Source organism: Tiliqua scincoides, chromosome 3 (assembly GCF_035046505.1).
Source record: "Tiliqua scincoides isolate rTilSci1 chromosome 3, rTilSci1.hap2, whole genome shotgun sequence".
Lineage (NCBI taxonomy): Eukaryota > Metazoa > Chordata > Lepidosauria > Squamata > Scincidae > Tiliqua > Tiliqua scincoides.
In genome coordinates this window covers 63,369,590-63,480,793 of record NC_089823.1, presented here as the reverse complement: position 1 = coordinate 63,480,793, position 111,204 = coordinate 63,369,590, and the positions used below count along the sequence as shown (strand labels likewise).

General features: G+C 42.1%; 1 protein-coding gene across 3 annotated transcripts; it reads left to right on the top strand.

Annotated features, from left to right (window-relative positions):
* Window positions 1-5,809: 5,809 nt before the first annotated feature.
* BRWD1 (bromodomain and WD repeat domain containing 1) lies at window positions 5,810-78,657 on the top strand. Of its 3 annotated transcripts, none has more exons than XM_066622283.1 (42): window positions 5,810-6,082; window positions 6,282-6,340; window positions 6,479-6,508; window positions 7,170-7,229; window positions 11,271-11,421; window positions 17,991-18,089; window positions 19,197-19,357; window positions 22,925-23,146; window positions 24,637-24,737; window positions 25,503-25,573; window positions 27,428-27,528; window positions 29,724-29,764; window positions 32,901-32,999; window positions 34,178-34,328; window positions 34,534-34,668; window positions 35,117-35,245; window positions 39,988-40,213; window positions 40,780-40,965; window positions 41,783-41,966; window positions 43,212-43,305; window positions 43,688-43,828; window positions 44,138-44,223; window positions 45,500-45,695; window positions 47,382-47,504; window positions 48,084-48,191; window positions 48,932-49,056; window positions 49,145-49,227; window positions 50,605-50,716; window positions 52,757-52,818; window positions 56,836-56,991; window positions 57,189-57,309; window positions 58,635-58,760; window positions 59,538-59,610; window positions 59,819-59,860; window positions 60,291-60,437; window positions 63,476-63,628; window positions 65,144-65,316; window positions 66,824-67,059; window positions 69,390-69,557; window positions 70,424-71,344; window positions 72,496-73,113; window positions 75,891-78,657. In XM_066622283.1, exons 1-42 carry the CDS (start codon window positions 5,935-5,937, stop codon window positions 76,940-76,942), a joined length of 7,470 nt encoding a protein of 2,489 aa, XP_066478380.1. In that variant the 5' UTR covers window positions 5,810-5,934; the 3' UTR covers window positions 76,943-78,657. The 3 variants fall into 3 exon arrangements, with proteins under 3 accessions (XP_066478380.1, XP_066478379.1, XP_066478381.1); XM_066622282.1 differs by having other exon boundaries at window positions 56,833-56,991; XM_066622284.1 differs by lacking the exons at window positions 40,780-40,965; window positions 41,783-41,966; window positions 43,212-43,305; ... (20 more) ...; window positions 72,496-73,113; window positions 75,891-78,657 and having other exon boundaries at window positions 40,058-40,169.
* The last annotated feature ends 32,547 nt before the right edge of the window (window positions 78,658-111,204 follow it).

The window sequence follows — 111,204 nt, the reverse complement described above, 5'->3', positions numbered from 1 at the left end:
TGGCCTCTTTTCACAGGGTGTGACTGTGAAAAGAGAAGCCTTTCTGCTCCCAGGGTCAGCAGCATCCTCACTTTGTGACTTCTTGGGCTCTGAGGGGCGTGAGGGGCCTCCCCCTTTTCCATGTCCAAGAAGTCACAGAGCAAGGATGTTGCAGACCCAGGAAGCAGAAAGCCCTCTCCCCCCACACAGTGTTCATGAGCCCCGTTCTCTGCTGCCATGACATAAGGTGGGCTGTAGCAGGGGGCAGGAAGGGTAGCATATTAACAGCCACACTGGCAAGTGCCAGAGATTAAGCAAAAGGCATGAGGTACGTCTAGCCAGGTGGGCTGCTGCTGGTGGCACCCTGTGTCACATGCCAGCCCAATGGCTGGCCCATGCAGTGCTCCCTCTGATAGGTTCATGTGCTACAGCCTCCTAAGCAGGTGTGCCTGTTTGCTGTGATACAAGGCATGTTAAATGCCAGATGTGGTGCTCTTTGCCTGTCTCTGCTGTAGCTAAGCGATTAGAGAACAGCTTGGTGAAATAGCTGGTGCAAGTTCTGCACCTGTCTCACCTTCTTTTGTCCCTGCCATGGGAGTTTCTGGTGAATCATGCAAAAGGTGAGTGCCTTGCTGGTTAGGGCAAGTCCCTTGGCTGGGGTCATAAGAACATAAGAACAGACCCATGGATCAGGCCATAGGCCCATCTAGTCCAGCTTCCTGTATCTCACAGCGGACCACCAAATGCCCCAGGGAGCACACCAGATAACAAGAGACCTGCATCCTGGTACCCTCCTTTACATTGGCATTCTGACATAGCCCATTTCTAAAATCAGGAGGTTGCACATACACATCATGGCTTGTAACCCATAATGGATTTTTCCTCCAGAAACTTGTTCAATCCCCTTTTAAAGGCATCCAGGCCAGATGCCGTCACCACATCCTGTGGCAAGGAGTTCCACAGACCGACCACACACTGAGTAAAGAAATATTTTCTTTTGTCTCTCCTAACCCTCCCAACACTCAATTTTAGTGGATGTCCCCTGGTTCTGGTGTTATGTGAGAGTGTAAAGAGCATCTCTCTATCCACTTTATCCTTCCCATGCATAATTTTGTATGTCTCAATCATGTCCCTCCTCAGGCATCTTTTTTCTAGGCTGAAGAGGCCCAAACACCATAGCCTTTCCTCATAAGGAAGGTGCCCCAGCCCAGTAATCATCTGTCGCTCTCTTTTGCACCTTTTCCATTTCCACTATGTCTTTTTTGAGATGCGGTGACCAGAACTGGACACAATACTCCAGGTGTGGCCTTACCATCAATTTGTACAATGGCATTATAATATTAGTCATTTTGTTCTCAATACCTTTTCTAATGATCCCAAGCATAGAATTGGCCTTCTTTACTGCCGCCGCACATTGGATCGACACTTTCATCAACCTGTCCACCCCCAAGATCTCTCTCCTGATCTGTCACAGACAGCTCGGAACCCATTAGCCTATATGTGAAGTTTTGATTTTTTGCCCCAATGTGCATGACTTTACACTTACTTACATTGAAACGCATCTGCCATTTTGCTGCCCATTCTGCCAGTTTGGAGAGATCCTTCTGGAGCTCCTCACAATCATGTCTGGTCTTCACCACATAATCACATCTGGTCTTCACCACTCAGAAAAGTTTGGCATGGTCATTGCCTCCAGCAATGACCATGCATTGGTCCTGCACCTTCCCTACCTCATTTAGTTCGCTTTTGTGGCACTGCTTTGGCCACTGGCCCTAGAGCTGTATGGATGCAATAATTGGCTCCTTGGATGTCACACTGATGACTCACTGACAAAAAGGTGCCACTCTATGGATGACAGGCTGTGTCAGGATTTCCATGAACTCTGAGGGTGTTATTGGGAGGGCTGTGCTGGTGTGGCATTGCGCAGACAGACTTAGGATAGGGCAGTTGGGCACTGGTGTTACTGTGCCATCAGCACAGTATCGAAATAGGGTTGTGACCATAATATAGCTCTAGTGGTACTATCTACATTTAAGGCTAGAACCCTGTGCAGTTTACTAGAAATTCAGGATTTAGGACTTAACTTTGGGGTAAATTCACATGGTTCAGAGTACACATGTTCTGTTCCCCTCTTCCCCCAGAAGTATTTGTAGAAGTTGTCCCATAATATAGCATTATTAAGGGTATTAAAAAAGTATATGCTCTGAAAGGGAAAAAAAAGAAAAAGAAGCCAAGCTGCATTGTTTGGGCCACTGTTGCTGAAATGTACCCATAAAAGTGGGGTGCTTTATTTTAAAAGAAATTTCAGAACATCAATCTAATAAGATTATTTATTTATTTTATTTGTGAAATTTATATTCTGCCTTTCCTATGCTGAAGCAAATGCCCAAGGCGGCTTTACAACGCTCCATAATAAAGTACAAAGCATCGCAATGGATAAGAAGTATTAAAAACATTAATTTTAACATTAAACAGTGGAACATAAAAACAAAAACAAAGCAAGACCTAACACATATCATGGATCAATTGGGGAAACAAATAAGTCCAGAGTGGCAATTAACTCAGCAGTATTTCAGAGGCTCAGTGTGCCAATATCTACTCAGCAACCAAATGCCAGATGAATAGGTATGTTTTGAGCCCTGAGGGAGGGAGTAGTTCTCAATTCCCTTGGAAGGAAATTCCATAGTTGTAGCATCACTACAGAGAAGGCTTGCTCCCAAGCTGCCCACCCTCACTTGGGACAGAGGTGGCACTTGTAGAAGAGCTCCTTCAGATGACCTAAGAGTATGGGCTGGAATGCATGGAAGGATGTGGTCTTTCTGATAGCCTGGACCCAGATGGAGAGTCTTAAAGGTCAGAACTAGCATCTTGAATTGGGACTGAAAGTGAATGGGCAGCCAGTGTAGCTGCCGAAGCAATAGCCCAGCAGAGTCATTTAGGGCCTGTAACCACCTGAGCTGCCACATTCTGCACTAATTGCAGTTTCCAATGTAAAGGTGTTCCCTTCTCCGCACCCTTTTGTAAAACATAATACAGTATATGTCCCTTATTTGGCTTTAAACTGTCATTTTAATGTATTTTATACAAGTCTCGGGAGTGGACGACAACAACATACAAATATTTTAAACAATGTTGCAGTCCAATGCACAGTTACTTGAAGGTAAGCCCCACTACACTAACAGTACAAGCCTACCTAGACTTTCCTGGGAGTAAACACCACTGAACACAGTGGGGCTGTAATGAAATAGTTACCACTGTGGTTATCTAGGAAGATTTTCCCTCCAATTTCTGAGGTGCTTCAGGTTCAAAGGAGAGCCAGCCAATTAGAGAGCTGGGGCTAGAAGGTCTTCAGGTGTGAGATTTTTCTCTCTCTTCTGTGCGCTTTCCACAGGACAAGACAGAGAGAACCCACTCTCTGATGAGCAGAGTGGAAGGCTGCTGGAGAGGGCCCCCAGGAACAGAAAGGGACCAAGGGTCAGCCAGGACAGATTGGTTGTGTCTCTTGCAAGGGTTCTGTTCCCAGAACTCAAGCGATGGCAAAAAACGCACTAAAGCAAATCAATTTAAAAAACAAAGTCCCTTTGCTCTGGTGATTAAAAAACAGCCTTGCTGACCTTTGTAATGCACACAGAGGCCATCAGTCTCTCTCTAGGCACTTAGGCTTCACTCGGAGGCAGCAATCCCTTCCTTCACCAGGAGCCCCAGCAAAGGGGAAAGAATAGGTGATAATTACTGCCATTTAACCTTCTTTCACATGCTTAGTGGGAAAGGAGGAGTGAAGCCTGGAGAATGATTGATGGATTGTCAGTAAAAAGTAGTTTTTTAAACTGTTATTTTATAGGGATGCATTTTTCCTTTTCTCCAGGGATCAGCACATTCCTTCTCATTTGCAGTGGCCATTCGTGTTGAGACAAATCAGTGTATAAAAAATCCATGTATAACAAGGTTGGACTTGTATTGGTCTGTTCTTCTTCTCCAGACATTGGGAGCACTTGTTCCCTCAGCTCAGGCTAGGCTGAGTTGGGATTCAGGCTCTTGGCCTAGTCCAGCAGGGCCTGCTTGTGTGAGGCTTCCCTGCAGAGCCAGCACCATTTAGGGAACATGAACCTGTGAAAAACCAAACATTGTTTTTTCCCAATCCCTTAATAAAATCTTTAGGTTTAAAACTTCTGCCATGTCTGGGATCAGTGGATTTGTCAGCCTCCCCACTCTGTCAGAGAGCATTTTAACAACCCTGAATAGCATTCTTTGGGAGGGGTTTTGCCCAGGGAACACATCTGGGAACTGGATCTCTTGGGCTGGTGGCAGAGGACTAAGGGTCAAATTCTAGAGTTTTCCAGTGCCAGTGCAGCCGTGCCAATGGGCTGTGCGCTGTATTCGGTGCTGGGAAGGCAGTCACAGAAGCCTCCTAAAGGTCAGAAAATATTTGTTCCCTTACCTCAGGGCTGCATTGCAGCTGCACTGGTGCTGGAAAGTTGGATAGAATTGGGCCCTAGATCTACCAAGTCTTGTCCCACCAACCTGCATGTCCACATTGACTGGAAGGGTGGAGGTTGGGAAGGGAGGTGAGCTCTTGGCAGTAGGCATCACTGCCCTGGATCAGCTGGTGATTGCTAGAAGTTCCCCTCCCCTTTCATTTCTGAGTAAACCTGCATAGGCTTGCAACTGGATGAGTAAACCAAGGATCATGTAGGATCAGGCTTCTCACGGAGCAAATTTCAAACACTGCCCACAATTGCAAACTAGCTGTCCTAGTAGGGAGCTTGATCAGCATCTTCAACTACCACAGAATGAATGGTTTTCCTTGATACTCCTACACAGGATGGGATCTTGTCATGAAGGTTGTTTGCAGCACACAGTGATCATTCTGCTTTTTTCTGCAAGCAGCAACCTGCCTGCTTCCCCTGGGCGTAGTGAAGTGTGCAATTGTGCACACGCTCACCTGGAAGCAGCAAGCCCCACTAACTGAACACAATCACACTTCCTTCTGTGTAAAGTTGGTTTAAACTCACCATTAAAAAAGGGGGGGGGGAGAAACACTTGTCATGTGTAAACAAAAGAGGTGAACCCAAGTGAATCTGTGCTGCCTTTTGGAGCTGTCTGTGCGAGGTGCTCTGCTGTGAAACTCCTTGCCACAAGATGTGGTGACGGCATGTGGCCTGGATGCCTTTAAAATGGGAATGGATAGATTTTTGGAGTAAAAGTCCATCACAAGTGGTGATGGTTATGTGCAACCTCCTGGTTTTAGAGGTAGGCTACCTCAGAATGCTAGGTGCAAGGGAGGGCACCAGGATGCAGGTCTCTTGTCTTGTGTGCTCCCTGAGGCACCTGGTGGGCCACTGTGAAGTGCAGGAGGCTGGACCAGATGGACCTATGGCCTGATCCAGTGGGCTCTTCTTGTGACATACCAGGCACAAGGAGGGCACCAGGATGCAGGTGTCTTGTGTGCTTCCTGAGGCACCTGGTGGGCCACTGAGGTGCAGGAGGCCAGACTAGATTGGTTCTTCTGTTCCCCTGGGCACATCCCCGAGCCCTTCAGTCCCAGGAGGAAGGAACCTTTGAGCGTCGCCTCCCACAGACTCGTCTTCAGAAGAACTCCGTCCAAGACCGCGTCTCCTTCCGCCTCCAGCCCTGAGGGAGCCCTTTCTCCCTTCGCCTCATGTAGGGCGTGAACGGAGCGCCCCCCCTCCAGCGCGTGGGGCTCCATAAAGGCCTCTTCTGTCCCAGCGGCGCAGCGCCCTTCTCTGCGTCCGCGGAGGGACTACTTTTTCTCCTCCTCCAGCCCGGCCCCTCCCAGCAGGAGCGAAGACGTCACTGGCGCTGTCTCGCAATCATGGCGGCCGGGCCGAGGCGTTGAGTCTCCAGCGCAGGAGGCCGGGCGCGCGCCTGGAGAGCTTCTCGCGGGCGGGGGCGCGCGCGCGAAGGCGGGGGGGGAGGGGAAGCGCTGACTGGATTATGTCGAGCCAGGCCTGGGCCGCTGCCGCGCCAGACAGAGCCCTGAGCCCTCACTTCGCGCTGGCGACGGCAGCCGCTGCGGGCATGGCCGAGTTCTCGCCGGCCGCCGGCCCTGCCGCGGGCGCTCCTCTGCCGCTCGTGGAATCAGGTAATGCGAGGGCTGAGCGTCGCCGAGAGCAGGAGGACGCGGGAGCTGCCGCCCGGGAGTGAGGCGCGAGCCCCGCAGCCGCCATCTTACGCTGTGGATGATGAGCTGCGGGCGCCGAGGGGGATCCCCCACCCGCCCCCCGCTCTCCCCACCCCCAGCGCGGCCCGCTCTCACTCCTCTCTCTCTCTCTCCCTCGCAGAGCTCTACTTCCTCATCGCCCGCTTCCTGACCACGGGGCCTTGCAGGAGGGCGGCTGAGGTGAGTCCCCCCAGTCTCGCCCCCCCGGCCGCGCACGGCGAAGGGCTTCTTAGCGCCCTCTCGCCTCGGCCGGGAGAGCTTGTGCTCAGCCCCCCCTCCGCCCCCCCGTCTCAACAGCTGCCTCTCCTTCCTCTGCAGGTGCTGGTGCAGGAGCTGGAGCAGCACCAGGTCTGTGTGGCTGGCTGGCTTCCCTAGTCGCTTTCGTTTCCTCTCAGGGGCTGTGTGCCCCACCTGGGCGCCCTGGAACACGTGTCGTCAGAAGCAGAGCCCTGTTGTTTCTCCACACCAGGGGTTCCCAGCCCTCCCCCTCCCCCACTTGCATACCCCTTGGCAGCCCCTTTCCATCAGTTGCTCCCCTCATGTGAGCTCAGTGTTTCTATTTCAAGTTTATATGTTTGCAACTACTGAGCCATCTCTGAAAATACAGGAGTTAATGACCAGAAACTAGCAGAGCCACCCAGCTGCCTTTTGTGCCAGCCCCACAAGCCATTCTAATGCAGCCCGTTTCCATAAATTGTACCCTCCTGTTAGCCTCACAAGCCATTCTAATGCTGTCCTAATGGACCCCTTTTCCATAAATTGTACCCTCGTATTAGCCCCACAAGGCGTTCTAATACAGACCCGTATTAGATGCCTTTTCCTGTACCACTAATAATGCCTTTTTCTGCCCTTATTCAGTTAAGTACCCCTAAAGGTCCGGGCAAGTAGTACCCCTGGGGGTACACGTACCCCAGGTTGGGTCTTCATTGTGCAAGCATCTGTAATGCATTTCTCTTGTTTCCTTTTTCTCCCCCCCCTTACTATATTTTTTGTTTGTTTTCAACTTTAGTTACTTCCTAAAAGATTGGATTGGGAAGGAAAAGAGCATTGCAGAAGTTATGAAGACTTGGTGAGCAGGATCTCTCTCTCTCTCTCTCTGTCTTTTTATATAAAGAAAACAAAATTTCCAAACATGATAAGGCTTTTGTGGCTGGATGAATCTAAAACATAATTTAATATGTTGCTTGAGTCTTTAAGCCATGGATTAAGGTCACAATCCTGTCCATGCTTTCCTGGGAGTAAGTCCCATTGACTATAACAGAACTTCCCTCTGAGTTAACATGTATAGGTTTGGGTTCTTAAACACATTTAAGAATCTAGTCCCAGTGTTTCACTTTACTGTGGAAAGTATTTTCAGGGGTTTAAAAAACAAGATTTATTAATTTTTTTCTAACCATAAAAGCTCATTTGTGAACAAGTCACTTTTTCTGTTTCCTGTTAAAGGCTGTGTTTGCTGTAAGGGGGTTATTATTGTACTAGTCAACAGAAGCCATAAATGGGACTCTGCAAACAGAGGATGTTGTCATCACATACAAGAGACGGGGTGTGGGTGTATGTCACCAGTTCTTGTTTTGACTTACCATATAGAATAAGAGCCTGAGAAAGAGGGCTGCTTTCTTAGTGTAGTTGAAGCTTGACCCTTTTTTTTTGTGGTATCCTCTACATGTTTTTCTTAAGATGTATTGCTTCCAGTGGAGACGTAGGTTGTTTATGGGTCTCAATTTACATTGAATAACTTTGTAGTGCATCTTTACACAGAAGTAAGATCCATTAAATTCATTGAATTTATTGTCTAGTAAGTGGATTTAGGATTGCAGCCTTTGGTTCAGTACTTGAATAAGTATTCTGAAGATTCAGCATGTGTTTTGGTATGCTTTCTTTTAACAATTGTGCCAGACCCCTTTGTGTAAACTTTGAAGCTTATGAGAAGATAAAGGAACATCTGTTGTGTTGTACTGCAGAGTTTGAACCTTGTTTCTGCCTTGACTTTCAGCAGTTCCTATCTTTCTTGCCTTGGTTGTTAGTACTTGTATTTTGTATCTAGTTCAAAATGTGTTTTTCTAATGCATCACTTGTAATCACAGTTTTCTGTTCATGTAATTCAGATTGGGGATACCTATTAAATGCTGGTGTTCATACTGTAGACTTCTTCATTGTCTCTTTTTATAGTGACTGTTGTGAGAGTATGTGCTTTTTTAATTGATAAAGGTTGTATTGGAATGTAAAGCTGGTACAGACTTGCTTTGAGAGGGAAACTTCATTGGTCCTTCTTGGGACTAACTTCTGACTGTAAATGCATATGATCAGACCACACGATTGCAATCTCTTGCATGCTTATCATGGAATAAACACCACTGAACTTGATCAGACTTATTTCTGAATAAACATGCATAGGATTGCCTTGTATGCAATTGTATTAACTGAAATATTGTATCAGAATCTTGGTCCTGAACTTTGTTCTCCTCATACCTCTTTCTGTTATCTCTGAAGCTCTGGTGTTTTGTTTACATTATATAGATGCAGTAGTGTTCTCTTACCCAAGCAGTAAAGCTTGAGTGCTGGGCATTTGTCTGTTGTAATACTGTGTGTGTGTATCACAGCCTTCTTTACATTACATCAGAATAAATGTAATTTTGTTTGAAAATGCATGTTTTGAAAATGGATCAGTTTATTTGTTCTTTCATGTTGATATGAAAAGCAAATGTTGCAGGCTAAATTCTCCTTTTGGAACACTAATTCACTTAATAGAAATGTGTATGATGGAAATACATTTTCATTAGTTTTTAAGTGCTGAGAAAATTGCATCACAAAAGTCTTGTAAAATTTCAAATGGGTAAAGAAAAAACTGAAATGCATATTTTGGGGTTAGAAAGTTATTCATGTAGATTACCAGTCTTACAGTTCTAAAAATCTTCCAAGAAGCATGATCCAGCTTCCTTAGATGCTGGTGGATATTTTGTCATTTGAGCAGTGTGCTGTTTCATGTGTTCTTTAGGAATGTAATGTCTTTTCATGGTAATAAAGAAAAGGTTGGTTTTGTGTATTTGTAAACAAACCAGTTGCTTGCAAATGTTAGGGTGTACTATTGCATTAGCGTGATGTCATAAAACAAACCTTTTGATCACTACAAGAAGGTATCAGTACTTTGGATTGGAATGCCAGATTACTTGATAGCATTGGTGGTGGAATAACTTACCATTTGATCTGAGTGAACTATCTTGGCCATAACTTAATATTCAAGTTAGAGTTTTAATTACAGTATAATACTAAGGACTAGTTCATCTGCTGACATCATCTGACACATGGGGTGACTGATCATGTAGCCATGATATTGCAAAACAGTTCTTACTGAAGCATTTGCTGTAGCTTTCTGCCATTGCTGCTGTGTTGGAGTATTGCATAAGTACTACTCCTTTTAAAAACAAACAAACTGGGTGTTCCTGATTGCAGAGCACCAGTTACTAAGTAATTAGCCAGGTAAGAAACTATTTTATCTTATTAAAATAAAGCAAAATTTACCCTTTTAAGGATTTTGTGAAGTGATTCAGTAACAATGAGATACGGTCAAATTGTTGCTTGCAGGGCTATCTCTGAGTTGGACCAATGTGGTGGTGCTTTTTTAAAGAGATAAAATGCATTCGGTGGAGAATACCAGGTGCTTGATATCAGTGCTCATACAAGGGTCATTCCATATCAAATCAAAAAACAAGGGTTTCATCATTCATGGCTTTTTTGTTTTGAAATTTTGCAGAGTCATTATGCACGTACAGTCAAAATGTTAAAAATTCCTATCCAAGCGCCAGACCCCAAAAGTTTAAGTTCTCATTTCCTATGAAACATTTTTGTTCTTTTTGCAATAAATGAGATGTACTGTACCCACAACAGTATTCAAGGACTCACTTCAATGCTCAGGATCTTTTTCAAAAATGTGGAGCTGTGTGCTGAAATCAGCAGATATACAGCTGGTAATTGACAGCAAAATATGTAGGAAAATTCCATATCTTCATGAATTTCAACATCCATTATATGCAAGTAGACCCAGTAATGGCTTTTGTTATATCGGCTCACCTTCTAGTATCAGTTCACCCAACACACTTCATTACAATATTCTCATGCCTACATGTCATTTTGAGCTGTCAGCTTTCTGAAAAATTCATGTCCCTCACTCCACCATCCTCCCACCAATCAATATATCTGTAAAGTACTATAATATATAATATTCAAAGTACACATGTTTGATAATTTAGCTTATCAACTGTAGGGAAAATCATCTTGATAATACAGTCCATTGCATTTTAATGTATGCTGATAGATATATAGATAGGAAATATATATAGAAAATTTTATAGTATAGTATTAAAAACTATATAGTTTTTATATAGTTAGAACTGTGGGTATTCAGAGATAGTTATCCAGACACAAAAATTCCAAAATGTTCCTACAGAAGGTAGAACGTTCCAGATATCTTATGTTTCCAAAGTTGCTTCATCTCAGGAAGAATGTGTTCTTACTTTCCAGAAGAGAATCAATGTAATATTGTATGGAATAAAGCTGCTATTCTACAATGCTTGTGTATATGACAAAATGTAAATTGTACTAGTTGGTTACACACATTTTGGAGGAAAAAAATGGATATTCATGTGGTAGTTTGGAAACCTAGTTGATCAACCAGTTTTTATTAGATGAGTGAGAAATTCTGGTTCAACACTGAGGGCAAATCTTTCTCCCAATGGTGCCTATTGTGAAGAAGCTGCAGAATATTTCAGTGCCTTTTGAGAAATAAAGCCTACAATCACCATAGTCTGCTAGAATTTTGGTTAGACCTATTTGTTATTTCATTATCCATGCAAGTTAATATAAACATTCTGACTGGAGCATCTGCTATAGGAAACAACATCTGCTAATGGAAACTTCCTCTGTGAACAGAAGGAGCATGTTGCTCATGGAAAAAAGTACAAAAGTGAGGGACTTGAGATTTTTTAGAAATTAGGCAGCTCAAAAATCATGTCATAATATATTGTTTAATACTGAGGCTATATACATTAACGTTCAGTCATTTATGAAGTCAATTATGAAGTCAGTTATTAAGTTGATTTTATTTGTGTGCTAGGTCTTATCTAACAAACATGTGGCTCCAGATCATTTGCTACAAATTTGCAAGCGGATTGGCCCTATTTTGGATAAGGAGATTCCACCCAGCATTCCGAGAGTGAACTCCTTGCTAGGTGCCGGAAAGCAGTCCCTGCTGCGCACAGCAAAAGGTATATTCTTGGTTGGGTAGGTATGGGGGGAGGGGAGGGAGATGGCATTGTATATTAAATTCCAGTCAAGGGCATATGAACTTATTATATACTATATGTTAAAAGTATATACATTTTTCCAAACTAGAATATATGTGTTTCTTATCCCTTGTAATTCTTGTAGCATTTAGCTCCAAACCCATTCTCTCCTTCTTTAAAAAAAAAAGAAAAAGCTGATAAACCCTAAAAACAAATGCTTGGACATTGAGGCAAAATGAAAATAACAAAACCTAATGCAGTTGCCTAGACATCGAGTCTAGGCACCAGTGGCACAAGGACATTTTAAGTGGTACACAGCCATATGTTTTTGAAAAACATTTAAATAATAACAAAGAAAGCACCACAGCAGTTTACTGTTTGATTTCTTTGCTACTCCTTACACAGCATGCCCTCAAGTTTCTCATACTGCAGTGGGCACACTCAGGATGGCCACACCTATTCTGTTTGGAAATGGGAAGAAAGGCAGGAAAAGAATGATGGACAAGAGAGAAAGTCAGTAGGGCTGATGCTAGAGAGCTGCATTCTGCTAACTTTTGGGACACTCACTTACCCAGGAAGGGTTGGGACGGGCTGTGGAATGTAGCAGAAACTGAGCGGGGCACTGCAGAGATGGCTAGTAAGATCAGCAAAGCCCAGATGACCTAGCCGAGTAGAGATACCATCTTTGAGACAATCATCTGCAAAGAGGTCCTAGCTAAGAACATCTTTGAGGATGAGAAGGTGGGCAGGCAGAGGGGGGCTGGGCTGTTCAGAAGGACAAGGAACGCACCTTATATGAACTACAGAACAGGTCCTGCAGGGTCAGACTAAAGATCCATGCAGGCCAACTTTCTGGCCTCATCAGCAGTCAGCCAGATGTTTAAGGAGGAGTAGCACGTTCAAGATTCTCTACATATAAAGTGGCATATGGCCTACCTCTGATGTAGACTGTGCCTAATTCTCTTGTCTTGCATCAATCATTCTCTCACCCAAGTAACAAGAAATATCTAACAATCTATAACTCTTGTTCCATTGATACAACTATCTCTTTAGGGACATTTGAATGCTCAAAACTTTCTAGAAGCAAGGACTGATAGTTACTGGACCAAAGAGCTTATTTTCATAAGATATAAAGTAAATTAAAAGATATAAAGTCAATTATCTGACTTATGGAGAACAAGATATTCATAATTTGAGCCAAGCAAAATATAGAGCTCTCATTAAATAACATAAACATAGGAGTATACCAGATCACTTAGATAGGCAGGGTGCATGAGCCTCCTTGTTATATACTGGATCATCTGAAGATTAGCATTGACACTGTATCAATCTGAAGGATGGCATCTGCTGAGGTTGGGGGCAGGTTTTTGGTGCCTGTTAATACCTGCAGTTCCTGATTCCCAGTATCAAACATGACAATAGAGCATGACATATTGCTCCATGATTACAATGCTTGACCTCCAAAAATATTTTTTCCTTTATTTACATAGATGCTGCATTTCTATCTTATAAACAAATTAATAAAAACATTTTGTTCACAGCATAAGCAACAATGTATCTAACAGACAAAGCAAACCATGGTAACATTTAAAATATAAGATTAAAAAATGATTAATCAGGAGCACAAATGGTTCAAAGAATCAGTAATACTTGAGTACAACTGGACATTAAACATTTTTTGGAATATATGATGATGATCCAGTTGTCAGACTTGTCAAGCACCTTGATATTTTACAATTTGTTTGGTGCTTGGAGTATTGTTGATCTGACAAAGAGCAGTTGCTCCTGAACTCTAATTAGCCACTTTGCTTTTATTCAGACTTGTACTCAACCCCCAGTATTTTGCAACGAGTACTTTATCATATGTCAACATGCAGTAAAGGTTATTGAAAATTCTTTAGGAAATATGTTTAAAATCAAGAAAAAAATAGTGGGGTGAATCAATTTTTGAAGATTAATTTACCGTAGTGACTGCAGTTTTCTAGAGCATCTCAGCTTTCTTGCAGCTCCACTAAAATAAAAACAGCCTCCCTTATTTGTCTGCCAATGCCAGCTGCTGCCACTTCTTGATTTATATATAGTCTCCATGGAGTTGAAGTCCAGTTGAGTGCCATGTGGAAGCATGTTTTAGCTATAGGTTTGGGCTGTTGTAAACAGGAAGCTTTGATTAAATAAAAGATTCCGTAGATCAGTTGGGATATTCTTCCATTTATGTACAATAAATTCACAGGAAGAAATATATTTACTCTTACTGAATAAAGTCCCATAGAATATTTCCATATTATCTGGGTTGACAATTTTCTCAGACTTGGGACAAGTATGTATTTGTGGTTAATTTTTTAAAAAAATCTGAGCTGTGAGAGCAGGAGGAAGGGTGACCATGTCCTCAAATACTTGATTCCTTACTGAATTTTGAAACCTGCTCAAACCTAACCCCTGTTTTTCGCAGATCTTAAAACTTCCAAAATTGCAATCAAAATATTTATCAAATAACAGTCAGTAACTGAGGTTATATTAGATGTCTTCTGTATATGTGCCATATGGTTAAAATGCCGTTAACCATATAGTTGTTGCTCTGTATTTTTTATCTCATGGTTTTGGCTGTTCAGAATAGACATTTAAATGATATTTTTTTCCATAGAGCAGTAATAACTACTCTTAGGGCCCAATCCTATCCAACTTGCCAGCGCTGATGCAACCTTCCCAACAGGGCATGCACTGCAACCTGCAGTGTGAGGGAGGCAGTCCTGAGGCCTTCTCAATTTAAGGGAATGTTTGTTCCCTTACCTCAGGGCTGCATTGTGGCTTCATCAGTGATGGATAGGATTGGGCTGTAAGTTATGTCTTTCAACTGCTATGTTAACCAGTTGAATCTGTTAGCACTGCAATACCAACCAATATATTAAGTCCTCCCCTTTTTCAAATATCATGTTTAATTTTAATTCCAATGCTAACTTTCTTTTCAGATCAGATTAACTTGTTTAAAAATCCTTGCCTTGCTTGCTGTTCTGACTAAGCATTTGGATCTGAAATAAATAAAAAAAAAATCCAAAAAAGAATATTCATTTACTGGCTATATATTTTCTGAAAGAGAACACGTGAATGCCATAAGTTAAAATCTTACGGACTATTATGGAAGAAAGTTCTTTGTATGAGACTGCAATCCTAACCACACTTACCTGAGAGTAAGCCCCATTGAACAAAATAGGACTTAGTTCTGAGTAAACCTGGTTAGGATTGTGCCCTGAATTGCTGTTGTCTAATACCTAGCTCCTATTACCATAGATACTTGCCTATAAGGCAAAAATTTTCTTCCCAGAAATGCAGCCTGAATCATTGCCCTGCCTTATCTCCAGGGCATGCAAGCATGGTGGAGATGGAGGCAAGTGAGCCAGCCAGCCAATCACTATTGTGGGAGGGAAGAGGGAGGGAGTGAGCAAGCTTGGGAGAAAGAAAGTGATCTCTGCTGCAGCATTTGCAGCTGCCTGCCGGTGCGCTCCTTCAGGCTGTTGCCCAGCTGCAGGAGCTCAGTGGGCTGGGGTGGGCAGGACAGAGCAGGGGCATCTGCCATCACAGCCATCAGCAGCCCCTCCTCGCTCAGCAGCAGCGCCCACAGAGGCATCGTTGGAGTGGCACCCAAGACTGAGCAGGAGCGCAGGAGACAATGAGCTGTATGGGAGGGGGGGCGTCTGAGCGAGGGAGAAGCAGTCGTTTGAAACGGCTGAGTCCATCTCCTCTTTCCTTCTTGTTCCCCCTTCCCCCCTCTTCCTACTGTATATAAACTTCAAGCACTCCCTTGGAAAGCCCAACTTGCCAACCCCCTTCCCATCTCCCCACAGATGAAGCTGGACAGGGTGGGGGAAGGGGGGGAGTAATCTTTTTAAAAAACAGGACACACACACACACACACACACACACACACACACACACACACACACACACACACACACACACACACACGGGCAGCCTGTAGAAGGCTGTACCTTTGTTTCTCAAGCCATTGAAAGAGTTAAGTCCATCTCTTCTTGTTTTTGCCCCCTCCTGCTAACCCTCTCTCCATAATCATTCACCACTGATGAAGTTGTGCTGGGGGGGGGTGGAGGAAGTGTTAACTTTTATAATAGGAAAAAGTGTGTGTGTGTGTGTGTGTGTGTGTGTGAGTGAAAGAGAGAGAGTCAAGCACTTAGTTAAGGCTGCAGTCCTCACTTTCATGGGAGTAAGTTGCATTGACTATTAAGGGACTTGCTTCTGAGTAGGCATGCCTAGGATTGGGCTACCAGTCTATTCCCTCTTGTTTTCCTCTCCACCTCCCCCCCTTACTGCATACAGTCACACTTCAATCTCTCCCTTGCAGAGCTTTTTGCAAACCTCCTTGCTAACCTCATTTTCCCCTATCCTCACCAATGAAGTTGGACTGGAGGGGAAAAGTCCCTGCATTTGTGTATGTGAGGGGCAGGGGGAACATCTGTGAAAGAGAGAGAGAGAAAAAAAGCCATCTTTGTGTGTGTGTGTGTGTGTGTTCTTTTCACTGGAAGAGTCCTGGAGACCTTGCAAAGATGAAAAACACAGGAAAAGCAGAGAGTAGAATTATTCTACAGCAACAGGTATTTTAGCCAGAGATCTTAACTGTATGCTGGCAGGAGCTCTGAAGTACTTGCAACTGCTGCTTATGGGGAGAGCATGCTTGCTTCTGCAGTATCCCCAGGCAATCAGGCATTTATGCAGCAAAGTTTAGCTGCCTCTGAGATCCCATTGCAATGTTCTGTGCCCATGCAGGAGCCACTGAAACCCTCCTGGGGGAGAAGTAAGGGATTAATTGCCATCTCCCTGCTAATTGGGTAAGAGGCACTTTTTCAACTGGGTGCTCCTTTTTTTAGCAGGGGGAGAGTAACTGGCCCACCTCACCCCAGCACTGTCTGTTCTAGTGGCTGTCTGCTGATATTCATTTGCATCTTTTTAGATTGTAAGCCCTTTTGGGACAGGGAGCCATTTAGTTATTTGATTTTTCTCTGTAAACCGCTTTGTGAAATTTTAGTTGAAAAGTGGTATATAAATACTGTTAATAATTATATAATAATAATCTCTGAGGTCCCACCCCCCACTTGGGGTTGTGTGTGAATAATCTTATTGGCTTGCTTTATTGTACTTCACACTTTGGCTTTTTACTAGTTGTGTTCTTGCAGCCTTGCTAGTTGTCGTTTATTATAATACGGATATTTTAAATTAAATTTTTGTATATGTGTTCCTAGAGGCTTTTGATGCTACATTAACCACCGGAGGTGTGTGAATAATCTTATGCTTGAGAAATTATCTCTGAGTATTTTCTTGATCCTTACTAGTAATACATTAAATTTTGAAAGGGTCAGGAGAGAGAATAATTCCTTTAGGTGGAATAGGTGCTTTGATGGCTGCTAATTCTTGCCTCATTTCCAGTGGTCTTCCTTCACCTTACCCTCTTTCAATAGTCAAAAGTGGAGATAAATTATGAGGTCAGAGCATGCTGAATTTCATAGCAAGAGATTAACAGTGTATTAATGCTTCTTAATAATATATTTGAATTAACTGTAGAATTAATTTTATTAATTAATTAAAAATAATTATTTCATTGTATGGGACTTGCCAAAAATTTATGGGCCCTGGGTACCAAATGACCTTCGCATACCACTGAGTCAGACACCCCCCCCCCAAGTTTAACCCCCGACTTATCCAAAGGTCATAGAAAATTCCATGATTTATGGCTCAAAACCTGCCCTCTGCTTATCTGTGATATCGACTTATACTTGAGTATCTGCGGTATGTTTTGTTGCAGCCAGCTGTTAAAGATCTTAATTTTTCTTATAGCTCAGAACTTACCAATATATATTTGTTAGCTTACTTAATTCCTTTAGAAACTAATATATTTGCTTTGAGTTGTATATATTTGCTTGTATATAAAACTCATCTGCGTATAGTCTAATTCTGAGCTTTATACTCATATTCTGGTTCTGTTGATTCTATCATTCGAGACTTCAGTGAGTCTCCCAATAAGGATCAAAGTGGCAACTTTACCTGGTTCCCCTGAATGTCATAAATGGGTTAGAACTTTTGCAGTTCACTAAATCTGAAGCTTTGGTATTGGAATATATCATGTTTATCCAACTAAGAAAAATGGCTTCAAATTTAAAAGCTATGATTTTTAAGATAACTTCACTCATATTTTTGGTGCAGATGCATGTGTATCTTCAATTTCTTTGCATAATTGATATTAATGAAACAAGCGAGCAGGTTATAAGTTGGTTTGAAACCTGATTAATATCTATCACGTATATAGAACAGCCCTTAAGTATCTTTGATTCAGTTTGAAGACCTTATATTTGTTGGTGTAATATTCTTTTGTTTTAGTCTAGTGGTTAAAACCAACAAACAAAATCTTAAAATGTTTTAAAAGATTTTTTAAAAAATCATCTGAATTAACAACCCTGATGTGCCCCAAAGAGTGTTCTGTGCATGTTGACAATGGAACATTCTTATAAGGAATTATAAGTTGTGTTCAACTGAAACTTATTTTGCAGATTGCAGAAGTAAAGTTTGGAAGGGCTCCGTCATTGCTACCCTTCGTAGAGGAAGACCCCCTGAAATGCCTGCTAACTGTAGTAAACTACCAAATCTTGGTAAGTCTCTTAATCTTATTAACATACTTGTTTCATTTGTCTTGGTATATCTGACATGAATATAGTTATGATTACTAGAGAAAAAAACGTTAAAAATTGCAATGTGGTAAATATTCTGCTTGCTTAGATATTGTAACAATAGCTGTACAAGACATGGTTTGATTTTAAAGTTTTGATCTTCTGAATTTCTGCCTTATCCCACCAACCTTTGTTGTGGGTATGTAAGTGTGGTGTAGTACTTAATCTTGGCCACCACTTGCTGAAATGATAATGACAGAGAAGTTTGTCTTGGAGCATCAGCTGTTTCTTTTGTAGTAAAAACATAGTGTCTGTTGTGCTATAGCAAGGGCAAGAGAATAAACGGGGACTTGCTTATTCTAGTTGAGAGATGTAAACAGACTTGTACATAAGTCTATCTCATGGATAAACAGAGGGCAAGTTTTAAGGCCCCTCCCTGATGCTGAAAATCATGGATAGTGAAATGTGAAAAAATGTCCCTTTAAATTACAGTTCAAAGCAACTTTTCTTACCATTCCAAAGAGGCAGGCAGGCAATTTCAGGGGATTAGAATAGCTGTTCTTGGGTTGCACTGAGGCAAGCAACCTGCTGCCTTGGCTCTGGAGTGCAAAAGAGTGCAACACAGAAATGATTAAACACTTTCATGTTGCATTCTGGGGCAACCAAGGGTGAAGGAAGCGATTTTTTTGCTCGGTGCAATCCGGAAATAGCTGTTCCAAATACCTGAGGCTGCCTGCCTGCCACTCTGCAATAGTTAAAAAAGCAGTTTTAAACATTAATTTAAAGGAATGTTTTTAGGTATAGTGAGGCCCTCCAGCCGCAGATTCAAAACTTGCATTGAGTTAAATCTGCGTGTTGCAGACCCGAAGCTAAGGAGGGTGTATTTGGTGAGCCAGCTTTTAAGGGTGGACTCTGCTGAGTTAAAGTGCTATGCATCAGTTAGTTTGGATGGCTTTGTGCATAAGGAGAATGTTTAAAAACACAGGTAACCACTGAACAGTATTACACTGATGTGGTCCTAAATGTAAGAAATTCTTTGGATTAAAAAAATACTGTTTTTTATTAATGTCAATTTTATTTCTCTTCTAGTGCACGTGAATTATGCAAAACAATTGACTGGATGTACAAGACCCAGTTCTTCATTCCCAGGAAACATGTATCAACACATAAAGATGCATAGACGGATTCTTGGTCATCTCTCTGCAGTTTACTGTGTGGTATTTGACAAAACAGGACATAGAATATTTACTGTGAGTTTGTGCTCTTATTATTAAAAATTTGTATACAGCTTTTCAACCAAAAACATTCACAAAGTGGTTTACAGAGAAAATCAAATAACAAAGGGGCTCAAAATCTAAAAAGTTGCAGAACACCAGCAACAACCATTAGAAAAAGACACTGTACTGGAGTGAAGAGGGGTACTCTTCCCTTGCTAAATGTATGAGGAGTGTCACTTGAAAAAGGAGTGTCACTTTGCCAAGTTAGCAGGGTATTCAGATTGTGCATTCTGGAATTGTTTGTCAAACACAAGAAAAAACTGTAGCATTACAGCTGATGTTAAGGCTTAGTAAATTGGAATTGTCTCCATATTATACTTCAAATGGAATTTGGCAGTGAATCTGTGGTCCTGCCTGTGGTTGGACCATACTCAGTGGATCAGGGGCTTAAGAAAATCTGGCAGGTTTTGCTGGTCAGGAAGACTTCAGTGAAATAACTAGTTTCTTCGAACATTTACAGAACACTTGCCACTGACTGAAAACATCTAGAATCTAAAATCGATTCCAGGTTGGAAAGCAAAAAGTTAATAGAGAACCTGTTTGAAAAGTGAAATTCTTTCCATAGCAGAACTTCGCCCCCTCCTAATAATGTATATTTGGAGTAAGAGAGAGAAACTATTTCTGAAAATCGTTTAAGTGGTGTGTTTTTTGTGAGCAGCAAATGTTTGTTTTGATTGTAGTCATCTGATAAATTACAACCCAATCCTGAGCTGCCCGGGGCGCCCAGCCTCAGCGGCACAGAAAACGGCTGCTGTCAGATCCTGCATGCCCCGGGCTACCGCAGGAGGTGCCTTGGGAGAAGGGGACTTTTGTCCCCTTCACCCGGGTAAGGTGAGCAGCCCCTCAATGGGGCTATACACTTTATTGCAGACCAAAAGGTCAGGGGTAAAGTAAAGGTGCTTGTGTAGGGTACCAAGCACTCCTCAAGCACCTTGGATCCTGTGGAGTGGAGCTCCGCAGACCCGCCTCCTTCCCTCCCCCGGCACGCCTCCAGCCTGTCCCTTCCCTGCATCATGCCCTCCCCCACCCTATTTCCACCCCTGCTAGCCTCCCCCCTCCCCAGAACACCTCCTCCCCGCCACGGCTTACAGTGCTGCAGCTCAGCGGTCTGGGAGACCGCCGAGCTGCAGAGGCCGGGCACCCGCCCTGTGCTAGCCCAACACTGGCTGGTGCTGGGCTAGCACAGGCAGGAGCCTGGTGGTGAAGCTAGCAAACATGCCTTATGGCACGTTTGCGACAGTCTGCTGCGGCACAGAGCTCAGGAGTGGGCTCAGAGTCATGTGTGGTTTTTTGTGCCTATAAAATGGCTTAAATTTCTAATTGTGCAGAAAGAAAATTCTACATTTGTGGGGAAAATACTTCTGTTTCTCTAGGGCAGCGGTTTTTCAACTGCTGTGATGTTGCACACTGGTGTGCTGCAAGGCTGCCTCAGGTGTGCCGCAGGATCAGAGGAGGCAGGCAGCGGCTGCGTGCCTGTGTGCGGGAGAAGCGACTGCTTTGAGCCTCCCCTGGCAGGCAGTGCGAGCAAGGGAATAGCCAGGGAAGGGGCTGGTCGTGGCTGCTTTGTATCCCACGCAGCAGCTGAAGAGTTCACTTGGAGCTTGCTCCTGCTACTGAGCAGGACTCAGGCTGCAACCTGATCCTCACTTTCCTGGGAGTAAGCCCCGTTGGCTACTATGGGGCTTACTTCTGAGTAGACATGCATAGGGTTGGGCACAAAGGAGGTTGTTGCCTGCTTTCATGCTGATTGGCCAACAAGAGAAGCCTGGAGGAGCCAGGAGGTGGGAGCAGCAGAGTGAGTGAGAAGAGGGAGCCAGAAGCAGGCAAGAAGGTACATAGCGAGGGAGTCTGCTGAGGCCCCCAACCTAAGGTTTCAGGGTCCCTGAAGTCCCTTTTCCTTGCCAGTTTGCCTGCAACTCCCCAGAGCGACCCTCCCTGCACTTTGGGGCTTTTAGAGGAAGGGCGCTGGGCCACAATCCTATCTACACTTTCCTGGGCATAAGCCCTATTGACTATAATGGGCTTACTTCTGAGCAGGCATACATAGGATTGGGCTCTAGGGGTGCTGTCCCATCCACACCTTGCTGGGAGTAAGCCCCATTGACTATAATGTGGCTTACTTTTGAGCAGGCATGCATAGGATTGGGCTCTGGGGGTGCTATCCCATCCACACTTTCCTGGGAGTAAGCCCCATTATGGGGCTTTCTTCTAAGCAGGCATACATAAGATTGGGCTCTGGGGATGCTGCTACATCCACACTTACCTGGGAGTAAGCCCCATTGACTATAGTGGGGCTTACTTCTGAGCAGGCATGCATAGGATTGGGCTTTTGGTTGCACTCTTTTTTCTCAAATACGCAAGCAGGCAATTGGCACTTCTTTTCTCCCCCACCCCCTTCCCCAGGAATATTTCCCCCCCCAATCTCATAGTCACAGTTAGCAACTCTCTGACTGTCCCTCCCCTCACTTGTCAGCACCTTCCAAAGATACAGAATCACTGCCGCACATTCTCTCCCCCCCCCACCCCCAGTTTAATCCTGCACTTGTTTCAGTCATGTCTCCTCACTGCCCCTCACCAACATTCTCCATTATGTGATCAACCTGCCCTGTCTTTGCCAACACTTTCTGGCACTTTTGATAAGAGTTTGAACATAGAGTTTTTCCTCCTTTTCAGAAACCACATATACTTCCCTCTCCATGCTTCTTGTCAATTTTTTTTGTCATGTAATTATTTAATTGTATTAATTCTATTAATTTAAGATTAACTGTAATGTAGTAATTTAATGTAAGTAAAAAACTGGTAGTGTGCTTTGACAATTTTAGTGCCTTGTCAGTGTGCTGTGAGCTGAAAAAGGTTGAAAATGGCTGCTCTAGGGGGAAAAACTGCCTTTACTTTTGAGTTTCAGTCCTTGGAATTGAAAATAAGTCAGGCCTCGTGCAGAGTGGCTCTTAATCTTTGTACAGTAGTAAAGATCTTAATGGACTTTTCCCATATGTTTATTAGGAATATAATAATTTTTGTGGTTCTGTAAGATAGCAATATTCTTGTCTACTAACCAGTACTACCATGGTGATTGTCAAGAATTAAACTAATAGGAGAGCTGAACAACATCAAGCATTCATTGTGTGTTTGTTCTCTCTCTCTCATCTTTTTGAACCAGCTAGACAGATTTATATAATCACAGTTGGCTGTGCTGTTGCAAATTTATCTTCAATTACATTTTAGAATTTATGTTATACTTTTAAATGTGATTTCTAATGTTATAAGCCATGATGGGTTTGTGCAAAATAGGTTACCTCAGAAGGCCAGGTGCAACAGAGTGGCAACAAGATGCTGTTCTCTTGTTGTCTTGTGTGCTCCTGGAAGCGTGTGCTCCTGGAAGCACTGTGAGGTATAGGAAGCTGGACTAGATGGGCTTTTGGCCTGATCCAGCAGGGCTTGTCATTTTTTTTCTGCTTGAAAGCTGCTACAAGGATCTGATTTGAGCTGAATGTATGTTAAGTAAGAGAATGTATGTTAAAACAGCATTTATTTCCTCAGGGATCAGATGACTGTCTGGTAAAGATTTGGTCCACACACAATGGTCGGTTACTCGCTACCCTGAGAGGACATTCAGCAGAGATATCTGATATGGCTGTGAACTATGAAAACACAATGATTGCTGCTGGCAGTTGTGATAAAATTATCAGGGTTTGGTGCCTCAGGACATGTGCTCCAATTGCTGTTTTACAAGGACACACAGGTTCAATTACATCTCTACAGGTAAGCTCCCTAGCTGCATGACCATGCTTTAAATGTGTACATCTGGAGGCGTTCTGAGGCGCAGGGAGACTGCATGTGACCTCCCCTTGATTCAGAACATCTCTCGGATACAACCGGAAGGCAGTTCCAGGCATTTCTGAAGGTCTTCTGAGGCCCCCTGTGGATCTCAGTATCCACTGGTTTGGTATTTGCAGGGGATCCAGGAATGGGTCAACCTGTACTATCACAATCTCATTTTTATATAGTTTTGGTTTCTAATAGTGTGCTTAGTTTCCTTTAAAGATGCTAGGGTTCAATCCTGAACAGTGTGTGCCACTGTTGAACTGGCGCACTGTTGAACTATGAACTGATGTGCCATAAAGCACGTTTGCGAGCTCTCAGCAACGGCCTAGCGGTGGTGGAAAGTTGGTTTCTCCACCGTTGCCTGAACTGCTGGGCGGCGGAGAGGTAGGTGGGAGTGTTGGGGGAGGCGGGGAGGAGGTGTTCTGAGGTGGGGGAGAGGTGTGCCGGGGGAGAGAATGTGATTGGAGGAAAGCTCCACTGGATCCTGAGCTCTGTCAGGCCCCATGGCCCAGCATGGAGGCTCTGGATACTGCTCCAGTCCAAGTGCTGCTGCAGAATTGAGTAGCTCCATTGCGGGTCAACTTTTTTTACCCAGGGGAAGGGCTGGTGGCTGCCTGGTGCACTTAGGATACGGCAGCAGCATTTTTGGCACCATGGTAGCCCTGCACGCCAGGCAGTTTAGGATTGGGCTGTGTGTGTTGCTAAGGGTGTGTAATGTACAGTGTGTCAGGCTTTGAGTTAATATGTGTTTGTGTAAAGAGAAATTTCTCAATTTGATGTCCAATAAAAGATTTGAAGGTGATTAGATACAACAGTTCTGTGTTACTTTCAGTTTTTTATTATTGGTAGTGGTAACCTTGCAAAGTTGATTAACCCATTTCTGTCCAGCCCACAGGTGTACACATTTGATCCCTGTTGCATGTATGCAATGTTGGGCAAAAATGACTTTACAGCAGAAAATGTTGTGACTGTGAATGAAATTGGTAGATTTTTCATAACGGATATGTATCTAAAATAATGAACTGAAAGCTTTATTGAAGGGTTTATTGCAGCGTTTCCCAAACTTACCTGGGTCGTGACATCTCTGCAGCCTCTTCTTCCTGGTTCAACTTGGCGCCCCATCTTGTATCTCACAAGAGTGAAGGTGGCAGCTCCCAAATCTCTCAAGATCTCATGAAATCCAAGATGGCGGTGCCCAAAATCTGTCAAAATCTTGTGAAATCCAAGGTGGTGGGACTTGGGACAAACTAGTAGGAGGGACCATTGGAGACTTCCTGCAGTGCCCCCTGTGAATGCACCGTGACACCCTATAGTGCTGCTGCGTAATCTTTGGCAATCCTTAGTTTATTGTAATACATTAAGTAGAGTATTGGTTATTCGATTTTTGAAATACACTTTAGGTTGTGCTGTCTGGTTTTAACTTTTAGTTTAGCCCATTGGTCAAGAACTCCATGCGATACATGGCTTCCACTGGTGCAGATGGGACAGTTTGCTTCTGGCAATGGGATACCAATTCTATGAAATTCAGGTACATAACTGCTTTGTGCTATATTCCTTTCATTTGCATAAAACAGCATTTTATGTTGCACAGAAAACAGTTGCCTTCAAAGCCTTTGTTATAGTAGTGTATTGAGATCTATTATAAGGATAGACAGAATAACTACTGTACATACTCACGTATAAATCAAGAAATTTAGGTCTTAATATTGATCCTAAAATCTAGGTCAACTTGTACACAAGTTTATATGGTAAATCTGATCATGAACTTACTCTTAGAGCATCTTCAAGTTCAAAGAAAAAAGAGAGGCAAGAGGCAGACAGACATTATGCAAGCACCAGCCTGTGTTTTCTGAGGTTCACAGAGAGTATTTGCAGCACCACCAGCTTTGGTAGATTTAAGAGAGGGAATGAGCTAAATGGAATGAAAGTTCCATTCTGTTGAAGCTATACCAACCTGAATAGGTTGAAGGGAGGGAGTAAGCATGTATGGAATGGAACTTCCAGTGGCATAGCCCTGCTGGCAATAACCTCCCCCAAACTCATCCATGGGCCATAGGAAATGCCTGGATTTTTGTCTCCAAACGTGCCCTTGACTTAGCTGCAAGATTGACTTATGCACAAGAAAATGTGGCAGCCTGGTTATTGGAAAATTAAAGCAAAGGAATTATGAAATTCTACATAGAAGCTACATAGGTTTTAGAATTTATGGTGAAATGATTTTTTAATTAACACCTTCATAGACATCACTGTATTGCCCTACTGTAAGTTTTAACAACTTGTATTATCTCCAAAGTAACAAGCCACTGAAGTTCACAGAGAAGCCTAGACCTGGAGTTCAGATGCTTTGCTCTTCATTTAGTGTTGGTAAGTATATACAGTACTGCAGCAGGAAGTCTGCTCCACTTGCAGAATCCTTGGGATTCTATTGCAGTTCTGTTTTAAAACGTACTATTCCTTCACCCTATCAACACCATTATCTTTATTTTTAAAGCACACTTATGGTTTGTAATTTGATTTTGTCTAATGCTTTTAAGAGATTGTGCTATTTGTATCTGAGGCAACCAGTTTTGGGTGGCTCTTCCGCAAAGAATCTCTGCATATTTTTTTCTGTGTAAGAGTAAGTCATATTGTTTCTCATATCTTGTGAACCATGGGACCTTTCCAATCTTCATACATTGACTTTGATACACCTTTTTCACATACAGATTTTTCTCCCTCTCTTTCATGGTTTATTTATAACTTGCTGTTGCATCTGAATTTTGACCAAGATACGCACTCCTGTTTTCCGAACAGTAGTTGAGATTCACAAATTACAGCAAACTATAGTTATAAGCACATCATGGAAGAGGGGGGAAAATAGGTGTGTGGGAGGATGGCAAAGATAATATGAGCCAGTTCTCCAAACTATTGTTTTGAAGATTGGAAAACATGACATGTGAATGGAGCAAGCATTGTTGGGGGACAGGGTAGAAGGAAAGCCCTGTTGAATGAGTGAATGTCCTCTCAAACTATTCTGGATCCAAGCCTTTAATTTCTAAGATATGAATTGAGTCATTCTGAGGAATAAAAAATGTAACCAGAATTGCTCAGTGTTGCACTAATTCCAAATTTTGATCCCCCTTACAGTAGGTGATGTTAGGTTTTATTAGTTGCAGTAAATCAGAAATATATTGTGATAAGTCAATAGGTCAAGTTGGCAAGAAATACTATGATGAACCTAAGAAAGTAACTGTCTTAATTGACCGAGAAAAGACCAGACCAGTCTCACACTTTGGGGTTAAAGAAAGGTTTTATTTCCGTAATAGTTTATTTGTGTTTGAGATTTTTTTTTATAGTAGTGCAGACAAGCTTTGCTATTTGATGAGAGTGCCATTGTGGCTTAGTTGAGTGATTGGATTTGTGCCTGGAGGACAAAGATTTAAAAAGTACCTTGCATGCCATTAATTTTCAACCTTGCTTCTGTTTTTAGTCTTGTATCTAAGAGGTAGTTCACTTTCTCTATCAAGTATTGTACTGTTGAACTGTTGAAAAAAATGCATTTTTTACGATCAAAGAGATATATAATTAAGGTACATTACCAAAGAATAACCCCTGGGGGCTGGGGATAAGAATAGGCCCTCAGTTTGGCTGTACTTGTCGTAAGAGGCGACTAAACAGCCACCGGGTAGATGGGACTCGTCAGCCTGGGAAGGCAGCTCATCTGAGAGAAGGAAAGCTCTGATCCCAAACCTCCACTGCCTTGTGGCTACATCCAGTTATGGAAAAGGCTTCAGGAGTCAACCTCGAGGCAAAATCCGGAGCCGGAGTCCCTGAGGCAGTTCATGGCTGAACACAGTCATGTTCTGGCAACTCCTGCGACGCCGCTGGAACTAACCGTATTGGCCTCTGCCTTTCCATTGGACCATTTCAGCGACGTGGAGAGGGGGGATTTGCTGCATGGGTAACAGCCTATCCTCCATACCTACTTTACCCAGGCTTCGTGCACTGGAGAGGACACTCTGTTCCAGAACCAACATTCAGAGTGTGACACCATAGTCTTCCGAGACTGAAGGATGCTAACAACAACCAAAGAATATTTTGTTCCATATCTCTGTAGACAAACCAGAAGCATCACTCTGCTAATTAATAGAAAACTAAAAATAGGTTGGTCTTTCAAATTCTAGAAATTATATCTTGTATAAATATCTGTCAACATTCCAGCTATATTCACATTTTCAGGTGGGATGTTCATGGCAACTGGGAGTACAGATCATGTTATCAGAATGTATTATTTTGGTTCTGAAACACCTGAAAAAATTGCAGAGCTGGAGAGCCATGCTGTAAGTAATCTGTTTTTGAAATGGGATTATATGTTCATATTTTAAAATGAATCAAAGTTCTGCTGCTTTGAAATGCAACCAGTTAAGATTTGTATACTGACCTCACTGCTGCGATTGCAATAAATAGCATAATAAGTAATGAACTGAATTTTCCTGATAGCAGATTATCACGTATGGGTTTTGTAAACTCAACAACTTTTATCCTAACATGTTCTAGTCAGTGAACTGTTGTCAGTGGGACTTCAAATTATAGCATTACATGTAAAATTACTGCCTTTTTAGAAAATCTGATAAGATTTTTTTCAAATAAAACACAAATACTTTGACTCCATTCAGTATTTCTAGTAATCTTCATTAAAACAGTGATAATTCAGAAAATTAGAAATGTTTCTTATATCAGCTGTACATTACAGAATCATGGGAGCAGCTCTGTAGTTAAAATGGGGTAGATTTCTTAAGATTATATTTTTGAAGCATAACGATTCTGTTATGGTTTTGATGAATTTTTAAAAAATATTTATTTAGAAGATTTCTATACTGCCTTTCCCCAGGCTACAAGCTTTGGTGCTCAGTGCAGTTTAAAAAAGATTAAAACTTACATTAAAACAATAACTATAGTTATTAGTTATTAGTTAAAACAAAAAACTATAGTGGCATAAAAATAGCTGATTAAAATATGAAAGCATCAGGCAATTAGCAGAGGAAAAAAGTCCAGCAGGCCCCTCAATGTCCTCAACTGTTAAACTTTCCCTCTACTTTAACCGCCACCAAAAGATAATATAAAACCAAAATTTAAAAAACAACGTTTTCAAGCCCTGTTGGAAAGTGTCCTGGGAGGGAATTCCATATCTGGGGAGCCACCATCAAGAAGGCTCTTCCTCTCACTGCTGCCCCTCTTGCTTCAGTCAAGGGAGGTACACAAAGATGTACCTCTGAAGATCTTGGGGAACAAGCTGGTTTATGTTGGAAAAGGCTGTCCTTCAGATAAAGGCTTTAAGTGTTTAAAACGGCACCTTGATTTGGACCTGAAAACAAAGTTGCATCCAATGTAGCTGCCAGAAATGGATATTGAGCTAAACTCAAGAGTCTTTCTGAATCAGGCCAAGAGCCCATCTAGTCAATCTTCCTGCATCTCAGTGGCCTACTAGATGCTTCTGGAAGTACAGAAAACAAGAGATATTGATATTGAACATATTGATATTGAAATTTGATATGAAATTTCATACTGAGAATCTTCTTGATAAGGTATACAACCTTACTAGAAATAAAGGTCTGAATTAGAACTTCAGCATAAGAATTGGTGCTCTTCTATCCATGTTTTTGCCAGTAAAATTGTACCTTAAATTATCATTTTAGAAATTATTTGAAATTGAAATTTGTTGAAATTTTTCACATGCAAATATTTTGCTGGGATGGCTTTTTGTTGATTTGGTGAAAACTCATTGGGTAGTATTAGTCAGGATTAGATGGTTTTTTCTTTCCATGGAATAAAATGGGAAGTGTGACGTTGATCAGAGAATTTTGTAGGTAGAGAATAAAGGGGGTCAAGGGAGCCGCCAAAAGTATGTGATTCAGTTCATGGTTTGACTGGTCATGGCAGCATAGGAAGGTGATATCACTGCTCTCTCTGTGGCCAGGATAGTCTGTGTGTGAGTGAAAATGTTTCTAGATATATGGGGATGAGAATAATTAACCATGTAATATATATTATAACTTGAGTTGCATTCTGTGTTCACTCACTTAAGTGATCTGCTTGGTGTGTGTGTTGGAATTTCTGTCATGGATACACTAACTGTCCTCAGGCATATTGTTAAAATATGTCCACAATGAAAAGCTTTCTTTGTTTTTAATCAGTACACTGTCTTATTGATCTTGCAAAATCCTGCCCGGTCATAGAACCTGGAGAATAACAGTTCTTTACTATTTATAAATTTATAGCTCATATATATATATATATATATATATATATATATATATATATATATATATATATAGCTATAAATTTATAGCTATAGTATAAAATTATACTATTTATAATTTATAGCTAATTAGTTGAATGCAAAGAACTTTATGGCTTGTCCCACATGCCCAAGTGAGTTTTGAGCTTGTATTTCCTTTTGTGCATGAAAGAGGGATTGATCAATTTAAATTGGCAGTGTTTGCATTCTATTTTAACACATCTTCCTCTTTTGCAGGACAAAGTTGACAGCATTCAATTTTCTAATAGTGATGATAGGTATGTTTGTGAGGCTAAGTGTAAAACCAGTACATTGAAGAAGTTTAAGAAAATTTAGTACTGCTATAATGTACACAATGGTCTAATATGGAACAGACTCCACTTTTAGTTACAAGCTTCTGCTGTATACAGTGTACATATTTTATCCAAGGGTCTGGCATACGAGGATACCAGAGTCCCCTTTAAAAAATGTTTTAAAAAGAAAAAAAACAGTAAGAAAATAGCCTTAGCTACCTTTGAGCTGAAAAATTGTACCATTTTCAGGGCTGTACAGCAGTCTTCTGTGCTCCTGGAAGGCTTTTCTGGGTCAGTCAACCCCCTCCCTCAGCCCAGTTCACCCCAGAATGCCTTCTGGGAGTGCAAAAGGCTGCCCTGCAAATGGTGCAATTTTGTGATGTTAAAGTAGGCAAGGCTATTTTCTTTCTGATTTTTACTTCCATGAACATTTTTAAAAGAGGATTTCAGTATCTGCAGATATTGGTATGGGGGACAGAACTGAACCCTCATAGATACCAAGGTACCACTGTATGTAATTTGAATAAGGTTCAGATTTTTTTACTCCATATCTTCCTCTATATATGTATGTAAAAACAACAAATAGTGATCACCTGGATCTTGCTAAAGTTTTACCACACTGAAGGCACTTCTATTCCTTAACTACAAGAATTGGTATAATCCTCTAATATTATACAAGTTTTTTTTGCAACTTTGTGAGCATGCATTTTGCTTAATAACTGTTTGACTAGCAGCTTCAACCTCCTGATAAAAGTCCACTGGTGGATTTTTCTTTTTGTCTAATCTTTGCCTTGAAAGAGAACTACCTTAGATACTTGCCTATAGTAGGTAAAATTTTTGCCAAGTAATCAAGCTCCAATTATCACTTCACCTTATCTCCAGGTCAATCAGACGGCATAGCCTTTCAGCTCTGAAAAGTTTCTTGCTCAAGCAGGTCATTTGAAGCAAAGCAGAGATCACTTGTTTCTATAGTAACAATAATACTTTCCTGAGAAATTCCAGCCAAAGTTACCTTTTATTCTCCTCCTTTCCCTTTTGCAAATGCTGCTGCAGCCTGGTTCCTTTTTGCAAATGCATGCATTTGGCAGAAGTTTTTTTTTTTTTCCCAACACCACAATGGGATCCTCCTTTCCATTTGAAATAAAGTCCCAGGCTACAATTCAGTGCACCATTATTTAAGAATAACTCCCATGGAAAGCAGTGGGTCTGCTTCTGAGTAAAAAGGGTTGCAAATATATGCAGCTGCAAATCTGCTGTGAATTGGATTGCACACTCTCAGTTTTGTGTTATGGGTTGTATGTTGTATGTAAAGCTTCTGGCTTAACACACCAGACAGCTTAAAGGTGGATTTGATTCATGGTTCTCCTGCAGTGGTTCCCAACCTTTCTCACTTGCATATCCCTTGGCAGCCCATTTCCATAAATTGTACCCTTCATATTAGCAAAATGTTCGTAATAATACAAGCCCTCATCTCCTCTTTATGAAAACCCAGACTTCATGTATTTATCACATATTTTCTCTTTTCATCTGTTTGAAGAACAGAAGACTCTGTCTTTGCACTGTTTTGCACTAGAAGTGTGCTAAGAAATTCTGGGTGATTGATCACTTTCCATATTATGTTTCAGCTTTTTTACTGTGCTGGTTTTCAATCACTGGTTCATAGATGAATTGATGACCAAAATCTAGCTATTGGTGGGGCTTTCACAGTCAACTTAGCTACCTTCCTTCCTGCCTTGTTGGTCCTTGCAAGGCATTCTGGAGCACGACCTGGCTTTTTCTACCATTACATACTTTTTCTAATACCCCTAAAGGTCCTGTTGAGTGTCTCTGGGAGTACATGAATACCAGGTTGGGAACCACTGTTCTACTGGTATGTCGTTTACAGTGCACTTCCTCTGATAGTGTTTACAAAAAGGAGGTGAAGACCAGAATTTAAAAAGAATAAAAATGTATCTTATGATCTTTTACTATGTTTTTAATAAATTAGAGACTACAGTTCTTGGGTTACAGTTAGTGGTAGGTTATTTTTCAGGATCTGGCCTCAGGTAAAATCAGACAAAACTATAGTCAGACACCCCAAGTTTAACGCCCGACTTACCCGAGAGTCATATAAAATTCCATGATTTTTGGCTTAAAACCTGCCCTTGACTTATCTGTGGGATCGACTTATAGTCGGGTGTCTGTGGTGGTTGAGGCGGGAGGAAAATGTCCTCAGTGCCATTCACAAAAGATGCATTTTTCTGTATGGATTTCCTTTAGTGTAGGAAATTGCATGTATTGTGCATGAGAAATAAAACAGAGAAATTTTCAGAGATGCCCTGTCTGGCCACAATAATTGAATGGGCTGCTGCTACTGAATAAAGTTCAGGGGTTCAGGAAAAGAGGACCTTGATAGAAACTAGACATTTAAACAAATGTATTAGATCATGCTAATGCCACATAAGTACCTACTATATTTGGAACCTCACGACAAACTGCATATGTGTGCATGGGGAGGGGGGAGATGGGTGAGAGAGGTTCATATGTAGTGATTGCCATTGTTATCTATCCCATGCCTTCTCTTGCAAAAATATGTGAACTTTGTGCTTCTACATGATGATTTGTGCTTATACTTGAAAATTCTTATTCAAGTGGGAGAAGAAAATTGAACAAATACGGTTTTGTGACTGTTCCTTGAGTTGTACAGGGTGTGAAGTACTTGCTTGCTCCTTTATTACTCAAGAGCTGCTACTGCCATTCTATGAATCTGGACAGCCAAGAAAGTGGTGGAGGGAGAAACGTTTAAACCAAGGGGAATATCCACCATCGGTTGACTTGGTGGTGGTAAACTTGTGCATAACGTTTTCCAGTCAGTACACTGGCTGGAAACATCTAGACTGAGTATAGTTGAGGAATTCTGATGGATTGTGAATTTTTACATCACAAAATGTTTCTTCCTTTATGCCCAGGGAAATGTGTGAACACAGTTGAAGGCCAGTCTATGGAGAATTTTGTGGCTCAGATGTATTTCTTTTTTATGCAGTGTTGCATATTTAAGAACTCTTGAAAAGTGCTACTTAAAATGTGAATGCTATGCTTACAATTTGTATATCACATAGTATCTTTTTAAAATTACTTCAAGGTTCATAAGTGGCAGCAGAGATGGAACAGCCCGGATCTGGCGGTTTCAGCATGCTGAATGGAAGAACATTTTGTTAGACATGGCTGCCAAATTACCTGGGTAAGTACTATGTATTTGTGTGTGGTATTGGCAGTGATTAAAACTTTAGTAGTCTGGGGGAACCTTTTAAGTAATATGATCTAATTAAAGACCACTTCTAAAAAAAGAAATGTACACATACTTGTGTGGAAGCATTAACCTTATTTTCACCAGAAAATATGGGGTTGTGGCCAGATTCTGCCTTCTGCAATTGGAAAAAAAACTTGGGGGAGAGGGGAGGACTTGAGGAAGCTTGTCTTCCATAAGTAGGATATGTTGCAATAAAAATGCAAAATCTGTCAGAACTATTAACGCAAGGCTTCCAAGCATCTTGAGTGTTTCTGGTTCTAAGTACTCCAAAGGCGAAGATCTGTATTGTCTTTAGAGTTTCTTCTTCCAAGAACTAGAAAGCACTCTACCAAAGCACCTAGTGCTTCTGCATTATGAATAGTTAAGAACTAGAATCTCCAAAGATTTTCCTTAGCTTCATATTCTGACTGATCAGAATGAGAATCTCTGAAGACACTTAGGACTTTGATGAACATGTAGTGATGGATTTCAGGTTTTTACGATAGCAGTTACAACTGATGGTCCTTATGTGGTTGTCTGTGTGCAGCAAAATTTTGTAAATGTTTTCTCCTTATAGAAAAAGTATATTCCTATTGTGTTCTGAGATTTGGCTCCCAATAGGGTTAGCTTTAAATACTCAGTTGGATGGCTTTATTACACTTCCAGATTAATCTAGGTTTAGTTTTTTTTACTTAAATGGAGTCAAGTAAGAACATAGAACAGCCCTACTGGATAAGGCCATAGGCCCATCTAGTCCAACTTCCTGTATCTCACAGCGGCCCCACCAAATGCCCCAGGGAGCACACCTGATAACAGGAGACCTGCATCCTGGTACCCTCCCTTGCATCTGACATAGCCCATTTCTAAAATCAGGAGGCTGCACATATACATCATGGCTTGTAACCCATAATGGATTTTTCCTCCAGAAACTTGTCCAATCCCCTTTTAAAGGCATCTAGGCCAGATGCCATCACCACATCCTGTGGCAAGGAGTTCCACAGACCAACCACACGCTGAGTAAAGTTAAGAACTCAATTTTTGTTTTTAATTTCAATTTTTGTGTTTCTAAATTTTAAATATTGACAGTTTTGTTCTAAATATATTAAAATGGTTCACTTTATTTGGAATAGTGATTTGTGTTCAGAAGAGGACAAATTTATGAAGCCCAAAGTGACCATGATAGCTTGGAGTCAAAATGATAACTTGGTGGTAACTGCTGTGAACAATCACCTGCTTAAAGTGTGGAATTCTTATACTGGGCAGCTGCTTCATGATCTTACGGTACGGAATGTTTGCTGTGTTTTTCCAAAATGTTTTCTTCACCAAGTAACACTAGCACAAAAATTAAGACTAATACAAAATTGATCATATTCTTACATCTTATGCAAGATCACATCATTGTGCTGCGCTATCAGTCACTAAAAGTAGCATTCCATCTGTCTTCAAAATACATATAATGTATTTATGTATTTCTGTGTTCAAAAAGGGACATGCAGATGAAGTATTTGTGTTGGAGCCCCATCCATTTGATTCCAGGATTATGCTCTCTGCAGGCCATGATGGCAATATCTTTATCTGGGATATAACAAAAGGCATTCAAATGAAACATTATTTCAACATGGTTAGTATTCACTTTTATTTGTCTTCCAGCAATGGGTATTTTCTTTTTTATGTTTAAAATCATGTTTATCAACTTGTTTGAACTATGATCATTCAGGAGTCAGCTTGTTCTTTTAGAATGGTGGACTGATCAGATTTCCAAAGCTGTCATATATGCAACATTTCACTTAAATTTTTCGCCCTTCACTTTTCACCCTTCACTTAAAGGTACCTTAATCCTCTTGAATGTTGCGTTTGTCTCTAGCTCTCCCAATTCTTCCTCTACAACATTACATTTTCTACAGGTTTTTATACGATGTGCATATCAAATTATAGACTCAAATAAAATGATTACCAGTCCTGTGGACTGGGGTAATTATTTCTAATTACTAAAGGACATCAGTTCTCTAGGATGGAGTCTGTTTGTCAGTTCATTTCAGAATGCTTAAGTTCTTTTTGTTTTGATGTAGATTGAAGGGCAAGGACATGGTGCTGTTTTTGATTGCAAGTTTTCATCTGATGGACAACACTTTGCCTGCACAGATTCTCATGGACATCTCTTGATCTTTGGCTTTGGTTGTAACAAACCTTATGAAAAGGTATTCTTAAATTTGTTTAATAGTGCTTTTTATCAGTGGCATTGCCAATAACATTCCATCATTGGCATCCTTCAGTCTCAGGAGACTGGTATCGCACTAATAACATTAATGTATTTAATATTACACTTTCCTATAAACTTTAGTTCAGGGGTGAGGGGTGTCAAACTTGTTTCATACAGTGGGCCGAATAGCATTCATGATGCCTTCTGAGGGTCGGAAGTGATGTCATTAGGCACGAAGTGATGTCATTAAACTGGTCATAACCAAAAATATGCACCACTTTTTCTCACTTAGAAACTCATTAGTTGCAAATGACAGAAGAGAAAATACACAAATCTTGATAATCTTTCAAGCTATGGGAGAGCCCAATTTTCACGTGGGCTGCCCTTTCGGCAGTAACACCTCAGCACTGCTCAGCTGCTGAGAGCCTGAGGGCCGGATAAAAAGCTTTTGCGGGCTGCTTCCGGCCTCTGGGCCTTATGTTTGACACCGCTGCTTTAGTTGTTTGATGAATGAGGGCAAGTTTAAATATGGGGATTGAAACTGAAGGTTGTCCCTTTTAAAATGTTGTTTTGTCTTAAGTGTGTTGCTGCACACTTTCTGTATCCAAATGGTGTTACCTTCTCTAGCAAATGATTGGTATGTTGTTCAAATGCAAATGTTTCTTAAGTACCTTAAAGGTCCAACTAAATAGACACTATGCTGCAGTTGCATGGACACTGGCAAGATATTGGTTGTATCCCCAGCATATCCGGACACGGCCACACTGATGGCACACTGACCCTGGTACAACGCAGGCCAAATGCCAGGCCTGTCCTTGTAAAGTAATGCTGGCACAGCCTTTCCCCAGTAAACACCCCTGGCATTCATGGAAATACCCTCACAATCTATTATCTATTGAGTGGTGCCCTGATGTTCAAAGAACCAACTATAGGCTCCACCAAAAACATGGAGAAATTCCCTAAGGGCACCACCCACCCATACAAAAGGATGCTTCACCTCCTGTAGGAGTCACAGTGGCATCAGTAGCAAAAGGGCAAAAGCAAAAAAATACTAGGGGCACCTGTACCCAGTGTTCAAGTCCTCTTATCCATATAGACACACCCATTCAAGGAATATCTTCCTGAGCACAGCAGAGCAAGGGTAGAAAGAGAGCTCCTTTGGAAAACGGCAGCCATGTGAAACAAATGCACAAGCCTCTACGTAACAAGGTTTGAATTCCCATGGAGGCATTTTCCAGCTGGAAGGAACCCTTTTACTGGAGGAGGAACTGGGATAAAGTCGAAAGGGGAGCTTCAACAATACTTGGGAAAGCAGGGTGTTGGTGACTCACTGCACAAAGGCACAGACAAGCCGGACAAGATGGTTTGACTCCAGTCAAAGCCTGGCCGTCACCAAGAAGGCACTTGCCTTTTGCATGAATGACCAGAAACACCTACAGCAGGGACAAAAGAAGAGAGGGAAGCAAGTCTAGAACCCACATTGGCTTCCCCACAAAGCTGCTAGCTAACCACCCAGTCACAGCAGGAGATAAGCAACAAATACTTCATCTAGCATGTAACACCATGCGTCACAGCAAACTGGCACATCTGGACCTATCAGTGAAAGCACTACATGGAGCAATTCTTCGACAGGCATATGACACAGGATACCTATTGCAGTGGCCCTACTAGCTGTCTCACATGCACCCTATGCTTTCATTGCTGGCATGGCTTGCCACTGTGCTGGCCCCAGTCCTCTTGCCGCTGCCCACCATAAATCATTGCAGCAGAGAACAGGGATCATGATCACTGAGGAGTTCTCTCCCACTTGGAGATGAAGAAATAAGAATGAGGATGCTGCAGACCCTGGGAACAGAGAAGCCCCCCTTGCCTGCAGAGTTCCCACCCTGAGGCCAACTGAGGTAAAAAATAACTAAGGTGGAGAAGGAATCCCTAAGTACTAACAAAGGAGACAACAAGGATGATGTAGCCAAATGATTTATTAAACTGTATTGGTGACAGAACAGCATTTGGAAAAGAAGTACACAGGTGGGGTTGCCAACCATCTCATCCCAGCAGGGCTGTTTTGAGTTTGCAAGTTATCTGCTCTGTCATTGGAAAGTGGATAGTGCTCAGAGTAGCAGGAGATGCAGTTTTGTTTCTGTTTTTTTCCTCTTCTCGCTTGTTCCTACATATGCCAGCTCTGTCATTGACATAACCATTAATTGTTAACTAAATTTATGCACTGCCCCCAAAATACAAAACCTCAGAATGGCCCTATGTACTCAGCTTGGATTCTGTATCGTAGTACCAAATATAGGTAGTCCCCGACTTAAGGACATCCCAACTTATGGATAACTGTGTCACACTTTCTCACAGGTGCAGTCTGTACACATTGACATTTTTGCACGGGTGTGATGTTGCTTTGATTTTGAGACAAGAAAAACATAGCATCTCACTCTGGAGTGAGAGACTGTATTTTGGAGATTTAAAAGTGACAGATAAAGGTAAAGGAGTACATAATAGAACTGTACCCATGAGTACAATAGAACTTTACTCAATTAATAGAAATGCAAATCGTTACTTGTAAAATGCAAGTCTTAAAATTCAACTAATTCAAATGCAGCCCCCCACCTAAGCTGCTCTAAGTCCCTTTTTCTTCATTACACTACAGAAAAATATACCACAGAGTACTGGCGTAGCTAGCAAGGGGCGGGGGGCTGTTCGCCCTAGGTGCCAGCCTTGGGGGGGGGGTGACACCACAAGTGATCAAAATCGCGGTTTTTAGGAATAATACCAACATGTCATGTACTGAATTTATGGCCAAAAAACGAGAAAACAAAAATGCATGGAGCCCTATGAAAAGTGAAACTGAGCCACATTGCATGTTTACTCATGAGTAGGCAAACATGCCTACGCATTGGAAAGGGCAGGCTGAGAGGAATCGAATGACACCAGAATGGTCCAGACCTGATGAACACAGCCCCCCAAAAACACCCTAGAAGGAAGTCCCCCCCCCACCAAGCTGACAAATACGTATATTGAGTCCTATGGAAAGCGAAACTAAGCAACATGGTCACATTTATTTGCCAGTAAGCAAGCTTGCCTTTGCTTGTGGTCAGGTCAGGCAAAGGGAAATGCGAGGCCACCAGAATGGTCCCGATCTGGTGAATGTGGAGCTCAACAAATGCTCCAGAAGGCAGCCCTGCCCCCAGTAAAAAGAATAAAACAGAGGCTTGAGCTGGTAAGGTGAATTTTTTTCTATTTTAGGCTTGTAAAGCTAGGTGGGTCCTGATAGTGATATGCTTTAAATATAAGAACTTAAATTGAACTGGGCACTGGGTAGGGCTGAAAATCTCACTGATTTTTTGTGGGAGGGGGGCGTTATTGCAGGCAGGCTACAGAGCAAATTCACTTGGTGGAACAGGGCTGGCTTCCCCTTATTTATTTGCTTTTCTTTAATTTAATTATTTATAATTTAATTTGCTTGATGTCACTTCTGGTGGGTCCCGGACAGATTGTCATTCTCAAAACTGCGTCTTGGTGTTAAAAGTTAAAACTGCCGTTACTCAAAATGGATCGATGAGACCTCTTGGGGGGGGGGGGGAGGCGGTGATACCTTAGTGATCAAAATTGTGAAAATCATGGCTTTTAGGAATAATACCATCATGTTATATACCATTTGATGCAGAATTTCATCCATTGGTTATGGGGAAATATTCACTGCATTTATTTTCTGGCCATTATTATTATTCATTTCATGTCATGACTATTACTATCTCTCAGTCTCAGCTACATCACGGGATTGTTGTGAGGACAAAATAAGGGGAGGAATCATGCGCACCACCCTGAGCTCCTTAGAGGAAAGGTGGTATAAAAATGTGTAATTATGTCATATGGGGTGACAAAGATTTATGGACCTTGGGTGTCAGATGACCTAGGTATGCACTGGTACAGAGAGTATACTCATTAGGGTCTGGTTATCTTTTTAAAAAAATATTTATTTACAGAAATATTTCTGTACTGTTTTCAACCACTACAGAAAGTTGTTCATAGTTTTGTTTATAGTTTATATATGTCTCAACTTACATACAGAACTCCGGAAGTTACTTGTAGTTTCTTTAGAACAGGGGTGTCCAAAGTTTTTGGCAGGAGGGCCGCATCATCTCTGACACTGTGTTGGGGGCCAGGGAAAAAATGAATTGATTTACATTTAAAATTTGAATAAATTTACATAAGTTTACATAAATGAATATATTAAAGATGAACTTATATGAATGAATGAAAGTCTTGCAATAGCTCAAGGCCTGTAAAAGGCCTTGCACAAAGCAAGGCTGGCCTTTGCTGCTGCTGCTGCATCATGGACATAAAACAACAAGCAGTGGAGGGAGCTCTCATCCCACAGCTCACGCAAGAGGTCAGACAGTTGCCCTCATGCTGAGAGCAGTTGCATTGGGCCAGTGTGGGCTCCAACAAATCTCCGGAGGGCCAAAGGCTCATTGGAGACTGGGGGCTCCCTGAGGGCCACATTGAGAAGGGCTGCAGGTGGCCCCAGGGCCGGGGTTTGGGCACTCCTGCTTTAGAATATTCAAATACATTGTTTCATGGGATTCACAGATAACAGCAAAAATATTCTATAGTGAATTTTGTTATTTCAAAAATGTTGTCTTTTATGGTTGTTGAATTTGAATATAGTAGACTATAACTCTCCATGTCTCCTTTCTTCAAAATTGATTATATGGAAGCTTCATTTCTTTCTAGATTCCTGATCAGATGTTCTTCCACACTGACTACCGGCCACTGATTCGTGATTCTAACAATTATGTCCTAGATGAGCAGACTCAGCAAGCTCCTCATCTTATGCCCCCACCATTTTTGGTAGATGTGGATGGAAACCCTCACCCAACAAAATACCAGCGACTGGTACCAGGAAGAGAGAATTGTGCAGATGAACATTTGATTCCTCAACTGGGATATGTAGCAACAAGTATGAATAATAGGTTTCAACCTTTAGTTCTAGGTCTAACCTTGGAATTGTCCAAGCACAGCAGAATGTGAATCCATACTGTAGCTTGGTGTAGTTGGGTTATCTTGGGTTTATATCATTGTACCACGTAACTGCAGTTATGCCTGACTTGTTGACCACAAATATCTACCAGGCTGTGTGCTTCTGTGCATCTTACTGGCTCTTGCTGATGACAGTTTTTCAGCATAAACAACTTTTACCACTGTCAGGTCTCAACGCACTTAGGTAATGCATCTCACAGCTGATATCTAGAACTACGTATGCTAGAACTAAAGTAATAAACCCACCCAATATTCCCTGTTTACCAATTTGAGATGCCTTATGCACTCTGAGGTAGGTGCTTGTTTAGACTTTTAGAGCAGCTATTTCCCATATATAGAATGAAGTCTTAACATAATCTTATTGTCACTTTATATACAGAGTGCTTAGAGTCATAAACTATTGACAAGTTTTGGTGAAAATTGGATCACCGTTTTAACAAATTTCCTTAATTTTAAGATTAAATATTTACTTTTTAAATTTTCCAGGTGATGGAGAGGTTGTGGAGCAGGTAATAGGTCAACAAACCACTGACCAAGATGAACAAGATGTAGAGCCCAGCATACTTGATGGTATGATTAGACAGTTACAGCAGCAGCAAGACCAAAGAACTAGCACTGATCAAGACCACCTTCCCCATGTATCCCAAAATGGAGGAGAAACACCTAGAAGAGGTCAGTTCTTAGACTTGTATATTTTAAAGCTGTCTTCTACTCTTGTTAGCCATTGAACTCGATATAATTTTTTAAATTGGAACTCTTGAGCTTATGCAAAATGATCTAATGTTAACAGACCACCCCACTCTGGCAAACTATTTTGATAAACAAAAAGGAACATAGGGGCACACTACATAATGCATAATGTCTGGTTTGACCCTGAGCTGTGAATTGAGAGTACCTTGGTTTGAATCTTGTCTCTGCAGTGAATTTGTCTGTAATGAATGCAGTTTATAAACCATGTCCTCTCATCCTCTGCTCCCCAGCTACATATGGGAGTAATAATATTGGGCTTACATGATTGTTGTAAGGACTACATTAAGATGATACATGTGAAGTGCTTTATATACTCAGAAGGCTGTGAACATTTAATATTGGAATATATGTGAGAAAAATGGTGTTAACCGGAAAGCCTTGTATATTGTGTTGGACTTCTGTCTGCAAGCCAGAACTCTATACAGATAATCCAGCTTTTTGGCCATTTTGAAAAAGAGGGTGTTAGGTGGCAGCTCTACTGAAATTGGATCACAGGATGAAATTGAATTAACCTGGCATTGCTAATGGGTGGTAGAATTGCAGAATGGTTCAGAGAGTGACAAGTGTTTGAGTCACCTAGAACAAGTGCTGGTCTGTAACATTCAGTATTTTCTTCTTCTTTTCAAGAACCTTTATTGGCATTAAACATTCAGTATTTCATTAAATAGAAGGCACAAGATGCAAAAATTGTCTGCTTCCAGAATCTGTATTCACTGTATTTCATGAACACCTTTTCCAGGTTTCCGGAGACAAAGCTTGGATATCCAGTCTCCTCCTAATATTGGCCTGCGACGTAGTGGTCAAGTTGAGGGTGTGCGTCAGATGCATCAGAATGCTCCAAGGAGTCAGATTGCCACAGAGAGAGACCTCCAGGCTTGGAGACGGAGAGTAGTCGTTCCAGAAGTAACATCGAGTATATTCAGGTTTGTGAGCCTGCTAAGTGAAAAATTCTTGAAGGGAGTTGTATTTGCTCACTTTCCTCATTTAAAAAAATTTTTTTTTCCTCATTTTTATACCTTCCTTCCAAAGCGCTCAGGATGGTGTACATAGTTCTCTCCTTTTGTCCTCACAACAATCCTGTGAGGTGGGTCTGAGAGTTACTTCATGTCTGAGCAGGGATAGGAATCGGGATCTTGAAGGTCTAAGTCCAGCTCCAGAACAACTACATCATTCTGACTTTTTCCCCATTCCCTCCTAAATTCTCTTTTAAAACAATTGTCCAAAAGCATTGCTATATCGTCATAACCTTAATGTTTCTGGGCTGTTTGCTTCCAGTTTGTTGCAACTGAGCCTGCTTCTTACCTGTTCATACTGTTCTAGATCAGAACCCTCAAGGTTGGACTCATACTTTGTTATTTTATATACAACTTAGGGCTCATTCCTGTCCAACTTTCCAGCGCTGATGCAGCTGTGCCAACAGGACGTGTGCGGCATCCTGTGAAGGGGGGGCACTCACAAGTTAAGGTAACTTCAAGGCTGCATTACGACTGCATCAGCGCTGGAAAGTTGATTAGGATTGGGCCCTCAAGTTTGTGAGTTATGTTAGTCAAATAGGTTATTAGAGTGACTAAAATGCTTGTGTCAGAGAATAGTAGTTGAAGCACTAATTAAGTCTAGATATGAAGAAGCTTTTCTTTTTAATTCAGTGGTTCCCAACCTGTAGGAGCCCACGGACCACCAAGGCAAAAATTGAATCACTATGGACCACATGCAGTGCTGGCCGTGGCTGTGTGCAGTCTATTTTCCACCCTCTCTGTTGATGCATAGGGAAGTGTCTTCTGAGCAAGTACTCCTACACAGACTACCAGAGATGGTGGCGCACGGACTGGCCACAGTCGCAGCCAACATTTCAGTGCTAGCTGCAGTTGCAGGTGGTCCATTCTCCATCCTCCCTGGTGGTCCATGAGGAAGCATCTCCTGAGTGAGTCAGCTATAGCTACAGGCAATCCATTCTCCACCCTCTGTGGTGGTCCATGAGGGGAACACATGCTCGGCGAGATGCTGAAATGATGAAAGGCAATTTCTTTTCTGAGACCTTGTGAACCACTTTTTGGGGCCTTGTGGACCATCTGTGGTCCATGGACCACAGGTTGGAACCAGTGTTCTAACTGCATATCCTTTTTTATACATGTAAATTGGCTATCAAACTTTCAAAATGATCTCTTTAGAATTCAGGAGGAGTATAGGATTGCAAAAGGAGAAGAGGAGAAATGGCTGTATACAGCAGAGCAGAAAAGGAAGTTACTTCAGTCTTCAGAAAAGGTAGGAAATGCCTGCAGTTTATGGGGAACTCTTTCTGGATATGAATAAGATGGAGAGTACATGCATAGGCTGACTGGTTAGAAAAACCACGTGTATGAGTTTGTCATGCTCAGTGCTGGTGGAAGCCAAAGCAATGAAAACTATGGGAAGCTTCACCTATGTGCATGATTCCCTACACAAATAGTGACAATATTGGTACGTTTTACCTCAGTAAGGAACGTCTTGCAAAATATGTATGAGGTATACTTGGTTATTAATCAGAACTACTTGCATTTTTGTTTTGGAAGTAGAACAGTTATAACTTCTAACAAAACCGATCCCAGTAGTTCAGTAATGCATATTTCCACCCCTAACTTGACTCTTTTTTAAATATCCAATTCAGAGTGACTCTGAAGATTCGCTGATACAGTCCAAAAGGAGGCTTTATAGACGTAAATATGCAACATATCACGCACGGAATAACATTGACCAGTCTGATTCTTCTAATGAAGATTTGGATGACGGTTCTGGATTCATAGAACAGGTGAAAAACAAGTCTCTCATTGTCAGGATGTCTACATGCTACTTCCACATTTAGAGGCTGTGTGCCTCTGAATAAGAGTTTCAGGGGAGCAGTGGTGGTGAGGTGATGTACCTTCATCTCCTGCTTGTGGACTCTTCAGTGGCAACTGGTGGGCTGCTGCAGAAAATGGGCTTCTGGATGAGATGGGGCCTTTGGTGTGATCTAGCAGGGTGGTTCTTATATGAGCTCTTGCATTTCATTGTAGTAACTGGAGCTAGCTTCTGATTTGTGTTGTAATATAGAACTCCTAGCAAATTTATTTTAATCTAGGAAGCAGAAGAAAGTGATGGGTTGAGCCTGTCTTCCCATAAAGAGGAATGGAAGAGTGACGGGAAAAGCGACAGTAGTCATTCCAGGTAAAAATCAAACTCAAAACATTTGTCTCTTTGCTCAGCTCCTTGGAAATGATGCATTTTAATTTTTGCGGTTAGTTTTGCAATCTTTTTTTAAAAAAGATTGATAGTTCAGGATTCACATAGATGATGATATTGCATCAGCCCTGTGTACAGGCATACCCTGATGTTTGTCCTCTTGACTTTAATTGCTTTGCTCTTTTGACCACTTCCAATTATAGCTAAATTTCAAATTTCATCTATGTACTTTCCTCTTTCATCTGAGAAGGCAGCCCTACTCCAACTTTCCTTGTGCCCCAGCTTCGCGCAAAGCAGCTTTGAACAGCCTCATGCACAAGCTAGCTCAAGCCGAGCATGCAAACACACAGAATGCTTTGCTCAGCAAAGGAAGCACTGGGAAGAGCAGGGCTGGGCCCTCTCCTTGTGTATGTGTTGAGTGGTGTTACTTCCTGCCATGGAGCAACTTGCTTTTTCTTGTTTACTGGGAGCGTGTGAGTGAGTGGGAGAGAGACATAGGCAGTCTCTGCAGGCTATATACAAATAGGGGGTCCAGCTGCCCACTCCTCTCGCTGATTAAGCTGTGTCCAGCAGCAGTTGATAAGCTGATCACTTGGAATAGCTTTGAGGGCACAGCTACAGTCCTGTGTGGCTAAATAAGGCTGAGCTGTGGCATTCATCCATGTTTTACTTTCATCTATGCTCTGGTCTCAAACCAGATGAAAGTGCAGGGTATTCCATTACTGTATTATGAAAAGGATGCTGTTTACAGTTCATCAGAAAATTGAAGATTGTTAGTAAGTTGCATTTGAGAAACTTCACAGTTAATTTAATCTCACCTTTCTCTTTGCAATAATATCCTAAGGAGCCCCATGCTGGATTTTTTTGAAGTGTCATAGGGCTCAACCCTAACCCATTTTCCAGCACCAACATAAGGGCAATGCAACTCCGAGGTAAGGGAACAAACATTGCCTTACCTTGAGGAGGCCTCCGTGACTGCCCCCCAACTGCAGAATGCAGCACATGCCCCACTGACACAGCTATGTCAGTGCAGGAAAGTTGGTTAGGTTTGCGCTCATAGTGAAGAAAGACAGGGTATCAGCATTCTAGTCATGAAAAGTGTGCTGGAATGTGTGCAGCAGCCAAGGTAAAGTGGCACAATTGCCTCCTTCCCTTTTTAGATCTTTAGGTAGTCCATATTGTGGTTTGAACACTTGCAACCCAAACTTGTGATTGTACTGGATTTGAAACTATTATAGGAAACCATCTCTTTCCTCCGCAGCAGTGACTCATCAAGCCAGTATTCTGACTGGATAGCTGATGCAGGGATTAATCTACAACCTCCTGTAAGAACTTCTCGGCGCAAAACTATTAGATATTGTAGCTCATCTGAAGATGAAGTATCATTAGAAAAAATGTCTCCACCAAAGAAGAGGAAAAAAAGACGGAAAAAATACAAACCAAAAAGGCATGAGGAGGTATTGCTCTTCTTGTGATTCTTTTGGTTCTGATTAGATTTAGACCTCTAATACTTACCAGTTGTTCCTAAGGTTACTAATAGTTTTTGTGAATAAATAAACTGTGGCGCAAAAAATTACTGCAATGGTTCCAGCTCCTGCAGTCAGTAGGAAAGACACATCGTAATGAAGCACATTGCTATAAATGAGAAGTTTGTGCATAAATAAAAATTAGGGAGTAGTTTGTGATAGAACAGGTAGAGCCATATAAAATCAATATATACAACTTTGGGGATAATTTTTTAAGTAGAAAATTATATTGATTCTTTGAGGGAGGGATAATTTCCAGTTCATTAGCAAAGTTCATGAAGCAGTCTTTAAAAAGAAAAGAATTGTCAATGTTGATTCTATTACAGGCTATCCCTTATCTGGACTGCTTGAGACAGGAAGATGTCTGGATTTCAAAATAATTGAATAAATGAGAAATGCTTCCTCTTTTCATTTTTACCCATTCGGGTGTCTGCTGACCTCTTCTGACATTTTTCAACAGTGTCTGTATGGGTGCATACCACAGAGCAGAGGATAGCAGTCTGTACCTACACAGTATGTGGGAATGAGCACAAGACCTTCTAGCGTTCACACTACAGAAATTTAAAAAACAAAGTCTTGGACAAAAATATCCAAATTTTGGAATAGTCCAGATTTTGGATGTCCGGATAAGGGATATTCTACCCATATATCGAAGTGTAATGTGCAAGGCACCCTACTTTTTTCCCTGGGTTCTTTCTTTGGCAGGGACATTACCTGTCAGGTCAAGACTGGATGTAACTTTAGTTATGTTGTTTGCTCTTCTCTCTCTTTTTTTATTGTTTAGTTTTGGAATAAATAGTAGAAAAGGTGAACCCTTATGATTGCTGTATGCAAAAAAAAACACACAAAGATGAAATAGCAAACCACATACAGCAAGCCCTCATCTGTGGGTTCAGGACCTGCAGATTTGACTCAGTGCAGGTCTCAACTCACATCAAGTGGGCCTCACTGTAGCTCTTGAATGCAACTGGAAGAGTCTTCTGAAAGCTTCAGGAGGCTTCCGAAAGGCACTTCTGTTTTTCGCCAAAAACTGGAAGTGCCTTTCAGGGCCCCCCTGAGGCCCAGGAGGCACACACAGCCTCCCAGGGCTTGATAACACCTCCCAGGCACAATTGGAAGGTACTTTCAGTCACATTCAGTAGATTCCATTACCTGTGGGTTTTGGTATCCTCATGGGGGTCTGGGTGCAGATCCCCATGGACACCAAGGACAAACTGTATTTAAAATCATGTCTAATTTGGTCCTCATATCAAAGTATAGTTTATTGTTGCTTGCCAAATGACAGACTTAAGATTCTTCAGACCTGCCTTCTGGGGAATGTCTTGAAGTTTGTATAAATGTAACATGTACAGGGGGCCCTCCTGTACCCACGGTTTCAGTTATCCACAGATTAGGTCCACAGGTCTGCCCACGTGCCCCTTCCAAAGGCAAGGGGAGCCCAGCATCACTTGTCTCCAGAGGGTCCTCTGAGCTCAGCAGAGGCTGCGGATTTTGTGTTATAACAGGAAAAATCAGAATGTTGACTAATTTTGTGTGCATATTTTCAATGAATTTCATGGACAAGCAATCATAATACTTTTAGAAAGCTGTATTCTGATTTAGTGTAATCTTTATAAGGATGCACAAGTGGATGACACACAACCAGCAAATCCAGAACTGTCCTGTGACTTCCACCCTCCTGATTGGATAACAGATGTAAGACTCCGAAGGTCTCCTTTTGTTCCTCAAATGGGTGATGAGGTGAGAAACTTTTTAAGCTATGCTGCTTAATTTGCAGTCTTTTTAGAGTAGTTTACTTCAGCTGTATTGTGCTGCATGTAATGGGAAAGTAGCAATTGCCACCACTGATTGACTTGCAACTTGTGGACATCTCTTAAATAGCTTTTTAGGGGATGACATCTTTTAAGATAAAAAGAGGGGCAAGCTAGGCTGCACATGCAGCTACTTCAAAAAGCAGAGCAAGCTGGGACAGGCCATTGTCCTGTTAGGCTATTTGTACAGCTCTCTCCCTTCTGTTTTAAAGGTCTTTGAGGCAGGTTACATTGATTATATTTGATGTGATAGCAAAATTGGTCACTGTTCTCATTGCGGAAGGGAGGAAGAACATAGGAACCAATACTCCGTGTCTACTTCTATTTTATTTGGAATATTTGTGCAGTGGTAGAGGTACAGTAGAGGAGAGAACTTAGTGAATGGAGCAGGAAGGGAGTGACCGACACCCTCAGTAATTATTTGCAAGGCTACTAAATAGAGAAAAAGTGTCTTAAGTTCTCCATTTATTCTAATTTTAGGTGACTTTCATTGACTTGTTTTTGTTAGGTGATATATTTTCGACAAGGTCATGAAGCCTATATTGAAGCTGTGAGGAAAAACAATATATATGAATTAAATCCACACAAGGAGCCATGGAGAAAAATGGTTCTTAGGGTAAGATCCATTCAGTATTTGCTAGCAGTTCATTTTTTGTAGTATTTAACTCATTGATCACATCAAAACTCACCAATGTTACATGAATGTATGAGCATTGTATCTGTGTGAGGAATGGAATTTTAAACCTGACCTCCTGTGTTCAAACCTTCTTTGATTTACTGCATGATATCTACATATGTATTGTGTACTTACAACCCAATCCTGTGGTTCCTTTGATGCTAAAATGGCTACTGCTGCATCCCTTTGGGGGGGGGGGTGGCAGTTGTGGAGGTCTCCATTGGGTAAAGGAGCATTTGTTTCTTTACTTGGGGAGTAAAGCCTTCAAAGCACAGAAGGGTCTATTTGGACCTGTGCTAGTGAACTCATTGGTGCAGGTCCAGGTGAACCCGAGCCATGAGATCAGGTCTTTGAACTTTTGTCAGATCTCCCCACCCACCATATAAGCTGCATGTGTGTGGGTGTAAATATGTTTTTAAAAAACCATCCCTAAGTCTTGATGGCTGCAATCCTAACCACACTTTCCTGAGAGCCCCTTTGAACAAAATAGGACTTACTTCTGAGTAGACCTGGTTAGGATTGTGCCCGATATCTCTTTAAGATTGATATGATTCTTAAGATCTGTGCGTGTTAAAACTTGTGCTGTGCTCCATGTTACCATTATCCAGTTTGTTGCAGAACTGAATAATATAGCTGACCTTTTTTGTGCTGCTGCTAATCATGTATATCTCTGTTGCTAGGAACAAGAATTGGTTAAAATTGTTGGAATACATTATGAAGTTGGCCCTCCTGCACTCTGTTGTCTTAAGCTTACTCTTATGGATCATGTTACAGGACAACTTCAGGACAAATCATTTTCTCTCAAGTAAGTGTCCTCCTTCCCACCACCACCTCCAGCAAAAGTTAAGAAAATTCTACCTTGGAGACTAATTTAGTTTTTCTCTTCTGCCTAGATATCATGATATGCCAGATGTTATTGACTTCCTTGTATTGCGTCAGTTCTATGATGAAGCACGGCAAAGAAATTGGCAACCTTGTAAGTCTTTGTTCTCCTCAAACAAAACTTGAGAACTGTACCATTATTGATGAATAGGTTGATAGTAAAGGAATGAGATGACACCTAAAGTAACGAAAACACTAGGACAGGGCTATCCAAACTCTTTGGCAGGAGGGCCACATCATCTCTCTGACACTGTGTCGAGGGCCGGAAAAAAAAAGAATATACATTTCAAATTTGAGTAGATTTACATAAATGAATATAATAGAGATGGAACTTATATGAATGAATGAAGATCTTGCAGTAGCTCAAAGCCTATAAAATGCCTTGCACAAAGCAAGGCCAGCCTTTCCTTTGCTGCTGCTGCTGCATCACAGATGTGAAACAGCAATCAGTGGAGAGAGCCCTTGTCCCACAGCTCACATGAGAGGTCGAACAGTTGCCCTCACACTGAGAGCAATTGCGTCGGGCCAGTGTGGACTCCAGCAGGTCTCCGGAGGGCCAGGGGTTCATTGGAGACTGGGGACTCCCCATGGGCTGGATTGGGAGTCTTCGAGGGCCGCAAGTGGCCCCAGGGCCGGGGTTTGGGCATCCCTGCACTAGGAGGAAAGATGTAAAAGCTCCTCTTACAGACGGTGAAGATGGTACAGACAGTGAAGACGATGGGGATAATTTGTGTTAGGGCCCAGTCCTATCCAACTGTCCAGCACCAGTGCAATTGCAAAGCAACTCTGAGGTAAGGGAACAGATGTTCCCATACCTTGAGGAGGCCACTGTGACTGCACCCACCACCACAGGATGCAGTGCATGCCCCATTGGCACAGCTGCACCGGCACTGGGAAAATTGGAAAGGATTGGGCCCTTAGTCTACTCCCTTAGTCTTCACTTAGTCTATACATTAGTGTAGCTTTTACATCTTTCTTCCTAGTGTTTTCATTATTTCAGGTGTCATCTTAGTTCTTTGATAATGCCCTTCATAATAAAAGGTGAAACTTTGGGGAGAGCTGAACTGGTTGAATGTGATCTTAAAGCCCATGGAAAGGATTTTTGACTCCATAAGCCCATTGTATTCAGTAGGACTTGGGCTGCAATCCTGCCTTACTCACCGGAAACCCAATTACATTTCCAAGCATTGTAATAGCACTTATGTACTTCAGACTGTTTTAGTTTGTAATTGGTTATAATAATGCAAATATTATAGCCCATGGTCTAAGGCTCTTAAGTACAGTCATGAAAAGCATTATTTGCAAAGTATACATGTGTTGGACCATGAAACTGCAATGTGGTGGTTTATAGTTTGTATACAGAATGAATAGATTATGATTATGTAATCATTACCTTTGCTCACAGTCCTCTGCAAGCAAAAAAACAATAATTCCAAATAACTATGTAATATCTGATCGGTTGTTCTTACAGGTGACCGCTTTCGTTCAATTATTGATGATGCTTGGTGGTTTGGAACTGTTCTTAGCCAGGAGCCATTTCAGCCACAATATCCAGACAGTCCTTTTCAGTGCTATAGTGTTAAGTAAGTGCATGGTTTTTTTAGTATGTTCCCTTTGAATTGATGGTACAGTTTGTTTCATTTATAAGCAATTAGTATTTGCAACCTCTGAAACTACTTAAAAAAAAATGTTTCAGTGTTTTATAACCAATAACTAGGGAGCAGGGAGAAGTGGTCCTTTTACGTTTTTGTATTTAATAAGAATATATATGTTCTCATTTTTGGAGATTAGAAAATTAGAATTCCAAAAAAAAGGAAGGCATCACTACAGTAAAAGAATCCTTTGGGGTCAGTTGCTACAGAAGAAAAGTTTTGCATATCAAATATGTTAGATCTTAATATATGGATCTTGGTGTCCCAAGAAGGTACACGTTGCCAAGGTGTGCCAAGGAGGTTGCTTCCTTTTTATATTACTGGTTTTAGAACTAACCAGAGTAACTATAGGAGCCTGCCTTGTGAGTAAAGTTCCACTAGATATATTACTCTGAATGTTGAAATAGTGGTATCTTACAATTAACTACTGATATAACCTACATCACATATAAAGAGATACTAGTAAGGCATTTAAGTGCCAAATAGCAAGCCATGAAGAAGCTGTGTTAAAAGCCTTTCTGTTCATCGGAAATTTTACCAGCCATTCACAAAAGATCCCCTATATTCCCTTGGTTGCTTCAACACTCTTGAACGGCCTGACCCTCTAAGTGACCCACAGATAGGACAAGGAGATGGTCCATGCTGGATTTTTTTGTAAAAATTTCTCACCTTGAAGGCAAGTACAGTGATGCCTCACAAGACGAATGCCTCGCGTAACGAAAAACTCGCAAGATGAAAGCGTTTTGTGATTTTTTTGGTGACTCGCAAGACGAATTTTTCTATGGCCGTGCTTTGCAAGACAAATTTTTTTGCATTTTTTTTTGGTTTGTTTTAAATCGCGCTTCGCAAGACGAAAATTTCGCAATATGAAACGACTCGCGGGATGAATTAATTTCGTCTTGCGAGGCACCACTGTATCTACAGTTAATTCCTAACTAGTCCCATTGATTTTGGAGCTACTGACGTTCTAGCATATGAGGTATGTCTATTAAATAACAAGACTGATTAAATAACTCACCGTTATTTATTGGTATTACAAATTTAATGTTTGTCCCCTTCAATATACTCCCCATTTGCACTAATACATCGCTGTAGTCTTGTTTTCCACTGGTCGAAGGCATGGAGCAAATCAATTTATGTCAGTTTCAACATATCTGCCATTTTCTTCTTTACAGCATCAGCTGACTCAAAATATGTCCCTTTAAGCACTGATTTAACTTTTGGAAAAGATAAAAGTCGCAAAGTGCTAAATCGGGCGAATGCGGAGGATGTTCAAGTGTAGTATTGTGATTGTTGGTCAAAAACTGCTTCACAGAAAGTGCTGTGTGAGCAGGCGCATTGTGCTGGTGAAGAATGAAACCATTTTTCCACAGTTGCGGCCGTTTCTTTCTGACTCTTTCTCTCAACTTTTTCAAAACTTCCTTATAATAATGCTGGTTAACTGTTGTGCCTTCTGGAACCCATTCTTCCAAATTTACACCCTTGATATCGAACGATCTGACTGATTTTTTTCTACATTTTCTTCGGTTCTTGAAGTGCAAGGTCGTCCAGGGCGTTCATCATCTTCGACACTCTCACGTCCCTCGCTGAATCTTTTGTGCCACTCAAATGCAGGCGCACGAGGCAGGCAGTCATTCCCATAGGCCGTAGTAAGCATTTGAAAACATTCTGTTGGTGTTTTGTGCAATTTTACTAAAAATTTCAAATTGACACGTTGTTCAACTTTTAAACTTAGCATTTTTTCGGCACTCTACAGAAAACACGACCAAACTAAATGGCGACTCACAATCAACTGAACTTCATAGAATGTTGCTGCTTGTCATGCAGGTTCAGACATGTTCAAGGTTACTACGTATGGAGTTATAACTGGTTATGACTGCTTTGTTTACTAGGTGGAATCACAGTCTTGTTATTTAATAGACATACCTCATATGGGCTGTATATCTTTTTTGTTTTTACTTTCTTACATAGATGGGACAATGGTGAAACTGAAAGACTTAGCCCATGGGACATGGAACTAGTTCCAGAGAATGGTATGCAAAACTCATTTATTAATGTTTTCATTACTAGCTGTCTTGTAGTCAATCAACATCAGTTTATTGTCTTCCTGTTTTGTTCCAGTCAGGTATTTTCTGAAGGAGTAAGTCAGCATGATATAAATATCCTGAAATATTGTTAGTATTGAGGGGTCGTGGAACTAATTGTAATATTCTAAGGCCCTTTCCAGCATTAAAAGTTTGAAACTATGTTTAAAGGATGTAGTCGGTTTGCTCACAAGTTATTCACAGAAATATGTAAAAACGTGTTTGTAAATAAAATAAGGAATATGGGTGGCTTTGTACTTAAGGAGGATCAGCATGTATTACAATAATAATGCAACTGATACGTGTATACATTTGTTTATAATGTGACTTCCTGGGGAGAAATCTGTGAGCTGGTTTTGTGTTCTATAAAGAATCATCCAGGAACCGTTTAAAGTATGAGATGTAGTCATGTGTGTATCTATATCCTTCACTAACCTCTAGTCTCCCATAGCTGCTTTTGGCTACATATTTTAGCAGAAGAATGGTGGGGACAAGGATTGTTTAATCACTGTGCTTTCCCAACTAATATTTGATTTGTAGGGGGAAAGATGCAGGTAGCAGTATTCCCCTATGGAGAGGGGAATTGTGGGGGACACGAGTTTGAATGGAAAAAGAGTTGAACTGAAAGGGTTTAAGAAGGCTTATCAACCTGTCACTGTTCTTCTTATCAAATAACAGAACTTGCCTGAGAATTCCTGTTCTGGGGAGAGGAAGGGGATTCCTGACTCATTCCTGACTCTTGGGGAAATGTCAGAGCTGTCAGATACTGGGATGGGCCAGACAAGGTGGAAGCATTCAGGGCCTATCTCTGCAGAACTCACCTGCCAGAAATGTCAGCTGAGCCTGCAGTGCCCACCTCATAATGCTTGGCAAAGATATAATAATAACAATAATAATAATAACTAGGTATTTATATACCTCCTTTCTGGTCATCTGATTACTCCTCTGACTTTATTCAAGGTGGTTTGCATAGGCAAGTGTTTCTAAATTCCTCAAGGGGATTTTTACAATCATAGAAGGTTCTCTCTTTCAAGAACCACAGAACATTTCAGATGGATCTTCCTGGTCTGGTCTCACTTCTGGCCTCCAGTTGCCTCCCACGCAGGCTGACAAGCAACTCCATCTCTCACATGGAGGGCAGCCAAGACGCTTCTTTGCTCACACCAAAGAGCCTCTGCAGCGTTTCCCAGGAGCCCAGGGAACAAGGCTGCAGGAAAAACCTAACCGCGTTATCAGGTGTGCTATCTCAACTCTCCCCAGAAAATTCCCCATCCTCCGTGGAGGAAATTGCAGGAGAAGAAAATCGGGGCTCAGTGTGTCATGGAGGTTTGATACCTTGGATCTGCCCCACTTCTTACCTGAATTTCTGACTTGGTGTTTAGGAGCTAGGTGACTTTTAGCTTTGGGTTAGCCCAGTGGTTCTCAAACATTTTCAGCCTGCGGCTCTCCTGATCCCTGTGGCCATTGGTCATGGCTCCTCACTTATTTATTTTATACATACATACATGCATACTCCACCTGTCTCCCCAAAGGTCACTCAAGGCGGCTTACATAACCGCACTTCAATTACCTCCAAAATTGGGATGAAGGTGTTGTAATTATACAAACAACGATAGAAAAAGTGAATTTGAAGGCACCAGAGAAGAAAAAATGCACACCTCCCTCCTGACTGGGAAGGAGGCCAGAAGCTAGAGGGGGCTCTTTGCTGATCAAATGCAGCTCCCCTGCCTGGCCATCCTCCTTTCCTCCTGCTGCAGAGAGGACCCAGCCAGTAAGCAAGGTCCTGCGCTGAGCAAGCTTGCCAGTCGGATCCTCTCTGGCCTCGGGCTCCCCTCAGTCTGGAGACGTCTTGGCTGGCAAGCACAAGCCTTCTCTGTACTGGGAGGGAAGCTTTCCTCCCACTATGGAGGAGGCTCCTGCTTGCCTCCTTGCTAGCCAAGCCTTCTCCAAATGGCTGCTGACTGACCTCTCTCCCTGGGGGTAAATCTGATGCCGGGGAGGCTCCACCACCTCCGCTCCACCACGCTTCACATTCCCCTCACCTCATACTGCCCCTCCCACCTCATTCACAACCACAGCTGCTGTTTTTCCCATGAAAGCAGCAAGTAGGGAGGCCACTACGTGCAACTGAGCTGCTGTGTTCACTTCTCTCCCCGAGATGTCCCTGGGGGCTTTCTCCGCCTCCCCAGACCCTATATATCATACCCTGATAGCTCACCCTCCTCCCTAGAGGAGTTGGAACATGCTACACAGTCAGAAACGGAGGGGTCACTGGGCAAAACCTGGAGTGGCTGGGTTGAGATTTTTAGGGTGCTTAGCCCTGGGCCATTCATGTCTCTGATGCCCTTCCCTTTTATAGTTGGTAGGGAATGGGGCTTCTATGCCTGGTGTCTGCAGCTCGGCCACAACCTTTGATGAGGAGCTGCACTCTGGCTTGATTTCCGGAGAGATCAAGCAAGACTAAGGAGGTAGTGTCTCGGCTTCACTGGTAGACTAGCTGGGGGGTGGTCAGCCTGGCTGGGATTGCCTCCCATCCCAGATAACACACCCCCTGTGCCATACCTCGTCTCATGGATCCTGGGATAGTTGTTGCTGGGCTGTCATGTTTTCCCTCTATCTGACTCCACCCAGTCCGCTAAGGCATAGGGTTAGAAGGGAAAAGCCGCAGCTGGGATGCGTTGGGCTAAGCCCCCGTGAAGGAGGGCACTGAATGCACAGGCCTTTCATACCCTACCAAGCCAGCCAGGGTAGTCGGGCAGGCACTGTGGGTCACAGAGCTCTGCAACTCTCCCACAGCTTTGCCACCACTGTTGTGATCTGAGCATAGTGAAACCGAGCCCTCTTGGGAAGCACAAGGTAGCGGAGAATGTACTCTGCCTAAGTCCACCAAAGCATAGAGTGAGGTGGGAGACTGTAGCTAGTGTGTGTTGGACTAGGTGAGAGAAGGTGCACAACATATGGCCCTGCCAAACCCCACCAAACCAACTGGTGTCTGGGAAGATTGTAGCTGCATTTCCTGCCAAAAACTCTGAGGGCTCTGTCTGCTGCTGCTGGATGCCCTCCTGTTTGTCACTCTTGTCAGAAGCCCCTGTCAGGCTTAAGTTAGCATATAGGCCTAAGGCCTCCCTTGTGTAGTAGCACAGGGAAAAAAGGCCTGCCAGATCCAAGTTGGCATGTAGACTAAAGGCCTCCCTCATGCAGTAGCAAGAGGAAAGGAAAAAAATTAAAACCCTCCTTTCTGTGAGGGCAAGCTCTGACTAGGAAGGCAGGGGGAGGAGGAAAAGGTGAAGAGAAAGGAAGAGAAGGAAAAAAATGTAAAGAGAAATGCTGAGCTACAGTGCTCACAGGATTAGCTTCCTGCCCCAGCAGAGGCAGAGCCAGTCTGGGGAAAATGGGGTGCTCTCCATGGAGAAGGAAACTTTGTCTCCCATTGGCCCAGCCTCCTGGTAGTGGGAGTGGCTTTCCCCAAGAGTCAGGCATTACCCCCTTCCTCTACTAGAGAACATGGAAAGAGACATGCAACTGTATGTCACATCTGGAGCTGGAGGTAGAACTTTTTGTATAAACACTGAGGAAAAGTTCCAGGAAAAGCAAGATGTATTACTGAAGCTGCCTCGCAGTTACTGAGTTTGTATTCATCACATACCCAATTTTTCACATACCTAACTTTTACTGAGCATACTTTTAATGTTGATCACTTAATTGTATTTTCAATTACCAGAAGTTGATTGTTTGCAAAAATAGTTTAGAAGTAAGGGATGTAAATTAGAATGACAAATAGCTGTGCTTAGCACTGAATCTCAGAAGTGACTGTTGAATACTTTGAATTGCAATATTGCTGATACAATGCCAAATTATATCTCAAATCTTAGATTTAAAGTTCAACATAAAAGCCACATTTTATTAAATGTGCTATAAATTTTGTTGTTTTCTTCCCAATATCTCCTGATTGTTGTAAATAAGCAGTTGATCAGCCTGAGGAATTGGGAGCTAGTGTGTCTGTGACTGCTGAAGAAATGTTGAAGTTAGTATACAAACCTCAAAAGGGAGAGTGGCAAGGAAAACCCCAGAATGAAGAGTGTGACCGGATTATTTGTGGGATTGATCAGCTTCTGAGACTTGGTAAGGATCTGACAACCATCTCACTTATTTACAAACCCTGCAAATACTGTTGCTACAAATGCAACTTTGTAACAGTTGCCTGGAAATTTTGCCCAGACTTTTGTGAAACAAATTTAACCTGCTTTTATGATTTGTATGGAAGTTTATCTGCTAGTTATTAAATAACATTAATTGACTGAAACTTACTATTTTGACAGATATTTCAGCAGCATTTGCTGGTCCAGTTGATCTTAATACCTATCCAAAGTACAGTACAGTAATAGCTTATCCAACAGACCTTTGGACTATTCGGATGAGACTAGCCAACCGTTTTTACAGGTTAGTCAGGTTACTGCCTTCTATTGTAATCTTCAAAATTGCTATGAAATTAAGCCATCCAGAAATCTTCACACACAGAATTCTTCGAATATTCTCATAGTGATATCCTTGCATATTTTGGAGGGGGAAAGCAACTGTTCCTCTTCACCGCAGCATGGTGTATTTTCTAGTGGTTACTGCTGGTCTCTCCTCCTTCATCATTCAGGGACAAGCAATCATTTGTTTCACTATGTAAATTGGTTTGCAAACATTATTGAAAAGTGGTATATAAATATTCTTACTAATTAAAAAATGCTGAATTGGAAAGCAGAGTATAAATGAAGAAAGTTCTGATTATGTTTTGGGTTTTTTTAACACTCTTTTCACTGTAACGTTAATAGGGTTTGGATGTTGAGCACCACTACCTAGTATATGAGCTTGAAAAATCCACTATGTATATTTGAACGTTTTTGTGCTTGCTTTTCATTTTGCTGCTTTCTTTTGAATTTCTCACAGACCCTTTTCCTAAATTTGTAATCCAGTGCACACTTACTTAGGAGTAAACCCCAGAAAATTCAATGAGACTTATTTTTTAGTAAATGTGAATAGATTGCACTGTGTTGTATAAGTATTTGAATTCAGAAGAGTTTTTGGTTATCTGACTGCAGAATCTAGCATAATTCTTGTTAGGGCTTAGGACCAGGGAACCTGAGATGTCAACTTCTCCCATACATCCTGGCCAGAGGCAGATACTTTTATGACTTTTATACTGTTGCCTCTTGCTTTCTGCGATTATTGCTGCATTGTTTTTATATTTTGTACTGGGTAGTGGGGAAAGACAGGGAAAAATGAATTAAATGTCTAAAGGACCATCTTGACCAAACGTTAAGGAAGTGAGAAATTATGGATAAAGGGCGTCATGTAGAAGGATTTTCTAAGTATATAGGGTCATAGTTGTACTACTTATAAATGGCAACTATACATTTTATAAAGTTATGTTCTGTATAAGTGTGTATAAACTTGTGCAAGAGAGAAGCAAAACTTTTCATATGCTTAAAAGTATGAAACATGCCAATGCACTTCTTGATATTGTTAAAAAGCTTAGGAATGACAAAGCTACTTTCTCAAACTGCTCTTTGGGGAGCTTTCAGTGTGTTTTGTTGAATGTATGGCACTAACTGAAAAGTTGAATTCTTTCACTTTTATCTCCTTATTTAGATAGGATTTTTTTTAATTGCATGATGTATGTGTTCCATGGTTGCTGTTAAACTATATTCCGTTTACTTACTCTTAAATATTCTCTTTACCTACTCTTAAATATTCTCTTTACCTACTCTTAAATATAGGAGACTCTCTGCATTAATTTGGGAAGTAAGATGCATTGAGAGCAATGCCAGGACTTTCAATGAACCTAACAGCACTATTGCTAGGTCTGCTCAGAAAATCACAGATCAGCTCTTAGAATTCATCAGGTAAGCAGTATTTCAGGTTGAGGAATAAGATGTATATGTTTACTGCTTAAATTGAAATAACTTTAATCACTTCTATCCCCATGATCACTATAAGTAGAACTGCAGCTGTAAGTGTGTTACTTTTGTTTTATTTTCCATACAATAGGTCAGGGGTGTCAAACTTGTTTCATACAGAGGGCCAAAATTGGCATTCAGGCCTCTAGCTGGGGGTCGGAAGTGATGTCATTAAGCAGAAAGTGATGTCATTAAGCAGCTAATGGCCAGGAATCAGACCCTGTTCTCATATAGAAACTCCTTACCTGCAAATTACAGAAGAGAAAGTATGCAAATCTTGATCATATTTCAAGATTTGGGAAAGCCCAATTTTCATGTGGGCCGCCATTTCAGCTGTAACACCTCAGCAGCTGAAGGCCGGATAAAAAGCTTGCGGCCCCCGGACCTTATGTTTAACACCTTTGCAATAGGTCTTGGTCCTATTTGTGTATCAAAATAAATGTCTTTGGTTTTCAGGAGTGCTTGTGATAATACAGAATATTGTTAGGGCCATTCTTTAGATATTATCTAGCTATGTGAAGATTTCTGATTTTTTCCCCTTAATTTTTATCTTCTATCTCTGAAATGTTAAAATGAATTGTGTATTAGTGACCTTATTACTCTTCATAATGACCCCTTGTAGACTTCTACTTTTTGCTGACCAGCATGAAAAAATAATTTCACAGTTTGTTTTGGTATAATATTAAGACTAACCAATACCCATGACTTTGTTTCATTTTCCAGGAATCCCAACTGTACAGATATATTTGAGTTGCGCATCACAACAAATGAGGACAGCATTGATGCTGATGATCTGGTAATGAAGCTTTATTCTGATGTTCTGCAGTGAGGTTCTATCTTATTTTTTCTGTTATTTCTATGGCTATCAAGCATATTCTTTCCCTTTATTTTAATATCTTTAAAATGGACTCTATTGTAAGCCCATTGAACAGTATGGTTTCTGACATATTATCTGTAAGTAAATGGTAACTTTTTGACAAAGAACTTGTCTGGTCTGTTTATAGGATGATGAAGAGACCTATGTACCAAGAACATCTTCTAGAAAAGTAAGCTGGCATGTGTTAAGCGTGCTGTTTTTTCCCCTAGGATAAACAAGAGAATACTACTGGTATAAAACTGTTACTAGGTCATCTCAATGGATGTTAAAATCTTTACTTGCTCAGCCCTGTAGCTTGGCAGATAATTTGAACTATGACTTAATGTAGTTTCATATTGAGGAATATTACATGCTAACTTGGCAGAACCCCTGCTAACTGTTCAGAGACACCTTTTTTTTTTAAAGTGATGGCTACCTTTTTAATAGTTGGTAGCAGGGACAACTGTCCCTATTAATTCCAGCATAGTGTCTCTCCTAGGTTTCTTTTTCGTTTAAAGGGTATAAATGGTTTTGGGACATAGAGCCATAATTTTATTCTTTTTTGCTAAGTAAATCACTTTGAAAAGGGTATATAAATATTCTGAATATTTTTTTTAAAGAGACAGGCCTTGAAGAAGAAAACTATTGTGAAACCAAGCTATGATGAAAATAGTTGGAAGAAGCAATGTATGGAACTTGTAAATTTAATTTTCCAGTGTGAAGATTCTGAGCCATTTAGACAACCTGTTGATCTGGATAGGTACCCTGTAAGTTATTCGTCATGTTACTTATTGGCATGCATCAACTCTGTAGCACTTTCATTGTACGCTTTTAAAATTCCTTATCTCTTTGCAACAGACCCCTTAGGTAGATTAGGCTGTTGGAACTATTTGCTTAGGTCAGGGCTGCTTGAACTGTGACCCTGAGGCCAGATCTGGCTTTTGGGCAGATCCATCTACCTGGTGAATTGACCTTTCAGTTCCACCTGAGCACCACCTGAAGTCTACCTCAGTTGGGGACAGGGATGCTCTAGGCCAGGGGTGCCCAAACCTCAAGGCCTCTCAATGCGGCCCTCAGGGAGCCCCTAGTCTCCAATGAGCCTCTGGCCCTCTGGAGATTTGTTGGAGCCCACACTGGCCTGATGCAACTGCTCTCAGCATGAGAGCAACTGTTTGGCCTCTCGAGTGAGCTGTGGGATGAGGGCTCCCTCCACTGCTTGTTGTTTCATGTCTGTGATGCAGTAGCAGCAGCAAAGGAAAAGCCAGCCTTGCTTTGTGCAAGGCCTTTTATAGGCCTTGAGCTATTGCAAGACCTTCATTCATTCATATATGTTCATCTGTAATATATTCATTTATGCAAATTTATTCAAATTTGAAATGTAAATTAATTTGGCTCCCAACACTGTGTCAGAGAGATGTGACCCTCCTGCCAAAAACTTTGGACACCCCTGCTCTAGGCAGTTGCATCTACCCGGACATCCTGCTGTGCGGCCTTCTGGGATGCTAAGCAGGCAGATGGCCCAGAGTGTCCCTGTCCTCCAAACAAGGAAGACTTTGCATGGCGCCTGGGCAGAATGCTTGTATGCAGTCTGGACCGGGACTACATTTCAAGCGCACAGCGGTTGCTAGTTTGAGTGCCGCGGGCTTAGGTTGACCCAGAGACATTACTATTCAGTAGTGGTCTAGCTATTTTCATAGATATTGTGTGACAATTTCTGTTTCCAGAACTAGAGAAGGTGGCAAGGATACCTGTAAAGTGATTCCCTCCAGTTCGGGATTAAATACTCTAGAATAGCGACTACAACCTGGTTCTATGCAAATGATTACTAAAGTAGATTAGATTGTACTGTTCCACATGTAGATTAGTATTGAGGTACTTTTATTTCCTTCTAGTTTTTGAGTCTTTAGAAACAGAAATGCTATGCTATTGGGGTGGTTTCCCCTTTTCCCCATTTCCTCACAACAGCACCTAGAAACTCTTGAAAGCTAGAGCTGAGTGCTGAGAAGATTCTAACAAATCCCGAAGCATATCTTATGAAACACTTTTACGCTGGAATGGTTATGGAAGAATGAACACAAGGGAAGAATGTTACATTGGAATTACAAAATCCATAGTGATCTGGAAGACTAGATCTGTGAGCAAGAGTCTGCAAGAATAGTCTTGCCTTGTCATGGGATCTTTCCTCCTCTGTCAGTATGGATTTGGTATGCTAATGCCATTCTCTACGGAGGAAAGAAATTAACAGTAAAACAGTTGTGGAGTTGCATGTACAGAGTTGGTTGACACCATAGATACTTGCCTATAGTAGGTAAAAATTTTGCCAAGTAATCAAGCTGCAATTATCACTTCACCTTATCTCCGGGTCAATCAGAGGGCAGAGCCTTTCAACTCTGAAAAGTTTCTGTTTCTTTCTCAAGCAGCACTCAGGCACTACTCATTAGAAGCAACTTCACTGGGAAATTCCAGCCAAAGTTAACCTTTTATTCTCCTTCCTTTTGCTGCAGCCTGGTTCTGCTTTGCAAATGCTTGCAAAGCAGGTCTTTTTTTTTCAACACCAGGATGGGATCCTCCTTTCCATTTGAAACAAAGTCCCAGGCTACAATTCAGTGCACCATTATTTAAGAATAACTCCCATGGAAAGCAGTGGGTCTACTTCTGAGTAAAAAGGGTTGCAAATATCTCATCTCTCTGCTGTGAATTTAATTGCACACTCTCAGTTTTGTGTTATGGGTTGTATGTTGTATGTAAAGCTTCTGGCTTAACGCACCAGACAGCTTAAAGGTGGATTTGATTCATGGTTCTCCTGCAGTGGTTCCCAACCTTTTTCACTTGCATATCCCTTGGCAGCCCATTTCCATAAATTGTACCCTTCATATTAGCAAAATGTCCGTAATAATACAAGCCCTCATCTCCTCTTTATGAAAACCCAGACTTCATGTATTTATCACATATTTTCTCTTTTCATCTGTTTGAAGAACAGAAGACTCTGTCTTTGCACTGTTTTGCACTAGAAGTGTGCTAAGAAATTCTGGGTGATTGATCACTTTCCATATTATGTTTCAGCATTTTTACTGTGCTGGTTTTCAATCACTGGTTCATAGATGAATTGATGACCAAAATCTAGCTATTGGTGGGGCTTTCACAGTCAACTTAGCTACCTTCCTTCCTGCCTTGCTGGTCCTTGCAAGGCATTCTGGAGCACGACCTGGCTTTTTCTACCATTACATACTTTTTCTAATACCCCTAAAGGTCCTGTTGAGTGTCTCTGGGAGTACATGAATACCAGGTTGGGAACCACTGTTCTACTGGTATGTCGTTTACAGTGCACTTCCTCTGATAGTGTTTACAAAAAGGAGGTGAAGACTAGAATTTAAAAAGAATAAAAATGTATCTTATGATCTTTTACTATGTTTTTAATAAATTAGAGACTACAGTTCTTAGGTAACAGTTAGTGGTAGGTTATTTTTCAGGATCTGACCTCAGGTAAAATCAGACAAAATTATAGTCAGACACCGCCCTAATTTTAACCCCCAACTTATCCAAGGGTCATAGAAAATTCCATGATTGTTTCAAAACCTGCCCTCGACTTATCTGTGGGATCGACTTATAGGCAAGTGGCTTTGGTGACTGTGCTTCTTTTTGTTTGTGGGGAAAAAACCTATGCAGGAATGACTTTGGATCATTTTGCATGCAGGGCAAAGTCATGTTTGAATTTTATCCCACAGGTTGCACTTCTCTGTAAGAAAACTCATTTGTCTTGCCCAAATGCCTTAAATAATAGAATATTATGTATCTTTACATATAGGACTACAGGGAGATTATTGACACACCAATGGACTTGGGCACAGTGAAGGAGACGCTAGAAGCGGGAAACTATCATACTCCAATGGAACTGTGCAAAGATATCAGATTAATATTTGGCAATGCTAAAGCATATACCCCAAACAAAAGGTCCAAGGTAATGTTTCTGAATCATTTACCATACTAGTATAATTGGCATATGTACCAGTTTATATAGAAATTAGCAGAAAACCAGAGTCTTAAGATAAGCTGTTGGTATGGTGGTAATGTAATAACAAATCCTGGTTCTGTAGGTACCAGTTTGCATACAGACATACAGGTAGTCTTGTAGTTTCTGAGCCAGTTTTAAAACACAAGCACAGAGAGAAATGTTTGACCAAATGGAATTAGCCACCAGATCTGAATGAACTAACATTTTCCATGGTAACCATGAAACCCTCCCGGATCATACGTGATTTTTACTTCCAAATTCATTGTTTTACTCTGTTCTAAATAACCGCTTTAATGTTTTATGCCTGGGAAGTGGAAGATCAATCATGCAATTTCACTTCTACTTGTATTTGTTTCATGTGAAAAATTCCATCAACTGGCTCTTCCTTATCTACTGTCTGTCTATCAGTGGCAAAATGCTGCCCTCCCACCAAGGAAAATGCCCCCCAACTGTCACATCCCAGAGGCCTTCTGAGGGCAGGAGAGGCCAGATGCAGCCTCTCTGGCCCTCAGAAGGCCTTCTAAGGCCTCTGTTAAGCTTAGAATAAGAATGGGGCAAGAAACCCATTCTTGAATGAATCCAGACAGTGGCATCTATCAAAAATCAGATCTTAATGAAATAGTTGATATCAGGAAATAGCCTTGGACTAAAGAGAGGAATCTATTTTCAGAGCTCCCCCATCATGCTTTATAAAATAGAGGAAGCTGTAAATCTTTTAAGAGCTCTATTATTCTAGCAATGTACATGGTGCTTTGCATAGAATGAGAGGACAGGGCTCTGTCCTGTGGAACATAGTCTAGATAAGCACAAAGAAGATGGTGGAATGAAAGGGAAATAGAGACAGGGATAAGCTGAGGCAGAATGACATTTGTTTTTGTGGCATGTACTTGAGCTTGATTACAGGAAAGGCAACAAAAATTATTAGCAGCCTCTTCACTCTTAATTCAGTGGAAATGCTTTGCAAAGTTCTTATGTCAGTAAACAAAATGTTTTGAAAGCTTAAAAACAATCTCTTGAATTCCAGCTGCAGTTTGTTTGCCACGTATGGTGGAAATGTGTTTTGATTAAAACATTCTGGGAAAGGATATGTGAAGGTGACAATAGGGTAGTTATTGCTCAATCATTCACCATCATATTTTTCCTAATGTCATTCAGAAAATCTGTTTTGAATTGGTTTGCAGTGTACTTAATTCTGCACTAGGTTAATCACAACCAAATTGCAAAGTAGAAGGATGCCAAAAATGCATGAATGGTTGGCTAAAGTAGCGTCTTGTCAAAATGACTGAATTGAACATATTTTATTAAGCTCAAACATCTGGATCTTCTAAAAAGTTAGCTGTTCCCACATTTTATTGTATGCTAGTGCAGAAAATATTATGATGTATTTTGGGTCACTGGGTCTCTAATTTTATAATGGGTTTCATTAAAAGACTGATTCTGAATATGCACTTTCCAATCTAGATATATAGTATGACATTGAGGTTATCTGCACTATTTGAGGAAAAAATGAGAAGAATAATCTCTGACTTTAGAACTGGACAAAAACACAATGAGAGGTTGCGAAGAAGTCAGAGATGCAATAAGAAGTATCAAAGTCAGAGTAAATCTGTACAGCACTGGACCAAAACACTCAGGTAAATTGTTTAGTTGATTTATGTTTTTAGCTGAAGGACATTCTTCATTAACAGGAGAAGTAATATTTCTTCATAAAAGCATTCCTATTTGCAGTGGTTTAGAGCCCAATCCTGAACTCTTTAGTGCTGGTAGTATACTGCTGGTATACTTTAGTGCTGGTAGTATACTGCTGGTGCTGGGTGTTGTAAACATTCTGTAAAACATGTTTACAGCACCCTCTGCATAGGAACTGCCAGCGCTGGCTAAGCACCATTCGGGGGGGGGGAGTTTTCTGGAGCCAGGGGGAGGGCAGGATGGGGGAGAAACTGAGGCAGGAGGTGGTGGGACCGGTGGGGTCCTACTCTGTTGGATCCAATGCTCTGTGTCAGGCTAAAAAGCCAAATACGGAGCTCCTCCAATCTATGCTGGCAAAATAGCCAGGGCAGACTAGAGTAGACCCATTGCAGACCCACTGCATCCTTACCTCGGGAAAGGGGACATATGTTCCCTTCCCTGAAGGAGACTTTGGTGGCTGCTGTAGTGACCATAGGATGCAGTGGTAGTCATTTTGGCACTGTTGCTCCTCTGGGCACTGGGTAGCTTAGGATTGGGCTGCCCAGGATATTCTTAATGAGAGGCTAAGATACACAAAATAAATCCACTCATCTGATCCACTGAAAAGTTTTTGGCTGCTAAAACTAGTTTAATCTGGCCTCAGGGTATGCTATAGATGTTCTGCCTCATCTGTTTCAGCGTCAGCTTGGTAGTGGATGCTTTACTTTTTTTAGACAGTCCAAACTTCAGTCTTCTGACTTGTTTGTTACAGACTTGGTAAAGGTCTCTGACATGGCATAAATTCTTAGGTTACAACATAATGAGTTTTATTTCTCAGTTTTCTCCAGAAAGCTCAAGGTTGCATACATATTCATTTCTTTGGGGAGACTCTGCTTGCCTGTTGTCCAGTAAGGGGTGTTCATAAATTCTTCACATGTTACTGCCAAAGATGTGTTTTATATTTTTATATATATGTGAGCAGAGTGAAGTAGAATGCATTCCATTCTCTAGATTTAATCAATAGAGGTACTTCTAGAGTAGATAGGAGTGCTTCTTGCATGTTTGATCTGTCTTAGACATTTTAAAAGGCGGACAAGTTTACCTCACCAGGTGTTCAGTTTACAAAAATAATTAGAACAATATAAATTACAAAAATAAGCAGTGGCACTATAGCTGGTTAGAACTTGAAGAAACATTACATGAAGATCTGCATGACGGATTTTAAAATAGTCTTGGTTTCCATGCATTTTTTAAACCTCATTATTGATAACGTAGGTGGGAAGTTATCTTATTTCACTTTGGTTGTGGTGCATCTTAAAATCACTCCATTAGCTAGCACAGACTGTGAAGAAAAGAATTGGAAAAATACTGCTGAAATACCAAGGAGAGCATTGCCCTTATGTTAAAATGTCATTGTAATTTTATAAATTTCACATTCATGGATATCACATTTTCATTTTGTTTTTTGTCAAGAAATACAAAACAGAAGCAATGTAAATCTCAGGCAAAAAGTCAATCTGAGCCAGAAGACTCATCTAACCAAAATACCTCAAGCAGAGCATTCTGTGTGACAAGCCATAAAACACATGCTAGCAGCTCCAGCCGTAGTATTCCTGGCATATCCTCTGACTCCACCACTGCATCATCTTTGGGGAAAAACGGACGAGCAAGAAATGCAGTCATAGTGCACACCTCCACATTGTCATCAGGTGAGTATGATTTTCAGTCCAACTTCTAACTTCTCGAAACAAATTGTCAAAGGAATATTTATCCCTTACTTCAAAACTCCCCTTCTGTCTTCGTGATAAAATTAATCTGAACACAGGCAGACTTGCACTTTTCAATGTTAAAATTTGTTTCTAAAATCAAGGTAGACGACACCAAATTTTCCCATCTTCCAGTATGATCGCTATACACTAGCGTTGCAGAATTTAAATTTTGCTCACTTTTAAAATTCCTAACCTGCTTAAAAAATGTAGCTTATGGAATTTAAATTGGCATATACTGTATACTAGCTTTTGGGGGGATTGCAGTGAGGAGGATGAAATGGAACAATCTCATGCAACATCATCAACCTCTCAAGGGTTTTGTTTCCCTGCCTCTTCACGTCTAAGAAGGCACTTAAAATGCACTAATTTCATCAGGACTTTGCAGCGGAAAGGTGAAGGTAGCTTTTGCTATTTCTGAAGTGCTGCTGAAAACTTGGGTTTTGTTGGTATGTCGTGGATTAGTAGATGGGTAGCCCAATCCTATGCTGCCCTAGTGTCATGTGGTACAGTGGCACCAAAATAGCTGCTGCTGTATCCCATGGGGCCAGAGCAGCCACTGGAGTCTCCTCAGGGTAAGAGAGTATCTGTTCCCTTACCACATATAGAACTCTGCTGGCCTTGATGGGTCTCCTGTGATCCTCACCAGCTCCTGAAGTGGTTACCGCTCCATCTAAACAAAAAATAATAAACAAGTATGAATTAAGAATATGCACTTGCGACTTAGTTTATGTTTCAATCTTGAAGGCAGTGGTTCCCAAACTTTTTCGACTGGTGGCTCCCTTGACCTACTTTGGTCATCGCTCCCTATTAGGGCTACAGTCCTATTCATTGTATGGGGCAACAGGTTTTTCTCAAGGATTCCATGGCTCCCCGGGGAGCCATGGCTCATAGTCATCCCTGCTTTAAGGGATTGTTTTGGCCCCATTTTAAATAGCCACAATTAAATAATATAGGTGGACCCTCATTATTTGCAAGGGTTCCATTCCTGGAACCTATGCAAATACCAAATTTCTCATGAAACGAAGTCATGCAAAGTTCAGGGTCCACCCAACTCTGAACACAACTGGAGCCTTCCTCAAGTCATGTCTGGAGCTGTTCTGAGGCCTGTGGAGGCCACGTGCAGCCTCCATGGGCCTCAAACCGGCCTCTGGAGGTCTTAGAAGGGCACTTCCAGTTTTCAAACAAAAACTGGAAGTGTCCTTCCAGGACCTCCAGAGGCCTGTGGAGGCTGCATGTGGTCTCGCCTTCAGAGGTTCTTCTGAGGCCCAAGGAGGCTGTATGCAGCCTCCTCAGGCCTCAGAATTGCCTCCAGAGGTCCTAGAGAGGCACTTCCAGTTTTCGGGTGAAAACCAGAAATGCCCTTCTAGGACCTCAGGAGGCCTTTCTGAGGCTTTTGGAGGCTGCGTGCGGCCTTCATGGGCCTCAGAAGAGCCTCTGGAGATAACCGGAGCACAGCTCATTGCCTCTGGAGAAGTGGCCTCCAAGGTTTTCTGGGTCCTTTCTGAAAACCGGAAGTGCCCTTCTAGGACCTTTCTGAGGCTTGTGGAGGTTGCCTCTGGAGCAGTGGCCTCCAAGGCTTTCTGTGGCCTTTCTGAGAAATTCCATGAATAAATAGGCTCCACCTGTATCTAAGCAGTAGTGTACCCGGGCAGCATACCTGGCAGGGGCATCGCCACCATCCAGTGCCCCCACACGATCTGTTGTCATTTTTCCAGCTTCCATGGTGTCTGGGTTCCGACCAGACTGTCAACTCACCAGCAGCCAAAATTTTCTGTGCCCCTGGGCAGCAGATGGCTTAAATACATCATTGTCTGTAAGAGTTTTTAAAAAGTGGGAGAAAAGACTAGACCAGGCTATACAATTATCTTATTCTTAAGTATAAATTTAGTGTGTGTGAATGCAGAATTTTTTTCTGTGGAGTACTAAATTTGTCTTTGCTGCTTCACTTTAGAAAACACAATTTCTAAAGCAAGCTTTAGTAAAGCTTTGATGTGTACAAGGTGCGTTCTTACTCAGTGTCATACATGTTTTACCTATAACATTTCTTAGGACTCAATTTTGACTGCCAGTGCTGTAATTTGACAAAAGTTATTTTTTAGAAACTGAGTTAAAAATGGAATTTGGATTATTTGGAAACAAACAGTAACAAAATAGGGAACATTTCAAACACCTTTGTCGTATCTGCCAATTTCTAGACATTGTACTGAAGTATCTCTAAATGAAGAAAATGCTTGAAATTTGATTAGCATGAAATTACCTGACTTTTCCAGAAAGTGATCTAGAACACTCAACAACTGCTTCGTCTTCAAGTAGTTCGGAGGAAAGCAAAGAAAGCTCTGCAGCTCTTTCATCTCCTTTATTACGCAATGGAACATCCAGGAAAAAGAATAGTAACTTCAGGGTTACTAGAAACAGAGTGTATCAGCAAAAGCAAATTGGTAAGAGTAAGTCAACCGATACTGATTGCAAAACCAGAGTCTCCTATCCCAGTTCTTTCAACTATACAACTGTGTACATAGTTTGAAATTTGTACTCAAGCTGTTTGGTTCAGCAAGGACTCTCAAGGCACCCTAAAAGTGACAGAAATCATTAAAAGGAATATAAAACCAATTTCACCTAAAGTAGCTAAAATATTAAAACCAATGGGGCAGTATATTTGGTAATAGTAATATATGACAGTAGATTAAAATACTGATGGCATGAAACAGTCTAATAAAATCCAATCACCAGTCTGAAAGCCCTCTGAAATATTTGAGGGCACCCTGATAATACAACCTTGCTCATCAGCCTAGCTTTCCATGGGAAATGTACGTAGCAGGGCTCTGTCAGATGACCTGAAAGCACAGGATGGGACTTGTAGGAGTACCATACGGTAACCTGGAACCTGAGATTTTAAGACTTTGTTAAAGACAGTGTTTTGAATTTGGCCTGTAAACTGACTGGAAGCCAAGAAACAACCTGTTCTTTGCAATCAGATGCTGCTTTGGCATCTCTATATTTAAAGGTGCTATGTAGCATTCTAATTTCATTTGTGCAAGTGTAAGTCAGAATGAGTAAAGAACTTGTTAAACCAAAGTGCATTTACAACAAGATTCGTAAATGCCCTTTTCCTATAGTGTTTTGCATGGTTGTGATATGAACATTTTAAATCTTGTCAAAAAAGAATAGAATTTCAGCAGTAGAGTTTGACCAAAAACTTGGTCCAAGGCTTTGGATGATTCTTAGTTTTGGAATAAGCAATTATATACATTGTTAAAAATATATTCAAGATCTGTAAATGGTATCTGCATATCTTAATGTCTAGCTTCTCAGGAGAATGGAACTAGCCAAAGAGTTACCAGGAAAAGGATATATGACAGAGAGAGTGATCATTCAAGAGAGCCTCATGAAATCTTGAGTAGTAGACATGGAAGACACAGAAAAATTCCTCGAAGAAGTGCTACTGTGGCAGCTAATAAGTTAAGACTTATGAGCGACGTAGAGGAGGAGGAGCTCTCCAGTTCAGAAAGTGTTGGTATTAGAAGCAAACACAGAAAATTGCCTCATCGCAGCGCTTCTGCCGCTGCCAGAAAAGTGTTTTTAGATGACTTCGAGGAAGACAGTTCAACACTTTCTGAAAGTGACAGAGACCAACAGAATAACAAAAGGAAAACCACCAAAGCTGCCTCTGCTCCCTTGGCTATTAGGAAAAGGCATGTAAGTGAATCTGAAAGTGAAAGTTCAGATTCTAGAAGCGTCATGCAGAAAACACCAAGCAGCCATATAAATGGCCATAAGCAGCCACATAGAACTACCCGCTGCATCTCACCCAAAACAAAACCCTCTGTGGAATTTTCAGAAGAAGAGTCCAAAAGGTTGGTGTCGGAGGATGGGTGTGTTCAGAAAACCTCTCATCAGTTTCCTTCTGCACTTAGAAATGATGTGAGGAGCAACTCTGAGGTAGAGTCTGAACGAGAGGGATGCAATGGCTTAACAAAACCAACTAGGGAAAAGCCATCCACTCACTTCAGAAAAGCAAAAGTTCTCAGTGACTCAGAGGAAACAGCCAATTCAGAGCAAGAGGATGAGGGAGCTACTTTTTGGGAGAGCTTTTCTGAGGCTTCAAGACAACCCAACAGTAGCTCCAAGTGTTCATCTGCTTTGGAGTCTGAAACTGATGGCAGTAACTTCACTGAGAAAACTGATGAAGGAACAAAACAGAGGAAAAAGGAAACCGTCCAAAAAGGTGATGTATCTTGTATGTTTTTGAAATGTTAGAACACACAACTGATTTTTTTTACACTAACTTCATGTTTCTTTGTAGCCTTCATTAGTACAAACGTCAAACTTTCTTATATTCTGTTCCCTGACTATTTGTCCAGTCACAATCCAGCACAAGTTATTTAGTGCACTTAAAGTATATAGAATATAAGCAGCGTGACTGCACAGGACCACAGTCCTAGGCTGCAACCCAATACACACTTTCCTGGGAGTAAGCCCCGTTGAACTTAGTGGGACTTATTTCTTAACTTGTTCTTTAAGTTAAGCTCCTTCTCAATCCTTCAGTGTTCAGTTAGGTTAACTAGCAGTGCAGTCCTTTGCTCAGAAGTATGTGCTATAATGAGAGAAATGTTATGCGTTTTAATATCTAAAAATAGTAATCGGGAAATGTACATTAAATTGTGAAAAACTCAGTCTTAAATGTCAGATGTCTTATAATGCTTTGAAAGGTCAGAAGACCATAATATATCTTGTCAACTTCTGCACTCATTTTATAGAACACTGAGGATGAAGTTAGGTAAGTTAAATATGAAAAGATTTTGCTGGAATGTAATATGTATCTACATATGCTATGTTATCTTCAGCTATATTTAATTACATAGTGTGCCTGCTGTATCGGTAGATTTGGAACTCGTGAATTTCATTATCCATGGGTCCCCGAACCCATAGGTGGGACCCACATGGGCCCTTCATAGGGTATTCTAAGGGCTAAGGAGGCCGCATGCAGCATCCCTAGCCCTCAGAACGCCTTCTAAGGCCTTTGGGAGGCTTTAGAAGTCATTTCTGTGTCTGGAAAACTGGCCATCTGAAGGCCTTTTAAGGTCTTAAAACATCAGGTCTCTCAAAGGAACTTCCTCAGAACATTCTCTGGAGGCAATGGGAGCACAGCTCCCAACCCTTCTGGAGGATTACAGGTCCCCCCAAACCCTTCCCATTTCCGCAGGTTTCTTTATCATTGGGGGGGTGGGTTTCCTGGAACAGAACCACCACAGATAACGTGGGACATTCTGCACTCACGTCCTTATCATACATGTGTGAATTTTCAAAAGAGCGATCTTTTGTTAATGTGCTGTCCATTCTGAGTCTGATTTACATACTTTTTGCCTGCCTTTATAGAATGTGTCATCCAAGAAAATGGACGTAGACAAACTGCCAGGAAAAGACTATATGAAAGTGATTCTCAAAAAGAGGAGGAAGTTCATAAAATGCAGAATAATGAGCGTCATTGTTATCAAAGACTAACACGTAGAAGTGCTACTGTGGCAGTTAATAAATTGAGACTTGTGAGTGATGCGGAGGATCTTTCCAGCTCAGAAACTGGGGGCTGTGGGAGAAAAACTGAAAATCTGAAGCATAATAGTGTTGTATCTCTAGCAAGAAAGAGATTGGCCTGTTCAGAGGGTAAAGGCCAACAGTCTGATGAAGAACTAAATGGGCAGTGTGACAAAAGAAAACTCTCTCAGCCTGGTCCTGCTGCTGCTAGAAGATATGACAGCGGGACTGAAAATAGAAGTTCAGATTCTGATAGCGCTGCAAAAAAGAAAAGGCCTATTAAAGCTCATAGGAACCAGCACAAAGCTGGTTATAACGAGCACCCGAAGTTGAAATCATCAGTGGAAGTTTCAGGGAGAAACTCCTCCAAAAGCCATATGTCAGAGGACAGAAGTCTGGATGAAGTTCCCGAGGATCTGCCGAACACTTTAACTAGTCCTGAATCTGAAGTAACTAGAAAAGGTAGGTTTTTAGAACTAATTCATTTAACTTTGTGTAGGTGGTAACCTCCAGGTAGATGGATGCAGGGGCAGTATGTCACTGAGTACTACATGAAGGGCAGCAACAGCAGGGAGGGCACTGACTTCATACCTGCCTGTGCGGAAATGTTCACTGTATTTCTTTTCTGGCCATTATTCATGTTAGGGCTGTTACTGAAAATAATTTTGTCTATAGAAGGTGGGGTGTCAAATGACCTATCTACACTTCTGCACCAGGGTGACGTTTACCAGGGAAGAGAATGGAACAAGTTGCAAGGGGAGCTTCAAAAGCACACTGGCAATTCAGGGTGATGGTAGCTCTGTGCACAAAGAAAAAGCCAGGCAAGTTTGAGTTGAGCCAAGGCACTTACTCTAACCAGGACGACACTTGTCTTTTGCATGACTTGCCAGAAATGCCCATGGAAGGAACAAAAGAGGGAGGGAAACTCACCAGAACTAGAACTCGCATCAGGTACACTGTAAAGCTGCTCACTAACTCCCTAGCTACAGCAGGAAAGAGGCAAAAAGCACCACATTGGGCATTTAATACCTTGCATCACCTCAAACTGGCACACCCAGCTGGGACACTCTAGCACAGGGGTGCTCAAAACGTTGCTCGCGATCGACCGGTCAATCGCTAGGCAACAGTGAGTCGATCGTGCACCTTGCTGGGCTGAGGGGGCTGCCTGGCCGTGGCGTCAGCGCAGGTGGGGGCGCTCAGGGCTGCTGTGGTCCTGGTCCCTCGGCGGCTTGGGTGGAGCGGCACTGTCCTGCCGCTGCTTCGGGGAGCATGGCTGAGCGGGCTCGTCCCTCTGAGGGGGGCTGGGGGGAGAAGCGCTGGCGCAGGGGCGGTTCCTTCTCCCCCCTTCGCGAGGTTTGTTCCCGGGGCCGCTTCGAGGGCAATCGAGGGGCGCCTCAGTGCTCCCCTTCCCCACAGTGGCCTAGTCGCCGGATCGTTGTGCGCCCTGGGCTGTGCGTGCGCGGCCAGCCGGCCCCCTCCCCTCTCCTCCCCTCGTTCTGTGTCGCAGAGGCCTGTGACCCGCTTCCCCCGCGGCTCGGGCGAAGGCCCCCCCGGTGGCTTTTGTCTCCCTGGAGTTAGGCCCTCCTCCTCCCTTCCGCCGGCCAAAGGTGCGCGAGCAGCACAGCAGACAGGCAGGCGCTCCTTCCCAGGGCTTTCCAGAGGTACTCGTGTGGTTCCTGTTTGGGTCTGTTCTAGGCCGGGTGGGAGCCTGGAAGGTCGAGAGCTGCAGCCCTGCCTGAACTTTCCTGCGAGTAAGGCCCATTAACTAGATTGGGCCTTACTTCTGAGTAGGCCTGCCTAGGATTGGGCTCTTAGGCTGCCATTCTGGCCACACTTTCCTGGCAGTAAGCCCCACTGATGAACATTTGGAAGTGTGCTTGAGGCTGGCTGTCAGCAGCTACTGTCCGGACTATGCATCCTTGTCTGATTCACTTCAGTGCAAGTCATCAAAGTAAACTCGAGTAATTACAAAAAATGTTTATAGTTAATTATGTTGTGTTGTGCAATATTGGCTCATGCGGTTATGCAAGGTACACCAACATACATTGTACACATAAATGTTATATGTTATGATGGCGCGAACATTGTAAAAAAACTCTGTTAGATCTCCAGGCCTTGCTCTCGAGCCAAAAAAGTGAGAGCCAAGTAGCTCTCGAGCCAAAAAAGTGTGAGCACCCCTGCTCTAGCACATGGACCTATCAACAGTATCACTGCATGAGCCAGTCACTGGGCTGGTACATAATACAGGGCACCTAGTGCAGTGGCCCACCCAGCTAGCCACATGCACAAAAATTCTGTGTCCTTTGCTTCATCACTGGCTCCTGTTGGGAGGTTCCAATAGAGTGTGAGTGTGTATGCGTGTGGAGACCTCCACCGATACAGTAACTGCAATAAGAATTCTAAGACATGTGAATGACAGGCTATTTGTGCAAAGTACAGAAAGTGCCCTTTCAGCATTGTTTCCATCTCCAAAGCTCCCTTTTGAGAGACCAGAGAGGTACAACCTCATATTGCATATGTGAGTTATAGCCCCCCCTTGCAGGGGATTTAATACTGGGGTTGGTGTGCTGTGATTGGCTGCAAATGTAATATGTATCCTATATTCTGTCACAGGGGGTGGCAGAATGTGGAATTTTCTGCTGGTTTCCCCTTTTTCATTCTTTACAATGTTCTTCCTACCTGTGTCAGCTGTGTGGTTGGCATTGTGTTTTTCTGATGTCTGTGATGTCCGTTTTGTAATGGTAGGTCTAGGATATGGTGTATGTCTCTTCCTTGTCCAATTTCTTTCTAGTTTTTGCCTCTCTGCTGGCAGACTTGAGCTGGTTTCCAGGTGACATCCAAGTGACATCTGCATGGAGTTTTTCTGATGTTGCATCAGTGTCTGTGGTGCTTTAATTGGTCTTCATTGGCATGAGGACTTCTATGCCAGTGGTGCTGTCATTGTGTCGGTGTTTGTGGTGGCATACCAATGTATCTTGAGCATAGAGTAGGAATGGGCTTTAAACCGCTTTATTTCCTCTTGCATTTGACACTTCCATTTTCAGGAGAGGGAGGGAAGGAGGATTGCACCATGCATCTGATGAAGAAGCTGTAGGCCATGGAAGCTTATGCTGCAATACATTTGTTAGTCTTGAAGGTGCCATGACTAACAGGCTACCTCTCTGGAAATATTAAGACATTTAAGTGAACAATTTCTGTTGGGAATGCAGTATTTTAAATTTTAAATTCTTATTTTGTAGAATCAACGCATCAAGAGATGAGGCAAAGTCCAATAGTACTCAGGAACAGGAAGAATGACAAAAATTATGCACATTTGGTCAATGAAAGGAACACTCTTAATGGAAAAAAAGTTCCACGCCGAAGTGCTGCTGTGGCTGCAAGTAAAATTAAGCTCATCAGTGATACAAAGGAAGAGCTCTCAGGTTCAGAAGTTGGCTACACAAGACACAAGTATAGAAAATTGCCACATCGCAATGCCTCTGCTGCTGCCCGAAAGATGATATTGGAGGATTTGCCTTCACCCTCTGAAAGTGAAACTGAATTACAGGAATGTGAGAATGGGGAGAAAGAGTGTCAGACCTCTTTTTATAGAGCTAGAAAACAGAGCAGAGAACCAGGACAGCAACATTTGGACTCTGAAAATGAGAATATGGTGGAACACAACAAAAGACACTGCAACAGTTCAAGAAAATACTCTCTCAGAACCACGGGTGGTATATTTCCTAAAAGGAAAAAACTTGTAGCAGAATCTTCTGACGAAGGACCTTCTAATAGATCTGAGAATCAAACAGGTTCAAGCCAGTCACAGTCTCCTGTTAACCATAAAACAAGAAGCAACTTTACAGCAGATTCTGAATTAGAAAAAGGGTATGGTGATAAAAGTGCGAGGAGGAACCCAAGGGTTGTAAAAGGTGAGAAAAGTCCAGGAAGTGCTTTGTCTGATGACAGAAAACCTGGGACTTCAAGGAGCTCAAAATCTGAACCTGATGGCAGTTCCAGTTCCTCTTCTGATTCAGAATCTCAGTCAGATTCCAAAAGCATCAGTAGTAGTGGAGAGAGAAAGAGGAAAAGGAAAGCCACTCCACCAGGAAAAACCTTAAGTGATGGGTATTCTGAGCCTTCTAGAACACTCCAGAGAAGGAAACGGCCCAAAGTGAAGGAAGAGAATGATTCTGAGGAATTTGATTGCACAAAGTATAAAAGAGTAAGCCGACGTTCCAAAATAAGAACTAGAAATGGGGGCAGGAGGACTGTAAGATACGCAGATGATGAAGATGATTGTGAAATGTAACCTTGACAGAAAAAGATCTAACCCAGTTTCCTTTTCTAGTGGTGAAACATATTGGATCTTCTCTTCCTTATAATTCAGGGAATAGATTTATATTTTTCTATGAAAAAGTTAAATTATGGATTCTTCCTTTCATTATATGACTTGCACTTACCTGCCTGTGTAGCAGCATTTAGCACATATGCCAAAATGTGCCTCATTATAGGGGCAAAACTTTTGTCTTTACTGGTATTTTGCTAAATATAGTATGTGGGGGGAGGGAATAAAACAGGCAACAGCTTAAAAGCTGTATGTTCAAATAGTATTATGGTGCTGCAAAGAGACACTACCTACATCATGAAACATTAGTGTGTTCAAGAACAGGTGAATTTCAACCATCAGTGTTCGAGTTTTCACACATCACTTAACAAACTAGCATCTAATATATTGTACAACTAAAAGTAGATACTGAATAGAATATCAGATATTTTAAAGAATATCAGATATATGATAGTTATCATACAAATACTGTAACGACTAGTTTAAACAAGTGGTGCTACCAGTTTCTGAAACACACAGCTTGAACTAATTGGTAATAAAGAATATATTTACCAATTTTATAAATATGTTGATAAAGGATTTTGCTATTGGATATAATACTTTGAATTGTATGACTTCCGTGTTGTAAATTTGATGCCATTAGAATACAGGTGATCACTTGAGTCTAAGTTTTTTTAGGGGAGGGGGGAACAACAAAGGGATTGTTTGTAACAAAAATGTAAGTAAAACTTGTTTGTTGTGTGTGTTTCTTTAAAATGGATTTCTAACGCTCAGAGTGCAAGTATTTAAGATGTTCTGTGAAAGCTTGATGCCAGATTCCTTAAGATGTAATTATTTATAATATAGAATTTTGGTGCACTGAAACAACACCACCTCCTGATTTGTCAAAATAAAGCACCTTCATGTTGGTGGTGTGTAGGTCATACTGTTGAAAACAGTAATTTCACTTCATTATTTCACATCAGCAATGGGAAGTACATTGTATTGTGTTTCGTGAAAAGATGTATACAATTTCCTTTTTAAAAAAATGCCACCATTCTGGTTTACTTTTTTCTGAGGATGAATGGTATTTAAAACTCCATCATGGGGATTTTCTGTCTCTTATGTGGCCCCATTTGTGTTAGTTATGTGAACACTGTACATTTCTGCATTAAGTGTAATTGGCATTTTGACAGCTGTTAATTCAAGTTTAGAACATTGGTTTTGTCTTCCACTTCTTGATTTATCAAGCAAAAGCTTCCCAGATAACATGGTTTATGTCTATTAATGCTAGTGATCAAAGTTCTTTATTTTTGTATGTTAGAAAATGTGCTTGACATGGATAAATTTGCACATTTTATGTATTTAAAATGAAGCTGAATTGGACTTTATTTGTTTAGGAGCTTTGGAATTGTATTTTTTTTTCTGAAGTAAACAATGATGGAAAGAAAAAGGAAGCCCCACAACTTCAGTGGTCAATCTGAAATGCAGTTCTTTGTGAAATGGACTGTTTCTGCACCTTTGGACTAAACCATGAATTTTAAATGCTTATCTTCTGTGTGTTGTAGTAAAACACCGGAACATGAAAAAGTTTTGATCATATTTCAAGGTTTATTCCTCTATTGTAGGTTTTCTGCCATAGATTTCAAAGTCATCAACCTGAACCTTTCCAAAGATTCTGTGGGAGAGATCCTAATATGTGATCATTCTATGACCCGTATCCTAGAGTACAGTGATGTTGTTTATATAAAAACCAATGCTGAGCTTGTTTGCAAGCCTTCATCTAGTCCAGGGATGGCCAACCTTTCAACTTTAGTACTCCTGGACCTTTAACTGTTGTATAGAGGAAGGCATTTCAGCAGCTATGAGATAACAAACTGCACCTGCTGAAATTCCCTCTTCTACATAAAGGTCCAGGAGCCCTAAAGTTGAAAGGTTGTTTACCCCGATCAAGAAACTGCATTTTTATTGTACATTAAAGCTAGAATCCAAATTATGCAATTAGTTCATATCCCTATAGGAGCATTTTTGACCTTCTGTTTTCCAAACAGTGGTCTCCTTCCTGTTTGTTCCCCCTTCTCTGGGTACACTATTTTTACTGCAGTGACAAATGCTGTGATACTGGAGAGCAACATATAGGACTACAGTGTGTCACTGCACTCATGTTTAATTCCATGACCGTGTATTCCAGTCATTTCTGAACCAGGCTTAAGGTAACAATGAAACTGATGCACTATGAGGAACTGCTGCTGGCGTGGGAAGAGAACCTAATATAAGGATACACACCATTGCAGGTATCTAAATATGCTCTATTTCAGTAGGAGACAAAAAAAAACCCACCACCCAAGTACAGATACACAGAGAGAAGTCAACTGTTCTGGTTTCATGAGCCATGCATGGGCGGAGGAGAATCTCTGTCTAGAAGAGCTAATTTGTATGGAGGAATTGAGGCTGTCATTTAAATAAAATTGTAGCTGTGGGTTCAAACTGTTCCTTGTTTTTCCTCTACCTAGTCAGTCACAAGTCGGGTTAGACATCGTTATCAAGAAGTGCTAGATGCAGATCTCTATTCCCATTTGTAGAGAAGATAAGGTCAAGATGCTGAATTTTACTCTTCTATACAAAGTGGAATGTTATCTTAATAAAAGGAGAATGTGGACATTTAGTGGTGGCTACAGAATGACTCCCTAAAAATAAGGGTTAAAAAGCACCAGTGTCCAGAAATATGATAAAGTTGTGTGTATTTTCTCTTGTCATTTGCAACTAATGTGTGACAAAGTGAGAAAAAATTGCTTATTTCTGGTTATGACCTGTTTAATATCACTTACTGCCTAATGACATCACTTACTGCACTCAGCAGATGTCATAAATGCTATTTGGTCTGCTGTATGAAATGAGTTTGAGACCCCTGAAATGGGAAAAAGAAACAGAAAAATACAGAGGAATGTGACCAAAAGCATGCCTGAAAAGATTGAAATTACTTTTAGGTTTAAAGGAGGAATCAGTTTGTAGGCCTATAATTTATGCTGCACAGTATCTCAGATCCATCTTCTATGTTTTCATTATATGGAATTCTCTGGAATTGCATTCCAGAATTCTGGAGCCAATAGTAACTTTTAATCTGCACAATCCAAGAATTGGCTTCAGTTTCAGGCAAGAAAGTATCTAGTTGAAGAGAATAAACGGAGCTAGAAAGTCCCTAAGGGTACAGTCCTAACCAACTTTCCAGCACTGAGGTGAGGGCAATGCAGTTCTGAGGTAAGGTAACAAACATTACCTTACCTTGCGGATTCCTCCGTGACTGCCCCCCAACTGCAAGATGCAGCAAGGCCCCCCTGGCACAGCTATGCCAGTGCTAGCAAGTTGGTTAGGATTGTGCCCTAAAAGTAGCTTTTTTTTAGCCTCATCACCCATATTACAGTGTACTTTACATATTACATTATACTAGCCCATGTTTTGATATTCTAATCTTAATCTATTTGAAACTAATCTCCCAAGTATGTGGTGTCTGCAGTGGAGTTGCTGTGTTTTGGGTTTCTCTAGCACAGTGGTCTCCAAACAGACTGCTGCACATTGAAAAACCCATCCACATCATGAACAGAGCTTATTGTTCTGTTTAGCAGCCTCATGTCTGTCCAGCCAGTCTCCCCAGAACCTCACCCCAGGCAGCCACATCTGCTCAGAAATCCAGGCATAGAGCCTGCTGGGGTGCTAGGCAGTGGAAGCAACTGCCTAGCATGAGGTTCATGGAGTTTTCCTGGTTGCCAGGTCTGGCCTGCAGGCCATGGTTTGACCCCCACTGCTGTAGCATAGTGTTTCCCAAACTGGTTTGCTATCCCCAGTGTAGGTGTTTGCATTTTTGTTTAGGATGCTACCCCTTTAGTACAGCACTTTGGGTTTCTCGCTGCTGTACCAACACTACTGAATACATGCAAGTTTTAAAAAATCATATTTTACTTACCTTAATTCAGCTGTGGTGAGAATCCAGAAGTGCCACCTTAATGGCACTTACAGGTCCTCTTTAAGGGGGTAGTGCCCAACAAAGGTTGGGAACCAGTGCTCTAGCAACTCAGGTTTTGCAAATTTATTCTTCAGTGTGAACCTAATTATTAGTACTCACTTTGTTTTGTCCTTCAAATTCCTTTCAGAATTTAGGTCTAAGCAAGTTAGAGGTAAGCCAGCATCATGAACATAACAGGAAGTTGCACAGTAAAATGCCATAAATGTACATTACCAAGTATTGTAAAACTTGGATACTGAGATGCATAACAGAATTCCCTCATCAGCCTCATTGGTTAGTTATCCAAAAGTCCCAGTTATAATTTGGAATTGTACATTGCTTTTGTAGTTTTACATTAAAATGTTATTTAGCCAACTTATGCTGGGCTGTAAGTTTGTTAATATGGAAGGATGTTACCTAGACTCTTGCCTTTAGACTATCCTGCTATCTTATTTTCTAACTGCTCCACGGTGATTTTATGACATCACAATTGAAAGCTCAGGAAGCCCTGTTGCACTTATGATGTCACTGTTCCTGTGATGGAACTACCATCTCTTATACCAGCAATTTGTGCCCTGCCCCTGGCCACCAGTCTGTGACTAGCAAAGGTAGGTGTCATTTATAAGTAGTATGTTACTTGCCTTTCACTAATGCTTTGGAGTACAATAATTTGGGTATAGGGTGTGTATTATACTGTTCTAGTTTACCACCAGCACAGCTGAATAAGCATTTTACAATGGTGCCCTGCTTCAGCCACAAACTAGTTATGGGTTTAAATCTTAGTTATCCATAGCCTCTATTAAATGGTCTTGAGCTGGGTATAGCCGAAAGAGTCTGAGGTGGTGCTTTGGCCTCTCAAACATTGGTTACATAATCTCTCAAATTCTACCCACAATATCAGTTTCATGGTTGGGTGAAGGCTTGAGAACTGTATGACTATAATGAAGCTATGAGATGAATAAATCTGAGTTTTTAATTTTAGAAGATTATGGAGGCTTTTAATTAGAGTGCAGTACTGGGGCAGGGGGTTAATCGCTTTATACCGTTTCCCTGATCTGAATCTTTCATAAACCTGCTATTGGTCCCATCAGGGCAAACACATTAACTTTTATTTACACAACTGGTAGCATCACAGTCCTGGTCAAATTTGAAGATTTCTGTGCAGAATTTAAAGTAAAATAAAAATCCCAGCAATCATGGATCATGTCTCTCCCATATCATGCATAGTTTGGTGCTGAGTGGCAGGCCTATCGTCCCACATGAGTTTTGGCTGGTTGGTTGCAGTTCTGGAATTGAGAAATAATTGCCTAACCTTCAATACTGTTCCTACCTTTGGACAGAATGCATCCTCCATATATCTAAGGGAATAGTCACCCATGCTTTATGTTACAGATGATGAACTGTGCATGTTTAAAAGGAAAAGAATTGAGCTGCTGTGCTGTTGAATGAGGAAAATGAGATCATGTTGCTGTCCTGAACTTTCGGCACAGACATTGCCTAAGGGGTTGACCAGGTTCAGCATTGGCCAAGTCCCATGAAAAAGCCCAGCTGGCAGGACAGTCCACTGGCAGGAGAACCAGTAGTTCTCGAACTTTTCTGGCTCACGCCTCCCCTGATCCTTGTGGCCATTGGCCACAGCTCCCTCATTACAACACCTTGCCTCAGTTACCCCCAACATGGGGATGAAGATGTTATAATTATACACTAGAAACAAACAAAAAAACAGCTGCCAGCGCTCTGAGGCTGCAATCCTAACCACACTTACCTGAGAGTAAGCCCCATTGAACAAAATAGGACTTTATTATTATTATTATTAACAGTATTTATATACCGCTTTTAACTAAAAGTTCACAAAGCGGTTTACAGAGAAAAATCAAATAACTAATGGCTACCTGTCCCAATAGGGCTCATAATCTAAAAAGATGCAAAAGAACACCAGCAGGCAGCCACTAGAAAAGACACTGCTGGGGTGAGGAGGGCCAGTTACTCTCCCCCTGCTGAATAAAAGAGGAGCACCCACTTGAAAAAGTGCCTCTTACTCAACCAAGGTTCTACTTCTGAGTAGACCTGGTTAGGCTTGTGCCCTGAGTTTGTTAGCAGCACACCTGGAGGGTTTGGGAAAGGGAGGGGGAAGTGATGAATTTGCTGGAGGAGGGGAAGACTTTGTTTTATGTGTATCTGCTAATTGCAAAGTGATGCAAACTGAGACCTAGAGACTTTGGCTGCAATCCTAAGCTCACTTTCCTGGGAGTATGTCCCATTGAACACAATAGGACTTACTTCTGAGTAGACCTAGCTAGGATTGTGCCTTTTGTCTTACAATAGCAGCCAACAGAGTACCCCCCCCCCCAAAAAAAAAGGAGGCAGGAGGAAAAAGAGGAATGGCTAAATAGGAATGGGGATTTTTATTTTTAATCAATTTTTGGAGACAAAGCCATCAACAGTGACTTTTTTTCTTTTTTGAAGGGGGAGGAAAAAGAGAAAGGTGAGGATCCTCGGTTAAGCTGACGTAGACCCCAAGGCTATGTAGATCTACTCAGAAGTAAGTCCCATTTGAGTCTATGGGGCTTACTCCCAGGAAAGTGTGGAAAGGATTGCAGCCACACAGAGCAAGATTACAACTCACCCCAAAGTAGGTGGGGGCTGCTCACACACAACCACCCAACATGCAGATGCCACCCCCGTTCCCCACAGGCAAGATGGAGGAATGCAGGCTGGGGCATTTGGACACCCCCACTAAGAGCAGGCTGGCTCCCTCCGCTGAGATTACCCTTCCCTCCCAGTTTGAAGCCTGTTAGGAGCGCACCCTGTGCTGATGAGATGCAGCATTTCTGCACTCTTCTCTCCAGCTTTGACCAATCCCAGGATGCCCAGGGCGAGGGGCACACTGGAAAATGTAGTCCCTGGGGCAAGGTTGCACATGGAGAGAGCTCCATGATGAGATGCAGCACCTCTGCCGATTCCCAGCCAGCCTTCTCCCACCTCCTCCCACCATGTTTCACATGCCCTCCCAGCCTCACGCTGCCCCACCCATCTCTTTCACAGCTGAAGAAAAGCAACAAGGCAGCAGGTGCAGCTGAGCAGAGCAGAGCTCTGCAGAATCAGCTGCAGCCACCTCTCTCTCCAGATGCCTCATGATGCCCCTATCGGCTAGCCACGCCTCCCTAGGGAGGTGGGACACACAGATTGAATACCTCAGCACTAAACCCTTGGTACTGGAGTTAGTGGTGGGGGTTGCTGTAGAGGCCCAGTGCATGTTTTTGCCCAAAGGCCCCAGCAATCTGGCATCAGAACTGCTGGGATCAAGTAAATTTATGAATAATACATCTATAGTTAAGAGTAAACATAGGTGGCTTTGCCCAGTCACCTGTTGCTGCAGCTCTGCTATTGAATGTGATGTTCTTTAGGGTCTACCTTGAAAAGCAGCCTTTCATGTGTGAAAGTGGAGAAAATCAGCCTTGTTCTTTCATCCACATGTGGCTGCCAGACAGTTGCATAATGACCTCAATGGTTTTAAAATCTAATTTGTGCTAAAAAAAAATGCGTTGCTGAATTTAAACCATATTTTAATAATTTTGCCACCCGAACAGTATCTTAATGGTCTTAAAATAACCAACAAGTTTCTCTTGGTATTTATTTGGAGCAGATGTTTAAAAAAAAAAATCTTTAGCATGTCTGACACATTTATGCACAAGTAATGTGATTCTTGCCAAAATGACTTGGAGCCTTTATTTCAAAGGATTGCAATTCTACTTAACTGGAAATAGATAAGGGAAGCTACATTCATAACAAGATTTTAAAAAGTGGCAATATGCATTTAGAGTGAGATCGGATTATGGGAGTATTTAATAGATAAAACCTTTTAAAAAATCTTTTAGAATTTCTGAGATAATCATTTTCACTCTTACTAGGATACCTTTTTTTTGTTCAGTACATAATAGAAAAGATAAGTTGACCTTCAAAAAGAATGAATACTTATACACCCTAATTCGGCTATGGCTATGCATACATGCATGTGCTACAACTCAATTCATCCACTGTATTTCTCAGAAAACCATTTTTAAACTTTCATGACCATCTGCAGCCCAGCTGAGATGTTCAAACAGTTCAAAGATAAAAGAACATTATCTATTATGTGGGGTACTTCCACAGTCCATTGGAAAATCAGCCGTTCCAAAATGTCTCATGCAATAATATGGGTTTTTTGAAAATAAGAATTGTTCTAAAGCCCTGATTCTTGGTGTCCTTGCACATGGCAGTAGGATATCTTTGCTGAACAGATGCAGTCATCACCCATTGTGGGGAAGGAGAATGATTTGAATCCCATCTTGTTAAATAGATGAGCACGACTGACAGCGTCTATAGATGTGCACTGGGACAGTGGTCACAGTGTTACTCAAATTCAACATATATGTAAGTGAACAATTGTCTAGAACAGGGGTGTTGCACATAAGGCCCAGGGGTGGATGCAGCCTTCGGAAGCTGCAGCCTTCGGAAGCCTGGCCCTCAGGCTCTCAGCTGCTGAGCAGTGCTGAGGTGTTACTGCTATAAGGGCAGCCCACATGAAAATTGGGCTCTTCCATATCTTGAAATATGATCAAGATTTGTGTATTTTCTCTTCTGTCATTTGTAGCTAATGAGTTCTTACACTAGAACGGAGTGCTTATTTCTGGTTTTGGCCTGTTTAATGACATCACTTCCTGCCTAATGGCATCATTTCTGACCCTCAGCAGGCATCATGAATACTGTTCGGTCCTCGGTATGAAACACGTTTGACACTCCTGGTCTAGGAAGTTCAACACAGTCATACTTAATTTCAAGAGAGGAAATATCTCAAGAACATGAGAAACCTAGTTAAAGGGAAATTGAAAGAGAGCATCAAATATATTCAGGATGCTTGAAAACCATTCAACTGTATTATAACAGAAACTCAGATGAAATGCATACCACATATTTTAAAAGGTGCAAACGATATAGATATAAAGGGATCAAGGAGGAAACCAAGAAATTATAGACTGCAGTCTTAGCCTAATGTCTGTCCCAGGTACATAGGTGTACCTAGGGGCCAGTGCAGAGTCCGAAGCACTGACATCATGACATCACACAATGTCATGATATCACTTCCACTTCCATCAGTGTTGCTGCCTGGCTCACGAGAGCAACCACTTCAACCACTGGCTCTGGTAAGGCAGTGGCTGGAAAAACGACCTCTCGTGGCTCTCTGGTTTGTTGGAACACCTGCCCAGGGTCTGCACTGCATGACTGGGAGACAAAAGTACTTGGCTTTATCTTTCCTTTTAAAAAATTTTTTGCCCCCCTTGGTGTAGCATCCTGGGCACGTGTCCCTCATGGTCCTCCCTTTACTCCTCTGCCCAGGTACATTGATGGAAAGCATTTTAAAAGTCAAAATAAGTGCATGAAAAAGCAAGCTATGCTGAGAAAGTATCCATTGTTTCTGCAAAGTCCTGCCTTACTGTTTTTTTAGTATTCATTGAGAGTGTGCACAAGCATATAGACATGGTTAATCTGGTAAAGCTTTTGACAGAGGCCCTCTGCAAAGTCTTTTGAGTAAGCTTAGTAGAACAGCCCCCCTATAGACCAGGAACTAGCTAATGAATAAAAAGCATAAAGTAGAATATGTGAACAGTTTTCATCAACATAAGGAAGTGAGCAATTATGGTTCTTTGCTGGAATAAGTGCATCACTTATTCATTAGTAATATGGAGGGATTAGGAGTGAATTTGCCAAGTTTGTGGATGACACCAAGTTATATCAGCTGTTAGCTGAGAGACACCAAGCTAAGCAGGATTGGCTTTTAGAGGGGAGACTGGGACGCTGCTGGTGTATCTGGGTGAATGAATCAGCTGGCAAAAGAACATCTTGGAGAAGCCGATCTGAAGTTTGGTTGCGGCTGCCTGCGAAAGGCTTGGAAAGTTCATGAGTCAGCAGCCAGGATGATGATTGCACCATGAAGGGCACTATATGGAGTAATTAAGGTTTCGGTGAGATTTCTTCTGGAATAATGTTTCTAAAAATCTCATTGAAAAATAGATTTACGTTCAGTCTGCCTGTGTAAACCACCTTGAGTCTATTGATCTACAAATACTGTAATAAATCACATATAGGAAGAAGAAAACCAAAGAAGATTGTGAAGATCTCCAGGAAGGTCTCTACAAACTGGATGAATGATCAACGAAAAGTTCCCTTATGAGAACTGATCAAGAAAAAAGATTTGGAGTTCATGGTAAATAGGTAAAAAAATTCAACTCAGTGTGCAACTGTAGTGAAAAAGGCATATCCCACATTATTAATTAGAAAGAAGATTTAAAATGTGATGTAGCTAGATGTGAAATGTTGTATACAATTCTAGTTGCCTATCTCAAAAACGATACGATGAAGCCGGAAACGGAGTAGAATAGGGCAGCCATAAAGATCAAAGGATTGGAGGTTAGAAAAAGATTACCAAGGGAGACATGATAAAATTATGAACGATGTGGAGAACGCTTTCTCCCCCTCCCCCCATGAAGAGTGCATTGTGAGCATAGTTTTGGTTAATTTTAACACAAGAGGGCAGTATTGTGTAATGCAAACATCCTAGTTTTGCTGCTTAGAAATGCTTTCCAGGGTAAAATGAGTATTTGCATACAATCCATGGCATGCAGCAAATAATGTCATCCTTTATTTATTTATTTATTTATTTATTTATTTATTTATTTATTTATTGCCTGTGTGACAATCCTATTCAGAAAGAAACAAAGCACTGAATGTGTAGTTGCATCTGCAAATAATTCATATGCTTAATTTGATCCATGAGAACCCCTTTTTCTTTGAAGGCTGATCGTTTTGTTGCAAAATGGGGCTCTCGATAAATTTATGCAAATACTCCAATATACTCATTTCATCTTCTCTCCCCCTCTTATGATATGAGGTCTTTGGTTCTACATTATGTGCATTAAACTTTTGCCCAACAGGCACATGTATTTTGCAGCGTCTTGCATACTGCATTTAGAATATTGTATTCAATATGAGTCTTAGGAGAATCTTGTTTGGACAACTATGGCTGCAATCCTATTCTCACTTTCCTGAGCGTAAGCCCCATTGAGCAGAATAGGATTTACTTTTGAGTAGACATGAATAGGATTGTGCCCTGTCTAAATGATCCAGATTTACTGTGTGTTCTTTTTTTATAATATCCTACCCATTTAGACAGCACATACCACAGGGTAGAGAACAGAGATTGTTGTCACCCACCTAGGAGACACACAGATGTTGTAGCTTGGAGCCAAATCTCTTGTGTTCATTGGGGGTCTATTCAGAATGGCAGAATATCATAGAAAGGAGTTTTGCTGTCTAAACAAAGCACTGGGAAAGTTAGGTGGTGGGTCTTGTGGTCCCCTACCTTTTCCCTTATAATCTGAACACTGCATTGAGAATTCTGTTCACGAATAGGCTGTTTTACACCTTATGAGATAGTGCAAGAAAAGTGAAATTAGATTCAGTTATGTTCTACCATGTGAAAGAGTTTGTGCAACATTTTCTACAAGATGGATAGCCTACTGATTATAGTGCTATATGAATTATTGTGCAAGCTCTTGTGGAAGCATTTGCACAACCGTGCTAGTGGCAATTTTCCTGCCTTCTATGGTGCTTTGAGTCTAACCCAATATTCCTAGAGAAGCTTATCAGACCCTTTCACTTCTTCTGTTTCGTCATAACTTGAGGACCAACCTGTTTTTCAAAGACTTCCCATTTTAGGTTTCTGTTTAATTTTAATGGTTCCACCTTTTAGCAATTGTTTTATTGTTGATCTTGTACCATATTTGTAAATGTGTTTTTAAAAATGTCTATTATATGTTAACTTGAGCAATGGCAATGGTTTAAAATTAATTTCTGCTATATTGATACATATTTTTCATATGAAATTCTTCAATGGTTACATTGATTGTAGGTACAGGTGGATTCCTTTCTACTGCAGACTGTGACTCTGGGTCACTGCCACATGGTAGCATTCTATGCTCTCCATTTCCTCTTAAGCATAAATTCAGGAGAACGTCCTCTCAAAGGAGCGATGATTTCTCCACCCTCATGTCTTCTCTTGCTGATGTATCACATCAACATTTTGCTGACTGGACCGTCTCAGTTGAATCCACGCTGATTATAGAATTTGCTTGTACCTTAGGGTATTGATTCATTATGAGCATCTTAGTGTGATGTTAGGTTTTATATGCACACCTAATCCTCATTGATCCTTTGGATGTGTTTGCCAGTGTTATAACTTAGTGGTATTGGTGGAGCACATGCTATGTATGGTGCAATCTCAGGTTCAATCTCCAGCATATTCAATTACAGAATGTCAAGTGGCAGTGCTAAGGAAGATCTCTGCCTGGGATCCTGGAAAGGTGCAGCCAACCAACTTGTACATTACATTATTTGAACCAATAACCAATAACCCGGCTTTCATGTTGCTAATATATTTGCTCTGAAATCTACAGGTGCAGATATATTGTATGCATGCAGAGCCCGGACATCTCGACATGCACATGAATCTGTATTGTGATGCAAATCTGAACCCTGTTGAAATGGCTGGATGCATCCTTTGGTGTGAATAAGAACATAGCCTTGGTCACTAGCTGTTGTTCACAGTTGGTTGCTTGTGATTAGGTTGCACTGGGACTTGTAAATATTATTGCATCTTCATGTCTGTTTTTCCTCAGTGGTGCAAAGTTCCAGAGGTATAGCACTATCCAGGTTCTGATTTCCTTTGGAGGAGAGATTACCAGGGACTTTATTCACAAATACACAGGTTGAGCATTTGGATGGAGCAGAACACTCCTGCAAGCAACATCTGGTATCTATGTGTTTTCAGGGAACCTCAAAAGGCTCCAGTTTTGAGTGTGTATTATCTTAGCTTCCATCTCCAGTCACTGTCTGATTCACCCAGGACACACACTCTCAAAATTGCCAACCTGTAGCTATTTCTTTTTCACCTGCCTGTTGGATGTGAGATGAGTCACTTTGCACTCTTAGCCTTTCCAAATGATGTTATTTGGGATCATACCAAGCTCCCAATGGGGATGTCTTGGTCCACCAGAGAAATCTCCAATGAAGCATTCTGAATGGATCACATTTCTGTCTGTGATTTCCTTATAGTCAGCTAGCCCTCTGCACATGAGAAAGCAACTGGTTAGCCAATATTATGCATTTTAAGACATTAGTTCATCAGCTAATTTCACAACAATATGCTACAAGGGAATGAGATAAAAAATGGTTTCTTTGATGACCCCATCCACCATCTTGTTGTTTATTCAATGTTTCCCTTCTGTTGCCATTTTCAGTGTCTTGCTTTTTATATGGTTTTACTGGGCACCTGTTTGTAGGTTAACTATTTCAGTTTGTCATCAGTACCATTCATCAGGTGTGATGCTCTTGACTGGCTCTGGTTTTACAAGACTACAACTTCTCTGTTTGCATAGTACATACATCCACTGTGCCATTTTTCAAGATCCTGGCGGAGTTCCCCATATGGTTTCCAGATGGGAACATATTGCTTTTGTTAGCCACCTTCGAAGAAGTCTGTCAGCCAGGTCCCCTCTCAGAAACAAATAAATTGTCTCGTGTCTACTGTATTTCCTTTCAGGCTGCACTCTCCACTTTAAACTTGGCTATGTTTCAGAGCAATCAAAATCCAATCAGCCGTTGTGCTAACTCCATATGTTTTGTTTCCAGACTATGCTATGCAGAGGAAGCTGAAAGAATTTTCAATCTGTAGCTGCGTTCAGGGTGACATGCTGCAGATCTTGTGGCATGTTTTTCATTTGAATAAGAACCCATTGATCAGGGCTCGGGTTTCATGGCAAAAACTGTGGCACGCCACATACTGCAAATAGAGTTATCGTTCATGAGAAATAAGGCACCTGTAATATGAAGTGAGATAAATACAAACTACCATTTGCTGGTCATTGTAGTAATATATAAGAGCCCCCAGGGATGAGCATCAATAGTTATGCAAATTTGATACATTCAGCATGGCTGTTGTTAAAATCTGTCACCAGCAACAAGTGGCAGGTCTCCATTCAATTTGTCTGTTTGGCTATTAGTTAGATTCACACAATGGGGGGGGGAAACATTCATTTCATTACTGATTTGTTTACAGTGCAGTCGTACACACACACACACACACACAAAAGTAAGTCTCATTGTGTTAATTCACAGCCCAGACCTATCCCTGCCAGTTCACAGCATACAGCTGTGCCCAGGGCCTCTGAGATGAATTTTATCAGGGGGTACAGTTTCTTTTGGGTCCCTTTGCAATGGGGGAGGGGTGAAACAGAGCAGGGGAGGGAAGAGACAGCTGGGCAAGTCTTTGGAGCCCAGGTCTACCCACCCATGTGGCTTCAGTAGTGTCCCCAGCATCCCCAGTCATGGTAGTGTCCCCAGCATTCCGTACGGACAACAAGTCTGAGTAGATAGGAAAATGTTAGATCCCAGGAAATTTCTGGGCCCCCTGCTTTGGCTCCTGGGCCCTCCTTTTGACCCTGGGCCCAGGTACAAATTACCTCCTTACCGCCCTCTCCTTGCCACTGGCTGTGCCAAGAGAGCACGAGGGGGGGAGGGGGTGCAGAAGGCCAATGAGAAGTAAGTAAAAAACTGTTTTACTTCTAGTCACTTGTGACTCTCCTCAGATCTAAGCCACCTGTGTGGCTGGATGCAAGTCTGAGGAGAGGAACTGGGTGAGTCAATCACTGGAAAATTAGTGATAGGATCCCGGTGCAAGTCGCTGCCATCAGGATCCAAACAATGCTCTGCCCTCCCCTCCCTGTCCCGAACATCCCACACCTCTCCCATGACCTCCCCCCTCCTCTGCCTTATCTGGTCTGATGCTATCTGGATGGGCTGCTGGCATGTGTGGCGGCTCCCTCGCACTCAGCAGCGGCATGCCATTTATGGAAGCACTGCTGTATATATAACAGTGGAATGAGAGTTCTGCTATCGTAATTGTGTGGTAGGATTGGGCCATTATTTTCAGAGACCGCAGGCCACACTTTGAGAAGCTCTGATGTCACAGACCTGCTGAGCATCTCTGGGTGCTGGAAATTCTCAAACCTATCTTGAGCTCTTGGGAGGAAAGGTACATTATAAATTAAATTAAAATAGTACAGCTGAAGGGGAATGCTTCTTGTGAATATTTTGAACAGGATTGAAAGGTACCTCTCCTTTCAGCAATTTTTGTGTGTGGATTACTTCAAAAGGAATCACCAATTCAGAGAACTTTGTATTTATTTATTTTTCACATTTTTATACCACCTTCCTCCAAGAAGCTCTGAGTGGTATACATAGTTCCTCCCTTCCATTTGTCCTCACAACAGCCCTGTGAGGTAGGTGAGGCTGAGAGATCATGACTGGCCCAAGTTCACCCAGGAAGCTTCATGACTGAGCAGGAATCTGAACCTGTATTTTCTAGGTCTAAGACAAACACCACCCTAGGCTCTCATGTTTTTTCTCACTGGCTATGATGCACCTATGCAGCACCTATGCAATCACTTCAGGAAGCATTGTCTTCACACTAAATTCACTTTCTTTATTCCCAGTAGCACTATCATGAGGCCAAAACACATTGGCTATGTCACATCATGACATAGTCACAGTCTTTGCATGATCCCTGATTGGTTGAGATCTGTTCATGAAAGAGAAAGAAATCATAAGCTAGGGAAATCTGTGTAGCAACAGATCAGAGGAAAAATAACAGACATGAAATATTTGAAGCTTCATAGTGGCGGGTTTTGAAGGAAAATACTTTAGGGCCCAAGCCATTACATTTTGCTCTCCAAACTGAAACAGGCAAACATTCAGTTCAGCTCTATTGAAAAGTGGTAATTTCTACCGCCAAGATTATCAATGACTCATCCTCTTACTTGGCTTTGCCCTGTACTGTTGCAAACTCCTTTGATAGAACTAGCTGTTAGGAAACACTTTATCTTCAAACCCAAAAAGTTAGTGCTCTTGTTCAAGTGTCACTTTACATCAGTTGATGTTCTTTCAGCTAATTCCGACCCAATCAAAAACTGTATAAGCACCTAGAGCCCTTTTCAGGTATTCTAAGTAACATGGAAAGGTCCATGTGATGGAGGGAAGAAGAGCATGCTGACTGACAATGCCCTCTGCCACCCACACGTACAATGGTTATCTGCACTGACAAATGTTATACTTGGGAAATTTTTCTCCCCATGATCTGGAACACTGGTGACAAGTGTGCAGACAAATGCTGTGTGTATTGGTGGTGGGCTGTGCAAGCATGTTTTGAGTGTGGGCAGAACTGTTGCCATATTCTTGCTCTTTCCCCATTGCATGGGCCTTTCTACACAATTTACAACAACGGAATAGGGTTTATTTGTGAATGCAGTGTGGAAAATAAAGTATAGAATGTACAAGATATTAAATAATGGGTCCATGCAAATAAAGGACCCATTAGAGATAACAGCTCAACACATTTATTTCATCTTCAGAACAGAACCTGGCAATGAAAACACAAGGCAAACACCCCTGGCTTTATACCCCTTAGCTCCGCCCAGATTCCCCCATAATTGGTGCTGTTGAAACACTGAACTGGAGGGCCAATCAGAGGGTAGGATTTCGATCCACCACCTGATTGGCCAGCCATAAGACTGGATTTCAATCCTGCATAACTTGCGTACATAACACAAGACATGCAGAAATAGAGTGCATTGTAGGTTAGCTCCCAGAGTGTCAGAGGTTTAAATGTTCTACAGGGTGATGCATATGAAGATTCATTTGAAATAACCTTATCCACTTCATCTGATACTGATTAAATACTAAGCTAGTATATATCTTCCAAGTTAGAGACATTGCATCATAGCAGGTTGGTCTGGTCCGTCACAGTAAATTAAAAAAAAGCACCTCAGATGGCATCAAGGCAGACAGGAGCTGGCAATGTTAATACTGTCAATGGTAGTAAACAGCCTTGGCAGAGGAAGTTGTGGTGCCTCTGCCAGTATATCCTGGCTACACAAGACCTTGCTGGAGCCAAATCCTTCAGTGTGATGACAGGGGAATGGCTGGAAGGGGCTTCACTGCTGTGAGCTGAGGAAAATGCTGATGTGGTGTCTGTGAGGTATGAAGAGTGCCATTTGTTCCTTCGTAAATGACTCTGTTCATTCATACTCCCAAATAAACCAACATAACATTAGGACCCTACACAAGTCCTGCAGTTGCAAAGGTATTCTGGGGCTGCTATGTCCTGATCTGGCTAGGGCCCAGGCAGCTTTGAAGCTCTCAGCCTTAAAGTTGATTTTTGTTGTATAGTCTTAGTAGGGCCTGGCTATAGAGTTTCTTATGATGAACACCTGAACATCAAAATGCCCTATTTACCCCTATGTCACTGTTTCCTAGGACTCTCATATGTCAGAAACTCCCTGCCTGTGGAAAGCTAATGTGTCACAGATTAAGCTAGCTTAGAACATTTCTCTCTGACATTTTTGTTTTCTAAATGCAGGAAATTCATTATGTCAAATCTATCTATATATATATATATATAAATGAATGTCCTGACTGACTCATCAATGCCCAGCCCAAACTCCTGAACCTAGAAGCATGACATTCAGGGAGTATATGCCTTCTGGACCCACTAGAAGGAATTTTTAGAAATTCAACCCCTACGTGGGTGAAAAGGGGTAAAATGTGTTTTCAAGGATTCTTCAATATCTCTTTGGCCTGATGAGATATCGACTTGGTTTTTGCTTGTAAAGGTTACCCATACAAATGCTTAAAAACATAATTCAGAATTTCTCCCTAATCAACCCCTAAAGGGAAAATCTAAATGGGGGGGCTATATAACCTATTACTTAGGCCTGGCTGGCTTTTTCCCCTGTGCTACTACTGCCTGACAGCCCAATACTGAGCTGCCCAGAGCGTAGAGCTGCTGTGGCACCGAAAATGGCTACCTTGAGATCCAGCATGCCCTGGGCAGCTGCTGCCTCCTTCTCGATAGAAGGGGATTTTCACCCCCTTCCCCCGCGTAAAGGAAGTAGCCCTGCAATGGGGCTACTTGATTCTATGGCAGCTCTTCTCCACTTTAAAAATGGGTTTTAAAGGGTAAAAGGAGCATTGGAGCTGCTCCCAGCAGCAGCCTCTTGGTGACTGCCATTTTTATTCCCCTTATTGGCCCAGAATACCTTGGAAACCCTGGCCTCTGAGCAGCCCGCTTGGAGGAAGGCTGTGCAGCATGGCCTCTCCCAGTTTGAAGAGACACTTGGCCAACAGTCTGAGACAAAGAGGCAAAGAAGGAAGGCCCATAGCCAGGGAGACAGACCAGGGACAGACTGCACTTGCTCCCAGTGTGGAAGGGATTGTCACTCCCGAATTGGCCTTTTCAGCCACACTAGACGCTGTTCCAGAACTGTTGATGCCGGCTAAAGAAAGCCATAAACCAAACACAAACAAATGTTCACTTATGCTAACAGACCAAATGTTTAATGAAGCCAATGATATGCTATGTTATGAGTGAATTAGTTTAAAACAAATTCTTTGTTTATATGTTTGAAAATGAATGCTACTCAAATGTTCAGAAGCCTATGTGCTTAGCACATAGCACAAATGAATTTGCAAGCATCCATTTCTGCCCTCTCTCAGTCTGAAGAAGTCTGATGTAGAAAGTGCAGGATAGCCGGCAGGTCGTAAATCAGTGTTTCTTAGCAAACTGACAAGGAGATAAGATTTTGAGCTTCAAAGAATAAAGGAAGCTGGAAGTCTCAAGCTGTCAGGTCTAATTGGTATGATGAATGAGGCTAAGCTGTAGTTTCATTTTTACACCCCCAAAGCTTGAATGTCAGAACAACTGAACAGAGGATTAAAAGGGATTTTACATTCAGGCTTTCATAGACCAGAGAGAAAAGGCATTTGGATTTCTAAAACTATTATTTTATTAGGCTTCTCTTTAAATCAAATTACAGTCATGTATGCATATATATATTAAAGGCTGGGAGGAGCCAAAGTTTCATGTCAAAAAGAGATTTAGTAGTAAGGAGCAGGATGGCTTGCTCCAACTAATTGGAACAACATATCTTTTGGCAACATAAATCAGAGTTTCATGTTAAAGGATCACAGAGTCAGCATGTAAGCTAAATAATGTTTCAATATTTTAATAATTATGGCTTGAAATGTAATTTTATATATATATATATATATATATATATATATATATATATATATATATATATATATATATATATGGGCATAGTGGCATCAGAAGTAAAATTAGCTATTAAAGTAAAGCTTGATGTTATTGAAAGTTAAAAATAGTTTGATCAAAGCATGGAATATACAAAATAGTAAAAAGCCAATAGACCATTAAGGCTGCTCAAGTCTCAGATGTAATTCAAATTGCAATCTCAACAAAAATTAATCAAAGGTCTGGAATGTAGTACGAAAAGAGATTAGAGACTCAAGGTCCAGCTTGTTAATTTTAATTGGAACTAGGGAAGTACAAAGATAAGTAGCCAAGATGCACCTGCACCAATTAATCAGGAAGCCATATCTCTTGACACTTGCAATAATAAATTATTGCAAGTTGCAATATTTGCAAGTTTTTATTTGCAATATTTGCATGAGTAAAATTTGCAGTATTGCAAGTTGCAATTATTGCAATAATTTATTATAAAATATTAGAAGAAGCGAGAAAGCTAGGGGTTGTACATAGGCTAAAGAGATAGCACTAACATTTTAATGAAGAACAAGACCTTGGCAAAATAGTAAATCTGCTGCTAATTACAGATACAGACATCCTCCTTTTGGGACAGGGAGCCATTTAGTTATTTGATTTTTCTCTGTAAACCGCTTTGTGAACTTTTAGTTGAAAAGCGGTATATAAATACTGTTAATAATAATAATAATAATAATAATAATAATAATAATAATCCGCAGAAACTAGCCAGACAGGAACAGATAAGCAGCTGGACAAGATAACATGAAAAAGCTCCTAATTAGCAAACATTCCTAAGAATCTCTGTCAAGAGATAAACACTGGCAGAAGGGGCTGAATTTAATTAAAACAAAGAGAAAAGTCTCTTGAAATCCTTGTTTGCAGTAGGAATTTGGTTTGTTTTGTATTAAAAATAAGTTTATATACATATTAAGAATTACAGAAAACCAGAGGTTTAGTTTACAGAAGTTGAAAGCCCACAAATAAGACCAAACAGAAAGGAATTTAGACTAGTTCTGTAATAAATGGGTAAACAGCGCCACCTAGTGGATGTTGGAAACAGTGTTTTTGTATTAGTATTTGCCTTATGTGGAATCTGTAACTTGAAACTAGCCAATCAGATGTTTGTAGAGTGATCTATCTCTGATGTCATAACACCAGCCAATGACAGTGTGAGATTTTCAAACAAAGACGCCAGAATCCTATATAAGCCAAGGGTTCACACTGGAACATTGCTATTCTCTGGAGGCACTGAGAGTTCCCACATAGCTCTCATTGCTCTCCTCATTTGGACAAGAGGCCCTGAGAGGCCCGTTGCTGGCAACAAATTAAAGCTTGCAGACGATCACCACTCTTGCCTACTGAGTTTGCTTTTGAACTTTGCTCTCGACCTTGCAACACTATTGCCAACTATTGCCCCAGACTGACACAATGGGAAAAATGGTGATTGCAAGGAGGCACCTACTGGGAGCAATGCATAGCTAAGGGGGGGGGGTGGAGGGCATCAATTGTCCCAGGTACAATGTTTTGGAGGGGTGTCAGAGTGTGCCTTTCAGAGGCCTTCTGAGGTCCGAGGAGGCTGTGCATGGCCTCCCTGAGCCTCAAAACAGGCCAACTTTCTAAGGCTTCTGGCAGGCCTTCTGAGGCCTGGAGAGACTGCTGCCTCAGACCACTTCCTGGATGCCCCAGGTGGTGTTCTGGGCATTGTCAAGTCTATGTTCTGGATAAGGCAGAAACACAGCCAACAAGGTGGTTCAGGAACAGGTGCAGATTGCTGGAGTCAGCAGGATCAGCAAACACCTGTGACTGCCTCACCCTGGGTGTGGCTTAGCCTACACTGATTGGCCACTTCAACTACTTAATGTTTGGTCTGTTGAGCTTCCAGTGCAGCAGTAGGAGATTACTGAACTGCTGCCAGTAACTTGGGAGGCTGGATGTGAGTATATACATGTTGTTACTGACCATGGAATGAACTTTGACTGTGTATCTTGGAAAACTGATTTGGATTTGTTGTTTATGGACTGACTGCTCATCGTGCTGACTAGGACTGTTTACTGATTACTCTACCTGTGATAACCCTTGCTCTGAAATATAACTACTGCATTCAAAGAACTCTGCTGGTGTATGCTGTTTTGTGTGCCTGCTCATCCAAGGTTCCATACTACTCTTTACCAGGCAAAGGGTTGCAACTCTAACAGGCATCTGTATAAAAACTTAGAAGGACAAACTGGCAAAACAGCAGTATTCCAGTCCATAGCAAACCTGCTAGGCATCTGCCCAGAACAGATGGGTTCTGTTTTAACACCCCCAGGATGTGTTAAAATTTTTTTTTGCCTTCAATTGCCATATCCCTTAGCTACACTACTGACTGGGAGGAGCTCTGATGCCCTTTTTACACCATAAAAACTGTTTAAAGTGGGGGTGGGGTGGACTTCTGTCATTCTTCAAGACAAGCCCTGCCCCTTGTCATTTAGAAAATGAATGGGACCCAAATGAACTGTAGCAGTAATGACATTGCTGTCCAAACTCAGAAGGACAACCTGGCAAAACAGCAGTATTCTCCTCTGTAGCAAACCTGCTCAGGAAATTACCATTGCCAGTTTGGGAACTGAGAGGAGTGGATCATTGTTCCTTCTACTTAAGTGCTATATGCTGGACTTTCAATGTTGAAAAATATAAAACTGCAACATTTAAAAGAAAAAATAGCAAGATAAATCAAGGAAACATTTCAGGCAGCAGATTTTTTTAAATACAACTGCTTACAAGAACTGCCTTCTCCTTTCACCCCGCAACCAGAAAAGACATGAAGCAATGTTTGGATTAAAGTTGGGCTGCTACTTTAGTTACCTCAATAATCTTCAGCCAGTACTATCTGAGAGCCCAATCCTGAGCTGCCCAGGGCATGGGGCTGCCACAGTGCCAAAAATGGCTGCCACGGCATCCTGACCACAACCAGGTGGCCGCTGGCAGCTCCCACGGGAAAGGGGACATTTGTCCCCTTCCCCCGGGTAAAGAAAGTAGCCCTGCAATGGTGCTACTCAGTTCTGCAGAGGCTCTTTAGCTGGCACAGAATCAAGGAATCTTATGTTGGGGCATGCGGTCTGACTTGGGGCTCTGGATCCACGGAGCTCAGCTTTACTGGTCCTGCCCCCTTCCCTGCTCCCTCTTCCTACCCCACCTTCCTTCCACCCTCTGCCTGCCCCAGAATCCCTCCTCCCTGTCTCCCCCCACACTACGACTTACCTCTCTGCCATAAGGCACTTTGCATGGAGCGCCTGGCGGTGGATCACCAGCCTCAGACCAGCACTGTCCCAGTGCAGACTCGTGCTGGGCCACCTCCGGCAGTGGGCCAGCACTAACCCCCCACAAAGGTATCTTACAGCATGTTTGCAACAGTGTGCGCCAGCGGTGAGCCAGTGTGCACTGCATAGACTTGGGCCCTGAAACTCCTTCCCCAAATTAGTTTTTATTCAGTTTGTACCCTGATTTTCTCCCAAACAGGCACCCAAAGCGGCTTACAAAATATAAAAAATATAGAATGATTAAAACATAATATAAAATAAATATACATAGAATACACAATTTTAAAAGTTCGTTCTTTTAAAAGCAGCCAATATAAAGGCAACCAACATATATAATTAAAGCAACCCATATAAAAAACAACCTGCCCCATGATTAAAGAATAAGAGAGCAAATGTATAAAATGCAGAGCATGCATTAAAAAACAGCAGAAGGTTGCTGGCAGGGCACAGCAACACTGGCACAGGCTCCTCTGCACCCTGTGGGTGGCCAGAGACCACGCAGGGATAGATAGATGAGTAAAATTCTTAGGACTCAATCCTGAACCCTCCCAGCACTGGTGCCGAACCCTAGCGCCGACACTGGGTGCTGTAAATGTGCCGTAAAGCATGTTTATGGCACCAGAGGAGGAGGGAGCACTGGCACTGGGCCTGCGCCAGTCAGGTGCCCAGCCCAGCACTGGCGGGAGGAGGTTGCGCTGTTGCTGAGGGTAAGTGAAACCACCAGGTGGAAGTGCAGCCTCTGGAGGTGGGGGACAGCGGAATGAGGGCCGGGCAGTTGGAGGAACCGGGGCAGGAGGTGGTGAAACCAGTGGAGCTCTGTGTCCTGAACTCTGTGTTGGGCTGAAAAGCCTGACATAGAGTCTCTCAAGTCTGGACCAGCAAAATAGCCAGTGCAGATCTGAGGAGCCTCATTTTGGGGCTTGGGACTTTCCCCTGAGGTAGGGGACAAAAGTTCCTTTCCACCATTGTTAGTGGTGGAGGTAGCTGGGTCTTGTGGCAAGTCTCTGGTACTTCTGCTGTGGCACTGCTAACATGGTTGCTGGCAGTGAGCTATGCCCACCTCCGAAAGCCACTCCACTACAGCAGAACTGCATCCTGCTATTTTTAAAGCCAGTCCTACTCTTGTTATAATTGGGCTGTAGCAGCATGATACCATGTATGCTTACTCAGAAGTAAGTCCCAGTGAGTTCAGTGGGATTTACTTCCTCGGAAATGGGTATAGGACTGCAGCCAAAGTGTTGATTCAATATAGTGTTGATTGAGAATTAATTGCTCAGTTTTGGGAAATAGGGTATCCAATGCCTATTCCCTGGGCAATATCCTGCTCCTCCAAAATGAACTCTGTCATAATTTTTTTAATTAAGCCAATAAATGCCTTCCAGTTGGATGTGCTTGTATGTGACATTTTGCAGTGCTAATGACTTTGTTTGTAAAGTGGCACTTACTCTCATGTGAAAGTTCCTGTGGCAATGCCTGATCCTTCATAATGAAATGCATAAACACTTAGGGAAAGAGGCATGGAATGTAGGCAGCTTGGTTATTTGTCATATGCAATTTGTGTTTACAGAACAGAGTTAAAATTATAGCTCTTGTGCCTTTGGAATAGTTTCCATCAAGAGGAGTGAAAAATAACACTTGGCTGAGACAGGCAACTGGAAACAATCAGCAGGCTTGCAACCCACATGGGCGGTAGCAGTAAAGAATACCCTTCACTCATGACGATTTTAGCTGCGTTACACAGCAGTCTAAACTTGGCCAAGAAAATGCAATGTTTCCCCAGACACACTTAATGTACTCGACTATTGTTGTTCGAATGCCCTTCTGCATTTCTGGGGAGCTTTTAAACACCATGTAGTGGACCCATTAAATTCACACCAGGGCTCATTTTTTTGAAAATAGCATACCTTCTGGAAGGAAAATAAGGAGTGTTAATCTTGCTCTCCCTAGGCTGCATTTCCTAGTCTTGTGTTCTTCTCAAGAATAGGGATGCAACCTCTGGGGGAGGGGGTGTTGACACACCCATTTGAACGTAAGAGAGCATATGAGTGTACATTACAGCAGTGGCATGACTAGCCACCTTGGAGCCTGGGGCAAAGTTTAAAAAGATCCCCCCCCATGTCACACCCGGAAGTGATGTCACTTCTCAGTGAGATGTCATACCCCTATTTTTTTTAAATTAAAAATTAAAAAAATCCATCACCTCCCCCAACCCCAGCTCCCCCCAGACTGCTTGCCCCAGTCACCCCCCCAGCCCCCAGAGCAAGGGGAGCAAGCAGCCAGAGACTGCTATCCCTGCTGCCCCTCTTGCAAAGTGCTTTCCCCCCGCACTTTTGTAAGAAGCATGAGCAGTAATCATGGGGGGGGGGGAGTACAATTGCATAAGTGGGCAGCCTGGTGCAGTTGCCGCCCCTACACCCTCACTGGCCACTGCAGTACAGGGAATGTTCAAAACTTGATGAATATTGACAATCTCAGACAAATTCTGTGAATCAGTAAACGTTAAGGAGATCAGGTACAAGGAGATGGTCACCCGCATTCACAATTCTGTACAGATGCTGATACCTGTTCAGGCATTCACAAACTTCATTTGCCATTGTCAGCATTCACTTCTGAACACCAAATTTTGGACAGTCGTCATAATATATATCATGTCCTATATAATATAAAAGACTTATATAATGTCAATGCACAACTCATGGAAATGGAAAGAGATTTCCCTCAGAAAGATTTGCAAAATGAATGCCTTTTGGATTTTCGAATGGGAGGGAAAATTGCTGAAAAACTTAAGGAAAATATCTTCTGGTGGGCGGGTAGGGAAGAATTAAGAAAACCGCTTGGCTAAATCTTTTGCAGATGGTAGACAGTTTAATTGCTGTGGTAAACTTCTCTGATATTTTTGGAAAACTTTGGGTGTGATACTACTAATACATTGAAACCGGCAAAAAAAAAAATAGGCTTCAAACCATGCAATGTCATGTGGGCATTTCAGAGTTGCAACTTGGCTGCTCAGATTTCAAGCAGGTTTTAATTTGGTTCTCCCTTCCTCACATTTTTGTTTTTCCCTTACATGACCTGCCTGAAATAATAGTATTAATGGTTGGGCATTATTTGGACTACAAGGCAACAGAAGCATGAAATTAAGCAAAAGCATGAAATTCAGTGAGTTTACAGTACTACTCTGGACCAAATATCACCTTGGAAAGTTTTACACTATACACAACGGCACAAACTTTTTTGAAAAAAGGCTTGGGGATGGAGGATATACACGGATACCATGTCCACTGTGTTCAGTATCTGAGACCCTGTTCTGTTTCCTCACCCACAGGATTGGCTGGGTTTGTGACAGGGCCTTTTTTTTTTTTTTTTAATCTGTGGCACCCTGTCTCTAAAATTCCTTGTCTCAAGAAGCTCATTTAGCAACTTTGCTGATATTTTATCATTTGTTGAAAAAAAATATGGGTGTTTCTTTTTCTTTTTTTGGTTGTTCAGTTGTTTGTTGTAATTTGGCATATAATTTAGTGCTAATGGATCACTTCGTGTTTTTCATAATAATAATAAATTATTTTATTTTGTGTTTTAGCCACCTTGGGGACTTATTTTGGAGCCTATGGGTGTGGTATAAATTACTGAATAAGTAAACAAATACATACTCATTCCAGAGGGATAACTATGTCCATCTGTTTCCACAAAATAAAAGAGTCTGGTGACAACGTAAAGATGTATGATGGCATAAGCTTAGTTACATTCCCCACTGAATTGGTTTAAAATACTACTGCTACTATTCTGACTAGTCCTACAATTAGTTGTAACTTAGCTTATGCCATAGCATACATCTGTTACAATGCAAGTCTACAAATGTCTACTCAGAATTAGGCCCCATTGAGTTTATTACATAAGAACAGCCCCATTGGATTAGGCCATAGGCCCATCTAGTCCAGCTTCCTGTATCTCACAGTGGCCCACCAAATGCCTCAGGGAGCACACCAGATAACAAGAGACCTGCATCCTGGTGCCCTCCCTTGCATCTGGCATTTCTAAAATCAGGAGGTTGCACTTACACATCATGGCTTGTAACCCGTGGTGGATTTTCCTCCAGAAATTTGTCCAATCCTCTTTTAAAGGCATCAAGGCCAGATGCCATCACCACATCCTATGGCAAGGAGTTCCACAGACCAACCACACGCTGAGTAAAGAAATGTTTTCTTTTGTCTGTCCTAACTCTCCCAACACTCAATTTTAGTGGATGTCCCCTGGTTCTGGTGTTGTGTGAGAGGGAAAAGAGCTCTTCTCTATCCACTCTATCCTTCTCGTGCATAATTTTGTATGTCTCAATCATGTCCCCCCTCAGGCGTCTCTTTTCTAGGCTGAAGAGGCCCAAATGCTGTAGCCTTTCCTCATAAGGAAGGTGTTCAAGCCCAGCAATCATCTTAGTCGCTCTCTTTTGCACTTTTTCCATTTATTGGGACTCACTCCTAGGTAAGTGTGTATAAGATTGCTCTTCTAGTCTTTAAGGTTCCACAAGCTTCCTTGTTTTTATGTACCTGCTGTTGTCATTCCCAATTTCCCGAGAAAACATTCTTTTTAGATGTTGGTGTACACTTTTCCTCTTCTGCAAACCTATTCCTGAATCTGTGCCACCGCCACCCCCCAAATATTATGCCTCTGATGTTTATCCTATTACCTTTTAATGAGCTTTAATATTTCGCAAATAAATTTTCTGGTTCTTTGTTCTGCTAGCTGCTGCTTATCAGCTGGAGTACATTGACCCGTGCTAGTGCTTTTATGTTCAAATGACTACACGACACACAGGATGTGTAAACTGTCTTTCTTGCTCATTGTGTGGGTGTGTGGCGAAGACAAGGCATACTGAATACTTTGTCCATCATTTCCCTTTGATCCATAATGGATCAAACTGATAGAATAATGATTTCCTTGCTTTGATGGATAATGTTACTCAAAAAATGAATGGTTTGATATGAACAAGGATGCACATCATCCTGATAAAACAGAGATTCTGTTAGTTCAGGCCTTTGTGAGTCAAACTGGAGGTATTTGACCTGTCTTGGATGTTTTCACACTTCCCCTTCCACCTTTCAACATTTCAAAAGATGCTTAGCCTTGGACTTTAGCAAATCTCCAGGAAGCAGCTACCAAGAACTACCCCACTGCATACCCTTGAACCAGTAGCATAGCTAGAGGGGGGTACTGCACGCACTGCAATGCGCTGTGTAAGCAGCCCCTCCCACGCACCATCGAAGTCATTCAGGGCAGTGATGGCAACATGCATTTGCTCACCAAACTAAAAGGCATCTCCTGTGTGCTGCCACTGCTTCAAGAATGTCTCCGATGGTGAGTGGGAGGGGCTGCTTGTGGCAGCTGCAGTTCTTACCATTTTGCCCCCCCTCTAGCTACACTACTGCCTTGAACTACCGATGGGCATTCTTGAGAGGGTGTTCACAGTCATTCTTAGGGATTGCAGTGGGAAACATGGGAAGGGATGGTCTCTTCAGCATGTTGGCTCTATGCATTTCTTTGTGCATTCTTTATTTAGATGGTTTGCAATGTGCTTCTTATGATTGTGCTCATAATGGGGTTCTTGGAATTACACTGATCAATGAATGAATACCTGGCTGTAGTTTTCCAAGAGCTGAGTTAGACAGGGCACTGGTCAGATGCAGGACTGCTGATGAGCCCCTACCCATGAGAAAATTCTGCAGAGCCAATGTCATGTTTACAAGGCTCTTACCCCATAGGGCAGCCCACATGTGTGTAGTATTAGCACACCAGTGATTCTCAGTTCCAGCAGATATTACACAGATGTGTAGATACTTCATGCATATAGAGTGGAATAAGAAGAAACTTTAAATATGATATTGGACGATGGCACTCCTATTCAGGTTTTCTTCATGCATCTAAATTGTCTCTAAGGGCCTTTGGGGGGGATAAGAGTTGTGTTTGGAAGATCATTGAGGAATTCTTGTGTTGCTGGGCCTCCACCTTTAGTTCACTACAACAGATGTTCTTCAAGGCCACTAGATGGTAGCTGTATACTGTATATTGCCCAGTTTATAACCCTGGCTAAATTGCCTGCAACTTTTCAGTCTTCACCATGTATTTCAGCACCAAACACATAGAGGGCACTGGAGCAATGTATAGTAGTAAAATGGTAGTAGTAGTAGTGATGTGTAGAACTACTCTTATGATGCTTGTCTAGCAGTAAATGGTAAAAGTTTGAGGGATGTGGGATATACATGCAGAAGCACTTGGCAAATTCATTTCCATGGAAATGCCTGTTCTACCCAATTGACACAACATTTCCAAAAGAGGCAGGTACATGCTCATTCATTTCCTTTTCCCTCTTTGTGATTAGTTTGTTACAGACAATTGCTTTCTGCTTCCTTCTTTATTCTGTGAGAAAGAGGAACAAATAAAATGTTCCATCAGTGTTATTAAAGAAAAATGGTTATTTCCCCTTGGCAACTCTATTTTTAGCAAGTACTGGAAACTAGGCGGCTTACAGCTAATTGTTTTCATTCTAATGAGGTGTTTGCGGGAACCAGGTCCCTTCTGGGAGCACAGCATGAGCAGCACAAGCACTGTGAAGGAGAACAGTCCTCCTTATTGATCGGGGACACTGAAGTACCCATGGCTGGGTTGTGGCAGGAAACACAAATAGCAAAGATATTTCAGTGGATGGGGGCAGGTGAAAGATGGATTCAGATTCTAGCTCATTTACAGTTCTACTACGTAGGTGTCACTCAGGGCTGGCAACAGGGATTGACTAGGTCAGACACTGGCCAAGGACCCACACCCACCAGACAGCTCCATGGCTATTCCAATTCCTGAATCTTCAGTACTAGCGGCAGCTGGGCATGTACAATATGCTATCACAGAAATAAGTTGGTCTGTGCTGCACAGTTGGAGATCCTATACATTCTTTTATGAGTGATATCCAAAATATAACTCCACTGCAAAATGTGGAGAATGGAAACATATATCTTTTGCCACTAACGGGCATGCAGGAACTATTGGAGCATCCCAAATAGGAACGGCCACGCCCTGTATCCTCACAGGCCACTCTAGTTTCCAGTTAGTGGTTCAGGGACCAGGAATGGTCAGCATCATAACAAGGTCAGTTCTAGCAAACTTGTCACAGCAGCACAGCACATGTGCTCAGGAACAGAATCACATCCTGATATATGAATTTATATAATTGCCTGCAAAGTTCAAAATGAAGGTATATTATTAACATGCGGAGCCCCTACTGCTTATGACAGTGATTTTCAACCTTTTTTGTTTCATGGCACACCGTCAGTTTTTGGACAATTGACAAGGCACACCTTTCTGTTGGTGGGGGGCTCATACCCCCAGTGATCCTATTAATAAATGACCCTCCACGAAACTCACATGGCACACCTGGGGACCATTTGTGGCACACCAGTGTGCCATGGCACAGTGGTTGAAAATGGCTGGCTTATGACATGAAGCCACTTGTGGTGTCACCAAGGGATTCCTAAAGTCCTTAGGCTCTGTGGGGCTTGCTCACATATTGAGGCAATGCTCAAGTGATGGACATCGGGATGGACATCGGGAAGTGATGACAGCGGGAGCCCCGCCCTCTTAGCGATGATTTTTAAAAGGCTATGATGGGACATGAATTGGCTAAAATTGAGGGGGTCAGTAGGTGAGCTTTCAGAATATCATTATGGTCCCCTACCTTCCCTCTCCAATGATTCAAGCAATGTCTTTGACCTTGCTGCTTGAGGGATTAATCACATCACATATTGCTAGAATTTCCGACATGCAGAAGTGACATGAATGAGCCTTGCGTTCAATAAACACTGGAAACTCCCTTTGGTCAGCATCTGATATGTTTCATGTCATTGGAAACATTCTTTCAGAAAGGCATAATCACTGCACTTTAGAGCATGTAAACAGTATTTATCCAACACAGCTGGTGACTTATTTCAGTAAACTGGTGTATCCTTAGAAAAGATGACCTAATGTCTTTTCAGAAACATGGTTTCAGCACTGAAGTGCTATTGGGAATACCAGTCTGTCACTGCCATTTTGCACTGGCAGTGCTAATTGCCACCATCACATAAGGTAAGAGAGAGAAGATTCCTACATGCTATTGGGTGCTTTGTTGGGGTGGGTGGGTCTTGCAGCCATTAGTTGGCTGGCATCCTGCTCTACACCACTGTGCTTCAGATATCTGACCAGAGCACATGCATGTATCTTTCAGAGCTCTTCAGGCCTTTTACGTGAGGATCCTTGTTTCACTATGGGACCATTGTTGCTGCTTGTGGCATTTTGCCACTGATATCCTTTGAGTCAAAAAAAAACCAAACAAAAAAACAGGAAGAAGTGCTTGCACAGGCAGTCCCCAGGCAATCCAATCCTAACCCACTCTGGAAAAGGCAGGCCAGCTGGCCTGCCCCGTATCCAGTGTGGGGTTGGGGCTGGCTGCAGCTCAGTCCGGAACAAGGGAACTTGATACCCCTTACCCAGGGTAACGTAGAAGCAGCCCCAATGGGGCTCCTCAGATCTGCTCCACCTAAAGATGTGGTGCAGATCCGAACAGCCCAGTGCTATGCCGGGTCACCAGGGTATGGGGTTAGGATCCGGCCTAAGTGCCGGATCCTGGCCCCACCCCCCACTTGGCCCCAGGCCACCCACAGGCCCGCTTCTGCCCTCCCTCCCCCTGCTGGCCCAAGGCGCAGTCAGAATTGCGCACTTCGTGTATTCTCTGTTTGAATCTTTTACACGCAGCATAGGGTTTGGTGTGGGGTTGGTGACTATGTTAAGATAGAAAGGGCTAGGCATAAAATAGATAGAGACCTGGGGAGAGCAGTGAGTCGGGGTGGGGGGTGTCATTGCCTCATTGTTTCAGTGTTTAAACAGTGTCCATCCAGGGCCAACTTTAAGCCAATTGAACCAATTGCTCCCAATTGGGTCCCATGCCTAAGGCTCCCCTGTACTAGAGTAATCTACTCTAGCCTTGTTAAGTACACACAACAACACATTGCAATGGATACCTAACACTGCATTGCAGTTTTTGTAAAGAACAGCAATGATTTTAATTTTCTTCTGAATTAGTCAATATTTATTTATTAGATTTGTATTCCACCTTTCTCCCCGAAGGGCACCCAATAGTGCTTGCTTATTCTGTTTATGTTTCAGAATTGGCTGTGAGCCTGGGGCCAGACCAAAAATGTTTCCCGCTGGGCTCTGCAGCTCCTAAGGCCAGCCCTGTTTCCATCTGTCTGTGACTGGTGCTAATATTTCTGGCCCAGCCTTTAGTGTGGCCTAAGGAGCCATTTGGAGCTTCTGGGGGTAGTAAGTTCCAGGCTAGCCCTGCCATGTGGCAGATTTAGTGCAGGCTAGGGGGCAGGAGTAGGGATTTTGACGTGCCAGTGGGTGGACCAGAACCAATCCCTAGCAGTTGTCCAGTTCAGGGAGGCCTACTGGTTATCCCTTGGGCTTAGCTTTACAAAGTCAACTTCAAAGCTTCTACAGCTTGGGAGAGGGAGTGCAGTCCAGTTTCCTCAACCCATCAGGGTTGGTGTAGAGAATCTTGGGCCAGCAGTTGACAGTCCACAGATTTGAGCCAGGGTGGGCATGCCTGTAAGGGGAATCGCTGGTCTTTTACTGTCACTTCTAGGTTAGATGCCTGCATTCATGGGGAGGTACTATGAAGCAGGGCCCACTATAGGTTTATTCAAGTGTTCCATTGTCTTTCAATAAAATTGACCCAAATTATATTCCAAGCAACTTGTCTCATGTGTTCATTGGAGGGTACAGGGGCAATCCAAAGACCTTCTATGAAAACTGTACTGTTTCATGGAAAGTATCTGTTTTCAACACTCAAAATGGCAAAAAAAAAAAAAAACCCCAACAAAAAACTGTTGCTAGGGAAAAGTTATTTGTAAACTTGAATGCGGTTTGTGAACTTGCATGAAGGGGAACTGAACTGCTGTTTAAGACTTTTTAAGTTCTCTTACAAAGATATCCCACAATGACAACACATATACAATACTAATCATGTCACCTGTTCTTTGTTATCACTTCTGTAGTTGTGTGGAATGTGATTGCATGAGTGTTGTGGACACCTTTTGGCCAATCCTGTGATTGTTCATGTGCTGAGCAACACAATCCTTTCTCGTATGCCTACAGCATTTGTGTTCCTTCTGCTTTCATCATTGTTTCCCTAATTATTGGATTAGCTTTCCATTGAGCTTTCTTTTAATGTACTACTCAAGTGGGGAAGACCCCAGTGGCCACCCTGGGGGATGTCACACCCAGCACCATAACCTCAGAGTGCGGGCCCCCCCCAGTCTGGTGTCCCCCATCTCTTACCTGGGCACTCTGGAGCCTTGCACGGTGTCCATAGCACTTGGAAAGCCTTCTGAGCTTCCAACTGACCCTTAAGCAATACTTCTGGAAAACCAGAAGTACTGTTTAAAGGGCCCTCCAGAGGCTCAGAAGGCTTTCTGAGTACTCCGGGATAATGCGGGATGCAGTTGCATACCTGCCATAGACCGGGATGGGGCAAAAGCCCCAGATGCCGGCTGCTAGGATCCCATGGAAGCCTCTCTGTGGCTCCTGACGGGGGCAGAAACGGTAAACCGGAAGCACAGTTTATAGCATCAGGGAACCTCACAGAGGCTTACCAGATGTGGGTGGAGATTGCTCAAGGCTCCGTGACCTGGAGACAGGGTTGAGCAGTGAAGTGGCTAAGTTTGCAGACGACACCAAACTTTTCCGAGTGGTAAAGACCAGAAGTGATTGTGAGGAGCTCCAGAAGGATCTCTCCAGACTGGCAGAATGGGCAGCAAAATGGCAGATGCGCTTCAATGTCAGTAAGTGTAAAGTCATGCACATTGGGGCAAAAAATCAAAACTTTAGATATAGGCTGATGGGTTCTGAGCTGTCTGTGACAGATCAGGAGAGAGATCTTGGGGTGGTGGTGGACAGGTCGATGAAAGTGTCGACCCAATGTGCGGCGGCAGTGAAGAAGGCCAATTCTATGCTTGGGATCATTAGGAAGGGTATTGAGAACAAAACGGCTAATATTATAATGCCGTTGTACAAATCGATGGTAAGGCCACACCTGGAGTATTGTGTCCAGTTCTGGTCGCCGCATCTCAAAAAAGACATAGTGGAAATGGAAAAGGTGCAAAAGAGAGCGACTAAGATGATTATGGGGCTGGGGCACCTTCCTTATGAGGAAAGGCTACGGCGTTTGGGCCTCTTCAGCCTAGAAAAGAGACGCTTGAGGGGGGACATGATTGAGACATACAAAATTATGCAGGGGATGGACAGAGTGGATAGGGAGATGCTCTTTACACTCTCACATAATACCAGAACCAGGGGACATCCACTAAAATTGAGTGTTGGGCGGGTTAGGACAGACAAAAGAAAATATTTCTTTACTCAGCGCGTGGTCAGTCTGTGGAACTCCTTGCCACAGGATGTGGTGCTGGCGTCTAGCCTAGACGCCTTTAAAAGGGGATTGGACGAGTTTCTGGAGGAAAAATCCATTATGGGGTACAAGCCATGATGTGTATGCGCAACCTCCTGATTTTAGGAATGGGTTAAGTCAGAATGCCAGATGTAGGGGAGAGCACCAGGACGAGGTCTCTTGTTATCTGGTGTGCTCCCTGGGGCATTTGGTGGGCCGCTGTGAGATACAGAAAGCTGGACTAGATGGGCCTATGGCCTGATCCAG

Excerpts from the sequence above, each read along its gene's own strand:
- BRWD1 (XM_066622282.1), top strand. The coding sequence starts at position 5,935 with ATGTCGAGCCAGGCCTGGGCCGCTGCCGCGCCAGACAGAGCCCTGAGC. Across the intron at positions 40,966-41,782 it reads AGGAGAAACACCTAGAAGAG|GTTTCCGGAGACAAAGCTTG; the intron begins GTCAGTTCTTAG and ends CACCTTTTCCAG. Across the intron at positions 49,057-49,144 it reads GACAAATCATTTTCTCTCAA|ATATCATGATATGCCAGATG; the intron begins GTAAGTGTCCTC and ends TCTTCTGCCTAG.